Source organism: Pinus tabuliformis, chromosome 3_1 (genome assembly GCF_031772625.1).
Source record: "Pinus tabuliformis cultivar Carrire ecotype Pingquan chromosome 3_1, CPIR1, whole genome shotgun sequence".
NCBI lineage: Eukaryota > Viridiplantae > Streptophyta > Pinopsida > Pinales > Pinaceae > Pinus > Pinus tabuliformis.
Window position 1 is genome coordinate 509,827,520 of NC_142301.1, and position 144,179 is coordinate 509,971,698.

At 36.3% G+C, this 144,179-nt stretch overlaps 1 protein-coding gene across 1 annotated transcript; it reads left to right on the top strand.

Annotated features, from left to right (window-relative positions):
* Positions 1 to 27,268: 27,268 nt before the first annotated feature.
* LOC149188044 (gibberellic acid methyltransferase 2-like) lies at positions 27,269 to 29,008 on the top strand. The gene is made up of 3 exons (XM_089412916.1): positions 27,269 to 27,883; positions 27,991 to 28,272; positions 28,397 to 29,008. Exons 1-3 carry the CDS (start codon positions 27,362 to 27,364, stop codon positions 28,760 to 28,762), a joined length of 1,170 nt encoding a protein of 389 aa, XP_089269042.1. The 5' UTR covers positions 27,269 to 27,361; the 3' UTR covers positions 28,763 to 29,008.
* Positions 29,009 to 144,179: the final 115,171 nt, after the last annotated feature.

A 144,179-nucleotide genomic window follows, 5' to 3' on the forward strand; every position in this document is an offset into this window, starting at 1 on the left:
GTTATTCTTTATGGTGCACGGGGGGAGAAAAACCTTCAACTCCAGATTCTCTAGGATTCTCGCCTCTCTTTGTCCTATGGGTTTTCCATTGGTGACACCTCCTAGGAAGTGAACTTTCTCTTTGAGTTGTTTCAGGATTAGATTGAGGATGTTGCTCACTGAACTCCTTTTGTCCTTGAAAATCCTGTTGTTGTGCTCCTTCCAAACATTCCAAATTAAGAACCCTGGAGTTAGTGCCCAGGCTCAGTTTATGGTTTCATTGTCTGAAAAATTCCTCCTCCATTTTTTCAGGGTAGTAATGATGTCATTTACATTCTTGTTAGTCTGTTCGAAGACATCTTCCACCCAGTTCCACAGTGTTGGAGTAAATGAACAACTATTTAGGAGATGATTAGTGGTCTCTTCCTGATGACCACACAGGTGACATCTGGAGGGCCAACAAAGCCTCTTTTTCTAAGATTATCCCATGTCAGAATCTTGCCCTGTTGAACCAGCCACTGAAACAATTTGATTTTCATCCAATGAGGACTAGTCGAAAGTTCTTTCCAAGTCTTATCAGTGCTTGGGAGGTTGAATCCTGTGTCTATTCGCTTGGCTTTCTTAAGGTTGAAGAGACCGGCCTTATTCTTTCCCCATCTTAATTGATCATCCAAGGTTGAGGTTAAGATTTGCTTTTTTGCCAGAAGACCATTAAGGGCTTTAGCTTGAGTGTTCAGCCTGCCTACATCACTGTAAACTGGCAGTTTCCATATTTTCCATTTCCCATTGTTTCTTGAATGATCCCAATAGTCACTTACCCTTCTTAAACCTTTGTTACTGGTATCTGTTTTAATATTTTCTAATTCCTCACTTCAGAGATTATCCTCCTGCTGCCAATTATCCTCCCAAAGCCAGGCTAGATCTCCATTGGACTAGAGCCCTATTCTCCCAGGCCCTATTCCAAATTTGTGAACCCTTTATTTGTCCTATCATTCTTATTAAGTTCTTTTCCTGCCAATCCATTGCATACTTTTGCTTCCAAAGTTTTTCTTAAGGGTCCTGTATTTCCTTTAGTCATCTCCACTAGTTTTGGCTCCCAGAACCCTGTTAAGAATTCCAGGGTCATGAAGACCCAGGCCACCATGGGATTTTGGCTTACACACCCTTTCCCATGCCACTAGGGCCCATTTCTTCTTTTCTTCCCCTTTTCCCTAGAGGAAGTCTCTTTGGATATTATGAATCTGAGTGATGACTCCAGTGGGTGTAGGAATGGCTGATAACATATAGATGGGGATGGATTGTAGAACAGCCTTAGTAAGAACTAGCCTTCCTGCTAGATTTAGGGCTTTGTTTGTCCATTTATTGATTTTATCTTTTAGTTTATTTATAACTAGCTCCCAGCTATCCTTGTGTGACAATTTATCAGTGAGGGGAACTCCCAGGTACTTTGAGGGTAATAACTTTCTTTGAAAGCCCAAAATTCTGGAAAGTTTTCTTTGAATCAATCTGTCTGTATTGAAAAGAAATTTTTTATTTAGAGAGACTTACCTCTATGCCCACTGCCATGGAAAACTCACATAGAATATTCTTGAAAGCTTTGGCTTCCTTGACTATAGGTATGCCTTGAAGCATAGTGTCATCAACAAATTGTTGATGTGTCACCATGTCCCTTCCTTGAGTGAGCCTTAACCCTTGAATTCTTCCTTCCTCCTTGGCAGCTCTGATTGCTCTTCCTAACCCTTCCATCATTAAAATAAAAAGGAAAGGAGAAAGAGGATCACCTTGCCTTAGGCCTCTGGTGGGCTTGAAGGTTTTGGAGGGAGTGCCATTGAGATGAATTGAACATCGGGCTATGGTAACAAGTGCCATGACCCATTTAATCCAATTGTAATCAAATCCATAGGATTTTAGTATTGCTCTTATGTACGTCCAGCTAAGTTTATCATAGGCTTTTGCATATGCAATTGAATAATCATGTCTGCCTGTTTATTGGTAATGAGTGAATGGACCACCTCATGAGCTTGAATTATATTGTCCAGAATTTGTCTTCCTTCCACATAGCCTGTTTGCTCCTCTGACACTAGGGTTGGGAGGAGTGGTTTGAGACGGTTGGCAATTACCTTTGATATTATTTCGTACACCACATTGCATAATGTTTTATGCCTAAATCTATCTGGGGAGTAGCCTTTTCCTGTTTGGGAATTAAGGCTATAAAAGATTCATTTAAAGCCTTCAAGATTGTTTTATCTCTTCTCGAGTCCTCCACAACCTCCAGAATATCATGTTTTACTATTCTCCAGCATGTTTTGAAAAAGTCCACATTGAACCCATTCGGACCTGGTGCTTTTCCATTGTGCATATTTGTAATGACTTCCTCCAGTTCCTCCTTTGATACTGGTCTGTTGAGATTATGATTGTCTTCTCTGGAAATCAATTTAGTAATGTACTGTGTAAATCATTTTATATACAGAGATCTATCTTCATTGGTTTCCTCTGCAATTCTTTGAAAATGCTGGACAAGAACCTCTTCCATCTCTTCATGAGTGTTCCTTTCTATTCCCTGATGATCAGTAAGTTTCACAATTCTATTGTTGTTTTTGTGAGCTATGGTGGATCTGTGAAAGAATTTGGTGTTTCTCTCCCTTCCTTAATCCATTGTATTCTAGATTTCTGTCTCCAGAATATTTCCTCTTGTAGACATTTGTTTTCCCATTCATGCTGAAGTCCTTCTGCCATCTCTTTCCTTTCATCTGTATATCCTTCTATGATAATAATTTGGTTTATTTCCTTTAGTTTCTTAGCCACTTCTCCCTTAGCTTTGAAGATATTACCAAATTCAATTTTATTCCACTCTTTCAGTCTGCCTTTGATATTTTTGAGCCTACAATGTAGAAGGAACATCTTTTTGCCTTTACGGTGTAGCTCCTCTTTCCACCGTTTTTCAATGTTTGTTTGGAAATTTGAGTGTGTGAGCCAAGCATTCTCGAACCTGAAGGGTCTATTCCTCGGTTTAACAAATGGAGAGGCTTCCAACTGTATGGGCCAGTGATCTGAACCACCAAAGGGTAGGATGAGCGCATTCAGACAACCTCCCCTTAATAGGAGTTCTTCTGAAATAATAAATCTATCCAATTTCGAGGCTACTTGGGTAGAGCCCCCCCTCTTGTTATTCCAAGTGAAAATTCCATTGTTGGTTTCCAAATCTACCAAGTTCATATTGGTGAGGAATTTTTGGAAGGTAGTTGCATCCTACCAAGCATTCTGGTTCCCCCTTTCTTCTCTGATAGTGACTTAATCATGTTAAAATCACCCCCTTAAATCCATGGTAAAGCTGGGTATCATTTCTTTATATCCTCCAGTGTAGTGAGGAGTTGAATTTTGTCATCCATTGGTTGAGGACCATAGATATTGGTTATCATGTAACATTTTTTGTCACCCATTGGTTGGATGATCAAGGAAAGGTGGTGTCTAGATGCTTTCGCATCAGGCATACCAAATTTCAGTAGATCCCAAAGAGTGAGAATTCCCCCAATAGATTTGTTTGTCTTGACCTCAATGTATTCATATTTCTTTAACCATTTGCTATGTTTTCCTCTGATCTTCTCCACTGAGCATTTTGTTTCCTGTATGAACAATATGCCAGGTTTTTCCTCTCTGATCCTATTGCTTAAATTCCTCTGTTTTCTTCTACTCCCCAGTCCTCTAATGTTCCAGGTTGTGATTTTCATTGAGATGATTTTTGAATGAGTAACTGGACAGGTCTTTCATCCTACCTGAGTCAATCATGAGTTTACCACATTCCAGCGACAATTCCTTCTGTCTCTTCCTCCCTCTCTTCTTGCCTGGGTTTTTTGTCATTTTTTTTTATTATATTATATATATATATATATATATATATATATATATATATATATATATATATATATATATATATATATATATATATATATATATATATTCTGAGTAAGGCTAAATCTATTAAAAAGAAGAAAAATATTTACATAGGGACCATAGTCATTACAGAGCTCTGAAAAGAGCCAAAATTCCCAAGAAAGCAGATGTGAAACCAGTAGCAGTACCCACGCAGGGGATCAGGATGCAGCTTATCCGGAGAACCACATGAACCCAAAACAGCAAAAACATAGGCAAACCTTTGCCTTTCTACACCAGAACTATAGTCGACATGCCTGAAATGAACCATTACAAAAACCAAAAGACAAACCCACGCCAGCGAGAACAAACTAGTTAGTAGGTGTTTCCTCCACAATCTGGCACCAACTGAACTCTAGCACATCATCAACAAGAGTAGCTACCTGATTGGAGGGTCCGGGATCCACTGGCACCATCTCAACATCCTGCGTGCTGCATCCTGGGGCTTCCTGTGCCTGCAACGGCGCTATTCCAATGCCAAAGTGAATCACAGAGGAGGGACCAGCAACCGCTCCCGAGCCCGCCGGATGGTAATAAGAACCTTCCAGCTGAGTGGTTTCATAGAAGAACACTGAAATATGGGTAGTTATCTGAGGCCGATGTAGGGAGCTATTGAATGTGAAAATGGCTGAGCCTGTTGAGGATGGAGGTCCACGATAATGGCTGGAAGTCTGTCGTCTCCCTCAGGTTCCCGAATAACGACCAGTGAAGAGTTCACTAGTGGGGGCGGGCGAGTCCAAGGAAGAACCAGTTGGAGCACGCCGGGTTGCCCTCTGCGGCACCCCATTCTCTGACGTAAACGAGCCATTGAAGAGGGGGTAATGGTAAAGTTGCAGCGCGCTTGGAGCTCAGAACAACTGATATGCGGGGGCCCGGGAGAATGCCTTAGAATACCAAATGGATTGCCTAGGCCAATCTCCCTCTCTCCCGAATTGAAGACCAGACGGAAGGCGGAATTGAGTAACAAAGGGACACAGGCAGTAAGAGGATTACTCAGACTCATTCCATGAGAGCCGGCGCCCAGGACAGGGAAAACAAGATAACAAGCCCACCCGAGAATCTTCAGACTCAGACCCAGAGCCCTCCCATGGAAAGAAATGTGCCAGAGGAGCTGTCCTGTCCTTGAAGGGCCAGCCAGAGCTTCCTTATCGAAGGCTCAGAAATTTCCAAGAGAGCCAGAATTCGAATAGAGGCAATGGGATGATCCCAAACAAGCAATTCACAAGGAATGAGCTTGAGCACAGGGCATTGCCCCCACTTAAACTTGCCCAACCTGTCACAAACAACCACCTTCATAACTTCTTCATTGATTAACGTCGTCATCTCGTGCAAGTAGCAACGTGCGGAGGGAGGATCTGTTGCAGTGGGCAGAGAGAATGAGCCCAGATCACCTGATGGGGAGGTTGTATGCACCTGCTCGCGCGCATGCCAGGCGTAGCTCCCATCGCCGAATTTAACACCTTGTACTGGGTGGGCAGGTGTCGAGCCACCCCGCCCCACCCCAGTCCTATCAAGTTTAAAACCATTTCAATCACCCGCATCCGGGGCAGTTTTCCAGTTATTAACCCTATTGAGGAAGCTCCTTTACTTTCTTGGTTATCATGTCCTCTTTTGACTCCTACAGCAATTTGTTGTGACTTGTTGAGGAACATCTGTTGTACCTTGTCAACTTCCTCCTGAGGTATGGAGTTTATTCCTTGTTTTCCTCATTCTAGAAACTTTTCCAACTCTAGGTTCTCCCATTCCAGGATCTCCTGTAATTCCTGGTCCTCTATGCCACTTTCACTTTGAGTCATTTCATGGTATTTTTCTATTTCCATGTTGCTCAAAGGTTCATCCATATATTCATTATGTACCTGTGTAAACTCCATGCTCATCTCTTTTCCTTTCTCGTTTTTTGCTTGATTCTCTATACTCTCATGATCACCCTCCTCTATTTCTCTTTCCTCTAAGATCTCAAAACCGTTATGACATTTTGTTGTGTTCTCATTATCAGTAGGGTTCTTTTGTGTCTTCTTTCCCCTCCTTTCCCTCTTCCTACCACTTTGGTGAAACCTGAATTATCTTTCTTTTTACTGATGTTTGGGTGTTCCTCATTTTTGTTAAGAGGAAAATCTCTGGATAGGTGTCCATGCTCATGAAATCTACAACATCTAAATGGGATATGCTCATAGTCTATTGTTTGCACCCATTCATCATCATAGACTTCTAGAATTACCTCGTCTGGAAGAGCTCTTGATAGGTCCATCTCCACACAAATGCGGGCATAGGAGGTATACTTTCTCACAGAGTTGCCTCTGAGATCTTTAAAAAATGTCCTGATTTATTGCCATAGCTTTTAAAGACTCCGGCATCCAATAATCTAAGGTAAGCAGTAGAGTCTGATCCATATTGGTACCGAGTGAAGATTTCTCTTTCTGGCACAAATTTCCTCATCCATGCCGCATGTAGAGACCAGCTGCTACAAAGAAGTATGGTCCTCCTTCAAAGATTCTATCTCTATCCTCCATGCTTGTGAACACCATTGTAAAAAGCCTTTCGATCCAAAATGTAATTTATCTCCCCCTTTGTTTTGAGTTGTATCTTATCGATTGTACATTACCTTCTCCGATGCCAAATTCCCATAAACTTGCATATGATGGCATAGTTTGTCATGTGATCCTAGCTCTTGCAGAGCTGGGTCATTCAAAACTACCCATGGTTTAGTATAGGTTTTCAGTTTACAGGTCCCCACCTTGGTTCTGCCCCTAGGTGCCTTTCTCACTTGTCTCTTCCTCTGCCGTTTTTGCGTATTCTTCTGGTAATTCTCTTTCTATCGATGGCTCTGCTCCTCGTTATGCTCTGCTTCTCTCCTGAATGGTATTGCTCCTACTTCTTCTGAAGATTCTTTGTTCTTGATTATCTTCTTTATTTCTGTTGATTGTTTTTGATTTAATCTTGTTTGCTGATTGAGCTGTCTTTATGGAGGTATGTAGCATCAGTCTCTTTCATTCTCTTGGTCTTAGTTTTCCTCATGTCAAACTTGCGATGGCTGTTTGTCTTGTATCTCGCTCTTGCAGGCTTCCTTTTTGTCTGCATGCTCTGTATGACTTGCTGTTCTCGATACATAACTTTATTGATGGTTGTTTATGTGTTCTCGTTATCGGTCTCTCCTGATCCGTGGTCCTGCTCTCCGTTGTGACCTCTTGTCTGTCTACTGTCTGCTCTGTACTCTTCTGCCTGTGGTTTCGTCTCTTTGCTACTTTCTGCTAGGTCGTCCTCTGCAGTGTTCTTTGTGTTCTGTGATCTTAGTATTATCTGGTGCTTTTTGTTTTATATTCTGTTTGTTTACCTTGCTTCTGCTCCCTGTCCTGTGACCTTTGTCTACCACTTTCTCCTCTTGTCACTCTCCTCATGGGTGCTTGCATGGGTTTTGCTACCTTCTGCTACTGCGCTTCAGTGTTTTTTGTCTTGATCTCCAAGAATTTTGGATCTTATTCTTGTACCCTACTCTTCCTCTTTTGAGACTACGTTACTGTAGGAGGGAGTGGAACCCCTCCTCCTTGCACCTCCATGGTCGCCTTTTACCCTCTGTCACTTTCTCTATCAAACCCTATAACATTTCCTCAGTCGCTCTGTTTTCCATGATTCCCATGCTGAGATATTTTCAGAAACCATAAATATATTAATATTATTATTATTAAATTTACATATTTCTTTTTGACATCCATGTAGGTTGCTATAGTGATTTGTTAATTATTATTTTTTTGATTTCATCAAATTTTAATGTTTTTTTTAAATGAAAATTCTTATTTATTATATTTATTTTTTCAATTATATTATTTTTTAAATAGTAATTGAGGAATTTTGTTTTAATAAATGTTATAGTAAAGCTCATACCAAAAAGGTGTATTAAAAAATATATTGTTTATAAGTTTATAAATTATATATTATATGAAATCATAAGTTTAATAATCTCTTACATACAAAATTCTTATATATCAAAATGATAGGTGTGACAAATTCCTAGAAAATTGGTGTCGGAGCATCAGTCTCAAGTAATTCATTTTGATTCTGACCCAAGGGGGTCATGTAATTTTCAAAGAAGAATGTATTTCCCTCAATTGTAATTTGTATAAAATTAAGAATAGTAGGTTTTGATGTGCCCTCATCCTAGAAAAACTTAGGACTATTCAACTATTAGTTTGTTTTAGTGAGATGTTGTTATGGCCAAGTGGGCCTTTGTAAATTTAACAAGTGCCAAATTTAAGTGTTAGTAGTTTGGGATACATGTCCAACTTAGCTTTATTTTGTTGGGATATTTTCTAGCCTCAATAAGAAGATATACATATATATACACCTAGAGATCAATAGGAAGCCTCAATGGGATTAGAGAAAAAAAACTACAACTCGAGAGATGAACTCAAAGAGAGAGAAAGGGGCAAAAGAGCCTATAGAAAAGGTTGTGTATTCCTCTATAAATACATTATGTTCTAGTTAATAAAATGAATTTCAAATTGTGTTTACATATGTATTGTGTGTGTGATTTGGTTCCCTTTATAGTTTCCTAAATGTTTTGTGAGAATTGGTGTAGGGGATATGTAAACACACCACACAACAAACTGTCATGTCAACCAAGGAACAACCTCAGGATCACAACCAAATTCACGGCAAGAATCTCAGCTCATTATCTCAATTGAAAGTCCAAGTGCAAGGAATTAAGGAACTGATGCATTAAGATTTTTTTGATGTAAGTCACCACATGGGATGTTGGCTAGCAGTAAGTTGTTACACTCGTCAGCAGTTCATGCATAGTGTTAGCACAATCGAGAATGGTGAACAGTCACCTAGTTATTGTTGAGAGAATTTGAATAGAATAAAAGTTGTGGAGAGCTTGATGGAGAACAAAACCATTTTTTCGATCTCACAATAGGGGCAATGGATTGCACATTGCAACGAAACTAAGATCGACATCGAATAATGAGTCTAGAGTATAACCCCACGAAGTCAAAGGTGAGGAGAACGGAATGTTAAAATAAGATAATAACTCCTGCATGAGGAGTTGGCTAAACATAGAGAGTCAGTTAACTGAGTGATTGAGTGTTTGAGTTTTGAGTCAAGTCGAGTTAAGTGATAGACAACTTTGAGTGTGTGATTTTATGTAGTTGCATGTCAAGATATTTTAGGCAAGTGTCTTGTCGAAAAGATTTAAATACCCTTCACTGAGTTCATTGTAATCATCATGTTTTGTGTGTGATCAATAGAAGAGCAGCAGCTCATGTTTTATGTGTGAATTCATGCTTTGTCTCCTTCGTCTTTTCAACAAATTGGTATCAGAGAAAAGTTTCACAAATCAAAAAATACAAAGTGCAGCTGCAGTCTACAGAGTTGATTTATTTTTTGGTTAAGGGAGCCGTGACTGGCCACCAGTCTACAGAGCAACAACGATAGCCGTATTATTGTGAAGAGCCTGTGAAAAACATATAAAGCACTATTGTCGTACACTGCATTTTCCGAAAGTCAAAGTAACTGATTTTCATGTTGAAAGTGGGTATGCTTATGTTTGAAGTGCTTCATCACAAGCAACTGGGACTTTATACTCACTCTTTTTAAAGGAATTTGTTTTTTAAAAGTGTATTTTTTTCAAGAGTATTTAAAAAGCGTATTTTTTTTCAAAGAGTATTTAAAAAGCATATTTTTTCTTATATAAATATTTTTTATATATAAATAATTTTTTATATAAAATATTTTATATAATAAATTTTTTTTTTAAAATAAAAAACTTGGGGTTTTTATTGAAAAAGAGTTTTACAAAGCTTACAAAAAAAGAAATTTAGAGTTTTCTAAAGAGAAATTTTTGGATAAAGATGGCTTTCTCAAATTTCCAGCCCCAGTTCCCACCATTTACAGGGAAAAATTATGATGTGTGGGTCATTACATACCTATCATCTTTTCCTATTTTTATTTATATGAATGAACCTCTAACAGCTAGAACAAAATTTATTTTTTACACAACAATAACTTAATACAATTTATTTCCACTTGCTATGAATATAATTACCGAGCTTATACAAAGAAAGTCAACAACAGTCATAATAGCTTATTTACTGCATCTTTATTTTAACAGTTTGTATTCACTCGTAGTTTCCATTTTTACGCCTTGAAAGTCAACAACAGTCATAATAGCTTATTTACTTCATCTCTATTTTAATAGTTTGTATTCACTCGCAGTTTCCATTTTTACGCCTAGAACTTCAGGGAGACCCCTTCTCCCAACAGCTCCCTTACAGTTTCACTGTCACATGGGGTTTACATTTACCCCTCTCTGCTACAACAAACTTAAATGATTTTTAGTAATTTCAATAACAGACCGGGGTTGCCCTGACACCCCATCTCTTCATTGTTTACAAATTAAGTTCACATATATAAGTTCTATTTATTTTATATGTTTTTTAATAATAATAAAAAGTTAATTCGGATTAACAACTCCTGCACTAAATAGCTAGATTAACATGCCAATTCATACTTTGAATAGAAAATGTCGTTCAGTCTTCTTACTCGTTTGAAGACAGACGACCACTATAGTATTCCTCTGCAACTGTAGTATTCGTCTCCAATGCCAAGCTTAGGAAGCACACCCCACCCACACAATTCACAATTCTATTCCAGCAGCAAAGTTGAACAAAGAAGAACATAACAACCCAAGCTTCCATAAAATATGAAACTCCCCAAGCATGCAAGTGGTCTCAGCATCCACGATGATGGCAATTGTTTTCCAATCCACCCCCACCCCACGTGTTTTAGCATCCACTTCTACAAACAATAACTAGTAAAGACTAGTAGAAGTAGTCATTAACCTTAACGATTTTTTTTAACTTTTACCATACTAAATTAGATTTAATAATTTAGTTGTAACACAGTAAATTAATTTGCCGAATTTTGAGTCAACTTAAAGGCTGAGTGTACCTTGAATGCTTTGCCGAAGGTATTGAGGTTTATTCCACTCCGGTGCAATAAAATTGTGGGTTTGAATAAGGAAAAAGTTTGTTTATTCCACCTTCGTCATCAAGTTGATGGAAGTCAAATATAGTAAGACAATAACATTTAACTTTAACGTGTTCTTTTAACAACAACATACATTTAATTAAAATCATTATAAAAACATACATGGTGGTTTTCGTGTATTCATGAACTAAGTTTGTTTATTCCACCTTTATCATCCACTGCATGGAAGTCAAATATAGTAAAAGAGTAAGATTTAACTTTAACATGTTCTTTCAACAACAACATACATTTAATTAAAATCATTATAACAACATACATTAGTTATATTAATATTAACTTTTTTGTATATTAATGAACTAACAATGAGAATGTGTTAACGTCTACCAACACTTCCACACTAAATCTTGCCAAGTGTTTGGACATTTGGTTTTCCCTTTTAGTAGTCATGGATTAAACACTCAGACAAAGAATATGCTGGGCATATTCGCTCTTCATCAAATCCGTTTGTTGATTATCAATATAGAACAAAAGTCAACCTACCCTCTTCCACTGAAAGTTCACATATATACGCCTACCGACGAATTGAATTTTCTGTATATTAATGAACTAACTTTGAGAACGTGTTAACGCAACCGCCAACACTTTCACACTAAATCTTGCCACGTGTTTGGAGGTTTTGAGAACGTGTTAACGCAGCTGCCAACACTTTCACACTAAATCTTGCCACATGTTTTTATGTATATTAATGAACTAACTTTGAGAACGTGTTAACGCAACCGCCAACACTTTCACACTAAATCTTGCCACGTGTTTGGAGGTTTTGAGAACGTGTTAACGCAGCTGCCAACACTTTCACACTAAATCTTGCCACATGTTTGGACGTTTGCTTTTCCCTTTTCGCAGTCGTGGATTAAACACTCAAACAAAGAATATGCTCGGCATATTCACTTTTCATCAAATATGTTCGTTGATTATCAATACAGAACAAAAGCCAACCTACCCTTTTTCACCAAAATTTCACATATATAGACCTATCGGCAAATAAAATAAATTTAAGTAAAAGCTAAAACAAATCTATTGAACATCAAGAAATGCCTACTATTATAACACAAAATAAAATGCATCTAGGTTGGAGTTAAAAGAGAAATTCCTACCCAAAAAAGACTTACATTGGAATTATAATAGATGTAGTAAATATGGAGAAGGATCTATGATCTTCTACCATATTAATATATAAAAAGTAATTGCACTAAAATTTTGTAATAATTTAACAAATAATATAAATGTAAATATGTTTTGTTCAAATTTCTTAGAGGGAGATTGAGAGTGTGAGTCACTTATAAGGATTAAAGATTATCTCATAAGTTGTTCAAACTCCACTAAATCTAAAAATTATCATGACAATAAAATAAGAAATCATTCTTCTATCTAACATTAAAATTAACTTTTTATTAAAGTCAATTTTAATAATAAGAAAAAATTCATTTTATTTTTTTAAACAAATTTAATAATTTTAAATTAACTTTTTATTAAACTCAATTTTAATAATAATAATAATAAATAAACATTTATTTATTTTTTTATATAAACAAATTTAGTTCATTTTATACGCACCTTTCCTTCCGTATAAATAATATTTAACCAAATCATCCCTCGAGTGTGACAAAATTATCTTAAAAAAAATGTTTTCATGACGCAAATATATAAGTAATTTGAGGTGGATTAATTGTGATTTTCTCCAAAGGTTTATTTTAAAAATTTAATAAATATCTTCGAAGAATAAATATTTAATTTATTGAGAAGAACAAAATTATATTATTAAATAGCTATTAAAGTTGGATGGGATCATCACTAAGATCATATGCATTGTTGTTATTATAATTTTTAATTCAATAAAATGATTTGATTTACTCACTAAAATAAATTTGTAAATCACATTGTAATTAATAACTATGATTTATTTAAGTATATTTATTTAATTTCACAATTAAATTATTTAATAATCAATAATTTTACTATAATTGAATTACATTATTAGAGGTAGAAGAATATGAAGAAACGATATGTATTGAAGAGTAATTTTACAAAAAAATAAATCTTGCACTTTTCAACGATTCAATTATTTTAAGCGTTATTCATATTTTTATGTTGTTTGGATAGTTTTAGTTAATTTATAGTTTTTTGGTTTAACTTGAAGTTTAACAGTATTGTGATATGTTTTTGTTAATAAATTGTTTTCTAAATATATGGACATTTAGAAGAAAAAAAAAAACAACAAACAAAACAAGAAACAAAAAACCAAAAAAACTTTTATGGTTGATGAAACTTTTAATCTAACAAATTATAATAATTTTTTTATATATATTATACAATTTAATATCAATTCAATAAAAAAACAACAATTATAAATAATTAATATTTTTGAAATATATTTAAATTATAAATTTTATTAATCAAAATTAACTTTTTAAACTTGCAATTTCATGATCATACAACTCATTTCTAACCTCTCATTAATTTTTATTGAATATTATGTTAAAAAAACTAATTTAGCACATTAATAGGAAAACATATTAGGAAATATAAAAGGGAAAAGCATGTAGAATAAAGACATTTGATGGATGTTTTGGGGAGTTGACCATTGAATCGCAATTAAAATGAAAGGTTCATATGTTTTTACTAATTCGTATTATATTATGTTATTGTTTGGTTGAAAAAGTAATTTAGGACAATCCGAGCATAGTAGTATGGAGAATGTGTTTTTCTATTTTAAAAAAAAAAAGGTTTGGATTACTTTGTGATATTATTTTAGTTAGGTATTCTTCTTAAAAGTGTCTAAATTGTTATTATTTTTTAATATGTTATTTTTCAATCTTAGTTATAATTACAATGTAAAAGTTTTGCCGTTTTCACTATTTATAGATACAACCAATTACACTGTACAAACTTTGTCGTTTTCATTACTTATAGATATAAAATTTTCATTATTAATTTTTGTATATATTCCTTTACTAATGGGTTTCTTTAGTATTTGAGGATGTTTTTCTATTATGGTTATTTCAATTAATGGAATTGATTAATTGATTATGGTTTTATGTTGTCTTTTTAAATCATTTTTATTTTTATTTTTTGGAAAGTTGACAAATTGTTAATGGGTTTTGTAGCGAAGGAGATAAAGGTAGATTCATACTCTTCCATGGATGTGAGGTTGTAGTTTTTTTGGATATGTATTCCCCAGCAGTGCAGATCTTCACATGTATTGCAGATGGCAGGAATCATGTGATACATCTAATGTAAAACCCTTATAGAATTTTCTAGTGACAAAATGGACGACGATATAAAGGAGCTCATGGATCACAAGCTCATCCCCCCTACATTATAGTTTTTTAGCCGCATTCCAACTTCCATAGGTCATCGCTCCATCTGCTAGATCAACTCATTTGACACCCATGTCCTCACCCCTCCCTGTGGCATGCGACAAATGGCTCTTCATGACAGTTGTCCAATCCCTTTCTCCACCACTGTGGTTTCTTCAGTCTCCCACCAAAACTTCCCTCCTATCTCCCGCATAGTCAATCCTCTGCCAAATTCCTCCAATTCTCCTTGGCTTTAAGGCTCTTGTGGTTCCCGACTAATCATCCCCTACTCACAAGAAAGGAAAATGTATTCACATGGGATGCAAGGTGGTTATATTGATGGTGGGGAATGATATTAGGCTCACTAGAGTCATGGATTATGAGGGGAAAATCGTTGTAGACTATTCTAGGGTTAAAGCATACTATGAGGTGCCCTTGAAGAATGGGTAACGTCATTGTGGAGACCTCTACTAGATTGTGCACCGGTGGTTCACACTTTGGATCAAGTGTGGTTGGATTTAATTTTTAGGTTGGAGGAAGATTACTCACATATATTAGAGTGGAACCAGAGTTAGGATCGGGATGATTTCCTCAAACCTTGGACCACAACTTTTGCCCTAGAGAAGGAATCCATGGATGAATTGAGGGTTTGGGAAATAATTCTTATTATGCCCCTCCAGTTTTGGAGCCAACAAACCTTTTTCACCATTAGTAACAAGCTAAGCTCCTTTGTTGGAGCAGAGGAAGGATGGCAAGACAAAGAGGATTGTCGAGTGATGTGGATTCAGATTGATGTAAACCTAAGGAATGGATTAGTAGCTAAAGTGGAGCTCCTTATGGAAAATATTGCATGGATCAGAGGGTGGATTATTGGAAATTACCATTCAAATTTCATCGGTGCCATGAGGCATGGAACCTATCAAAGATTACTCTAGTTGAGGTCCTCTAAGCCTTGCTTGAAATCCATCTATGTCCCAAAAGGAACCAATGGTCATTGTCATGTGAGGCGCTAGTTCAAAGAGTTTCTCAGAGGCCATATCCCTCTCCCCAGTTGGGTTTTCGTCGAGTGTACCTTCTTGTGGTAAGTCCTCTTCCCCTCCCCATTCCTATGAATTGTGTTCTAAGCACCCTTCTCCTCCTCTATGCTGTCTTTCATATACTAGGCCCTCCCTAAGTTCTCGCTTAGTGTGCCTTGGTCCACTAGTAGGTACTTATTATGTCCCTTCCACTCCCCTTGGCCAAAATTCCCTATCTCCCTGCACTTTGGTTTCTTCTCTTCCCCTTACCTACCTATGTAAAAAATTGAGAAAAAAAACTATGCACTACATCCTGGGAAAATCTCAAATACATCCTCGCTTCTAATGGTGGACTTGCCCTAGACATTCCTCCATTGAATCCAAAGGGAAGGAATTCCAATCAACATAAAGTGCAAGAGAAATCGATGTTAGAGAATAAGAAAGGTAAGCAAGCTTCCATGGATAGGCCACTTAGAGCGAATGTTACCCTCTCCAAGGATTCACCATGGTTCTCCTCTCATCTAATGTGAGGGGCATTGGAGGAACCCATAGAAAATTGGCCCTCAGGTGACTACTATCCATTTATAAGTTGAATGTTCTTATGATACAGGAAACCATGTGTGTTGACCTTAAAGCCCATAAGTTTCTTTAAAGTTTGAAAAAGGATTAATCTTACAACCACTCAAACCCTGAAGGTTTCTTAGAGGGGGAGTTAATTACTAGTTGGAGTACAGATTATAAGGCCCTAGCCATTCCTCTTTACCCTTTCTCAATTTATGTGAATTTGATATTCAATCAATTGAGTCCTATCTCACTACTAATATATATGGTCCTTATACTAATCATGAATTGAATTGGGAATAAGTGGTAGTTGTAGGGGTGCTCAAGGAACATCATATTATTCTCGTTGGAGATGTAAACTTCACTTTGGGTCCTTAGGAGGTATGGGGCCCTAGTCAGCACCTGGACCCACTACATCATTTCTTCTCTAATTTGATCATTTACAATCACCTAATGGATCTAGACGACTAGGATCACTCCAACCTAGTCGAATGGTCATTATGGAGGAAATGAGGCATCTAAATGGCTGAAATACTTTTCCATTTTTGAATCACTTATGGCTTCTAGGATTTCCTTCAAATCTACCATGGGAACTACATGAGTATTTAAAAAACATTTCCTATTATTTTACGAGTATTTATGATCAATGACCCACAGAAGATTCCATTTAGGTTCTTACCCTATTGGCTAGAGGAAGGGGAGCGATGCTTATAGGTGGAAAGTAAATGGTGCCCTCTTATGCCCTCAGCGTCCTCATCCTATATGGAGTAATTTGCAAGTAATTTGGCCTCATTAAAATGAGCTTCTTGGGATTGAGTTAATATTTTTTCAGAGAAAAAAGTTGAGATCAGCGGAGGTAGAGGGTAGGATAGAAAATATATCCTCTACAATGGACACAAGAAAAGGTATTCCTTTATCAAGGAAAGGTCATGATTATTTGTGTGTAGTTGTGGATAGGTTTAGCAATATATGCATATTAATTCTTTGCAAAAAACAAATTACAGCTGAAAAAACAGCTCAACATTTCTTTCAAAATGTACAGGTTCATTTTGGATTGCCTACTTATATTGTAAGTGATCATGATTCTCTATTTGTTGGGAATTTTTGGTCAAGTGTATGGAACTTGATGGGCACCAAATTGAAGAAAAGTACATCCTTCCATCCGCAAACAGATGGTCAAACTGAAGTGGTTAACAGGACAGTTATTCATTTACTAAGAGGATATTGCAACAAGCATCCTAAGTTGTGGGATGAACAGCTGCATTATATTCAACATGCTTACAACCGAGCAAAACACTCTTCTACTCTAGCTGTGCCTTTTGAGGTATGTCTTGGTTATTTTCCTAAATCGCCTTTGGATCTCATCTTTGAGAAAGATGTAGTTGTAGATGGACATAGTGACATAGATAGAGCAGAGAAATTCATTGAGAAAATTCAGTTGATTCACTAAACAGTTCAAGAACAACTAGAAAAGAGTTAAGGAAAGTATAAGGCAAGACATGATAAGAATCGTGTGGATCATCAATTTCAAGTAGGTGATGAAGTTTGGCTATAAACTATCAAGGAAAGGCTTCAAGGTGAAGATCAAGGAGAGAATGTTCAAATTCCATCTATTCAAGACTTTTCTCCAGAATTCCTTGATGTGCTTCAGCAAGAGAATATACTTGACAGAAGGACAAGGACAACTAGAAGGGGAAGTATTGACTATCTTCGGGTGGGTCTCAAAGGTACACATCCTTCAAAGGCCAAATGGATTGAAGTGGGGAAGGTGAGGGGACAACACCCTCATCTATTCAATAACTGAATATAAATCTTTTGTGGTCCAAAAGGCTTCTAGTGGGGAGGAGTGATCAGGTGCTCAAAATTATGCTAGAAAAAATAAAACTATCAAAATCTTGAAAAAATTAGCTTCAGATTAAAGAGCTCGTCATTATGAATCCAACAGTGCAAACGACACTCAAATCTAAGTTCATATGCAGAAGTTAGAGCAAGTCAAAGCTCAAGTTTGACTTGTCTATGTGGCAGGATTGGATTACATGGAAAGGGTCCCAACAAATGGGGAAGTGCCAAGTGGCAGGGTTCCATTGGGTTCCGCATATCACATTCAAGGAAAATCAAAGGATGTAGGACAAGAATCAGCCCCCGGTAGGTTGGGTTACGATTTGCGATAATCACGTATCGCACCCAAAACCCCACTATTATTTGTTACCACTGATAAAGTTCTAATTGCGATGACTGCCAAGACGTGATACTTTATTGTGTTACAGTTTAATGTCTCGGCGAGTCCACAATACCGCAATCGTAGTGTTCCCGTGTTAACAAAACCTTTGGTCACTGAATTTCGCTGATTGTGAAGATCGATGGGTTCCAGACACGGGATTTTATATGTTGCAGTTAATTATCCTCAGTGGGTCTGCAATATCACAATCACAATGATTTTTTTCATTCCATAAGATCCCGCAGCACTTTCCGAATGCGATTTGCGATATGGCCGAAAGGATATAGCCCATCGTGTGGTGAATTTCTCTCTCTGTTAGTAGACTTTGGAGCAAAAATGGGGTTTTTGGTCAGTTTTGGAGAAATTTGTGGAACAAATAGTGGAAGAACTGGGAGAAGTCATAAATTATTCAGTTCTTATCCAAATTGGATGAAAAAAGAGGCTAGATGGCCATTTTTTAGTATTCTGAACTCATTGAGACAATTTTTAGAGGCATATGATGATTGTAAACACACTTTTGTTGTAATTTGAGCATAATAGAGAGGGCCAAGCCATTGGAAGCTGGACAAAGCAGACGTAGCCCAAGAGGGATGAACCCCTTTATCATGTGTTTGTTGTGTGTGGTATTTTGATGTTATTTGCTACTATTTTTTTGTTGTTAAGCATATGTTTTATGTTAAATTGTTTCTAACATTTACATAAGAAACTCTCATGGGAATTAGTTGATTAAGAAAAAATATTGAATCCATAAGAACTTGATAAGCAAATGATAAGCATCTTTGGTTTTATTCTGAATGGGGAATTAGCACAACATTACTAATCTTCTCCATTTCAGATCACCTCATGCCACTGAGCTTCTGGTAATGCAATTTTGTCTTAGGCCATATTCACATTGGCTCACAGTGAAGGGAGGCGTTTTTAGATATTTTTGCATCAGTGTTGGTGGATTTCATTTTGAGGAACTTAGGGTGGAGGGCCTTCACTTTATATTCACAGTTTGTTTCTTGTGGTGGGGTGTGGTGAAACAATACTACTGGTCAAGGGTGACAATAGCATACTTCCCAATTGGCTTAGTTATGTTGTTGACAATGTTTTTATCCTAGGGTGCCTTTCATTAATGTCAATGTTCTTTGTACTCTTCATGCACAATTCCAAATGTGGATTCGTATTTCAGCTGGTGGTCATTCTCTCCAATTTGAATCCCCTGGTTCAAGACTCAACAAGTATCCCATTCCCCTGCCCTGTCTCGGTATGTGAGTGTTGGTACCCTAGAAGCTTTTCTATATGGAATTAATATTGAGTTTTTAGAGTCTAGTTTCTAGCTCACCTGTCCATTATGTGTATTCAGTTTACTTCCTTTTTGCAATTCCAAGTTATCTACTAGTTTGGGAAATTGGGTGTTTGCAAGTTTTATTGTTATCCACTTACATCTATTTTCATATCGAGTTACAGGGTTACTACTTCCATTGAGTATCGTCTTTAGGTTTTGTTTCTGGGATAGGTTGAGTCTAGGGGTTGCAAGCATCTTCTATTGAAACCTTTCTTCTATTCACATTTTTAGGGTTACATCTATTTCATTGTTAGCAGTAACCACCAGTTACCTTTATACATTTCCTTGCCTTAACCTAGTTTTGAGGTGTTGGGGGGATGATTTGGTCCTTTTTGGTGTTGTTAGTCCTATTACCGTGCATAATCTTGGTGTCTTTGAGTTTGGCATCACTCCTTTTTCCAGTGGTCGATTATTCCCCACTACCATGTCCCCTCGCCAAAGGTAGATTAGTCGTAGAGGTGGGTCTAGCCTGACTCATTTGCAGCCCCGACATCTTTTCACTTGGGAATCAATGGCTTCATATTTTGACTTCATGCCTCTAGCATTACAGAAGGAAATTTGTTATATGGAATCTCATTAGTTTCGTGAATGAATCTATTTTTCTGATTATGAAATTAGAGATCATGGCCTTCAATGGCTCCCAGTTTTAGGAAGGTATAGGAAAAGGAGGTTATATTTTCTTCACTCCTTGTTGGTCCACCATGAATTGGACACATTATTTAGAATGGTCTTAAAGATAAACAAGTGGACACTATAGAATTTTCCCTAGTAGGAGGACATCAAATGAATTCTCTATAATCTTTGGTATTTCCTAGATGATATAAGTGCTCAGTTGGTTAGGGTGGAATCTTATGTGGTCTCTAATTCGGCGTCAGGAGATTTGTCTAACCCCCTAGTGGTACCATGGTTCCTTATGTTGACAATTCTCATAACGTCATAGTCATATCTTTTGACTAACTTTTGGCGGGTTACTAGATTTTTTTTTTTATCCAATAATTCATATTGCAATTGGTGTTCACGTTTTGGTCATGGATCTGAGTCATTCTAAAGTGACATAGCGTTTGGGCAATAGTTGCAAGTTTTTTTGTTCATTTGTTCTGGTGTCGGAAGCAATTTCCTCGCCTCTTCGAACGTGGTGCTCATAGGCCTTTCATGGACATGTTCACCTCAGTTTCTTTTGGCCTTAACCTCCAGAGGTCCAATGTGATTTTACATTTCATAATTTTCTTTAGATTGCGAGCAATGACTTCATAGTCTTTGTACGATTGTTGGATGTTGGTTTATGATTATCCCATCTTTGTCTATGGGGCTTATGTCGAGGTTGGTTTATAATGATCTTGTCTCTATAATGTTGGATGTTGGTTTTGAAAGCCCTTATGTGGCTTTTGGTGCCTCTATCTACATCAGTGGAAGCTTTGGTGGCCATCTTGTCTTGTTCTCTTCTGATCTATTTGTCTACATGATGTATATGTAATCTTTTTTCTAGTAATAGAAATCCTTCGTATTAGTTCACAAAAAAAATGTTTAATAATAAAATATATTTATGTCTCAACACTTAATATGTTTAGAATATAATATATTTACATATATAATGTTATAATCCCTCTCAACACGTAATAATTCATAAATAAGATAAGTTCTTAAGTGATAATTATTTTTACTAAGATGTTATAATAGAATCACTTGGAAAATGTTTCATCTAGATTTTAAATATCTCATATGTTTTATATATATTAAACTTTTTATTACTTCTTCTTTTATTCTTTCATTTTTGTTTGGTGTATATGGGGAAATTGGGAATGAGGGTAGGCTTACACTCAATTGACATGGAGTCGATTCTCTCAAGTGTCATTATCACCTCTAATTGTATCCTCCCAATCCCGCACATCTATTCTCTCAAGTGCCATTATAACCTCGAATTGTATCCAACCAATCCCACACACAACACACAAAGATAATTTATGTCTGAATCAACAATATCAAAAGGAGTGCCTTAACAATGCACTCTTTGGCCAACTATTAAATCTTTGGTAGGTTTTGATCCACTTGTGTATGCATGGGTCATAAGACCAACTTTTAAATATGGTATTTTTAGGTGACCACTTCCTAAGGTGCCCCATAGATTTAGGGCTACATTCTCAGGAGAATTGAAATTGAAGAACCTAATGATGAAAAACTTTTAACTTTGTATCATTGAATCCAACCCCGGAAACAACTTTCTATTAAATATTAATTACATAATTTATTCTACATTGAACCATATATTTTCCATTCATTATAGTAATATACTCATTAAAATATCAATATATCATTTATAAAAAATAAATTTAAATAAATAAAATAATATTATTCACAATCATTTAAATTAAATATATTTTCCTTTATTTAAAATATAATTTTCTTCGTTTATTTTACCTATCTTGTAATAATATTTAATATTTTTTATTATATACTTTTATAAATATTTTACTTTACCTAAAAATGAAATATATATCCTTAAATATATATATATATATATATATATATATTTCTTTCCTTTATTACATACCAAATATACCATGAATACAAAGAACTGGAATTTGTAATATACTATTCAATGCATACCACAACGATTACGAGTTTCTTGCTTCCTGTCAAAGTCTATTTTGAATCAAATATGCACTTTTCAATATACTAAAATGAGCACAGGAGTTTGGAGAATGAAATATATACTCTGAGATGGATACCAAAATCAAGAGTTTTTTGATTCCTAGGAGTTTCTGGCTTCCCTTCAATGCACACAAAAATGAACAGGCGTTTGTAATATACTTTTCAATGCATATAAGCAGGAATTTGTAATACACTCTTTATTCACATATATATTACATTAAATATAATGTAATATATAATTTTCAATGCACATTAAAATGAAAATTGGGGTGTGGAGGAGGTGGTGGTGTGTATAGGTTTTTGTTTTAAATTAGTGTATATGAGATATAGAATTTGTAATATGAAGATAAAATTAATTTAATAAATATATTGGATAAAAAAATTATTTACTCAATTTATTATTAGATATAATTATTTTTCAACTTCCCAAAAAATATTTTTCTAATTTATTAAAAAAATTATTTTCCAACTTACTAAACATTATGAACAAGATAACCGCCCTCAATCCTTGTCATAAAATTTGAAAACTGATACAATGAAGGGGATCAATAAATCCCATGCTATCGGGCCATAAATGAACGGCGGGTGTATATGCCCACCGTTCGATTTTGCTAAGGCCGAAATCGAACCCGCCCACCGTTCGATTTTGCTAAGGCCAAAATCGAACCGTGGGCATATACACCCGCCGTTCATTTATGACCCATAGCATGGGAAATATGGCTCGCCTACAATGAACATTAAACTCCACAGAAACTAACTACTTCACACCTCTTTACAGCTCATAATTATAACATCATAATGGAATAAATGTCAAGGCAATGAAGTTGAGTGGAGTGGGTGGGAAGAGGATTTCTCCCTAGCTGGCGTTGTGTAGGCATCGATCCGTTGCAATTAAGATCCAACTCTATTACATACTACGCTTTCCTTAGTAGTGGGACCGGCTTCTATTCGGTAGTTGCTTCGCTTCCCATCGAATAGACTTTTGAGCACTTATTGTACAATAATTGAAGACATTTTTTCAAACTTGTCTTAGTGAGTACGGTATTGTTTCATTTAATGTATAGTTCGAGCAGACTGTAACTGAAACTTGTTTAAGCGAGCACGGTATTCTTAATTTCTTTCTTCATTTTATTTTATATTAGCAGCCTCGCTTTCTCTTTTAGATTGTGGGAATATTTCAGAGCGATTAAGTAATTCATTTCACTCTTCTGAATCAAAGATCTTAAAATCTAGCCCCATGGGGTAGGTGAGTTGGTAATCACAATGCGGTGAAGTTAGTTAGAAAGGCGGGCTCTGTACTGAAGGTCATGAGTTCAATTCCCCCAGACTAACCCTAAGCTGTGGAGAGGGGCAGGCACAGTTTCCCAGAAGGTTATAGTGGTAGCGGTCAGAATAGACTCTGTGTAATGCAAGTTATGAGACTGCTCCAGTTACCCATTCCTCTGTTAATAAAAAAAAGAAAAAGAAGAAAAAAGAAGATTTCAAAATCTAAATAGCTAACTCACACAAAACTGAAAAAAAAGATAGTTACCTCACTCACACAAAACTAAACTTCTTTTTTAGCACCTACCATCCTTTTATATTAGCTTTCACTGCACTCTGTTGTGTTCGTTAAAACTGTTCTATAAATCTCACAGAACCTCAACTCTTTATCTTCTGAAAGATCCAGTAGAAGGTCGCCATTATAATGCATTTTCCACACATTAAGTACCTTAATCTTGAGTTACATAAAACGATATCAATGATAACAGTGGGAGGTATAATTCTTTATGTAACATGTTATGTTATATGATCGTTTTGGTTGTCGCAATTTTCGTACAGTTGTAGTGACAGTGTTATTTAATTATTTTATTAACAAAGTATTTGATAATTGTTTATCTAAGATTTTGTGGATTTTCCATTTCTATTTTAATTTTACAATAACTTAATTTATTTATTGCTATTCTTTTTCACTATTAATATAAAGTTGAAAGATAACATGTAAAAATATTAATAGCAAAAAAAATTAATATAAATTATAAAATAAATATTTTAATATAAGTACAAATTTTAATATCAAATATAATTAGAAAAAGAAAAAAATTCTTATTTCATTAATAAATACTTTCTAATTAAAGTAGAAGAAATTTTGTAATTCCTATAAATAAACTTCCCTTAATTCTCAAATTCCCTAAACTTTTTATCATTTTACTATAATATAAAATTCATACTTTATATCTTAGTATATCAACTCTAATATATTAATTTATTATCTTAATATTTATTACCCTATTATGTTAAAAAAATTATCTTAGGCTTTAAATGTAGTATTATTTCTTATTTAATTAGAAATAATATTATATTAAAAGTAGTTATTTATTCATTTAAAATTAATTAATTATTTAATATATTATTATTTCTTATTATTTATTTATTTATATGAAATTATTTATTTATATAGAATTATTTATTTATTTAAATTATTTTTATATAATAATTATTATTAATTTCCATATTGTCTTTCCAATTTTATTTATTTATTTTTTATTATGTCAATTCATATTTTCTTTATTTTTATTATTATTTATGTTACACTTTTTTCTCTTAACAAATTTTCATCTTGATGATGGGTGGTCCTCTAGACTCTAAACACTTAGTAAAAAATGTTCACTATGGATATAATTCCGATAGTTATTTCTTTAGATTCTTAAGATGTTCATTATAGAATTGATATATAACATTTTGAAAAATATTAATCATATATATAGACAAACAAATAAATAAATAGATATATTAATATATAGCATTTAAAAAAATATTAATAACAAATATATATATATATATATATGCATTTACTCCACTTATATGGAATAGGGAGCACCAACTTCTCCCACCGCAGCGTCTCAAACTTTTGCTGCGCTTCTGCGGCTCTGTTTCTGATATTAAGGTTCTGCGGCGCGGATCTCTTCACGGTTGACAACTCTAAACACTTACTACATTCAGATCTCTGCGGCTCTCCTCTAGGGTTCAGATCTCGTCACGGTTCTGCGGCTCTTTTTCTGATATTAAGGTTCTGCGGCGCGGATCTCTTCACGGTTGACAACTCTATACACTTACTACATTCAGATCTCTGCGGCTCTTCTCTAGGGTTCAGATCTCGTCACGATTCTGCGGCTCTTTTTCTGATATTAAGGTTCTGCGGCGCGGATCTCTTCACGGTTCTGGGGCTCTTCTGCTAGGGTTCAGATCTCGCAGATCCCTTCTAATAACATATAAAGGTTCTGCGGCTCTTTATGAAAACGGGATCGAGGGTTCACGGTTCTGCGGCTCTTCTTCGATCTCTTCACGGTTCTGCGGCTCTTCTGCTAGGGTTTCAGATCTCGCAGATCCCTTCTAATAACATATAAACCAACGCGATTCTTTATGCAAATCAAAACCAACAACATTGACAAATGTCATTGTGACTGAGTGAGGTAGGGCTCACGGTTCTGCGGCTCTTCTGCTAGGGCTCACGTTTCTCGTAGATCTGCGTAAAATATGGCTCCGAGCTTCGCAAAAATAACTAGTGGCTCATCCGCCTCTGGAGGGCAATCTCCTGCCCATATCGTGAGTGAAGCACCAGCTCCCACTATCCAAGTGGTTCAGGACTCACTCGATGAAGCTTTGAAGTTCTCCGAAAGTGCCCTAATTTGCCGGTTCAATGGTTTTTGGCCGCGGCTGATAGCACTCCACAATTGGATCTCGGAGGTATGGAAGCCTATCATTTCTGATGAAATTAATATCTACCCCTGTGCTAGAGGTTTCTTTATAGTAGATTTTGAAAATCCTGAAAGCAGACAATGTATTCTAGATTCCGGCCCTTGGTTTTGGGAAAAATCAGGCCTATTCATGAAGCCATGGAACCCATCATTCGATCCCTCTACAGCAGTGATAACCTCAGCACCAGTTTGGGTGAGACTGCCAAGCTTACCCTTGCATCTCTGGAATCTCTCCTCGCTAAAAGCCATCGGAAATGCAATTGGGAAATTTTACTGCAGGTGCCCAGAAACAGAGGAATATGCCAGAACCACCTATGCACGCATCTGTGTGGAAATGGATTTCAGCGCCGGATTCCCAGCTGAAATAAACCTAACAAGTAAAGACTATGTGTGGAACCAGAAGCTTGATTATGAAAGTGTCCTCTTCAGATGTCGATCGTGCTTTGAGACGGGGCATCTAGCCAAAAATTGCCCAAAAGCCTCTGAGAAAAATTTTGCTAGAAAAAACCACCACAGATCTACATGGTGGGAAGGAGCACAAAAAGAACACTACACTGTCATCAAAGAAGAATATTCTAGAGAAAACTCCGAGTCACAAGAAATCAAGGACGAAGGAAACAACTCTCAAAGCAAGCAAGGAGAAAGCCCGCCCCAACAAATCAACAGTTACGAGGATGTGAATACCGCAGAAAATAAATCTTCATTTAACGACAAAGCAGATCTCCTAAACCAAACTTCTCCGACTATAGATCGCGAAGCTAAGACACCAATGTCCCAAGAACCAGAAGAGATGAAGGAGATGCAAGACAAAGGAAGTTGGAAGACCGTAGAGAAAAGAAAGAAAGCTACAACACCAATCTCGCCAAGAAAAACGAGGAGCCAGACAAGTAAAAATTAAGAATATTGTAGGTCCGATAGACCAATTTGGTCTCAGTGGACGTTAACCATCATCATCATCATCATCAAATAAAATATTTCAATATTAGTTAAGTATATATTATGTTGAAAATTTAAAAAAGATAAATTTCTCACATTTTATCGTTGTGTTGCTCACAACTAATATCTATTCATGATACTAAATCTAGCGGCATAAATTTTTTCCCAAGCTTTTTTATTGAGAAATTTACATTTTAAAAAATTTAATTCCTCCAAACTTAGTGAATCTAAAATTATAATAAATCTAAGTTGTTTAAAGTTTCTATTTATTACATAAATTAATTCAATATCATTGAAAACTTACGTTTCATGAACTACAAATTTCAAAAAAATTGAATTTTGTAGTTTATGAAAGGTAAGTTTTCAATGATATTGATAAAATATAAATATTGATGCTTTCCTTTCTTAAAAAAAACACTACAAAATTCAAATTTATAAATTTAATAAATATTTGCCAAATTTTAAACCAAAAAAACTTTACAACTCGGATTGCCATCACCGCACTTACCATGTGTCTAGAGAAGATTCTCGACAGCTTCGCTCTCATTTTTTAATGTTCAAAGATTCTCGACAGCTTCGCTCTGACATTCACATTGGTATCACTCAAACTCATCAATGGACAATTGGGGCATTGAAAAGCAGCACCATTCAAGTGAGTCCTCGGAATGGCAAGTGAAGCCCTCGGAAAGGCCATGGACAACGGCACGCTTCACAGAGCCAGAGGCGATAATCTCGAAGGAGTTCTTCACATGTATGCGGGCGATGGCGATGCAAGTTACGCCGAGAACTCTGACAGACAGCGGCACGTTTTCGGGATGTTGCAGCCGCTGTTTGAAGCCGCCATCGAGAAGCTCAGATTTCCCCGAGAGGGCCCTCTCAGAATCACAGATCTGGGCTGTGCAACTGGTACTAACACCGTAGCAGACGTCGATTTTGTTGTCAAAACGCTCACAAATCTTTGTGAGAATGGCAATCATTCTAATGGCAGGAGCTCAATGCTGGAGTTCCAGGCTTATTTCTCTGATCTGCCTTCCAATGACTTCAATGGGCTCTTCAATCTGTTGGACCGACCTGGGCATTCTCCCTATTTTGTTGCGGGTGTCCCTGGATCCTTTTACAACGTTCTGTTTCCGAGATCCACCATTCATGTCTGCTTCTCTGTCATGGCGCTTCATTGGCTTTCACAGGTCAGCTCTGCCTCTTTATTATTACACCAAATTAAATTATCTGATTACATTATTTTCATAGCTCACAACTAAATTGAACTTTTCTGATCATATTATCATTATTGCAGGTGCCTCAGGCTGTTGTGATGAAGGATTCGCCCTCATATAATAAGGAAAGAGTGTGGATTAATGGAGGCAGGCAGGATGTTGCAGAAGCTTATTCAAAGCAATCTGAAAAGGACCTCAACACTTTTTTCAACTGCAGAGCTCAGGAGATGGCACCCGGAGGCGTGCTCTTCTTGTGTATGATGGGCAGACCAGACAGTTGGTCTCCTGCACAACAAGTTTCTGTGGGAGGCGAATTCTGTGGCCAGGACTTTGAAAATGCATGGGATGAATTGGTGACACAGGCAAGATGACAGACCATAAGTCTTGAATTCTTATCAAATCATTTATAGCTAACCATATGGATCTGTATACAGAGAATCCAGATATTAATGTATGAATTTGTTGGTGTTGTGATATGGAGTGCAGGGGATTATTGGCAGAGATTTGAGAGATTCTTTCAATCTTCCATGGTATTTTCCTAATGCAGATGAGATGAGACAGGCAGTGGAGAAATGTGGCGATTTTGAGATTGAGAACCTGCAAGTGTGCGAGTGGGTGCCGAGCATGAGTGAGGAGGATTTTGAAGAGTATATTAAGGACCCAAAGATGTTTGGGTGTATGAAATCCAATCTCGTGAAAAGCTTTGTGGGTAGTTTGGTTGAAGCCCACATTGGCAAGGAATGCACAGAGATTTTTTTCCAAGTATTTTCCGAGAAGGCTGCAGCGCTTCTGCAGCGCAATCCACCTTCTAGACTGGTCACCTGCACGGTCGCTTCGCTCATAAGAAAGTAGTCGACAGCCTCTTCAGAATCAATTCAATTTTTATATGAAAATAGAATAAATTTGTGTTCGAGGTATTTCTTTTGATCAGGGTGTTTGTGTGGAGTTGTAATACTATTTAGTCGTGTTATCATTAGAAGGACATGTCGGGCATCTTTATAAGAAGGGACATCTTTATAAGAAGTGATATATGGTTAGCAAGGTTGGAATTTTCAAATAGATTTATTTGTTAAATTTGATAGTTTTTACATTTTTTAATTTGTTTTTACAATTTTCCAAAAAAAAATGATATTTTTATAAATTTATCTTTATAAGAAGGGACATTTTTATAAGAAGTGATATATGGTTAGCAAGGTTGGAATTTTTAAATAGATTTATTTGTTAAATTCGATGGTTTTTAATTTTTTAATTTGTTTTTACAATTTAAAAAAAATGATATTTTTATAAATTTTTAAATCATATTTGATGAGCAGATTATCTTTTGTTTTTACAATTTAAAAAAAATGATATTTTTATAAATTTTTAAATCATATTTGATGAGCAGATTATCTTTAAAAAATTTAAAATTATATTTGACTATCAAATTACCCTATGATCAACAATTTACCCATCAAATTTTATCTCTGATAGTAAAATGTGGGACACTGTATCAAGATAGAAAAGACACACAAAATTTTTCTATTGGGATTGCAAGGACATGGTTACATGGAGAATAAAAATGAGCATGGTGCGATTGAATTTGATAATACATCAACTTAATGGTATTATTGAATTTTATAAATGATTTGTATCATCTTGAGTAGATTACAAAATATTTTTGAAATCTAATTAACATAAATAAAGCAAGCATGTTGTTTGACTTCCCTAATAATATCCATAAAGTTGGGAAATATTCCAAAATCAGATTACGCTCAAGTAAAGATTTGGGGAGGCTTGAATGAATATATTTAACTTGCAAATAGAAAGCTAATAATTGAAGTCACGCTATTGTGTAAAGCTGTACCAATAAAGCGGATCATTATTATGTTATTTTAAAATTGGTTGTTTATTGGGGATATTTTTACATTTTTAAAAGAACTGTTTGGGAATAAAACACTAAAAATAATAGCCTTATTTAGTTTTTATTGTGTTTTGGGAAATGATATACTGATTACAGTGTAATAAGTTTATTTGCAGATGTATTTTATTTTTATTATAATTAAGGTATTTATATATAATATATTAATATATTTTTTTTGCTTAAGCAAGAGACATTTTTTCCATTAATTTAGACAAAAAATATTTACATAGGTTACAAACAGACACTAAGGTGCGCCTACTCCCCCACAGGGAGAGGGATAAAACCAAAAGAACCCATAAACTTGCTCTTAGGCCTCCAAAACTAAATTTAATAAAGCAAAAAGCTGACAAGAGGACCTCATGTCCGCTCAGCAAAGCCCACAATTTAATTTCGCACACACTAAAATTAGCCCGCGAAAAAACGTAAAGCTGCACAATCGACGCTGACAGTTGATCTTGTTCTCTTGATCCAACGGTTAGAGTTAATATCGCGTGGTCTACAAGCCCGCTCAATAACGTGCGATGAGGGTGGTTTGCTAGACCGGTCCCCCACCACATGTTGATCTCTAAGTGGAATCGCTGGCTTTCCTTGGAAACCACTTGTGGTTTTGATTGCTCGCAAAGATAGTGGTTTTGTTCATGCGGTATTGTTCTTTCGGTCCCACCTACTAGCCCGACCAAGAGTGGTCGTGGATCTGTCCTCTACGGATTTGACGACCTCAAACCAACTCGCATCCCCCATCCTCTCATGAGTTACCTTGCAGTAATGCTGGTAAGCCTTCATCACCCTACTCCATGCGTCGTCTGCTGAATGGCTTCGCTCATCCTTCTGAGAAACCACTGGCAGGTCTGAAAGCTTCCATTGTGGGTGGCATATCCCTCTCTGATTTTCCCCCTGTTTGCAATGAACAAGGAAGACTTGTCCTTTCGCATAGCAAGCCTAAGGAGTGAAATTGGCTTTCTGTGCCAATCTTCTCTGTTGTCCCCTTTGTGCAGACCTTCAGAAGTGCCCTTAGAGAACTGACAGTGCATGTTCTCTGAAAAACTGTTTGAGGTTCTCCTAACCGTTAGTGACCAATGGTGAGATTCCATCAATTACTCAGTTCTGGTAATACTCTCTATCCTTGAGGGCCCGAGAATAGCATTCCTCCTTCACCCTGTCCTCCATTACCTCCTCCCACCAGCAGCATAAGTCTGTATGCTTGTTTCGAACCCCCTCATTGGCAAGCTAGTCCGCGACCTTGTTGGCTTCCCGACGTACATGCACCAACCGAAGATTTCTAAGAATTCTTAAATGTGATTGAATTCTTTGGTAGATTTGCAGAAGCTGCTAGTGATTCGAGACTTTCTCCAATGCTGCTCCAACGTTTATCTGCTTGATTGAGTTTATGACAAATTCTGAGTCAGCCTCTATGATGACATTATAAATGTTGTACTTGAGCAGTATTTCTAGGCATAATTCCATCGCCATGAGCTCTACCATATTGTTGGTCGCTTTCCCAAGATAGCTGTGGAAAATGACCTGTATGTTTCCTTCCTCATCCCTCAAGACCCCACCATAACCTGCTTCTCTTGGATTCCCTTTTGAGGCCCCATCTATGTTGAATTTCAGAAAACCATGAGCAGGGGGGTGCCAGAAAGCCTTTTCTGCTGATTTATTCCTGTTATTCTTTATGGCGCATGGGGGGAGAAAAACCTTCAACTCCAGTTTCTCTAGGATTCTGGCCTCTCTCTGTCCTATGGGTTTTCCAGTGGTGACACCTCCTAGGAAGTGAACTGTCTCTTTGAGTTGTTTCAGGATTAGATTGAGGATGCTGCTCACCGAACTCCTTTTGTCCTTGAAAATCCTGTTGTTGCGCTCCTTCCAAACATTCCAAATTAAGAACCCTGGAGTTAGTGCCCAGGCTGAGTTTATGGTTTCATTGTCTGAAAAATTCCTCCTCCAGTTTTTCAGGGTAGCAATGATGTCATTTACATTCTTGTTAGTCTGCTCAAAGACATCTTCCACCCAGTTCCACAGTGTTGCAGTAAATGAACAACTATTTAGGAGATGATTAGTGGTCTCTTCCTGATGACCACACAGGTGACATCTGGAGGGCCAACAAAGCCTCTTTTTCTAAGATTATCCCATGTCAGAATATTGCCCTGTTGAACCAGCCACTGAAACAATTTGATTTTCATCCAATGAGGACTAGTCGAAAGTTCTTTCCAAGTCTTATCAGTGCTTGGGAGGTTGAATCCTGTGTCTATTCGCTTGGCTTTCTTAAGGTTGAAGAGACCGGCCTTATTCTTTCCCCATCTTAATTGATCATCCAAGGTTGAGGTTAAGATTTGCTTTTTTGCCAGAAGACCATTAAGGGCTTTAGCTTGAGTGTTCAGCCTGCCTACATCACTGTAAACTGGCAGTTTCCATATTTTCCATTTCCCATTGTTTCTTGAATGATCCCAATAGTCACTTACCCTTCTTAAACCTTTGTTACTGGTATCTGTTTTAATATTTTCTAATTCCTCACTTCAGAGATTATCCTCCTGCTGCCAATTATCCTCCCAAAGCCAGGCTAGATCTCCATTGGACTAGAGCCCTATTCTCCCAGGCCCTATTCCAAATTTGTGAACCCTTTATTTGTCCTATCATTCTTATTAAGTTCTTTTCCTGCCAATCCATTGCATACTTTTGCTTCCAAAGTTTTTCTTAAGGGTCCTGTATTTCCTTTAGTCATCTCCACTAGTTTTGGCTCCCAGAACCCTGTTAAGAATTCCAGGGTCATGAAGACCCAGGCCACCATGGGATTTTGGCTTACACACCCTTTCCCATGCCACTGGGGCCCATTTCTTCTTTTCTTCCCCTTTTCCCTAGAGGAAGTTTCTTTGGATATTTTGAATCTGAGTGATGACTCCAGTGGGTGTCGGAATGGCTGATAACATATAGATGGGGATGGATTGTAGAACAGACTTAGTAAGAACTAGCCTTATTGCTAGATTTAGGGCTTTGTTTGTCCATTTATTGATTTTATCTTTTAGTTTATTTATAACTAGCTCCCAGCTATCCTTGTGTGACAATTTATCAGTGAGGGGAACTCCCAGGTACTTTGAGGGTAACAACTCTCTTTGAAAGCCCAAAATTATGGAAAGATTTCTTTGAATCAATCTGTCTGTATTGAAAAGAAATTTTTTTATTTAGAGAGACTTACCTCTATGCCCACTGCCATGGAAAACTCACATAGAATCTTCTTGAAAGCATTGGCTTCCTTGACTGTAGGTATGCCTTGAAGCATAGTGTCATCAACAAATTGTTGATGTGTCACCGTGTCCCTTCCTTGAGTGAGCCTTAACCCTTGAATTCTTTCTTCCTCCTTGGCAACTCTGATTGCTCTTCCTAACCCTTCCATCATTAAAATAAAAAGGAAAGGAGAAAGAGGATCACCATGCCTTAGGCCTCTGGTGGGCTTGAAGGTTTTGGAGGGAGTGCCATTGAGATGAATTGAACATCGGGCTATGGTAACAAGTGCCATGACCCATTTAATCCAATTGTAATCAAATCCATAGGATTTTAGTATTGCTCTTATGTACGTCCAGCTAAGTTTATCATAGGCTTTTGCATATGCAATTGAATAATCATGTCTGCCTGTTTATTGGTAATGAGTGAATGGACCACCTCATGAGCTTGAATTATATTGTCCAGAATTTGTCTTCCTTCCACATAGCCTGTTTGCTCCTCTGACACTAGGGTTGGGAGGAGTGGTTTGAGACGGTTGGCAATTACCTTTGATATTATTTCGTACACCACATTGCATAATGTTTTATGCCTAAATCTATCTGGGGAGGTAGCCTTTTCCTGTTTGGGAATTAAGGCTATAAAAGATTCATTTAAAGCCTTCAAGATTGTTTTATCTCTTCTCGAGTCCTCCACAACCTCCATAATATCATGTTTTACTATTCTCCAGCATGTTTTGAAAAAGTCCACATTGAACCCATTCGGACCTGGTGCTTTTCCATTGTGCATATTTGTAATGACTTCCTCCAGTTCCTCCTTTGATACTGGTCTGTTGAGATTATGATTGTCTTCTCTGGAAATCAATTTAGTAATGTACTGTGTAAATCATTTTATATACAGAGATCTATCTTCATTGGTTTCCTCTGCAATTCTTTGAAAATGCTGGACAAGAACGTCTTCCATCTCTTCATGAGTGTTCCTTTCTATTCCCTGATGATTAGTAAGTTTCACAATTCTATTGTTGTTTTTGTGAGCTATGGTGGATCTGTGAAATAATTTGGTGTTTCTCTCCCCTTCCTTAATCCATTGTATTCTAGATTTCTGTCTCCAGAATATTTCCTCTTGTATACATTTGTTTTCCCATTCATGCTGAAGTCCTTCTGCCATCTCTTTCCTTTCATCTGTATATCCTTCTATGATAATAATTTGGTTTATTTCCTTTAGTTTCTTAGCCACTTCTCCCTTAGCTTTGAAGATATTATCAAATTCAATTTTATTCCACTCTTTCAGTCTGCCTTTGATATTTTTGAGCCTACAATGTAGAAGGAACATCTTTTTGCCTTTACGGTGTAGCTCCTCTTTCCACCGTTTTTCAATGTTTGTTTGGAAATTTGAGTGTGTGAGCCAAGCATTCTCGAACCTGAAGGGTCTATTCCTCGGTTTAACAAATGGAGAGGCTTCCAACTGTATGGGCCAGTGATCTGAACCACCAAAGGGTAGGATGAGCGCATTCAGACAACCTCCCCTTAATAGGAGTTCTTCTGAAATAATAAATCTATCCAATTTTGAGGCTACTTGGGTAGAGCCCCCCCTCTTGTTATTCCAAGTGAAAATTCCATTGTTGGTTTCCAAATCTACCAAGTTCATATTGGTGAGGAATTTTTGGAAGGTAGTTGCATCCTACCAAGCATTCTGGTTCCCCCTTTCTTCTCTGATAGTGACTTAATCATGTTAAAATCACCCCCTTAAATCCATGGTAAAGCTGGGTATCATTTCTTTATATCCTCCAGTGTAGTGAGGAGTTGAATTTTGTCATCCATTGGTTGAGGACCATAGATATTGGTTATCATGTAACATTTTTTGTCACCCATTGGTTGGATGATCAAGGAAAGGTGGTGTCTAGATGCTTTCGCATCAGGCATACCAAATTTCAGTGGATCCCAAAGAGTGAGAATTCCCCCAATAGATTTGTTTGTCTTGACCTCAATGTATTCATATTTCTTTAACCATTTGCTATGTTTTCCTCTGATCTTCTCCACTGAGCATTTTGTTTCCTGTATGAACAATATGCCAGGTTTTTCATCTCTGATCCTATTGCTTAAATTCCTCTGTTTTCTTCTACTCCACAGTCCTCTAATGTTCCAGGTTGTGATTTTCATTGAGATGATTTTTGAATGAGTAACTGGACAGGTCTTTCATCCTACCTGAGTCAATCATGAGTTTACCACATTCCAGCGACAATTCCTTCTGTCTCTTCCTCCCTCTCTTCTTGCCTGGGTTTTTTGTCATTTTTTTTATTATATATATATATATATATATATATATATATATATATATATATATATATATATATATATATTCTGATTAAGGCTAAATCTATTAAAAAGAAGAAAAATATTTACATAGGGACCGTAGTCATTACAGAGCTCTGAAAAGAGCCAAAATTCCCAAGAAAGAAGATGTGAAACCAGTAGCAGAACCCACGCAGGGGATCAGGATGCAGCTTATCTGGAGAACCACATGAACCCAAAACAGCAAAAACATAGGCAAACCTTTGCCTTTCTACACCAGAACTATAGTCGACATGCCTGAAATGAACCATTACAAAAACCAAAAGACAAACCCACGTCAGCGAGAACAAACTAGTCAGTAGGCGTTTCCTCCACGATCTGGCACCAACCGAACTCTAGCACATCATCAACAAGAGTAGCTACCTGATTGGAGGGTCCGGGATCCACTGGCACCATCTCAGCATCCTGCGTGCTGCATCCTGGGGCTTCCTGTGCCTGCAACGGCGCTATTCCAATGCCAAAGTGAATCACAGAGGAGGGACCAGCAACCGCTCCCGAGCCCGCCGGATGGTAATAAGAACCTTCCAGCTGAGTGGTTTCATAGAAGAACACTGAAATATGGGTAGTTATCTGAGGCCGATGTAGGGAGCTATTGAATGTGAAAATGGCTGAGCCTGTTGAGGATGGAGGTCCACGATAATGGCTGGAAGTCTGTCGTCTCCCTCAGGTTCCCGGATAACGACCAGTGAAGAGTTCACTAGTGGGGGCGGGCGAGTCCAAGGAAGAACCAGTTGGAGCACACCGGGGTTGCCCTCTGCGACACCCCATTCTCTAACGTAAATGAGCCATTGAAGAGGGGGTAATGGTAAAGTTGCAGCGCGCTTGGAGCTCAGAACAACTGATATGCGGGGGCCCGGGAGAATGCCTTAGAATACCAGATGGATTGCCTAGGCCAATCTCCCTCTCTCCCAAATTGAAGACCAGACGGAAGGCGGAATTGAGGAACAAAGGGACGCAGGCAGTAAGAGGATTACTCAGACTCATTCCATGAGAGCCGGCGCCCAGGACAGGGAAAACAAGATAACAAGCCCACCCGAGAATCTTCAGACTCAGACCCAGAGCCCTCCCATGGAAAGAAATGTGCCAGAGGAGCTGTCCTTGAAGGGCCAGCCAGAGCTTCCTTGTCGAAGGCTCAGAAATTTCCAAGAGAACCAGAATTCGAACAGAGGCAATGGGATGATCCCAAACAAGCAATTCACAAGGAATGAGCTTGAGCGCAGGGCATTGCCCCCACTTAAACTTGCCCAACCTGTCATAAACAACCACCTTCATAACTTCTTCATTGATTAACGTCGTCATCTCAGGCAAGTAGCAACGTGCGGAGGGAGGATCTGTTGCAGTGGGCATAGAGAATGAGCCCAGATCACCTGATGGGGAGGTTGTATGCACCTGCTCGCGCGCATGCCAAGCGTAGCTCCCATCGCCGGAATTTAACACCTTGTACTGGGTGGGTAGGTGTCGAGCCACCCCGCCCCACCCCAGTCCTATCAAGTTTAAAACCATTTCAATCACCCGCATCCGGGGCAGTTTTCCAGTTATTAACCCTATTGAGGAAGCTCCTTTACTTTCTTGGTTATCATGTCCTCTTTTGACTCCTACAGCAATTTGTTGTGACTTGTTGAGGAACATCTGTTGTACCTTGTCAACTTCCTCCTGAGGTATGGAGTTTATTCCTTGTTTTCCTCATTCTAGAAACTTTTCCAACTCTAGGTTCTCCCATTCCAGGATCTCCTGTAATTCCTGGTCCTCTATGCCACTTTCACTTTGAGTCATTTCATGGTATTTTTCTATTTCCATGTTGCTCAAAGGTTCATCCATATATTCATTATGTACCTGTGTAAACTCCATGCTCATCTCTTTTCCTTTCTCGTTTTTTGCTTGATTCTCTATACTCTCATGATCACCCTCCTCTATTTCTCTTTCCTCTAAGATCTCAAAACCGTTATGACATTTTGTTGTGTTCTCATTATCAGTAGGGTTCTTTTGTGTCTTCTTTCCCCCTCCTTTCCCTCTTCCTACCACTTTGGTGAAACCTGAATTATCTTTCTTTTTACTGATGTTTGGGTGTTCCTCATTTTTGTTAAGAGGAAAATCTCTGGATAGGTGTCCATGCTCATGAAATCTACAACATCTAAATGGGATATGCTCATAGTCTATTGTTTGCACCCATTCATCATCATAGACTTCTAGAATTACCTCGTCTGGAAGAGCTCTTGATAGGTCCATCTCCACACAAATGCGGGCATAGGAGGTATACTTTCCTCACAGAGTTGCCTCTGAGATCTTTAAAAAATGTCCTGATTTATTGCCAATAGCTTTTAAAGACTCCGGCATCCAATAATCTAAAGGTAAGCAGTAGAGTCTGATCCATATTGGTACCGAGGTGAAGATTTCTCTTTCTGGCACAAATTTCCTCATCCATGGCCGCATGTAGAGACCAGCTGCTACAAAGAAGTATGGTCCTCCTTCAAAGATTCTATCTCTATCCTCCATGCTTGTGAACACCATTGTGAAAAAGCCTTTCGATCCAAAATGTAGATTTATCTCCCCCTTTGGTTTTGAGTTGTATCTTATCGATGTGTACATTACCTTCTCCGATGGCCAAATTCCCATAAACTTGCATATGATGGCATAGTTTGTCATGTGATCCCTATGCTCTTGCAGAGCTGGGTCATTCAAAACTACCCATGGTTTAGTATAGGTTTTCAGTTTACAGGTCCCCACCTTGGTTCTGCTCCCTGTCCTGTGACCTTTGTCTACCACTTTCTCCTCTTGTCACTCTTCCTCATGGGTCCCCGGCTTTGCATGGGTTTTGCTACCTTCTGCCTACTGCGCTTCAGTGTTTTTTGTCTTGATCTCCAAGAATTTTGGATGCTTATTCTTGTACCCTACTCTTCCTCTATTTGAGACTACGTTACTGTAGGAGGGAGTGGAACTCCCTCCTCCTTGCACCTCCATGGTCGCCTTTTACCCTCTGTCACTTTCTCTATCAAACCCTATAACATTTCCTCAGTCGCTCTGTTTTCCATGATTCCCATGCTGAGATATTTTCAGAAACCATATAATATATTAATATTATTATTATTAAATTTACATATTTCTTTTTGACATCCATGTAGGTTGCTATAGTGATTTGTTAATTATTATTTTTTTGATTTCATCAAATTTTAATGTTTTTTTTAAATGAAAATTCTTATTTATTATATTTATTTTTCTCAATTATATTATTTTTTAAATAGTAATTGAGGAATTTTGTTTTAATAAATGTTATAGTAAAGCTCATACCAAAAAGGTGTATTAAAAAATATATTGTTTATAAGTTTATAAATTATATATTATATGAAATCATAAGTTTAATAATCTCTTACATACAAAATTCTTATATATCAAAATGATAGGTGTGACAAATTCCTAGAAAATTGGTGTCGGAGCATCAGTCTCAAGTAATTCATTTTGATTCTGACCCAAGGGGGTCATGTAATTTTCAAAGAAGAATGTATTTCCCTCAATTGTAATTTGTATAAAATTAAGAATAGTAGGTTTTGATGTGCCCTCATCCTAGAAAAACTTAGGACTATTCAACTATTAGTTTGTTTTAGTGAGATGTTGTTATGGCCAAGTGGGCCTTTGTAAATTTAACAAGTGCCAAATTTAAGTGTTAGTAGTTTGGGATACATGTCCAACTTAGCTTTATTTTGTTGGGATATTTTCTAGCCTCAATAAGAAGATATACATATATATACACCTAGAGATCAATAGGAAGCCTCAATGGGATTAGAGAAAAAAAACTACAACTCGAGAGATGAACTCAAAGAGAGAGAAAGGGGCAAAAGAGCCTATAGAAAAGGTTGTGTATTCCTCTATAAATACATTATGTTCTAGTTAATAAAATGAATTTCAAATTGTGTTTACATATGTATTGTGTGTGTGATTTGGTTCCCTTTATAGTTTCCTAAATGTTTTGTGAGAATTGGTGTAGGGGATATGTAAACACACCACACAACAAACTGTCATGTCAACCAAGGAACAACCTCAGGATCACAACCAAATTCACGGCAAGAATCTCAGCTCATTATCTCAATTGAAAGTCCAAGTGCAAGGAATTAAGGAACTGATGCATTAAGATTTTTTTGATGTAAGTCACCACATGGGATGTTGGCTAGCAGTAAGTTGTTACACTCGTCAGCAGTTCATGCATAGTGTTAGCACAATCGAGAATGGTGAACAGTCACCTAGTTATTGTTGAGAGAATTTGAATAGAATAAAAGTTGTGGAGAGCTTGATGGAGAACAAAACCATTTTTTCGATCTCACAATAGGGGCAATGGATTGCACATTGCAACGAAACTAAGATCGACATCGAATAATGAGTCTAGAGTATAACCCCACGAAGTCAAAGGTGAGGAGAACGGAATGTTAAAATAAGATAATAACTCCTGCATGAGGAGTTGGCTAAACATAGAGAGTCAGTTAACTGAGTGATTGAGTGTTTGAGTTTTGAGTCAAGTCGAGTTAAGTGATAGACAACTTTGAGTGTGTGATTTTATGTAGTTGCATGTCAAGATATTTTAGGCAAGTGTCTTGTCGAAAAGATTTAAATACCCTTCACTGAGTTCATTGTAATCATCATGTTTTGTGTGTGATCAATAGAAGAGCAGCAGCTCATGTTTTATGTGTGAATTCATGCTTTGTCTCCTTCGTCTTTTCAACAAATTGGTATCAGAGAAAAGTTTCACAAATCAAAAAATACAAAGTGCAGCTGCAGTCTACAGAGTTGATTTATTTTTTGGTTAAGGGAGCCGTGACTGGCCACCAGTCTACAGAGCAACAACGATAGCCGTATTATTGTGAAGAGCCTGTGAAAAACATATAAAGCACTATTGTCGTACACTGCATTTTCCGAAAGTCAAAGTAACTGATTTTCATGTTGAAAGTGGGTATGCTTATGTTTGAAGTGCTTCATCACAAGCAACTGGGACTTTATACTCACTCTTTTTAAAGGAATTTGTTTTTTAAAAGTGTATTTTTTTCAAGAGTATTTAAAAAGCGTATTTTTTTTCAAAGAGTATTTAAAAAGCATATTTTTTCTTATATAAATATTTTTTATATATAAATATTTTTTATATAAAATATTTTATATAATAAATTTTTTTTTTTAAATAAAAAACTTGGGGTTTTTATTGAAAAAGAGTTTTACAAAGCTTACAAAAAAAGAAATTTAGAGTTTTCTAAAGAGAAATTTTTGGATAAAGATGGCTTTCTCAAATTTCCAGCCCCAGTTCCCACCATTTACAGGGAAAAATTATGATGTGTGGGTCATTAGGATGGCAACCATGTTGTAAGCACATGATGTTTGGGATTATGTCAAGTTTGGGTTTTCAGAACCTAAGAACAAAGAAGAATAACAAGCTCTCGGTAATATAGAGAGGGAACAATGGAAGAAAGACAAGAAGAAGAATGCACATGCATTGCAGCTTATTCAACAGGGAGTGGACCAAGCAGTGTTCTAGAAGATTATGATCACGTCTTTAGCAAAAGTAGCATGTGATACTTTGGTGACAAACTATAAAGGTATGGCCAAAGTCAATATTGTTAAGTTGAAGAATATTAGGAGAGATTTTGAAAGCCTGCAGATGAAGGAGACAGAGGACATCGATTCTTTCATGAATTGGGTCATAACTATCGAAAATTAGTTAAAGATTTATGGTGAAGATATAAAATATCAAAGAGTGGTTGAGAAGGTCCTCCGATCTTTGTCTACCAAATTTGATGTTTTGGTAGTAGCCATAGAAGAAGCCAATGATTTTGCATCATTAACAGTTGATGAGCTGATCGGATGACTTCTATCGCATGAGGCAAGGATAGATAGAAATAAGGACTCCACTTTAGAGACACTTTCAAAAGTCAGGTTTCTATTTCAAGAGACAGAGGTCGAGACAGAAGTAGATCGAGAGGCAGAGGAAGAAGTGGAAGATATGGTGGTCAGAAAGATGGTCGAGAAGAGCATGAACATGCAAGTGGAAGCAACTATAGAAGCTTCAACAATAATCAAAGAGTTGACAAATCAAAGGTGAGATGTTATTATTTCAATAAATTTGGTCACTATGCTCGTGATTGCAGGAATAAGATAGTTGATCAAGGGAACTAGAGAGCTAATGTCACTACATAGAGTTCTAACTCCATGTTATTAGCTTGCCATACCATGCATGAACCTTCTACTAGTGTGTGGCTATTAGACAGTGGTTGCAGTAACCACATGATATGAAACAAGGATTTGGTTGCAAATTTCGATTAATCTATGAAAACAGAGGTAAAGTTGGGGACTGACACATAAAGGATACAAAGTTATCTTTCAATGTCAGGAATGTGTTATATATGACAAGCCCCCAAGCAAGCAGTTGATATCAAAGGTGCAGATGACGAGGAACAAACTCTTTTCTCTACTTCTGAATTACAGTGGTCAGGTGTGTTCTTTTACAGTTGCATCCTCTGATGATTATTGGTTATGGTACTTTCGATTTGGACACTTACACTTTTCTGGTTTAAGATTGTTGCAGAAGATACAGATGGTCAGAGGATTACCTCCCATCAAAGAATCTGCTAGTACTTGTGAGTGTTGCATCTTCGGAAAGCAACATCGTGAAAGTTTTCCAAATGGAGTTGCATACAAATCAAAGCAACCTCTTGAGCTAGTGCATACCGACTTGTGTGGACCTATGAGGACACAGTCGATTGGTGGAAGTCGTTACTTCCTCACTTTCATTGATGACTACAACAGAAAGACTTGGGTTTACTTCTTGAAGAAAAAGTCTGAAACTTTTTCAAAGTTCAAAGAATTCAAATCCTTAGTAGAGAACCAAAGTGATCGACAGATCAAGGTATTGAGGTTAGATCGTGGTGGAGAATATGACTCAAAGGAATTCCATGATTATTGAAAACAACATGGGATCAGAAGACAGTTTACAACCAAGTATACATCGCAGCAGAATGGTGTAGCAGAGAGAGAACATGACAATTATGAACGTGGTAAGAAGCATGTTGAAAGGAAAAAACTTGTCTAATGAGTATTGGGCAGAAGCAGTTTCATGTGCTATTTATGTGATCAACAGATCTCCTACAAAGAGTGTGATGAATAGAGTACCATAACAAGCATGGTCAAGTATGTCTTGCAGTGTGTCTCATCTCATAGTATTTGGATGTGTAGCTTATGCACATGTGCCTAAGAAGCGAAGAGGAAAATTAGATGATAAAAGTGAAAAATGCATATTCACTGGCTATAGTGAGAAATCAAAAGCTTACAAATTGTATAACCATGTCACAAAGAAGACCATAATTAGCAGAGATGTTGTGTTCAAAGAACAAGAGTCGTGGAATGGAACTGTAGACAAAATAGTTGATACACAAGTGCCACTGATGTAGCAAAAAAGGAGCAACAAGAATCACAGGTGAAGACACCAAAAAGAGACACACCAACAAGGACTCCAATATTTTCAGAGTAGCATGGATCCTCAAGCAAATCAACAGATCAAGATTCTCCCAACAATCAATTAGGTGATGAATCAAGCAATGGTAAGAGAAAGATGAGAAGTTTGAAAGATATTTATGATGATTTGGACGTTAGTTCAAATTTTGCATTGTTGTCACTCCAACCTTCTTTGTTTGAAGAAGAAATCAAAGATGAAAATTAGGTGCAAGCCATGGATGAATAAAGTGTACAAGACAAAGTTGAATGAGAAAGGTGAAATTGACAGATTTAAAGCTAGACTTGTAGCAAAAGGATTCTCGCAACAACTGGGAATAGACTTTGGAGAAACGTTTGCTCTAGTAGCTAGATTGGATACTTTAAGAGCAGTTCAGTTCTAGCCACAACAGCTCAAAACAAGTGGAAAGAATATCAGATGGATGTGAAATCAGCCTTCTTGAATGGAATTCTAGAAGAAGAAATTTATGTGTAGCAGCCTCCAGGATATGAAGTTGAGAGTAATGAAGAGAAAGTTTATAGGTTGAAGAAAGCGCTCTATGGACTGAAGCAAGCGCTTAGATCTTGGTATAGTAGAATTGACAACTACATGATTAAGAATGGATTTTGCAAAAGCAACATTGAGCCTACCTTGTACACAAAGCTAAATGAGCATGGAAAGATATTGATTTTTTGTTTATATGTTGATGACATGATTTTTACAGGTGATTTTGAGATAGATGAATTTAAAGAAGCCATGATGAAATAATTTGAGGTGACAGATCTTGGTATCATGAAATATTTTCTTGGCATAAAAGTTGAGCAATCTGAGAAAAGAATTTTTATTTGTCAAAACAAACATGCCAAAGATATGTTGAAAAGATTCAGGATGGAAAATTGCAAACCTATCCCTACACCAGTTGCAACAAGTACAAAGTTAAGCAAGGATGATGAAGGATCATATGGAAATCCAACTCTATTCAAAAGATTGGTTGGAAACCTCATGTATCTCATAGCTACAAGACTGGATACATGAAAGGAGTGAGTTTGATTTCTAGATTTATGGAGACTCCAAAAGACACACATTGAAGTGCGGGAAAAAGAATTCTGAGATACATAGTAGGAACTAGAGATTGTGGCATAATGTATGAAAGCACATAAACTAAAGACTTGATTAGATACAAAAATAGTGATTTTGCAGGCAGTTTGGATAATAGGAAGACCACTTCTGGTTTTGTGTTCCATCTTGGTTCAAGTTTTATTTCATGAGCATCTAATAAGTAGCCCATTGTGACACTTTCATCAGCAGAAGCTGAATATGTAGCAGCAACATCAGCAGCTTGTCAAGCAGTGTGGTTAAGAAGAGTATTTGATGGACTCAAGCAGAAACAACAAGGATCAACAGTAATATATTGTGAAAACACCTCAGCGATTGCACTATCCAAGAATAGTGTATTTCGTCAGAAGAGCAAGCATATTGATACTAGATATCACTTTATTAGAGAACCTGTGAGAAATGCAAAAGCTCACTTGAAGCCTTGTAAATATAGTGATCAATTGGCTAATATATTTACTAAGTCATTAGCACAAGATGTGTTTGAGTTTCATAGAAGAAACTTGGGTGTTGTAAGCCTAGCTGAGACATAGACCAACAGGCATGTTTGAGTTTTCATGAGTCATGTTTTAGTTTAGCAGTGGTAATTAAGGGGGAGTGTTAAAATAAGATAATTACTCCTGCATGAGGATTTGGCTAAACATAGAGAGTCAGTTAACTGAGTGATTGAGAGGTTAAGTGTTTGAGTGTTGAGTTAAGTCAAGTTAAGTGATATACGACTTTGAGTGTGTGATTACATGTAGTTGCATGTCAAGATATTTTAGGAAAGTGTCTAGTCAAAAAGGTTTAAATACCATTCACCAGGTTCATTTTAATCATCATGTTTTGTGTGTGATCAATAGAAGAGCAGCAGATCATGTTTTATGTGTGAATTCATGCTTTGTCTCCTCCTCCTTTCCAACACAGAATGGGAACGAAGGATGCCATATCCCGTCAATTCATAGCAACATTGTCGTCAATTATCATAGTTCCGGAAAAGGGTGGAACCACAAATATGGACTCCCTCCCTTTACTTCTTACATTGTAGTACCCCCATCCCCCTCATTCGCGCGTGCGTAAATCATCGATTCCTTCTTCAATTATTCATCATTCAATTGGAAGAACGGAATCAAGAGTGCATACCCCCCCACCCCCCCCAACCTTCACTAACATTATAATGGGGAGGATCCTTCAACCAATCCTCATCATGGATTTTCTTTAGTTTATTGTGATCATCAATTTTGAGGCCCACCCTCAGTGAGAGTGCTCGATTATCACTATGGTCACATTTGAGTGGAGTTCAATATCCCGCAGGTGAGTAAGGATAAGTGCCTCAAGGCTAAACCTACAAAAAAATATTAGGACAAGCAACCATGTGCACATAATGGCACATTTTTTATATTTTTCTTTTGCAGGGTTTAAAACTAATAAGTAAAGGGGTTGCATGGGGAGGAGGAATTGTGACTCGTTATAGTGCTCGATCAGTGGGATTTTTTAGTAAGACCAGTAGGGTCATAATTCAACGAGTGAGGCCCACGATTAGGGATACTACATAAAGAAGCAAGGAGGGTTGAGAGAATTCAAGTGGACTACGTGGAGAGAGGTCGATAATTGAGAGTAGTTGGTTTGGCTACATCAAGTGGTATCAGAGTTCCTTAGGGAATGAAAAGAAATTAGAGGAACTTTGCAACCAACAGGAGTTGAGACAAAAAAAAAGATTGGTCATGAAGTGGAAGAGACACAAAGAGAGAAGTAGAGTTGGAAGGATTGAGATTTTGAGATCTCAGCGATGAAGAGACTGAGCAAGTAATATGGTCTCTAAAATTTTATTTTAATGTTAGCAAGAAGCTAACATTTGGAGAGGTAGAAATAGTGGAAGAATATATGATGGAATTGACTGTAGCTAGGAATGTTGTGGTAGAGAACCAGTGATGTTCTCAAGGATTATGAACCCTTGCAGTAGAGAGGTTGTAGAAAGAGGCAGGAGTTGTTCCAGCCGAGGTTGGACAAGTGAAGAGGAAAAAGGAAGTCCGTAAGAGGCATAAATAGAACACATGAAGTTCTTGAGAGGTGAGTAGAGTGCAATAGCTAGAGGAGGAAATGAAGCTCAAGAGGTTCCAAAGGAAGTGAGCTTGTGATACCAAAGGACAAGCTAGAAGAGAAACACTTGGGTGAGGTGTTCATGGAGGCTTGTTTGCATCTCATAGTGAGCATGGAAAAGCTCACGAAGAAGGAGAAGGAGATGACCATTGATGGTCATGTTAAGACTCCGAGTGAAAGCCACAAGAGAATGGAAAAAGATGACAAAGCAGATGGAACCAGGAGAAGGAAATTGAGCAATGAGGAGCTTGAAATATAAATGGTTGAGCTAAAAGAGAGACACAGTGTGTTAAACATGTTCCTACAAGAAATAGAGAAGGAGGACAAGGGTTGTGGATGGGATCTAAAGAAAAGGGTCTAATGTTCTGTTAGGAAACTATAAGCCAAGAAGTTGAGAAGGAAGATGAGGCACTTGTTGAGTGCTCAATTGAGAAATGGAGATCTCAAATCATCTAAGTATCGAGAGGAGGAAGTTCACTATTATGAATCAAATGAAGGAGTGCTCCTTGGAGAAGAGGATGAGGAAGATGTTGAGGAGAAACTGACTAAGAGTCCCATGGACTGCATGAAGAGTTTAAACTAGTAGAAGGAGTTATTTATAGAGGTTTGGTTGTAGAGACACCAAATGGGGCTAGAAATCCTCACAATTTTAATACTTATGCTTTGTGTATGGTTGCAGGTCACACGAATGACAGGGAAGGATATTCGTCTATAATTGTCATAATAATATAAGGGGATGCAGGAGTTCCTTCCGAAAGCATGGAAGGAGGAAATAACTTAGAATATGTCATGATAGAAGGTGGGACAACGTTGTCTTATAAAGGAAAATAGAAGGAGATCCATACACACTAAAAGGAATGTTTTTTTTCCACAACACTGGTGTATAGGATAGAATCTTATATCATTGATGCTACCAAACCAAGTATCACAACATGTCTATTTTGCACAATAGAAGATAAACAACAATAAATCTACTAGTGCACGAAATATATACAACTTTTTACAAATTATGTACAATAACCCAATCTTTGTTATATTAATCAAACTGAATAATACAACAGTTTAGGGCTCTCATACTAGGGATAATGGCCCGCATACATCCACTTATAAAATACAACAAAAATCATAATTTTTGTTGTCGTGATAACCACCAATATACCTTGAACAAAGTACTCTAGCCATCTGGTTGATGTAGCATAGTCTCTCAGATCCTCTTGGTCGTACAATGAACACATATACCGATCCTTCAGCTCCTAATCTACAACACCTACCTCTATCAATGCACTAAGTCCATCTGATCACTGAATCTCACCTTCAATATGCTCTCTCATGGACCATTATTACTTCACTGCATCAATAGATCAAGACTCCTGTCAAGTTGTTCACAACTTTGTTTGTGAACAACTCTCAACTAGCCACTTTTGCTCCTCAGTTACTTAGGGACTTCAACCCATTATAGTCTTCCTGTGTTACTCCAATGAAGACTAACATAGGGTACAGAGGGTTGCCACCTATCATTGCTAGAATTACTTCTCCAATAATGAACACAGGCTAGGAGGACTTCCCAACTTTTGCTATAAATGCCCTTCTCCACAAGGAAATTCTAATGCTACTCAAACTAGTCCTCGTTGATCAAACCCTTGAGATTCTTATTTTTCCACATCTAATAATCCCTTATTCCTTCAAGAGACTTGTTTCTTCAATCTTGAAACAAGCCTATACAATCCTCCTATTGTTCTTTAGGTTGCTCCAACTCTGCCTTATCTAGGCCCACACTTGGTCCACTCTCACGCTACGCTCTAATAGACCATGAGTGTCCAATACAATTTTGTAGCATCTGCTCATTGGTTAGGGCATCCAACCACTATTATCACACTTCCTCTTGGTTGCTAAAAAAATTCTACAATATGTCCTCTTCTAGGACATCATCCTCCTATAAATCACATCAACTCAAGAAGAAACCTCTTGCTACTCTTCTTGACATAGACACTCATGCAAATGTTGATGCAATTTTCTCATGGAAAGTTCACCAAACTTCCCTTCCTATACACACTTCCAGTAGCATCAAAATCAACCTTAACACATCAACTAAATACCTAAAACTTGTGCATATTTTTGTAGCATTAGATCATTGGTTAGGGCATCCAAACAACCATGTTTATCCCTCCTTCCAGCTACAACAATCCTCCTAAAGGATGTGGCCTCCCTCAACTAGCACCTTGTTACTACTCTAGGTAGTCTTGTCCTTGTTTTAAGGGCTTACAACCCTCCCAAACACCTCCTTAAGACCTCACCCTAATTTTAAACTTTCCTCAGGGTTTGTAACTCACCAAATAGAGGGAAAACCCACCATTCCTCGCACAAATAGCTCCACAAACCACCCAGTTTTTTCCTCCATTAATGAAACTTCCTTCTACACTTACTCGTGCGAATCTCTTCTAGCTAAAAAACACCAGAGGGACCTTCACCAAAGCCCTATATCCTTTGTTACTACTAAAAAAGAATGCATCCTCGTTTTGGAGGGCCTGTTACCCAACTTGACCTCCAAAACAAGGCTCCTTTGTAACCTACAAACATACAAAGAGACTCGACCTTCCAAATCTCCATATTACTGCCCAAATTTTCCCTCCAAGACTTCGGCCTCCTACATGTGCAAAAAAGGTCCCCGAATAGTCTAGAAAGAGGGGATGAACTATGCCTCTTTCACCTACGTTGGGTCCCTTCCTTCCAGTGTCCAAACAAAGATCTATTTCTCCTAATGTGAGTTGCATTTGTTTTGCTCAAGGATAAGTCAAATAGCCTCACATCCTCCTCTATTTATATCATCATGTGGGGCTTCAAAAATTACCCTAAAAGGGAACCTCCATACTAGGTCAACCTTAACTAGTAAGCGTCTTCACCCAACCTTCAACTTCAGAAATTAATATCTTGACATATAGACCTCGGATTTGGATGATTTTTGTTGCCTCCAGTTCCTCTTGGGGTCCTCTATCATCACATGTCAAATTCATATCATGATTTTGGCCCCACTTCTTTGGGTGCAAAACCCAAATCTTGAGTTCCAAGCCCACAAGTCACTTTTGTGGCACTCCAACCTCCAATCCCCTAACCCTAGGGCTTGGAGTACCTCCCAAGCTACAAATCTCAACAAGGAATTGGTGATGAAGATAGTAGAATAGGTTATATGGCCTCATGTTTTTCAATCTAATAAATCTTATGTGTTTTTTGCTCAATAGCATGGATAACTTGTCCAAAAAGAAGAATAAGGTGCAAGAATTGCTTCTCAGAAGCAAAGGAAAACATAAATAAGTTTGACCAATCGTCCCTATAAACAATTAACAAGGGTAGCCATGAAAACAAACAAGAGTAGCCGTGGTAAAGGTGAAGGAAAAGTATTTAAGGTTGTTACGCAAGTATGAAAATATGAGTGATTGATTTATGAAGACAAATACATAAGGGAGAAAGGACAACATGGAGGTACCCTACTATCACAATATGAAGAAGACTAGTTGGAAAATCCCAAGGTTTAAGAAGATTGCATAGAGAATGCAACCAAGGAGCATGAAGATTCTAGGATTCTTAAGGCATCTAACCTTTTTGATAAATTGCATGATGGAAATATTGTCAGGATCATGGAAAAAGGAGAACAAATGTTGTCATGAGGAGGAGAAAAAGGAGAGCATGAGACAAATTTATGTTATGAAATTGAATTTTGATTTCATATTTAGCCAAGGAGTATAGAGAAAAAACTTTTTATGAAAAATAACCAACAACTTACAAAACATGAAAATGAAACTTGTTTTGAGTAGAACTTTCAATTAGAATGGTTCCAACAACAAGTGTGTTTCTATGGAGAGTAGTCTCACATTAGGGGAATTTTGAGGTCTAAAATGGGCCTCCTTATAAAAATGTACAAACAAAATAAACTTTATAAGAACCAATATGATTCAAGATGATGATGTCAACCATGGGGGATGATTCACTGTAAAAAGATTAAAAATTAATAAATTAATAAAATCATTTTTTCAACTTATCTCCCTAAGATTTTATTCAAATTTTGAGTGGGAGTACTCATTGGATACAAACTTTAATTCCTCATCCAAGGAGTACTCATATGGAATACTTTCAATGCATCTTGATACACGAAAAATGAGAAATACATGAATAAATGTGATTGCAATCACACTTTTACTGTATTTCTCATTTTTCATGTAGTAGGGCCCATCGAAAGTATGCAACATGGGTAATCCTTGGATTGGGAATTAAAATTTTCATCCAGCAAGTACTCCTGCTCGAAATTTGAGTAAACCCGCGGGGATATAAGTTGAAAATACGAGTTGAAAAAATTGGTTTCTCTTTTTTTCCTCTAAAATTTGATGATGTAATGTAATCTTATTTTATTATTTCCACTATTATAAATTAGGAGGCCAATTTTAGACCTCAAAATTCTTCTAATTCATATTGTTGTAGCATAAAGAGCTTGCCATAAAAGCTCAAAATAAAACCCAAGATGTGGGAGACAATAATGGAAAGAGAAATTGATATAATGAGTTTGCTTTATGTAGAAGAGATAAAAGTTTTCCTCTCAAGGAACATCCAAAAGGTAGGTTGTCAAATATTTTAAACATTCTCGAGATGCCAAGTGATAAAGAATTGTTAGGCCCCTATGCTACTAGTGTAACCCCTCATTGTTATTAGTACAACCCCCTTATTATACTGTTGTACCCATGTATTCCCCATATTGTTACTATTGTGCCCCATAGAAGCCCACTATTGTTATTATTGTGCCCTTACATTATTATTGTTATGCTGGCTCTGATTATATTATGACCCCTTAGATTCCTATATATAGAAAGGAGGTCTTGTCATTTGTATCATTGAAGAATTGTTCATTTGTGTAATGTAAAGGAGGTTGCCCCCTCGAAGAGGCTTATTTCTAAGGCGTTCATCTATCATTTCTATCTTTTTGTGAGATAGTTTCATAACATTTGGTATCGGAGCTTTGAATTCTAGGGTTTCGCTGCTCCAAATAGGTCATCGTGGCATTTGCGCTATAAATTTTTCTGTGACATTTCAGACGCTAAAAAAAATCCCATTTGAGCCGAAATCGTTCTGAACCATAGGATGGAATTTTAGAGCTTTTCGCACTATATTTGCGGAGATATGATCTAAGGAAGTTGACCTTTTTGCAGACTCCTGAATTACGTTCCAAACAGCTGACCTAGGGAAAATAGTCATAACTTTTGTTTTGAGCATCAAATTGAAATTTCATAAGAAGTTACAGAATGAGGACGGACTGTAGTTTCTTGTATACATTTTTTAGATCCAAAGGTCGAAACAATGACACGTGGCACGTCGTACAAGTTCTCTCTACTGAACTAGTCTATAATCAGTTCACTGTGGGAGATTTGGCATAACTCTTCCTTGGAGAATCTAATTTGGACCAGATTGGTGGCATTAGAAAGAGGACGCAGAGGGCTGCTGCAGGTCGCGATTTCAGAATTGGAAGATCTGAAATTACAGAGTTACATTTGTTTCAAGATCGAGCTCCTAAAATAAAGAAAAAGCGAGATGAGGAAGTTTGATGGCAAGGATCCGATAAATTGGATACTACAGATGGAGAAATATTTTGATCTACATGGTGTACCACTGTTACAAAAGGTATGTATTGCATCCAATTATTTAGAACCGAATCAATTTTTATGGCATAAAGGCCTTTGTTCTCGTAAACCACTTGTCACATGGTCAATTTTCATGGAGGAAATGATAGCACATTATGAGGATACAAAGAGAAACACCTTCTTTAGCCAATTGATAAATCTCGAACAAAAGAGTTCAATGGAAGAGCACATTCATGACTTTCAAAATTTGAATATAAGGGAAAATGGTATTCCAAATAAGAAGAGGATTGATGTCTCCATAGGGACTTTAAAGGATAACATTCAACATGAGGTTCATCTTTGGGAACTTGTTTCATTGGAGAAGGCATTCAGGTTGGCAAGAAAAGTGGAAAGAAAAATTATGGAAACAATGAATTCCACCCCTTACAACTATAAACATGGAAGTGTTGCCTCTCCTAGCCTCCACAACATATAAAGGTGACACGACGACAATTGGAAGAAAAAAGAGAAAAATGGCTTTATGACAATTGTGATAGCAAATGCACTAAAGGTCATAAGTGTGTTGAAAAGAAATTATTTTACATAGATTATGAAGAGAAGGGAGAAAAGGATCAAGAAACATCAAAAGAATAGGATATACACTAGGAACCAACCTCAGAGAAAGAAGAAATGAATCCAACCATATCTTGTAAAGCATTGGCAAGAATTACCACTCCTCAAACTCTCAAGATAGAAGGACATATCAAGAAGAAAAAGGTTCAAGAAGTGAAAGATTACATCAAGAAAGAAGAAATGAATCCAACCATATCTTGTAATGCATTGGCCGGAATTACCACTCCTCAAACTATCAAGATAGAAGGATAGATCAAGAAGAAAAATTCTCAAGAAGTGAATTTAGATCACATCGAGCATTAAGAAATGAATCTGACCATATCTTGTAAAGCATTGAAAGAAATTACCAATCTTCAAACTCTAAAGATAGAAGGACATATAAAGAAGAAAAAGGTCCAAGTAATGAAAGATCACATCGAGCATCAACAACAAGTTCTCCAACTTTTAAAGGATAGCGCCACTTTGATGCAGAATTGAATGAAAAACAAGTAGATCAACATTGCAGTGAAAAAGGTTTTGATGTAGGTGATTGTGTATTTTTACGGCTACATCTCAAGAAAGCTATTTATGAGAAGGAAATGTTGGCAATACTACATGCACTTAAGAAATGGCGACCTTACCCAATGGGAAGGAATTTCAAGGTAAAAATGGATCATGATAGTCTTAAATACTTTTTAGAACAAATATTATTTTTAGAAGAACAAAAAAAATGGGTCACAAATATGTTGGGTTATGACTTTAAAATCATCGATAGAAAAGGGAAGCAAAATTTTGTTACAGATGCACTCTCAAGAAAGGATGAGGATGTGGAAGCATTGTTTTGTACTATTTCTATTATCCAACCAAATTGGATAAATGAAGTAAGGGATGAATGGAAGAAGGACGAAGAAGTGTGGCCACTCATTCAAAACTTGCAGAAGATCCCAAGTCAAACAATATGGACAGAACTTGAAAAGGAAGAAAAAATCATATTGGAACTTGGAGTAGTCATAGAAACAAGAACCTGAAAGCTACGAAATCGATCAATTTCAGAGTATCTCATCAAGTGGAAGAACTTACCTGATGAAGATTCCACATGGGAGGACAAGAATTTTAAACATAAGCATTAAGAACTACTCAAGCAGTGAGGAAAAAACTTTTTGAATGAGAGGGGCATGTTAGGCCCCTATACTACTAGTGTAACCCCTTATTGCTATTAGTACAACCCCCTTATTATATTGTTGTACCCATGTATTCCCCATATTGTTACTGTTGTGCCCCATAGAAGCCCACTATTGTTATTATTATGCCCTTACATTATTATTCTTATGTCGGCTTTGATTATATTATGACCCCTTAGACTCCTATATATATAAAGGAGGTCCTGTCATTTGTATCATCGAAGAATTATTCATTTGTGTAATGTAAAGAAGGTTTCCCCCTTGAAGAGGCTTATTTATAAGGTGCTCATCTATCTTTTCTATCTTTTTATGAGATGGTTTCATAAGTTACAAGAATAGTGTAACAGCCCTCGTGAAAATTCCATGTAATAAAAGTTAATAAAGGAAAAAATAATAACCACGGTTGATGGGACACTTATTCCACTCAAGGAGATGTTGACCATAAAAGCCACAAGAAATATTATTTCACTAATCAAGGTGAGATGATAACTTTTTTATGATAGGGCTTATTATACTTCCTCCTTCCTTAAGGTTTTATTCATACCATATCGAGATTATTAAGACCATTACTCATAAGAATTTGGACATTATGAATTGATTTTATTGTAATCTCCATAACCTTTATGTGTTTTTCATTTTAATTATTTTGGTGATTTTTGAAGGCACTTGTTGTTGCCTTAAGGAAACCAATGAGTAGTTGCTCCCTTTTTGAAGGAAACTAGTAATACACTACAAGGATTTTTTTATAAAATTACAGATGGGTTAGGTTAACCAAAGACAAAAATGTATTCTCAAGGGCCAATAAGATGCATGTTAGCCAATTAGGGTGCCTAAATATGCTATAACACTTATGGTCTACACATGATGAACCGGGTGTATGTTGTTGACCACCTATCTATCCCACTTGGAACTCAACAACTGTTTCTTTCAGTTTTTCAGTTTCCTTAATTGTAGCACAATTTGCTATTTTTAGCAGTTTTTTGGGTCCTGAACTTCCGGAGCTGTTTTGAGGCCCTAAACGACGTTTTTTGGGAAAATTGGCAGCAACAGGGGTCCATGGTCTAATTTTTCTATTCCCAAGGTTCTAGTTCTCAAATAGATATTTCTAACGAGATATTGTGCGTGTCAAATAGAGATCATATGCCAAAGTTACAAATCCGGGAAGTTGATGTACCAATTTACCCAAACGAGGCCCACAGTTTGGCGTTTCATCTTCTAGGGTTAGGTTTTTGGATGTTTAGGCTTTTCTATTGTTTCTCAACAATAAATAGACCTTCAAGCCTCATTGTAACATAGTTCAAAGGCATGTACCCGCCACATCTCTTCTCAAAGATAAGCTACCATCGCCCTAGCTGGTTTATTTCAATTTCTGTTTGTAAGCATATTTCAGTATTTTATAGCAATGGAATCAAGTATTATTTCCACTGCATCTCCATATTTATGGTTATCTCTATAATTTGTTGAGTTCTTGTTTAAATTAGTATCAGTGGTATCAGAGAAATCTGTGTTTTTCTCTATTTTTCTTTGCATGTCACCAACGACGTCGGGATATAAGGAGTTAGGGCTTGAATAGGTCGAACCTTTGCAACACTAGCCTCGTAAACCCAGACAACCTCCCATTGCAGATGAAAAGAAAGATGAGGGGGCAGGAGATCCCATCAAAATATTGCTCGAGGAAGCCCTTGAGTGCCAAAAGAACGCAATGATGGACAACTTTGCCCAGATCCTTCAGTGGCTACCTAGAGGCGATGCATCGACTTCCAACAGCTACTCTGGAAATGCCACACCCTTTAAGGTACAAGTTAATTTTGAAATCCCCATCTTTGAGGGTGAAATAGACGTAGATGTCGTAGATAAATGGCTAAATATGATAGAAGGGTATTTTTCTATTCATGATTTTTCCAGTCGGGAAAATATTATTTTTTCTCTTCTCAAAGTAGCCCCCATGTCAAGGACTGGTGGGAAACCTACTGCGAGCAAAATGATGAAAGTATGAACTCACTATTTTCAGCCACACCCACTTGGGATTCATTCAGGGATTCCATCAAGGAGCAGTACTACCCTGTCAAAAGCTATGAGGACAAATACATAAAGTGGACCACACTGTGGCAGGGAAGGGACCAAGATGTGTTGGAGTTCACAATAATTTTTCATACCCTTCACACACAGTTGGGTATCAAGGATTGTGAGCTGCATTTGGTACTCAAATACCATGGCTACCTACATAGATACATCTAGGATGAGATGGGGTTCCTGAACATATCCTTGCTTGGCACAGCATACCGATACGCTGTAAAAATCTAGCAGAAGTTCAAACAAAAGAAGTGAGACTTTGGATCTACAAATCCGAAGAACAAAGGACAAAGCCAAGGCAGGGTGAACCAAGACAACCGTTGAATCTGCAAGAAAAGAACAACACCCACGAAGTTGAAGAAGGACACAGGAAAGTGTTGTGAGTTCCATAAGAGCCCCACTCACAACACAAGTGAGTGTCAGACCAAGCAGTCGCTGGTGGCCGAGTTGAAGGCTTTCGAATCATATGCCTATTTCGACCATGAGTTAGAACCCAACAAGGGGAATGACAAAGGGAAGCAGATTATTGACGTGGAGCCCAGTGCCACTGTTGCCACTGCCAAGATCCAGAAGAATGAGCCCGAAGATCCAGAGGAGGGGGAGCGTCTTTTCCACTCACAGATGTGGGTGAAGGGTTCATCGCTACAATTCATTGTTGATAGTGGGAGCCAAAAGAACCTCATTTCAGCAGAGGTCATGAAGTGGTTGGGCCTACCAACTACACCACACCTGCAGTCGTACAGTATCGAGTGGCCTCACCAAGGACGAGATCTTTAAGTTCACCAATAGTTCCACCTTCCCTACAACATCAAACCCTTCACAAACGAGGTGTTGTGTGATGTTGCACATCTAGATGTTTGTGATGTATTATTAGGCCAACCATACTTGTGGAGACGACATGTTGTGTATGAGTCAAGGCCTCGTGCTGTCATTATTTCTTTGTGCAATTCATTATACAGGATACCAGAGGTAGGCCCATCTACCGCCACCTCTTTAATCATTGTTAAGAAATGCAGCAAGCTCATCTCCCAAACTAGGAAATTTATTTTCTATTTGGTTCGCTCCCAAAGTAAGGGGAAGATCATCGCCACATCCATGACCCCTATGAAGGGTTCCTCCATGCAACAACAACAACAAAGGGATATGGTCATGAAAGAACACAGGAACATCTTCTCCCCACCCACAGAGGTACCATTGCACTGTCAGGTCAAGCATTCATTCGATCTGACTCCCAGAGCACCTCTACCTAGCAGGCCGATATATCACTGCTTCATTTTGAAAAATGACAAGTAGAAGAAGCGACATTGTCCTTACACCAGTACCAAGGTTGTGGGGAACAATGCTTTGGAGCACAACATTCCCCCATTCCTTCGTTTGCGTCGAGTGTTCAATGTGGAACACCCTCGACCATGCTTCCCACCATTACTGGACACATCAGAGATTGCAAAACAACTCACCAGGGACCAAGTTCAGCAGATGAAGGAACTCAATGCAATGGGGACCATTGCTTCCTAAGGGGGGAGGAATGATCTAGGTGGATTTTGGTGGCCACCCACCTATCCCACTTGGACCCCCACAACTATCTCTTTCAGTTTTTTAGTTTCCTTAATTGTAGTGCAATTTACTATTTTTAGCAGTTGTTCGAGTCCTGAACTTCCGGAGCCGTTTTGAGGCCCTAAATGACAATTTTTGGGAAAACTTGGAGCAACATGGGGGCATGGAGCTAATTTTCTCATTCCAAAGTTGTATTCCTCGGATAGATATTTCTGACAAGGTATTGTGCATGTCAAACGAAGATCATATGCCAAAGTTACGACCCTGGGAAGTTGATGTACCAATTTACCCAAACAGGGCCCATAGTTTGGTGTTTCATCTTCTAGGGTTATGTTTTTGAATGTTTAGTGTTTTCCATTGTTTCTCAATAATAAATAGGCCTTCGAGCCTCATTTTAACACAATTCAGAGGCATGTAGCCACCACATCTCTTCTCAGAGATAAGCTACCACCGCCCTAGCTAGTTTATTTCCATTTATGTTTGTAAGCATATTTCATTATTTTACAGCAATGAAATGAAGTATTATTTATGCCACGTCTTTATATTTATGGTTATCTCTATAATTTGTTGCGTTCATGTTTAAATCCAGATCACATGATGAGCACAAAGATACAAGAGAGCTAGTGAAACCACCTATGTTGAATAGTGCTCCACCATCTAGTACTTGGTTTCTAATTTAAAGTTTTGTCTTTTATTCTAATTTTATGAATAGTCATAAGATCATTTGAATATATGTGTCATTTTAATTTTGTAAAAAAAGATATTATCAAAATGAAATTAATACTCCGAAAATAATTTTAAAAATTAAAATTAAATTAAAAATATAAAAATATATATATAATAATAAAACAATATAAGTCAAATTCTCCAACATAATAGAATTACGAGAAATTTGTAGGGTAAACAAAATAATAATAATAAATCTTTAAATTTATTTTATTTTATTTTAATATTATATATATATATATATATATATTTTTAAATCTCTATCTATATTTAATAAATTTTATATTTAAATAAATTACAGCTTTTAATATTATCCATATATTTAATATATTTTATATTTAAATAAATTATATAATTTAATATTATCTATATTTAATAGATGGCAAAATTTAATAATTTTGTGAATTCAAATATTACAATTAATTTATTATTTTATGGATTAAAAAAATGGCTTTTGTTAAAATTAAAATTAAGTACTTATCAAACAAATTTCACACCGTACTTATTTGTTAAAAATAAATGAATAATTATAAACTAGAATATAAAAAATAATCATTATTTTATTAGTTTTTAAATAATATTTTGTATATAAATATTTTTATGTCAATGTTAATAAGTTTTATTTTTTTCCTTAAGAAAAATTAGAATTTTTATTAAGGAAATAAAAATTACATTCTAAGGAAATAAAAATTACATTTTATATGTGCATAGATGCACTCAAAAAGGGTTTGTTTAGTTATCATCTAAAAAAATACAATAACTATGTGGTTGTTCTAAAAATAGTCCTAAGACCAAACTTTTGAACACGACAAACTGTGATCACAAATAAATATATTATATGAGTACAACCTCACTAACTTTAACAAAACTATCATGATATCATGGAGAGAGTAACCTACCAAAACATAAAAGTATCAAAAAACCATCACTCAGACTCAGTTATGAGGAATGTCAACTTGTAGTCATTCAATGAAGGGTTTGTGATAATATTTTGCGGTGACCCCATTTAGTTGCTCGAATACTTTCCATAGTTCCAAAGCTTGTGTAGTACTAGCTTTAGAGAGAGCATCTATGGCGTGGTTTTGCTTCGTGTAAATATGGTGGCAAAAAACTTGATCAAAATATTGTTTGAGTTGTAAAACCTCCTCAAGAATGGGACACAATGTGTGCATGTGGCAACACTAAGGCTCACTAAGCCAATTAATAATGATCATAAAATAGCCAAAGATCTATAAAGAGTGACATTCTTTTTCAATTACAAAAGGAAGGAGTTTGAGACTCAAAAGTTCTGTATAATTGTTCCTCTCTCCCCAATCCACTATATAGCTTATAAAAATGATTTTAATGGATATATAGGATAACCCCCCTCTATAATCTCCATTTTTTTAAGATGCTCCATCCAAAAAAGCCCAAGGTTGAGATTTTTCAACCTCCTTAGCAACTATATTCCACAGAATATGAGTAACTTCATCTGTTGGGATAAGTTCAAAGCTAGAAACCCACCTAGTGATGGATATAGTTGTTGTTAATATTATTCAAAAGTTTGGTATGCTTTTATCAAGGTCATGGCTTGCAAAATTAAAAGGTACTTTACAGATGGACATGTCATATGCCACAATTCCTATTTTTGGACAGCTAAGGAGATTGTACAGAGAAACCTTAATAAAATACATGGTAAGGGGCAATGAAAGGCCTAATAAAAATCTCATTTATTCGATCATTCTGATATGGATTATTTCATATTGTATAATGATTTGTGTTTGGAGGAAGATAGTCAAAACAGGGATGACATATGAGAGGAGAAAGAAGGTGAATTGCAAGGAATAGATTCAGAATATAAAGAAGATGATGATGGCCTTTAGAACATGGATTTTGATGGAGCAGACAGTAAAGAGGGTGTTGGAGCTAGTGTGTGGATAATGAGCCCAAAGGTGGACAAGTCAAGGTTATATTCTTACAAGTTATCCTTTTTTTGTACAAACAATGTGGTCGAGTATAAAGAGCTGATTTTGGGATTGCAGACCTTGAAAGACTTGGGGAAAAAGAGGATTTCAGTCCATGGAGACTCGGAGTTTATTATCAATCAGATTAAAGGTGTGTATCAAACTAATTACCCTAGGATGAGTGCCCATAGGAATGTTGTCTTAGAAATGCTGCAATTTATTTATTTATTTATTTTTTCAGAATATGATTTATATTTGATTCGTAGAGAGAAAAATATGATAGTCAATGCATTGGCCACCTCAACTAGTGTGTTTAATATTCCTATCTATCCCAATAGGAAGTATGAAATAGAATTCAAACATAAACCAACAGTCCCAAACAATGTTAAATATTGGCAAGTGTTCAAAGATGACAAGAAACTTGAATTTTTTTTGCAAATGATTGAGGAATTTTCCAATTTGCGTATAGATGAGGAAAATTGTTTTGATGAGGATGAACAATAGGTTTTGGGTTCAAATTTAGATGATTTTGAAAATCAAATGACAAATATGGAGGTTATACAATTGAAGAATAATACAATTCCAAAAGGGTTGGTTCCTCTTGAGAAGTTATTTGACCATAATGATGTAGCAAAGAATCCCAAGGTAGTTCCCACTAAAACTGAAGTAGAAGACTACAATATAGGGACAGAAAAACAACCTAAGATTTTCAAGATTTTAAAATATTTAACTCATGAAGATAGAAAGAAATACCTTGATCTCATGAAGGAATACTCAAATATTTTTGCTTGGGGATATGAGGACCTCAAAGTGTATGATAAGAGAATCATTCAACATACAATTCCAATTAAGCAAGATCAAAATCCTTTTAAACAAAAGTTGAGAAGAACTAATCCCTTGTTGCTTCCTCTTATTGAAAAAGAAGTGAGAAAATTGTTTGATGCAAAAATTATTGTTCCTTTAAGGTTTTCAAAATGGCTTTCTAATTTGGTCCCTGTAAGAAAGAAGACTGGTGAGATAAGGCTTTGTGTTGATTTCAGAAACCTCAACAAAGTGTCTCTAAAAGATAATTATCATTTATCGAAGATGGACCATATACTGCAAAAGGTAGTTGGCTCAAAGAGGATATCTATGCTTGTTGGTTTCTCATGTTACAATCATATTTTGGTACACCCTGATGACCAAGAAAATACAACTTTCATCACACCATGAGGAACTTTTGTGTATGCCAAAATGCCCTTTAGGCTGATGAATGCACGGGCCATGGATATTTCATTTGCTAATGAAAAGGATAAGTTCCTTGTGGTTTATCTTGATGATATCACTGTATTTTCAAAATCTGGTTTTTGACTAACATGCTGAGAAAGGAAAGTGAAATTAGATGGAAAATTGAAACAAAGAAGTCTTTTGATGAGGTAAAACAAGCCATGGCTAGTGCTCCTATTTTAGCTAGTCCCTATTATACTAAAGATTTCATCATTTTCTCTTTCACATCAAAACACACAATTGCAACAGTCCTTCTGCACAAAAGTAAACAAGGTAATGAACAACCAATAACCTTATTTAGTAGGGGTTTGAGAGATTATTCTCTTAAACAAAATATTATGGAGAAGTAGGAATATGCATTGGTTAAAGCATTGAAAAAATTTAGAATTTATGTGCTTCATTCACATGTGATTTCCTATGTCCCAATTGTTGTTTTGAAATATATTCTAACCCATCCTAATCCTGAAGGTAGAAGATGCAGATGGATAGAATTTATTCTCAAGTATGATGTGGAGATCAAGCCTACCAAGCTTATAAAGGGTCAAGGATTTGTAAAATTGATGGCAGATTCAAATATGAGTATATTAGACACAAATTTCATAGTTGGTTCGTCTGATGGCTACAGTTCAGAACCTTCTCAATAGGTGTCTGAAATTTTTCTTTCCTCTCCATGGTATGTTGACATAGTTTATGTTTTACAACATTTATAGGCTCCTCCAGAGATGAAAAAATCAAAGGAAAGATTTATGAAATTGAAGGTTGTGAAATTCTACGTTTTGGTCAACTTTTGTATTGGAAAGATTTAGGAGGTGTCTTGTTGAATTTTTTTACTGGAGGATGAGGCACATAAGGTTATGGAGGAATTTCACAAAGGATATTTTGGAGACCACCATTTTTGGAAAGCCACAACTAACAAGATTTTGAGGGTTGGTTTTTACTGGCCAACCTTGTTTTTTGATGTCTATAAAAGGGTCTCAAGTTGCCATGAATGTCAATTTTTTTAAGGAAATAGGAAGCTCTTACCTTTACCCCTAAAAAAAATTGCATTTGAAGCACCTTCCTAGAAGTGTGGTTTGGATTTCTTTGGGGAAATCCATCCATCATCTTCAACCCAGCACAAATGGATTTTGACAGCCACTGATTATTTTACAAAGTGGATAGAAGCAATACCAACCAGGAAGGAAACAGACACAATCATCATTCAGTTTCTAGAAGGTAATATCCTCTCAAGATTTGGTTGTCCTCGTAGAATAATCACTGATAATGCTGTTGCTTTCAAGTCCAAGAAAATGATTAAATTTTGTCATAAATATCATATTGTACTCAATCACTCTACCACATATTGCCCATAGGGTAATGGTTTAGCCAAGTCCTCAAATAAGATTTTGGATAATATTATAAAGAAGTTGTTGCAACAAAATAAAAAACCATGGTGAAGAGGTTGATCTATGCATTGTGGGCTGATAGAGTGAACACTAAGAAGTCAATTGGTATGTCATGTTTTCAACTGGTGTATCGAACAAATGTTTTTTTTTCCTTCTTCCTTGGTAATTCAAGTAATGAAGTTGTTGTAGGAAGTAGATGCAAAACCAAATGACTTGAAAAGGAGAATAAATCAAAGGATTCAATTGTAGCAAACACGAGAGGAGGTGAATAACAATAATAAAGCAATCCAGGATAAAATTAAGAAGATTTTTTATCGAAGGACAAAGGTTGAATATTTTCAGGTTGGTGACTTGGTTTTGAAGTGGGATGTTAGGAATGAAGACAAGGGTAAACATGGCAAATTTGAAATATTTTGAAAGGACCTTTCAATATTATAGCTTTTCATGGGAGTAATGTATACTTGCTATAGGATTTGGCAGGATAATTTATTACTGGGGGGTCTGTAAATGGCGGGTTTCTCAAGCATTATTTTACTTGAAATCAATTAGTTTTGATCACTTCATTGTATATATCCATCCAATTTTAGTATTGTTGGTGTGGGCAACTGTCACTAGAATTTGAAGCCCAAGGAGAAGGCCCTAAGATTTTGATGAATTGCTGCCAATTTTTCAAAATGTAATAAGTCATGAGTTAGTCATGAGTTAGTTTTGTGTCAAGTCAAGAGTTAATAAATCCCGATGGTCAGGCACATGGTCTATGGTGTTCTTGGCACCTCACAAGGAGGATGCCAACCCCATTGGATCCAATATTAGTGTCCTATATTATAGTAGTCAAAAACAAGTTTAGTCTTTTAAATTTATTTTGTTAAATGTGTAAAGGTTTTTCTATGATCTCTTAAATATCAAGCTATTGGTTTTAGTAAATAATGAAAGATTTCATATTTTATGTAATTATGTTAAAGTGTGTGAAAGATGATGCAAAAATAGTTATGGATTCCCTAAATATTGAGTCAAGTAAGTCTAGAGTCAATGTATCATACATGATCATGAGTGAGGTCATATTGAGTCTTGTCTTATCACCATTGACACAAATTAGTGGCGCCTGGATAATCAGTTAGGTTGTCAAATCACATTTTTCCATGACCTCACCAACAATACAACATTTATGAGGCATGCATTGTGCTTCTTTTAGTTACTGCGCTTTCTTGATTAAGGCTCAAAATTGCAATAATTATCCTTGAAAGTTGGATTTATTCACCTTGGGAGTTCAAACATTTATTTTAGCATCTAAAATATTGGAGCTCCATTCTTTTTTTCATCGAAATATTCCAGATATCATTTGAAGTGCACTATGCTAAGTATGTAGGGGAAGTGATGCGCTTTCACCTAGTTGCTTCGCTTCTTCAAGTCAGGAGGTTATCACCACTTCTAGGTTTCAAATCCTAATTCTCTTGAATGATTTATCTTGCATGTTGTTCAAATTACCCTTACCTATCAAGGAAAACTCTCACATGACCTCGTAACCTTCGAATTCATATCTCCCTACATTTTCTTTGCTATGCTCGGAGAATTCGCTGCACTTTCACAAAGTCATTGTGTTTTCTATTTTTCTTGTGTCAAACATTTAAAAAATTGTTTGCCACCCATATTTATGAAGCCTAAAAATTTAATATAAGTGGTCTGGAGTCTCACAACCTTGTTGTTGATATCCTAAAACATAAAGGAAATTATTTCCCTCATGCGCTGTGCTTTCTTGTTGCGCCTATATATTTGAATTTCCACTATAGATAAAAGAAAAAAACTACTGAATTTGGTTCTGGAGGTTGAGTTTTGCTTCCTGAACTTGTTAATGTAGGGATTTTCATTCAAATTTTCCATAAGCCCTTATCTAAAAATGTAATTCCATAGCTGCTACATTATAGTTATGCTACTATCAAAAGTGTAAAAGATTGATAAACGACCAATATTTTGGCACTTATTCTTGTCTATGGAGGCTCACGGGTTGTTAAGGTTGTTAAAATAATCAGATAACTATTTTCATTGGTCAAAGACCCCAACATCTAGTCAAACATATGTAGGCGGAAATTCACTACGCTTCTCTTGTAGATGATGATTTTCAAAGAAGGAAAGTTTACAGTTTGGTCAGGTGTTTCTTAATAGGTATTTGATGATTTAGGATATATTTTACACATTTTTGGCACATTCAGAGGTACAGAGGATGATAATAAGTATACATATGGTGAATTCGTTGTGCTTTTGAAGTAGTGCAACGAATCTGCTATGCTTCCACACAGTCAACATTTTGACCTTTTAATTCGACTCCAAACCTCATGAAATTGATTCTCATGGTTATGAAAAATGTCCTTGAGTGTCTTTCAAGTTCATCATTTAAGAATTGATCACCTTATATTAAAAAGAAGCTCGTTGTGCTTTTGTTGCAGGGGATTTGCTACGTTTTTTTTTACTGTTTTAACAGTGAACTTCACAATCAGTTTCTGACCAAATGGAGATGAATTTATAAAAATTGAAAGATTGTTTTGTCAAAAATAAGATAAATTACAATAAACTCCTTTAGTTTTGTAACATGTGTCATAGATTCGAAGATTTGAATTAATCTTTACAACCTATTTTTCAGATTTTGTCATTTCATGTTTTAGTCATAATCTTTGGGTGCAGATTTTGAGGCATTGGAGAAGAATTTTTGAAATATGAGAGAGGTTTCTCTAAGAACAAGCTTGTATACAAAAAATTACTTTTGTTTTGTAGCAACTATCATGATGCAAGAGATATGATCTAATATTTGACCCCTATTTTCTAGAAATTCAATCCCTATTTCCTAGTAGGCAGTTTCTAAATCTAATGTAACTAACTCTATCTTTTGAGAAATGGTTTAGTTCGACCTCATAAGTCCAAGGATGAGATAATTGTATATATTTCATTAGTTTTAGTGTGAAAAGGATTGGTTGGTTGGTCAATGTGTGAGAGATAAAAGACATTGTGCATTGTACAATTTCATTTGAAAATTTCAGTGAATGATGAAGGGCGAAGTCTAATTGTTAATGGATTCATGTGTCAATTTATTATAGTGATGTTTTGTCATGTGTATGTGAGTTTCTGTCTTGTTAGAATCATGATTGCACTTTATGTCTTCAATGTTTAATTAAGAAAAAATTATTTCAGAATTCACTTTTAAGTGCTCTGTTATGACTAACTGAACATTTTAGTGGATTTTTCCTCCATTGAAATATCTAAAATTCATCATGAGCTAGATGATTTAGATTTTATCAATTCCACTAATCCTCTTCCCACCTCTATACAAAAATAATTGACCAAGATATCATAAGGACTGCCTACCTTTCCCCTATCTAAGGATTCCTCATTTTCCCATCATATCACTGAAAATAATTATCCCAGTATGACTCCATGCCAAATGGATTTCCCCTCTCCTCTACCATCAAACTAATAATACCTATTCCTATTTGATCTTAATACCTAGCCTAAAATCTAATACAACCAGTCATCTAAGTAAATAAAGTTTCATATAGAGAGAGCCCTCTTTGAAGATGGAAGGGCTAGATTCTAGTTTTAAAGTGGTTTGTGGTTACCTTTGGGTTCCTCTCCTCAACCTGGAGGAATTACAAAGTGCTAACAACAAACATGAGTGATGTTTAACATTACAATATAGTTGTTCCATAGCTCATGAAAATTTGGAGGTAAATTTAGCTAGTGAGCACTAGTCCATCCCTGTGCCCAAATGGATGTGATGTGGGGATCAACAACTTGTCACAAGGAAGGCGATAAATTTCTTCACATCCTACCCATGGATCCAACCCAAATTTTAGCTTTTCCCCATTACCAAATTTCCATGCTAACCCATTTTCAACAACAACTAGAGAGGATACAAATGCATTCCAAATAATGGAGCTATTGGGTCTTTTCTTGTCAGGAGACCAAAGAAAATATCCCATAGTATTGGGAAAGATGTATTTCATGTGGGCTACTATTGTCCAAAGACTTTATGAAGAGAAAATCCTCCATCCAACTTTGGCAGCTAAATCCTTTGCAAATGAGGGCGGGATTTTCAACCTCCAGCCTGCCCAACCTTTATGAAATACAATTCTATCCCATCTGGCCCATGAAAGACCTTTCCATCTTTACTCCCCATTTGTAGAAACCTGCAAATAATTTTTGAATGGAATTCATAACACCAAAAGGGATCTAGGACAGGGACATCCTGATCTAGGCTTATGGAGGAACACAACAAAATACAGATATAAACATAAACATAAAGATGCAACAGAAATAAAACTTCATTTCATTAATATCAAAGAACTAAAATATGCCAACATACAGAAATGGAAAGAAACTAGCCCAAGCGATGGTAGCTTATCTCTGAGAAGAGATGTGGAGGCTACATGCCTCTAAACTATGTTAAACTAAGGATCAAGGGCCATTTTATTATTGAACAACAAAGGACAACCTTAAACAACCAAAACCCTAACCCTAGGAGATGGAAAACCAAGGGTTTGTGGGCCCCGTTGGGGTTATTTGAGCACCCAACTTCTCGGGGTTGTAACTTGGTCATATTATCTCTATTTGGCATGTAGAATACCTTGTTGGAAACATCTCTCCGAGTACTACATGATTTACAATAGGCCCTTTCCTATGGCCATGGTCTTATTGCAGACCTAAAAAAAAACATTGTTTAGGGGGTCAAAATTGCTCCAGAAGTTTAGGACTCGAAAAACTACTAAAAATAGTAAATGCTGCTATAAACAAGGAAACTGATGATACTGACTAGAGGTCTACGTGTAATAGGTGAGTGGCCACCAATATCCACCTTTCAGCCCTCCCTCCTTATGAAGCAATGGTACCCATTGCGTGCAGAGCCTCCATGAGGTGAGGGAATTTCTATTGAACTTGGTCCCTAGTGAACCACTTGCCCTGGTGAAGGAGTTGGCCTACTTTGACAAATTGATATAGATGGATCCTTTATTGGCAAGTTTTCTTGATCTGTGTGACTTTTTCTACAATGTCGAATGTGTCCAACAATGGTGGAAAGTATGGCCAAGGGTGGTCCACATTGAATATTGGGTGTATGCAAAGGAATGGTGGAATGTTGAGCTCAAAGGAATTGTCCCCTACAACCTTGGTGATGGTGTATGGCCCATATCGGAGCGGTCGAAGCTTGCAGTGGGGCCCATCAAGGTGTTCCTTTTGTAGATGTAGCCAAACTTTTTTTCCCACCTAGAACTTGTGTGGCACCTGATGTTGAACATGTCACTACTTGTACTTAGCATTGGCTCTGTCCAATATGTCATGGACCTGCTGGTGGATGTGCTAAGTGCGCTCAATGAATTTGTTATCCTTGTCAGCTTCAAACTGGACATGAGCCAAATCAACATAAGTAGCTGAAAATGGTATGGCCGCATCAATGGGACATAGTGGCTGTAATCTCAATCCCACTTGAAAGGGGTTGTGGCCAGTTGAGCTATGGAGAGCTTTATAGTAGTTGTGATGGACATAGGGAAGGCTTTAATCCCATGTGTGTGGATGCTTTGATTTGTACATGCATAGAATGTGTAAGATCATCATGTTGATGACCTCTGTTTCGTCATCAATTTGTGGGTGGAAAGTAGTGGACTTAGTGAGCTTGGTATCCAACATCGACTAAAGACTTGACCAAAATGTAACCTATTGTCCTGGTCTGAGATAATGGAATGTGGGATCCCAAAGTGTACCCACACCCATTCAAAGAAGAGCTTATTGGTGGCTTATTATGTGATACTCTTCTTGCATGCCGCTAAAATGACCATCTTAGAGAATTTGTCAGTGACCACGAAAATGTAGTCGTGGCCATGCATAGTAGAAGGAAGGCCCAACATGAAGTCCATGGAGATGGATTCCCAAGTTTGGATAGGAGTAGGCAGAGGAGTATATAAGCCTTGCTTCTTGATGGTTGTTTTGGCAATGACATAGGAAATGCAGGATCTTATTTACTCCCCAACATCTCGTCAAAGGTTCGGCGAATAAAAATACTTCTTCAGCACTGCCACTGTCTTCTCTACCCTAAAATGTCTAGTGACTTGACTGTAGTGTGCTTCCCAAATCATCTTGGTACTCTCGCTTGAAGGAACACAAAGGTGTCCCATGTGGCATAATACTGCATCCTGAGGTGAAAATTTGGAACTTGCTTTCCTTCCAGGAGCATCTGGTATGTGTTGTTGAATTCTAGATCGCTCTTGTAAATATGCATCCACCCCGTAGTCCCGTGCCCACAAGAGTCAAGCACAGTGGTTAGCGCCATGACCGACGGTTGGCTGAGGCAATCTACAAAATTGTTGGTGTTTCCCTTCTTGTACTTAATGTTTAAATGGAATTGTTTTAGGTATGTGGACCATTTATGATGGTGATCGTTCTGCAACTTCCCTTGTGTCTGTATGAACTGCAAGGGTTGTTGGTATGTGTGGATGACTATTTCCTTTCCCAGAATGTAATACTTCCATTGTTGGCAAGCTTGCACAATGGAATACATATGTTTGTCATAGGTGGGATATTTTCAGAGTGTTTCTAAAAGTGTCTCACTATGATATGCCACTGGATGCCCCTGTTGAGTAAGAATTGCACCAATAGCATAGTCGAAGTTATCTGTCTTGATCTCAAATGGTTGCTGCAGGTTTGGTAATGTGAGCATTGGTGTAGAGTAGAGGCAATTCTTAAACTCAGAAAACGCCTTTTGTTGGAATTAGGACCAAAAGAAATTTTCTTTTGGTCCTCCCTTGGTGAGTTGACTCAAAGGCCAAGTGATATGAGATAACCCTAACACAAACTTATGGTAGAATTTGGAAAGACCCATAAAGTTGTGGAGCTCTATTAGAGTGGTTGGAGCTGGCTAATCCTGAATGACTTATATCTTGGTTGGATACACATGCACACCCCACTCATCAATGATTTACCCCATATATTGAACCTCGGTCATACCAAAAGTGCATTTCTCAAAATTGGCACACAACTTGTGTTGCCACAAGGTTTGGAGGACCCGTTGAATATGGTGGAGGTGCTCTTCCCAACTATAGTTGAAGATCAGAATGTCATCCAAATACACTGACATGAATGAGTTGTTGAAGGGTCACGAGATATCATTCATCATATTCATAAAGGTTGTGTGGGAATTCATCAACCCGAAAGGCATGACTAGCCATTCGAAAAGTCCCTCCTTAGATTTGAAGGTAGTGGGTGAGGTGAATATGTCCTTTTACTCCTCCACATCCTTGGCCATCTATTGCAGTCATGTGGAGGAGACCTGTCTAGAGGTCATGGCCACAATCTTCTTCTTGAAAGGATCTCCTGCCCCCTCGTATTTATTTTCTTCTACCATGGGATTTCATCGAGGTTTGTGAGCCTGGTCTTGCAAAGGTTCAACTAGTTCGAGCCCTAAATCCTTATAATCTGACCTCGTTGGGGACATGCAAAGAAAAACAAAGAAAGAGTAGACTGCTTTGATACCACTAATCCAGACTTATGCAGAAACACAAAAAAATACAGATATACACATAAACATAGAGATGTAGTAGAAATAAAACTACATTTCATTAATATCAAAGAACAGAAAAATGCTTACATACATAAGTGGAAATAAAATAGCTCAGGTGATGGTAGTTTTTCTCTAAGAAGAGATGTGGCAGGTTCATGCCTCTGAATTATCTTAGAATGAGGCTCAAGGTCCTTTTTATTATTGAACAACAAGGGAAAACCTTAAATAACCAAAACGCTAATCCTAGGAGATGGAACACCAAGAGTTTGTGGGCCCGCTCAGGTTAGTTGTGTAGCCAAATTCCTGGGGTCGTAACTTGGTCATATTATCTCCATTTGGCACATATGATATCTCATTGGAAATATATGTTCGAGTAATACAGGATTTTCCACATGCCCTTGCCTATGGCTATGGGTCTACTGCGGACCTCAAAAAAACGTTGTTTAGAGGGGTCTTGCTCTGGAAGTTCAAGACTCGAAAAACTGATAAAAATAGAAAATGTTGCTATAAACAAGGAAGCTGAAGAAACCGACTAGAAGTCAAGGTGGAATAGGTGGGTGACCACCAATATCCACCTGGATCACATCAAAAACACTGATATAGCTTCCAATACTAATTTTTTAAACAGAGCTCTACATGTTCTGGACAACCATTTGAAACACTAGGCTTTGATGTTTTTCTCAATCTATGCAATCAACCATGCCAATTCATTAATAACTCTTATTAAATTGTACTGCTTGGAATTTACACAACACATTCAAACATCTATATGTAATTCAAATAAAACATTTAAGAAAATTAATTTAGGGGGCAAAATGTGATTAATAATTCTTTGGAATGTGATCTTTCATGCTTCTAATTAAAATTATTATAATAATCATAATAATAATATATAGTATAAATATTTAAATAAATATTATTTTTAATTTTCATTTAATTTATTTTTTATAAATAATTTGTGTTTGTTGAAAAGCAATTAAGAGAGTAACTATCCTAAAAATAAAGGTTCACCCTAATAACAAGTAGATTTTATTTTTGACTTACTCTAAATCACCTTAATCCATTACACATTCATGTTATTTAAAATAATATAATTTTAATTATAAAGAATGGTTAAATGAATAGATTTATTGACAATTTATCAAATTCTAAATCACCTTGATAAGTTATAGATTCTAAATCACCTTGATAACTTATAAATTCTAAATATAATTTTAAATATAAATAATGGTTAAATGGATAGATTTATTGAAAATTTATCAAAAGATATTTCAATTTATGGTTAAATGAATAGATTTATTGAAAAATGATCAAATGGTATTTCAATTTAATTATATAATTTATCATTCAAATTTCATTAGTGTTTCAAATCCGAGTAGTGTGATTCGGTGACACAAAACACTTGAAATATAATTATATTAAAAATTAGCCTGCCAAAATGAATGATTTTAACAACTTAGTATATTAATATTCGTCAATCATTCATATATATATATTTATTTATATAAATATTTATTATTTATAGAAGATTTATTAAAAATATTTCTGATCGGGTTGAGTGCGGTGCCAGAGGCGCCAAGCCTGAGTTGACATGGATAGTACAATAAAATTCATTGCAGTTGCACCCCACATGCTCAAGGCATAGAGTGCGGTGTCCTCTGCCTTGAATGCATGGGAGGTGGGCTAGCAAGGTGGCAAAGGGGGATTTAAGGGAAGGTTGCGGAGTGGGAAGAGTTATTCAACGTGCAGTGGAGGTGAAAGGTATAGCGGTGAAGGCATGAGCTACAACGCGGGAGGGTGGCGAAGCAAACAAGTCCGTGGGCAAGCATCGATTCTTAGATTACAATTCGACAAGGTATGGCTCTAGCAAGACGTGGTCGAGGCCACGACAACAACGGTCCGGAACCCTGGGTTACCAAGCGATCAAGCAAGGCCGAAGGCAGCAGGGGTCGTAAGTCCGCTAAGAAGTTCATAGCTGAGGCAATTGAGACATACAAGGAGGAAACCGATGAGGGCATCTGAAAGATGATCAACGATTGGGAAGACTAGGTAAAGAATGAACTGGAGCCAGACGATGAAATGGAAGTCTGGAGATCAATGGTGCCTGACCCAGGAACCACCACAGGGCGAATTACACAATTCAAGCAATGGTGTCTCCTCGGAAAAGTACTAGAGAAAATTTCTGTGGGGATGGCAGTTACAATGCAAGGCCTTCCTAATTACAAAAAAGACATGGAGAATATCCCTTGACTGTCACATCCCTTGCATAGTGGAGCTCTTTGGCATGCAGAAGCAATTGCTGATGATCCTGCCCCAATAGACTCAAAATCTGAGGAGTAGATTGTCAAGAAAGATTAGTTTTCTCATACTCAATTTTTGTTTATGTGGATAGCATTTAAATTTCCAGATGTATATGTCAGTTGTCATAGTTTTACTGTTTGTGGTCATGAGGCTAAAACCTACCTAGACCTGCTAGAAAGACTGAAGAAGTTATGTTTTTGGATGGCGTATAATGTCGACTAATGGCCAATAGACTTGGTTTCCCCCTGGGGCAAGTTGAGGCCACCAGGTAAAAATGTGTGGTGGAAATTGCCTCATATATATAATAGAAAATAGATGGACCTGCTAAGCATTACAATTTTTTATTATTATTAAAAGTCTAATATATATATATATATATATATATATATATATATATATATATATATATATATATATATATGTATATGTATATATATAAATTTCAACCAATCGTAAACTTATTTTATTTTAAAAAATAAAATATTATTTTAGTACAATATTGATATTAATAAATGTGGTTGATATATGCCTTTATAATAACACATATTTTATAAATAATGTATGATATTTGAAAAAAATATTATTATAATTATTAGAGGTGATATTATAGTTATAGATAAATGTGAAATTATATTTGAAAAACAAAAAACTAATTGTAATTAATTAATATTAGATAAATTAAAGTTATAATTTATATTTTGATGTCTTTGTGATTAATCACATCATAAGTTGTTGGTCAACTTTTCAAACTATCTAATGTGGTTCATCCTAGAAACAAAGTTGAAAAAATCAATCAATCAATCAGAATGTTTAAATAGCAGGGATGCATCCTCTTACAGAGTTAGCAATTAGGAAGCAACTGTTAGGAATTAGCCCTTAAAAATTAGTTGTTAAATAAAATTATATATTTATTATTATTATTATCGCTTTGAGTTGTTTTATTTTATTTTATTTTTTATTTTTAACTAAAATAATGTTGAATTAAATCAATTAAATTAAATTATTATTAATGTATATTCATAATTAAAAATAAGTTTAATCTATATTTGTCAAATAGTTTTTAAATAAAATTAATAATATTCAACAATTAGTTTTAAATGTTATTATATTAAAATATTAGAGAATATTTTAATAGGAAAGTCCATATATATATATATATATAAGAATTTTACGATGAGAGGGTAGGGATCCTGCTTCTACTTAACTTCTAACCATCATCCTTAGTAATAATAATAGTGTGCTTATCAATTTCAATGACCTTTCTAAGCTTCCTATGATGGAAGTGATTAACCCTAGAGATGATCCAAGAATCCTCAATGCAGACATGGTGTTTGGATTTCACTGCATGTTCATCAAAAGCTAAAGAATAAGAACGATTGTGCTTAATATCTGTTGCATGTTCTCGGATTCTTCGGTTAATGGAGAGACCAATTTCCCCAATATAGGGAATCCCACAGGAACAAGGGATGGAGTAGACCCCTTTCATGTCTTTAGGGTTTACAGGGTCATTGATAGATCTAAGAGAATTTCTAATGGTATTAAGGGGTTCGAAGGGAGCAGAAACTTTGTTCTTTTAGAGAATATGGGAAATCTTATTGGTGGTCCCATGGATAAACTAAAGCTGAACACTAGAGATTATATCATCACAAGAAGGTTTAACCCTTGATTCTTTACTAGCCTTTTGAAAAGCTATGAGGCCCTGTTGCCTATTAAAGCCATTACTTTAACAAAAGTTCAGGAGATGATATTTTTCCTCTTCTACGTTATTCTCATCAAAAAATTTAGAGCACGGGTGGCAAGGGTGTTGAGAACCCTGATTTTTGGTGCCAAAAAATTATGAGAACTGGCATGAAGATATTGTTCGGTGTGTGTTTTGTTGTGAAAAACTTGATGAGAGACATAACCATCATTCATTCTAGAAAAGAGAATATCAAGACAAGGAAGACACCCATATACCTCAATTTCCATCATGAATTTGATGGAGTCAGATTGGGAATTAAGGTGGCTGAGAAACAAATTTAAATTTTCATGACCATGGGGCCAAACGACGCAGTATCATCAAAAAACCTCTTCAATCACTTGGGGTGGAATTAAGAAAAGGTCAAAGCTTTGGTCTCAAATTCTTCCATGAATAAGTTGGAAACTATAGTGAAAGAGGAGAACCCATCACAACTATAGGTTCTCCTCTTTATCCTATAGCTGCCAACTTATTCATGGAATATTTTGAGACCAAAGATTTGGCCTCTGCTCAACTTTGCCCCAAGTGATAGAAGAGGTTTGTTGATGATACTTGCGTCGTTTGGCCCCATGGTTGTGAAAATTTAAATTTCTTTCTCAACCACCTTAATTCCCAATCTGGCTCCATCAAATTCATGATGGAAATTGAGGTAGATGGGTGCTTTTTATTTATTGATATTCTCCTCTCTAGAATGAATGATGGTTTTCATTTCTTACCAAGTCTTTTGTAAAAAACACACACATGAAACAATATCTTCATGCCAATTCTCATCATCTTCTAACACAAAAACTCAAGGTTCTCAACACCCTTGTCACACGTGCTCTAATAATTTATGATGAGAATCACTTAGAAGAGGAAAAATCTCATCCTGTGTAAGTTTTTGAAAGTAATGGATATAGCAAACAACATGGCTTCATAGATTTTCAAACGACTAGTAAAGAATCAAGGGTTAAACCTTCTCGTGATGATATAATCTTCAATGTTCAACTTTTGTTTATCCTGGGGACTACCGATAAGATTTCTCATATTCTCGAAAAGAACAAAGTTTCTGATACCTTCAAACCCCTTAATACCATTAGAAATTATCTTAGATCTATCAATGACCCTATAAACCTGAAAAACATGAAAGGGTCTACTTTATCCCTTGTTCGTGTAGGATTACCTACATTGGGGAAATTGGTCACTTCATTAACCAAAGAATCCAAGAACATGCAATAGATATTAAGCACAGTCATTCTCGTTCCTTAGCTTTAGCTGAAAATGCAATGAAATACAAATAGTGTCTGCATTGAGGATTCTTGGGTCATCGCTAAGGTTGATCACTTCCATCCTGGGAAGCTTAGAGAGGCCATTGAAATTGATAAACACACTATTATTCTTAACATAGATGATAATTGGAAGTTAAGTAGAAGTTGGATCCCTGTCCTCTCTTTGTAAAATTGTTATTTATTTATTTATTTTTATTATTATTATTATTTCTATATATATATATATTCTTTCGGATTTTGCTATTAAAATATTCTCCAATATTTTAACATAATAACATTTAAAATTAATGGTTGAATATTATTAATCTTATTTAGAAAATATTTGATAAAAATACATTAAACTTATTTTTAATTATGAATATAAATTTATAAATATACATTTCTTATTCTATTATTCTTAATTTAATTTAATTGATTTGAATTCAATATTATCTTAATTAATAATAAAAATAAAACAAATTGAAGTGATAATAATAATAATAATAATAAATATATTATCTTATTCAATAACTAATTTTTAACGGTTAATCCCTAACAACTACTTCTTAACAGCTAGGCTATTTAAACATTGATTGATTGATTTTTTCACTTTTGTCTTAAGGATGAACCACATTAGATGATTCGAAAAGTCAACCAACAACTTATGATGTGATTAATCCCAAAAACAGGCTATTTAAAAATTGATTGATTGATTTTTTCACTTTTGTCTTGAACCACATTAGATGATTCGAAAAGTCAACCAACAACTTATGATGTGATTAATCCGAAAAACATTATCAAAATCAATATAGATCAAAAACTCTAAAGTTAAATATTAATCTATATTGTTAATTTTTTTAAAATATATATATTTTTAAATATTATTTCAATAAATTTATTACAATTCATGGCTAAGAAATTATTAATATAATATCTACCAAAAAACTAATAACTATAATCGATAAAAACTTATTAATACCTGAAAAACATAAGAGGAAATATTTGAAAGAAATAAAAGAAACATGGACAAATAAGAGTTGCATATTTCAACATAGCACCTCTTTTAAATAAGATAGAGATATATTTTCATCTTTTAAATTTTTCTGGACAATAATCTTCACATTCGAATATGATCAAACACATCAAACAAACAAGAGTTACAGGACAGTGTAGTTCCTACTATCAAAATTAAGTATTATATTGTTACAAAATTTACCTATAAAAACTACCAACATAAAATATTTAAACTAATATTAATATAACATGGAAATGATTGATATATATTTTTCATACATATAAGTCAAAAAAATGAATTTTTTTTACCAAAGCACAATCTCATACCCTTAAAGTGGAATTCTCCTGCCATCTCGTGATGATCAATACCGTCTTTTAGATATGACTCATGGACGTTTCAATTTTTTTTTTTTTTTTTTTTATAGACAATACGTTATTTTAGAGAAAATATTGAAAAAGAAAAATCTAAGTTTACTAATAATATATATGGTAAATAAGTAACGTAGTGTTTATCTCTGGGAGGGTTTTATATAATAAGGAATCGGGATTTGGTTTTATTTTTAATGGTTTTACTTGTAATGTAAAAGGTATATTATTTGAAGAAAAACATTAAAGGAAAGGAAAGAAAAAAAAAACAATTTTTTTCATAATAATAAATAGTGTAAATAAGCTTGGTAGCTTTTAGCCTGTGTAGGATTTTAGGAAAAATATAAATTTAGTTTTTCTTCAGTTAAATAGACATACATAATTTTAGATTTTTTTTTTTTAATTCTAAATTTACTATTGATAAATATTGTAAATAAACAGTATAACTTTTAGATTTTGTAGAGTTTTATATGGAAATAGTTTAATTTCAGTTTTTCAAAAATTTTAATACTTTTTACACTAAATTAATGAAAAATATGGTTATATTTAACAATAAAAAATAAATAAAAGGAAACAGATAGTTTTAATTAGAAACCATAGTCGAGGTGGTCAAAGGCAAATAATTATATGTGATGTAAAATATAACTATTAATATGTCATATATATATAATTTAATAAAAATCTTAAACAACATTACCAAATAATGATTTAAACTAAAATTAAAAATAAATAAATCCGTATATATATTTTGTAACCTTGGCACAACTACAGCTTCATCATATCCAATATATTACCCTGGGTGGGGAATTGAACCAATGACTTCACATTACAGAGTGCCTTAACAAAACACCCTATTAGTATCTATGCAAAACCCCATAAACAATTATATATATAATATTTTAAAAATATTATTTTAATGTGATTGATAATCATCCTATCTATAATAAATCATCATATGAGTCTTATTATCTTTCTATGAAATGAAATATAATTTTATGCATTTTAAAATGTCTTTCTTCCCAAAAGAGTGAATTCATATGATCCTACACCTAATTTTAATTTTATTTATACATTAAGGTTTAAAAGAAATCCAAATGAAAACTTTCACAAAAAAAAATAATCTATTCCATGCTTCAAATTTAAATGGCAAATTATGTATTTATTAAATATAACCTCAATTTCAAATTTAGGCCCACCTTTTATCAAACATATTAAATACATAGATAAATATAATATTACATACCTATCTGAAGCAAATGCCATTTTTTTAAAAGAAAATTAACCTATTCCATGCTTCAAATTTAAATGGAAAATTATGTTTCTATTAAATATAACCTCAATTTCAAATTTAGGCCCACCTTTTATCAAACATATTAAATACATAGATAAATATAATATTACATACCTATCTGAAGCAAATGCCATTTTTTTAAAAGATTGTATCACAATTGAATTTCAATATATATGTATCTGGTATCATAGTGACAATGGCTAAATTGTACTAACATTTCTAATTCACTCTATGTATTTTTTTCAGAAAGAAAAAAGAAAGAAAAAAGCATTATATATTATATCTGTCATAAAGGTACATTATAAACATGATTTTGTCTGTTGTCATTATAGGCAAAAATTACAAAAGATAGAGATATTTCTCTTCAAACAACATCCTAGGTCTTGCTTCTCACAATAAACAAAACCATTCTGGCAGAATTGTTGATATTAGTGCATTTACACATCAGTGGCATGTAAGAAAATACAAAAAAGCTGTTGCAAAAAGTGAAGAGTATCATATGTCTCAGTTGAAGGCTGAGCTGAAGGAACATATTCTAGATTGGAGAAAAAATCTTGATTGGGAAAAAATCCTCTTATTTAAGAGAAATTCGTGTCTTCAAAAAACCTGCTCCATATAAGTCATGTTAGAGGTGAAAAAATTGAAACGAAATATATGTACCATCAGATCAGAAATGAACTTTTACTTAGATTATGACACCATCTAACAAGGAGGTACATGCCTTCCTCGTAGAGGGCGCTGTTTTTGCCCAATGGCCAAGCAAATAACCTTACCAGTGACTATGGCTAAACTGCACAAATGTTTTTAATTGGGTTAGTGACACAACGATGGTGGGCAAGTTGTGAGGATTGAACCATGTTAGCCCTAGAATAAGGCCCCACTTTCACTGACCTAGATCTATCATTTACAATTATTTCATAAATGGTGAGCTGAGGGTCGACGTTGTTCTTCAATGCTTTTATGAACCTAAACTCCATATCTTCGGAAAGATCCAACGTGAGATCGTCCATGCAATGTTGATAAAATCCAGGTAAATTCATTAGAAGGAATCACACTTTATTGATTAATAAAACTAAAAAAAATTAGCTTTATAACTTTTTATTTCTGAAATAGTTATTTTTGAATCTTAATATAATGTAATGGTAATTGTAATTGTAATTGAAATTATAATTTTTTATTACATAAATTAATTTAATATTAAAAATATATAAATGGTAAAAATTATACCTTTCAAACTTAAAATTCTAACGAATATATCTATAAATTTTTTTCCAAACAAAAACAAACCTACTCCACGGAAACTTTGATTTGGCACTTTGCACATTCCATTATTGGTTAAGTAATTTGTTTTCCAAATACATATATATACATATATTAATAATTAAAATCTTAAATAACATTAATAAGAAATTAAGATAAAATTAAAATAAATAAATCCATTTTAATTATATATATAAAATCGTTGTAATGTGATTGATAATCATCCCATCGATAGTGGATCAGCATAATGACTTTTAATACCTATCTCTGTCATGAAAATATAACTAATTAGAAGGAGAGGATTTGATTCACATGATCTCTGCACCTTATTTTATTTATACGCTAAAGTAATTAAACGAAATGAAAATTCTCACGACACTCTTTCCAGACTTAAAATTTAGACGGCAAATTATGTATTTATTAAATATAGCCTCAATTTCAAATTCGGACCAACATTTTATTAAACATATCTAAAACACAAACAACTATAATATTGCATGCGCAAACGCCATTGTTTTAAGAGATTGTATCACAGTAGAATTGCAATTTCTATGTATCTGGTATGATAGTGACCATAGCTAAATTGCACACATGTTTTTAAATTGCTTTATGTATCTGGTATGACAATGATTATAGTGGCTAAACTGTTTCTACGTATATGTTATGATAGTGACCATGGCTAAATTGCATAAATGTTTCTAAATTGTTTTATATATCTGGTATGACAGTGATTATGGTCAAACTTTTTCTATGTATCTGGTATGATAGTGACCTTGGCTAAATTGCACAAATGTTTTTAATTGGCTAAGTGATACAATGATGGTTGACAAGTTGTGGGGATTGAACCGGATGGCACTAGAATAGGGCCTCCTCACTAATGACGGTTGGTAAGTTGTGAGGATTGGCACTAGGATAAGGCCTCACTAATGATGGTTGGCAAGTTGTGAGGGTTCTTGGCAAGTTGTGAAGATTGAACACGATGGCACTAGAATAGAATAATGGTTGGCAAGTTGTGAGGGTTCGTGGCAAGTTGTGAAGATTGAACACGATGGCACTACAATAGAATAGGGCCTCACTAATGATGGTTGGCAAGTTGTGAGGATTGAACCCGAGGACACCGCACCAGAATAGGGCACCACTTTCACTAACCTAGATCCATCATTTACAAATATTTCATAAAAGCATGCCTATTAGGCCACTGCAACCCAGAAATAAAACGGGGAAAATAGCCAGGCAAGTTAAATATTAATATTAATGGGACCCTGAAACTATACGTTCAATTATTCGTTACTCTATTAAAATATACACATTGCCTTTGTTAGGTATATCCAGATTAAGAAATGTGTTTCTCATCCTCCATCCTTTACATTAAGACCTGCACAACAAAATGTGTTTCTAATTTATTTTTACCGGTTGAAAGGGATTTCCATCTCTGTCTACGTAGCCAAAATTTAGTTTGCTTTCATGTTAACAATATATATTTTCAAAGTGAAAACAAAGTGCTATCAGAGTGCAGGTTGAGCAAGAAATTCAGTCCTTGTTTTACTATAATCAATTAATGGAAAAGCTTTCAACCCAAATCCTTCTAATAATAAATCATTAATGGAATGGTAACAAATGCTCAATAAATAACCAACTTCTAACAACATACAGAAAAAACGGAAACGGAAAAGAGTTCATCGAGTTTAAGAAAATTGGAATTGTTTGAATTATTATAAGCCCTTATTGCTGCTCCTCTCTTCACTCTATCTATAATCTGAAACGACCAAAATAAGGAGCACCAACATTGGGAAAAGAAAATTGCACCAACTTCAAATTGTGGGCAACACCTACCCAACACACAAAAGTCTGTTAAATGTAGGGGTGGCATTTAAGGCACCCGGGGGATAACATCTTTGCAGGTTGAGTAAGTAGACATTTTAATATTTTATAAATGACTAACTAACTACAGTAGCCATTGTTCTGCAATGTTTTTAATAGTGGAATCTTTCAGATCTTAAAGTGGTATGTTTGGACTCGAAGATTTGGTGCAAAGTCTATACTGCAATTGAAAACTTGAAACAATACTTCCACTATGATGTAATATATAAATGATGGTGCCCTTCAACAACTTGAAATTGAAAACGTGAAACAATACTTCCACTATGATGTAATATATAAATGATGGTGCCCTTCAACAACTTGAAATAAGGTGTTAATGATGTTTCCCAAAAAATATAAACTATGTTTTACACGCTCCAAAACACATCATGAGAAATAGCCATACAAAATATTAAACGTATAAAACGGCAGCTCTGCTGAGATTATAAATCTGTACCAATGCTTAATTCATACGGTCCAACTGTGTTCAATAGTACGCTTTCGTTGGTGGTGGGACCGGGCTTTATCTCACTAGTTGCTTCTCATTGAATATAGATTTTTGAGTGGAGTTGTGTATTCAAAGATTTTTGAGTGCAGTTGTGTATGGAGAGTTGTCTCAACTAAAAGTGGTTGGAATCTGAGCAAAAGAAATTCAAAAAATCTTGTAGTACTAGTGTTTGAATCATGTTTTTGATGGTAGAAATAGATTCAACACCATCAAAAATCTCTAGAGCACCCAAAATATTGAATTTTGACAGCTTTAACTTGGATTTAAAAAAGTTCTTGCAGGATTTTAACAAATTGTGACTAGAATTTCCATACTTTTTAGGGCAAAAAAACAATTTGGTTACACTACGGCCTTTTGAGGCTGACCTTAAATAATTCCAGCAGACCTTAATTGAAACTTGTGAGAGTATGATATTCTTTCTTCATTTAATATAATAGTGTAAAGAGAATAGTGTAACAAGGATATAATTTTGGTTAGAAAATAGTGAAAATTCTGGTAATATTTTGATAAAATTAGACAAAAATTTTAGGAAATTTAGGTTATAGTTGTTTAGCTTTAATATTTTGAATGCCTCAGAGTTTTTGATAGTATTGAATCAATTTCTACTATTCAAAAAATAAATCAAACATCTTATAATTATATTTTTTAAAATAAAAAATTGTTAGATTCAAGCTAAAAATAACTTTCCAGGTCAGAATGTGGCCTATGTAAATAATGCTTTTAATATAATTCAAGCATACTGTAATTCAATTTTCAAACTTGTTTGAGCGAATAAGGTATTTTTTCTTTCACATATCGCACAGAGATCTTGAGTGATTCTTATAGTGATACTTATCACACCATCATCTTGATTTCAATAACACACTATCATCTTTATTTTGATTATAGATTTTATGAATATTTTAAAATTTAATAGATAAAAAGTAGCTAAAACAATTAGCATCATTTATATTAATTATATATTTTTAAGATCATTTTTATTTAGATATAAGTTTTAAAAAGATTTTAGAATGTGAAAAACAAACTTTCTTGGTATATTTCAAATATTTCAAAATCTTTTCTTCCTCTTCTTTAGATATTTTCAAGATATATAAACAAATCAAATTCACTTAATCACACAAAATTTTTGATAAATATAACAACTGTTTAATTTTTAAGTATAATAGTGATCTAATTATGATAATTTTTAAATCTTTGTCAAATTTTTATTTTTATTGTTTAAACTGTATTTTTAATTACATATAAAAATTTAACTTCCTCCAAAACCTTTAGAACAACCAGAATCTGATTTAAGAGACCTCACAACTCAAACGGGTGGTTCTAACGAATCCCTTTGAGACTCAACCATTTTGACCAAAAGAAAATGCCAGAAAACCCTCTAAAAAACCTAACAGATAGCGTAAGTCTAACCCTGCTATGATGTGTCACAAAATCGATATAATTCAAACAAAAAACCTAACAGATAGCGTAAGTCTAACCCTCCTATGATGTGTCACAAAATCGATATAATTCAAACTTGTTTAACAACGTACAGTTTTCCTTTTATATTAGCTTTCAGTGCACTCTGTTTTGTTCGTTAAAACTGATCTATAAATCACACAGAACCTGAACTCCATATCTTCGGAGATCCAGCTTCCACGTAAATGTATTTTCCATCCATCAAGTCCCTTATTCACGAGTCACGTAAAATGTAAAATGGTATCAATGATAAGTACATCGTCTTGGTGTTGCAATCGTCTTTTTTGTTTTATATTGCAATGGTATTTAGAGTGCTGTTTAACTTTATTTTATGTTTGGAATTATTAAGATTATATATTTTTTATTTTATTCATACAAAAAAATATATTTTTTATTTTATGTTTTGAATTATTAAATCTAGATGATTATAATTTAATCTTTCCATATTCACTTTAAATCAGTATTTAAGATAATATAATTGTAATAACAGTGTTATTTAACTATTTTATATTTTGAATTATGATATTTCTTTTTTCAAAACTTTCTTATGTTTTGAGTTGTGGTATTTTTTTCCAAAAAAAAAATTGGGCAAATCCTGCCCACCCAAAAGAATCACATCTCAACAATTTATTAGCAGAGTGTGAAGATAATTGACTCTATAACCTCACATTATTAAAATAGTTTTTTTAAATATGATATAATCCAATTAAAGTTGAAATTCTAATTTTTATTATTTAAACTCTATTTTTTATTACATAGATTAATTCAACACTATAATGTTTTTTTAATATATAGATTTTTGCAAGTTAAATCATTCACACTTGTAATTTTAACCAATATATTTGTAGAAATTTCTTAAAAAAAAAAAAAAAAACCTCTAATGCAAAACTTTGATTTGGAACTTTCAAATTCCATTATTTCTTAAGTAATGTGGTTTATAGAAGCTTTATGCGGATTGCCATCGCAACACAAACCATGTATCTAGAGGAGATTGTGAGTAGCCTCTTATTTTTATATCTTCGAAGATTCTCGATAGCCTTGTTCAACATTTTTTTATCTTCAACCCCTTCAACATTTTTTATCTTCACTCTTCGGCTTATGTTATTGTGTAAATTGACATCTATGAGCCATGGCATGGCTTTGTATTAGTTTTGTATGTACAATTGCAAAAAAAATTCCATGGAGCTTCAATAGTAAACCTTAAATTTTTATTTTTCCCAAGATAATGTTTTGAGCACAACCGCCACATCAAGATTGCGGTCCTCATTACTAAAAGTGCAAGTCTATGGCCAAGTAGACAGAAATAGGTGGCGTAGAAAACACGGATCATTGACAAGTCAACGTGGCACAAGATGTCTATGGGCTATAGAACCCGAGCAGGTGAACAAAAGTCAATGAGCTGCAGTGAAGATTTCTTTGTAGGAGGATGTCAATGGGTTATAATGAATATTTCTTTGTAGGAAGAATCCTCTTCCGCCATGGTAGCAGGGAGTTCTGCCATCATACCAGGTCCATGTTTTCAATAAGACGGGAGTATGAATTCAATATTACAGTTAGCTGAATTTGTATAGTTAAGAACATCATGAATATATAGAGTACAAATGGAAATATAGAAAATCATATGCATGCAGTTGTTAACAACAATATATAATAAGGGGATACAATCAACAATAATTTATTCCAATTGTGAGGGAAAATTTATCAGAGCTGCCATGCTGCTCCTTGGGATGTAGACAACCAAATTTGTATTGAGTAGGAATCATCTTCTTATTTACAAAAAAACAAGGTATTGGAGATCTTGGAGATCACCAATGTGAAGAGGATAAGAACCCACTGGCGACTTCCTACTGCTAGTCTTATCAATAATGTTGAGATCCTTGCATACATTAAGAGTGAAATGGACTTTCTCCATGGCTCCTACTTGGACATGGACCTTTCTGAATCCGAGCAACTGCTTCTTTGGGGTATGGTGAATGGATGGGGGTGAGGAGATTAAAAACAAGACATGGCCACCATCTCTTGGGCCAACATTTCTCACTTCAACATGGACTTCCAGAAACAAGTTTTGGCATTTGGTGTGGGTTATTCTGACAACCTCACAAGAATTTGACTGTTTGTGAGAACAAATGAGTTTTCAGTCCATGGGAAGAGAGATCAACTTGAGGGCATGGGATAATGTGTGCTTGAATCTTGAATAGATCAGGCCATCATGTTCGAACATGTAAACAACTTTTCCAGTGTAGAATCTGCAAGTCCATCCAGGGTAACCTCTGGCAGGATCTAGCCTCATGTTCATGTTAGTCATGGGGATTTTCGCAGTAAAATCTTGCGGGTACCAAGTTACAGGAAATCTCGCACCTACAAAAGACAAATATCTAAGCATCAATTTCCATGCGTTCATAATTGTACAAATCTAGAAAATATAGATCTCATTGAAAAAATGTTTTTGGAGTGTAACTTACTATGGCTTGTCTCAAAATTGAAAGTTGCAAAAACATGAGATGTTTAGCATGTGTTGATGTGGAATATGTAAGAACATCATTGAGAAAAATCTTGGTGTTTGGTGTGTGCTTATGTGGAATAAGATATAATAAGATGATCTATTTGATTGTTGAAGGTTAGCATTCCACACAATAGATCATTTATAGATTAGGATATCCACTTGTTGCCATGGAGTGGAATTGTAGTGGAAACCACATTTGCTCCCTTTACCAAGTAGATGGGGACAAGGAGATAATGGCTATTAGGTTATTGAATATGGTAGGTTGTAGCACTTTCTTCTATGTTATAACAGATTTGCATCTTTTCCCTAGAATATATATCTAGAACTCAATTTGTGTTATGTCATGGTCAGATTCAATGGAAAGTTATGATTCTGACACTTGCTTCGTTGCCCTTATATTTTGTGGTTATAATTCAATGGTGTTGATTAGGTCAACTAAGCTACTAACCCTATTCCTTGATATCGATATGCCTTGGCTATGCTACTAATGTTATTTGTGAGGTAGCAACCACTGGATTATCCCTGCCTCCAACGCAACTGTTGCACACACATTCTTTGGGAGGTTGTTTTAAGTATACCTATATGCACTAGTACCAACAACATCAACTTCCATGTCGAGTTGAGATCCATCATTAGAGAAATTTTGAGGTCTAAAATGGGCTTCAAAACAAAAATGTACAAAAAAAAGTCAACTTTATAAGAACCAAGGATTCAAGATGAAGGTGTCAACCATGGGGGATGATTCACCATTTTTAGTAAAAAAGTAAAAATATGAAAAAATAAATTAAAAAAATCTACTTTTTCAATTTGTATTTTCAAATTATTTCCCTACAATTTTACTCAAATTTCGACCAGGAGCACTCATTGGATGTAGAATTTAATTCATCATCCAAGGAGTACCCATGTTGTATACTTTCGATGGACATTGCTACACGAAAAATGAGAAATACATGAAAAACGTGATTGCAATCATGTTTTTTTCATGTATTTCTCATTTTTCATGTAGAAGGGTCCATAGAAAGTATGCAACATGGGTATTCCTTGGCTAGGGAATTAAATTATGAATCTAATGAGTGCTCCCACTCAAAAATTGAGTAAAACCATTGGGAGATAAGTTTAAAATACGAGTTGAAAAAGTAGTTTTTTCTTTTCTCTCTCTAAAATTTTATGGTGTAATCTAATATTGTTTTATTATTTCCACTATTAGTTTATAATATTCCTTAGGAGGTCCATTTTGGACCTCAAAATTTCTCTAATGGTTATGTTATTGTTTTATCTTTTAAGTTTTTTAGTTTTTAATTATCTTTTTTAGCAATTGAAATTCTAATCAGCAATATACCAACAACAAGTAAGCTACATTTTGTAATGCTATTAACAATCATCATTGTTGAATCTCAATGCATAGCATTAAAAAAAACATGTGCAAAAAAATGAGAAGGCAGAAACTTAATTATTGAATAATGAATAATTATTCAATCATATAACAATCATTAATTCCAAGAAGGAAGAAATATCATATCTTCATGCATAGCGAAAGCTAAGGATTGCACATTACGACAGAAAACAGGGAACTCCCAAGTATGATAACTTGCTCCTGAAGACATGGCTTTTGTTGCTCCACTTTTTGATGAGATCCATAGATGCAGTTTCATCTCTTCACATAATAGTATGATATAATTAACATTTCTTTAATGGGGTCATTATTTTGCTTGAATCTAAAAACTTGTTCTGTGTTGACTTTATTTTGTTTGAATTTTGGTAATGGTTTCAATTTACAAACTTTGAAGGAAAAATTATGGCTTTGGAATGAAAATATTTCTCAATATTTTACTTCTTGCAAATCTGGCTTGCGTAGTTTATCACGATCCAGAATGGGGTATTTCTGTTCATGATGACAAGTATGTGGAAATTATTTTCGACTATTTTCCTCATCGACATTCAAATTCATCTTCATAATTGTTGTCAGATTGGTTCCACAATAACCACGCTGATATGTTTGAGCTCTGAGCTTAGCTAGTTCAAAAAAGAAATCTTGGAACTAATTACTTTCAATTCCATTGTGCAGAATGATGTTTGAACATTTATCTCTAATGGGTGCACATGTGGGAATGAATTGGCTCGCAATGTTGAGCAATTGTGAAGCCTTTAGGTATTATTTTCTTCTCACCCCTATTTTCTTCCTCTTAGAATCTTGATTTGGGCATCTTTCTATTGTTCTATTTTATCTCAGTTCGAATGTATTTTGCATAAATGAATTTGCTGGCTTTGATCCCATCATTATGCCAACCTTCAATGAGAGGAAAATTGCGTCAATCAATGCAAAGTATGATATCAAGGATGTAGCCAAAATTAGAGGGATAGTTGAGAATGCCAAACACATTCTTGAGATAACTCTTACCTCTAGCTCAAGATTGTTTCCTTCGTTTCAAAAGACAGAAGTCGGTATTGTAGGGCTACTAAGGTATTGCAATGAGCAATGTATATCCATATTATAAAGCTTTGAAATCTCTCATGGTTTCTTACATATTTTGGGTAATGACATTAGACATCCTCTTTGCATAGTTTGCCTTATTTTCTTATAAACTTCCATATGGATTAGCCTACCATGGTCCTTTATATCTTTTTAGTACTAGCATTTAGATATCCCCTTTATCTTGTTTGTCTTTTTTTTCCATATAAAATTTCATCTTTCTCTCCCTCAAAGAGTTTGCATTCAAAAATATATTTGCTTCTTCTTCTTGATTTTGTTTTGTTTCTTAAACAATCTTTCCTAAGGTTCAAATTTCTCTAAGCTATGTAGTTTGACATGTTTTCTTTTGGCTATGTTTAGATTGAACAAGAATTCGACTCATTTGACAAATACACATGGGACTTCGTGAATTTCAAGCCCATTGTGAACAAACAAAAGTATGCAAGGACCATTCCTATGAAGTCATCCAAAGCAGAAACTATTAACAAGGATCTAGTGAAGCAATTTATTTTTTCTTTCGACAATCATGTACTCCTTCATGCAAGCTATAGGCTTGACTAATGATCATCTTGTTAATTTCCTCAGACATGAAGAATTCATTAAACTATCCTAAAAAGAGAGTTGCAACTACAGTGCATTTCAATAACCAATGTTACAAATTCAGCTAACTGTAATGTTTTTATGATCCAGGTGGCTCCTGGGACACACACAGAGGACAAAGAGGGCTTATGGAAGCTCAAAAATCAAAGTGATCAGAATGCTTTTGAACTAGGACTAGAGCGTAAACCTCATCGTCCTGATCGTAATGGTGCAAACGGTTCGTCAAACCGAGCTCGTATATGAAAGTTATAGGCAGTCAAAATTCATGGTTGATTGGGTGACTTGGCAAGCTTAAGGAAGGCACAATTTCACAGAAATCTGACCACTGGATTCCAACCAACTTCTTGGCGAAATTGTGGCCTCGTTAAATTGTCTCCTACACCAACTTTGAGAGATTTAAAAAATGATATATATATATATATATATATATATATATATATATATATATATATATATATATATATATATATATTTCATGGGGTGGCAGGCCACCAACACCACCACCCCCAGTGACCATATGTTATTAATTAAAATAATTAATGAGGGGCTAGTGGTAGTTGAACCTGCCTGGCCCATGTGGGCCGACCCCAAATGGGTAGCCCCGTAATACATGCCAAACCCCAAACTTAAAACAAATGAACCGTATGTCAAAAAAAATAAAATAACCGCGTGGCCATTTTGAGAGGGGCAAGATTTGATCCCCTGACCTCTCTCCAAACATTTTTTATATTTGCCACTGTGCCAAACTATTCCATATTTATATCTCTGCCCAAAAGCATTTAAGAAGCTTTCCTCATTTCATTTGCACACGAAGAGCAGAATGAAGATCGAAAATGGGGTTTTGTACGGTGGATCCATGAACCAAACCAGAGATGGAACCATGACGCAGTTCCAGGAGGCAAAATGATGGCACACTTTTCTTGCAGAGAATCCTAAGATGCCAAAAAGATTCCCTAGGACATAAAAATTCATTTTATCATAATGTAACCAAGTTTATAGTCAATTTTCTCAGATTTTTGCAAGGAACGTAATGGTGAGGTTGGATTTGCCTTTTGAGTAGCAGATTTGCAGATTTCCAGTGGAGGAGAATCTTAGAGAATCTTGAGGGAATCTTCTAGATTCCCTGGAGGCTGAAAATTCACTGGAGTCAAAATGCAGCTAACTTCATACTCATTTTTCTTAGAATTTCGTAGGGAACCTGATGGCATGTTCAGAATTTTGATCTGAGCAGCATATCTTCAGATGACCCAGAGGAGGGAATCTTTGAGGAATATAGGGGGAATCTAAAAGATTCCTTAAGCCCTAGATTTCCACTTTCTCAGAATTCAGAAATTTGACAGTGAATTTTACCCTATTCAATGCCACAAATATGATGGTGCATTTAGATTTTCCATTTTATCATTTCATTTTTCGACCACTTTTCAAAGTGGAGTGCAGGATTTAGCATTCAAAGTGCAAGCAGTCATTCCATGAGATTTGATGCTGCGAGATTGATGGTACGACCAGCTTCAACAGTTTGACATCCTTTTCTTCAGATGGCCCCAGGATGTGAGGTATATGCAGTATGTTCATGTACTTCTTTTTGCTATGAGATGCATTGTGCTGCATAGATCCCTATTTGATGTTTGATGTGGGATCTTGTTTCCTTACTTGTTTCATTGTTCCTGCTTGATGTGATGCGAGATCATATGTGGGATGTACTTGTTGTCATGATTCGTCATGTTTTGTTTGAGATCCCTTTGTTGTTATGTTTATGGGATACTCATGTGTCACCATGTATGTTTGCATTGAGATCCCTTTTATGTCATGTTGGCGAGATGCTCATTATCATCATGCATGAGTTTAGGTCACACTGATAGAAGTCCTTTTTGAATGAGAGTTCCTGCAATAGAACATCTCTTGGAGCCACTCCTGCGTGGGGGCATTTTCCTTGTATGATAGCGACGCCACCACCTATGCACATCATCACTATTGATAGCACTTAATGCAACAGCCTACACCATCTTGACACTGGGGCCTGGAGACATCGTCCCTCTTGGACGAACTCCATTATCAACGTCTTGAGTTTTATGTTGTTGATGATTGCCATGTTCCTTCTTTTTTACAACATGCATATATGTTCCTTTATGCTATTTTAAATGCAATTCTAACAACATCATGAAAGTAAAAGATGTTAGTTAAATCCGGGAGTTTAGTCAACTCGGATCAAGTTTAGTATTAGAGTGGTCTTTGCATGGATGTGAATTGCAAGCATGAACAATGGAACATGCAACGATAGAGGATGAAAAAGTGATGTACGAGACCATGCTCAAAATTTCCAAAAGGGTGGAAATAATGTATGAGGCTCTGCAAAAAAGAGATAGAGGAAAAGGAGCGACTGCAGCTTCAGTTGCGAGCCACAGAAGAGGCCTTGGAAGAACTGAAGCACAACAAACAAAATCTTCAAATAGAGAATGTTGAATTGAAGATGATTCTACATGAAGAGAAAGAGGATAAACAAAGTTTTCTACAACAGCTACAAGCTAAGGACGAGGCCTTGGGAAAGCTACAGTGTGACCCATGTGAGGTAAAAAGTAATTCTCTAAATTCATGTATGTGTCTTGATGATGATTTCATTGTTTTTGAAAATCACACCACAGGAATTGGCTCCAAACTTTTGAAGAGAATGGGATATGATGGAAAAGGCTTAGGCATTAAAGGCCAAGGAATTGTCAACCCCATCAATGTAGAAGAATTACCCTGTCAAGCAGGACTTGGGTATCTCAGGAAAGAAGTTGGGGAATGCGCCGAGATAGCTAGCGAACCACCGACAACAGATGATAAGAAACCCTCATCAGTTCTTTCCAAATCAATAGAGGAGGTAAATGATGTTGATTTCCTTTCGGTTTCATCTTCACATAGTATGATTTCTGTTGGAGATTTGGAGATCCCAATTATAGGGACAAACATGAGGCTCCTTACCAGGACGAGACACGAGGAGGAAAAAGAACTGGTGTTAATAACCAAGGCATAACTCAACCATTGGAGGTTGTGCAGAGACCTCAATTTGCAGGCTTGAGATACACCGAGGGATAATGCTTGAAGGTGTCAGATGCTTCCGAGACATCGTTGAAATCTTCGAGGAAAGAGAATGATGGGAACACATCCCCATCATCCCATGGCAATGCCCATCATAGGGAAAGAGCCGAGGAAAGATCTCATCGCCATAATTACACCAGAGATGGCAAGGAAAGGTATAACCACTCTCGTCATTCGAATGTTCATGTTGTTAAAGATGGAAATAAATCAAGGCATCAAAAAGCATGTACCTTTTGTGGATTACATAATTATACATTTTCTAAGTGTTGGAAAAGAATAGCAGCACACAAAAGGATGAGGCATGAAAGACCCTCTCAATAGCAGGCAAATAAACATGTTAAGCAGATCTGGAGGAAGAAGATGTACTGCGGTCATTGCAACAGAGGTGGCCATCAAAGAGCCACTTGTTGCAGGCTCCATCCAGAGTAGTGCCTTAAAGACAAAGTGTCGATGCATGAACCAAATGAACCTGTTGTTCGACAAGAAAAACCACCACAAGGGGATGACCCATTCACTTCGATAAGTGAAAAATGGTTTCTAGATATGTTAGCTTGTCATGGTCATGCTTTTGTAAATCATTTGTTGCATTTCAAAATGTAAAAGTGATGACATGTTTCCATCACTTGTTAAGCAACAATGATGTCTGGTCTTATTTTGAGTCGCATGATAAAACTGTGAAAGTGATGTCGTGTTTCCATCACTTATCAAAGAAACAATAATGTTTGGCCTTATTTTTGTAAATCATGTGTTGCAGTGATGATGTGTTTTCCGTTACTTGTTAAAGCAATGATGATATGTTGGCCTTGTTTTTGGTAGCTAGGGTATTGTTTCCATTTTGATGTAAACTTGACGAGCGAGTATGTGTCATAAAATTGTGGCAAGTATGGGATGCTTGGGTCATTAGTTGGTCATATAAATCAAGAATCTAATTTGCATAATTATACTACAGGTTTGTAGAGGTTGCAGGTGTCGGCTCATCGCTTAAGGCTCCAAAGAACAAAGGTGGAGGAGATGGAAGCGAGACCTTTTCAGGACGCTTGTGATGCAGACAAGGTACAAAAAATTTACAGATTATTTTTCATGCTTTCGGAGGACCAAAAGCCCCTCAGTGGGGAGGATTGATCTAGGTTGGTCCAGGGACACACACAAGAGAAAGAAAGCTTATGGAACCTCAAAAATCAAAGTGATCAGAATGCTTTTGAACTAGGACTAGAGCGTAGATCTCGTTGTCCTGATCGTAATGGTGTAAATGGTTCATCAAACTGAGCTCGTATGCAAAAGTTAGAGGCAGTCAAAGTTCATGGTTGACCGGGTGACTTGGCAGGCTTCAGGAAGGCACAATTTTGCAAAAATCTGACCACCGGATTCCAGCCAACTTCCGGGCAAAATTGTGGCCTCGTTAAATTGTCTCCTACCGTCAAATTTGGGAGATTTAAGAAATGACATTTTGTATATATATATATATATATATATATATATATATATATATATATATATAAATATATATATATATATATATATATATATATATAGATATAGATAGATAGATAGATAGATATATATATATATATATATATATATATTTATTTATTTATTTAATGGGGTGGTGGGCCACCAACCCCACCACCCCCAACGACCATATGTTATTAATTAAAAGAATTAATGAGGGGCAAGCGGGAGTTGAACCCACCCGACCCATGTGGACCGGCCCCTAATGGGTAGCCCCATAATACATGCCAGACCCCAAACTTAAAACAAATGAACCGTATGTCAAAAAAAAATATTAACCGCATGGTTATTTTTAGAGGGGCGGGATTTGATCCCCCAACCTCTCTCCAAACATTTGTCATATTTGACATTATGCCAAACTATTCCATATTGATATCTCTGCCCAAAAACATTTAAGAACCTCTCCTCATTTCATTTGCACACAGAGCATGGAATAGAGAGCAAAACAGAGGCCGAAAATAGGGTTTGTATGGTGGAATCGTAAACTAGACCAGAGATGGAACCATGACGCAGTTGCAAGAGGCAAAATGAGGGCATGCTTTTCGAGACAAAATTTTGCAAAGAATCTTAAGGTGCCAAAAAGATTCCCTAGGAGGTAAAAATTCATTTTATCAGAATGTAACCATGTTTATAGTCAATTTTCTCAGATTTTTGCAGGGAATGCAATGGCGAGGTTGGATTCACCTTTTGAGCAGTATATTTGTAGATTCCCAGTGGAGTAGAATCTTTGAGAATCTTGAGGGAATCTTCCAAATTCCCTGGAGGCTGAAAATTTGCCAGAGTCAGAATGCAGCCAACTTCATGTTCCTTTTTCTTATAATTTCATAGGGACCTGATGGGGCAGTCAGAATTTTGATCTGAGCAGTAGAACTTCAGATGACCCAGAAGAGGGAATCTTTGAGGAATCTAAAAGATTCCTTAAGCCACAGATTTCCACTTTCTCAGAATTCAGAATTTTGACAGTCGATTTTACCCTATTCGACGCCACAAATTTGATGGTGCATTCATATTTTCCATTTGATCATTTCATTTTTTGGCCACTTTTCAAAGTGGAGTGTAGGTGTGAGCATTCAATGTGCGAGCAGTCATTCCATGAGATTCGACGCCGTGAGATTGATGGTATGGCCAGCTTCAGCAGTTTGAAATCCTTTTGTTCAGATGGCCCCATGATGTGAGGTATATGCAGTATGTTCATGTGCTTCTTTTTGATATGAGATGCATTAAGCTACATAGATCCCTGCTTGATGTTTGATGTGGGATCTTGTTTTCTTACCTGTTTCATGATTCCTGCTTGATGTGATGCATAATCATTTGTGGGATGTACTTGTTTTCATGATTTGTCATGTTTTGTTTTAGATCCCTTTTTTGTTATGTTGATGGGATACTCATGTGTCAACATGTATGTTTGCATTGAGATCCCTTTTATGCCATGTTGGCGGGATGCTCATTATCATCATGCATGAGTTTAGGTAATACTGATAGGAGTCCTTTTTGAATGAGAGTTCCTACAGCGAAACATCTCTTGGATCCACTCCTGTGTGAGGGCATTTTCCTTGTATGATAGTGACATCACCCCTTATGTATATCATCACTATTGACAACACTTAATGCAACGACCTACACCATCTTGACATCGAGGCCCGAGGACGTAGTCCCTCCTGGACGAACTCCGTTATCAACGTCTTGAGTTTTATGTTGCTGATGATTTTCATGTTCCTTCCTCTTTACAACATGCATAAATGTTCCTTTATGATATTTTAAATGCAATTCTAACAACATCACGAAAGTAAAAGATCTTGGTTAAATCTAGGAGTTGAGTCAACTCAAATATTTTTAACTAGCCTATGGAGATGCTTATGATAGAGCATGCTCTTAGTGAAGATCTATCTCCATATTTGAACAAATGTGAGTGGGGAGTGAGACTGATATTGACCCAATGACAGAAGCAGTATTTGGTGTGCATTCTTAGATTGACTTTTGTGTATATTTTAAGTGTTGCACTCTATATTAAAGCAAAAAAAGATATCCATATAGATTGCAGTAGAAGCTCTAAAGAAATACAAACATTTTCAATTATGTTTCTATTTGTTATATTAAGATTTTTATACTCACCCAATGATAGAAGCAATATTTGGTGTGCATTCTTGGATTGAATTATTTGTATATGTTAAGTGTTGTACTCTGTACAAAAGTAAAAGCATATATCCACATAGATTGCAGTAGAAGCTCTAAAGAAATACAAACAATTTCAATTATGTTTCTACTTGTTATTTGTTTCTTTTCCTCTCTTTTTTTTGACATGCTTGGCTTGACCAATGGCCATTGTTGGTTGACCAAAAATTCGAGAGAAAGGGTTGACTGCTTCTAATTGTTAATTCATTGCCAAAGATGACTCGGAACCAATAGGTTATTATCTAATGAATATTTTCTTTAATATTTTTACAACTTGACATTGTCTTTACACCACCATATGTTGGGAGAGGATCTTCAGTTTCTCCCGTGTGTTTTAATGGCAGTGATGTAATAGTGCTCTTTAACTTGACCACTAAGGAAATGAAATTGTACTTTGTTGATGAAAAAATTAGTTAATATTATTTCTTTGAATGGTTTTTACCATAACAAATATGGCCTTATTGTCTTTTCATGTGTCTTATGTTCCATAATCGCTACGTTTTCTCTTTAAAAGTTTTGTTAGGATCTCTATCACTCTTAAATTGAATTTTAGCTCACAAAGCTTTGAGCTCAAACATGGATTCTTAGTTCACAAATCTCTAAGCTCAAACACAATGCCATAGTCATTCTTATTAGGTATTGAGAGATCTTCATTATACCAATTGTACAAATCTATCAATGGAATACATAATAAATTTTCATTTTTTAAGATTCTTTTCTTCATGCAAATATAATACCATGCTCTTGGAAGTCTTCAAAGTACCACCTATACAACTGTCAAAAGTACCAACTATTCAAAATCAATCCATGTATGAGACAAGTTTCTAATTTCTTATTATGAGCTCCATGGTTATTAGGGATGTTAATTGTCAGTCAAAAGTACCAATTATTCAAAATTATCCATGTATGAGACAAGTTTCTAATTTCTTATTACGAGCTCCATGGTTATTAGTGATATTAAATGTCCTCGTGGTTATTAATGATCTTAAAGGTCTTCAAAATACCAACTCCATTCTTGGAGTCCTTTGGTCCTTAAAACACAAACTATGCAGATTTCAATGAAAAAATCAATATAATTTTAATGTTATATTGTGGGCATAGATATAAAGATCAAACGTTTTTTTTATTTTTTATGACACACTTAATCATAAAACTATGTTCATTAACTATACCAAATTAACAATTATGTAACAAATTTATAATGTATTGTTATAAAAAATAAAATGATGTTTATTTAAGTTTTTTTTTATACTATAATTAAAACTTATTTTTAAATATTTTAATCATACTATTTATTTTATTGCTAAAAATTAAAGTTATATTCAACCTAAAAAAATACAATTTTTTATTGAATAAGATAAGAGTTATTTCTTTGCTTGATGCATTAGTTATTATTAAGTTGAGAACAAATAATATCATATTTTGACTTTTTTAATTATACTGTGAAATATTCCAAATAAAAATAATTAACGCAAATTAATTTAAAAAAAATATTTTTTTAATTTTTTAAAAATATATATTTTAAAAAAATAAAACAAATAAAAATAAATTAAATTTATAACATTATATAATTATATAATTAAAGATAATAAATTTAAATATAAAAAAAAAATATTTCAAACTTTGATCAAACATTACATAAAACGACCATAAAACTTTTTTAATGATAACATTTTATTAATAAATATGTTTAAAATAAATTTCCTTATGAAACACTCAATAAACAATTATACTTCTATTTCTAAACTTTATAAGAAAACAAAACATTCCTATACAAAAATATATCATATTATTTTATAATTTAAAAAAATTTAAATATTTTACTCTATTTAAAAAATGATTTAAAATATTTTTGAGTATAACTTTTGCTTAACTTAAAATCTTCAAATACTAATTATATAAATATGTCGATTAAAAATCTAAAATATCAATGATTTTTTGTGATATCTCTCCTCGACCCAAATTTTTAAGCCCTGTTAAAGCAAAAACCCTCACACCCAGATTATAACATGGGAAATTATACAACTGGTCTTATTCATCAAATTTGCACGCAATTTTAATTCAACATTTACTGTTGCCGCCATCACGGGGAAAGGGACATAATTTTATTAGACATAAACCCCGACTGTAGCGGTATTAAAATAAGGAGAAGCAATGTTCACCCTGACAGTGAAGTGCTTGCGATTATCAAATTTAACTTAAATAATAAGTTTTTATTTTCAATTATAAACGAGACTTTTGTATTTTGGTTTTTAATATAGTGAAGATGGTAGGAACTATGAATGGTAGTGGATTAACTTATGCTGGCCTCTAGAGATATGGAGAAAATAGAGATTTTCTCGATGTTTACAAACCTATTTATATGAACAGTTGTACCCTCTATTAATCATTTTTGATGTTTCCAAGCTAATTTATATGAACAATTTTACTCTTTACTAATTATCTTGATATTTCCAAGCTGATTTATATAAACAATTTTAATTTTCACTAATCATTTTGATGTTTACACACCAACAACAATGTGATGACTCCTTGTATAAAAAAAACACCTTCCATAACAAATGGACCATATGCCAACTGGTGTAGGCTCTTTCATTGAAGTGTCTTTACAGAGAGAATTTTATTTTTGATTCAATTTTCATTGTCTAGAGAACCAATGGATGCATATACATATCTCCCTTAATATTCTCTCCATTATCATTCATTTTTATGGACCTGTCCATATTTGGCTATCATAATCACTCTTTTATTGATATTCAAACAATTTTGACTAAAGTTACTTCCAATGAAAATGGCTCACATGTTTACAAGATTTGAAGGTTTTAGTTAAATATGAGTTAAATTAGTTAAAATTCTTTTCGAAGTAATTTTCATTCTTTATTTTGTGTGTTGTTATACTCTAAACACTAAAATTACTTTCACACACACACACACACACATATATATCATTCTAAATAAAGAGGAGTTTACATAAAACATAAAACATGAACATAGCTCCAAATGCCCATCTACAATACACCTCAAGAAGCGTAAAAGGACTCAAAACCCATAAAAAAGGATCGGAGATACATCCATCTGATAAAAAACTTACCAAAATAAACTTATAAGACCCATATGGACTCAACAAGGCCCAGAGGATCCTTGCGCTCAACTTCAAAACAGATTGTAAACAAGAGAGCCTCTAGTCCACATGACCGAAAGCCAACAAGAAAAAATAATATGATAACATAAAGAAATAGAAGTACCACGATAATAACAAGACAAAGAGGAATTCAAAGTGTTACACGGAATGAGTCGATCTTGCGGACAAGATAGACCTTCCTAGAATCTAACGATGTCCAGTGATAAGCAAGCCAATCAAAAACTATCTTTCTCTAAATATGCATTTATAAACAAAGGCAAACAAGTGTTTTAGGCCTACCTTGGGTCCAATGCAAGTTTGTGGAAGCCTCGCTCCTTTGATCCAAATGAGCTCCCTTGTTGCGAATCTGCAAACACAAACAAGCAAACAAATTAAATAGCACCTGAAAAGCCAATATCATAAAGCATATTTAACATGAAGATCAAGGAATTCATGAAACAAATGACATAAGACAATTTGTTGAGAAAAATGAATCTGATTGTATTAATTCAAATCAAAGAAGAACTTTACAACCTGTGCCTTGATGCTGTACAAGCTCCTCCCAGGGTCCAACAAGAAATCTCCCCTACTTTGACAAGTTTCACACTCCTCCCAATGAAGCCAAAAAGGTATGTGATCTCTCCTCTCAAGCCTAACTAGGAAGTCTCAATTCCACCAGCATTTATCCTCAAAAATGTTCAGCTTCTAACCTCCTTAGCAACCAGCCCAATGCCTTAATTTATAGTGCAATGGAGGGAAGTTACTAGGTCCTCCTTCAAAAGGATAAAGCCCTCCTTCAAAGGGATAGCTCCTCTCATCAAGGGATTAGCTCCTTCTCTTTTGGGATGCATGAACCACCTAAGAGCGACCAATCCACGTCAAAATTCCTTCTAGAATCATCTAGAATTAACCCAAAGTGAGTTTTTTAGAATAAACTTGCGCCCTTTTGACTTTCACAGGGGTTCGCACCCACTCCTTTAGGGACAGATCGGGCAGGTCCATAGTTTTTGTAAACATGGGGTGCAGGACCGCAGGCAACAGTGATAGAAAGTGTGGAACCAGAGCTTTGTTGATTTTCAATGTCTTTCTCTCATTTTCAAAGCTTGACTTGAAGAGCTGAGGTCCGAGACTTGCTTAGGAGGACAGTACAAGTGTTCATAGACCCATACTGACTACAAATAATCATGGTGACGATATTTTTGTGTGACACAAAGAACCATCTTACAGGAATTCAAATGAAACATCCCAGGTAGACAAGAAACCCCAAGCTTTGATAGGGCATCTACCTCTCATTTTTGCTCCTGATAAACATGCTAAAAGGAAAGGTCTATGAAAGAGGGTAGCAGATACTTGATGTTTTCCATCCAGTAAAATATGGTGGGCACCTCAAGGGAGATATGCTCCTAAACCCACTCTATGAACAGTTTTGAGTCACTAACAACCAAAATCTTATCAATGGCCAACCAAGCAGCACATTAGAGAGTCCCCCACAGAACAACCACCTTCGCCCTACAACTTGAGCTAGTACCACCATGCTAGTAGAAACAAAAGACTTCAAAAGGACTGAGGTTGATGTATATGCCACATATACATTGTCCACTAGACAAAGCCCTATCATAATATCTAGTGGGAAGCAAATCCCCAGGTCCTTATAAGAAATTGAGCATTGTTGGGGCTTTTGACACGATGAACCTATCTCTAGGAAATAGGAAATAATTTGGAGACTTTTTCCCAACACATTTTGAGGCTTGTTATTGAAAATGAAGGCATTCCTAGAGCGTCATTTACCCTAGAAAAAATACAATGGAATGGCTCTAAGAGATCATAGCTTAGAGGAACAGAAGGCAAGGCATGAAAAGATAGAAGATTGATTCGCCGCTACCTTGGTCTTGAGAAAATTTGATACTTCCTCCCAAATGAAAGCCACAAAAGGATAGATCAAAAATATATGAGAACAATCTTCAAAATCCAGCCAACAAAGTGGACATCTCACCAGACCCAAAAATCCTCTCTTCATCAAGTTTTCCAAGTGAGAATGCGATTATGGAGGGTTATCCAAGTAAAGCACTTCAGCTTTAATGGGGCACCCCATTTCGACATAAGTTCATTCCATTATGCATAAAGGCCAAGATGATTATTTGTTTAGATGTAAGAGTAGATATCTTTGGAAAAGATATTGCCAATAGAAATACGCCCTCCTCACACAAGCTTGTCTGATTTTTATGACAGAAAAATCTCAGCATCACACAGAAATTTATGATAATATTCCCATTAAAGTCGAACTCCTTTGGAAGGCCTAATTCCCAAGAGTGTGACCAAGTACCTAGAGAGAATAATGAGTGATTTTGATCACAAAGGTCGTCTAAGGTGAAAATGCCTGGCTGATTTAGAAATTGACTCACATTTGGCAAGAGATTGTGATCTCCAGAAATTCCCTTGATGGCATCCAAGCCAATATAAATCCTTTCACCATTACCCACCTATCAACTTAGATTACCATATAGTCAATGTTTTTCCACCATCATGATGCACTAAATGTATGAAGCTCTGCTTTTGGAAGGAGCTCCAGTAATTATCCAATCCTCTAAACTAAATTGTTGTAAATACTTTCCATAGATAATTTCTTACCAAATACCATATTCATTAAACGTTCTCCATAGAATCTTAGATAACAAGGTAATATTACCATAGGCTCATTATTGAGCCCTTTCAGCCTCCCTGTTAAGTGAAAACTCTATCTCTCCTTTAATTCCCAAGACCTTTATCTCCATACGCAATATTTTGCGGGCATAAAATATCCCACTAGAATAATCACATGGGATATATGTCCCAGTAATCTAAAACTAATTCACAACTCAAGGAGACACAAGTCATATTTACAAAAGGTCCATTTGTCCATAAGGCCAACTCATTGAAACTAACTAATAGCTCTGTTGTCTCATATTCTTCTAGAATATGGACACTTGTAATAACATAAAAAATTTCATATCTCTACTTCATACATGAAATCCATTTTGGCGAAATTTACAAGACACCTTTGAAAAAATGAGTTTCTTGGGGATGATGCTCCTGCTTCAAACTCCTTGGGTGGAAAAATTTTGACCTCTGGTCAAATGATTAAATCCTCCAGGATCCCAAAAAAATTGTTTTCGTCATTCATACGCATAGTTTCCTTATTGTTCCAACTCTGGTTTCAGTCTGCCAGGACCCCACACATAATTCTACAATATGTCACTTACATTGTCAGGAAAATCCTGCACAATCAATTCATTTTCTTTGTTGGATGTTGTCCTCCTTTTTTTAACACTTATGTAGGTATTTTAAATTGCATAAACATCCTCATCTTAGGACTTCATCTTCCATCTTGGTCCTATTGCCATCTTCCTTCAGCTCAAATTTGCCACGTTGAATATTTATCATTTGATTCATCAACTTTTCCTCCAAGGATCTCAACTCCACCAATAATTTTAAATTGTCCTCATCACCCTTTATGAACAATTCATTTAAATATTTTTCTTCATCTTCATAAGCTTCCCCCTTATCGACTTCCCAAGCCAATTCAATCTTGTTCAATTCAACACCAAAATATTTTCTTGTATACTCATCCTTATTTTTGTCCAACATGGTCTCCCCATGTATTGAAAAAGATAAATATATCACTCTTGACCTTTGCTTCTAAAAAGTTGTCTCAACTTATATTGAGGAATTTCCTCTATCCATCGACTCAACTAGGTTTTCCTTGGGAAAATCAACACCAACATTCACACACCAATTATAAATTTTAAAAACATAAGGCTTCCCAACCTCTTGTATTACTTCCCTCTACATTTCTCCCTTATTTGCTAAGGTATTCCTCTGGTGCTCCTTATAAGGCAATAATATATTCTATTCATTTCAGCAGAAATTGAATTATGTACTTCTTGGGTGATTTGAAAAAACAAGCCTTCATCCGCAATCTTTATGGAAACTCTAGGTGGCTGTCCATTTTTTGTAAAACTCATTATTGCCTCATACACTCCTCCTTTTATCTATTAGTCATAGTTCCCAGCTCCTTTTCTATTGTTTCCTCTTAGATTCTCCTCTTTTTGTGTGACAACTAGTGACGATTGTCCATCTTTCTAACCCGCACATAAAAATAATTGATCAATGTTAAAAGAGTGAGGCTCTTCATCCTCCACTGATGTTTCTAACATTTGTTGTAGATTTGGACTTGTCTCGTAGTCCATGAGACCTCTAGTTAGTCTCATCCCCTCAACCTTATCATCCCCATTCCAAATTATAAATTATAATATCTTTTAAGGGTTGTTCTTCTAGATCCTTATCTTGATTCTCATCCACTACCAAGGCTATCACTTTCAACTACTTGCAGCATTCTTTCTCTACTTACCTTTTGTTTTGAGAGGTAGTCCTTGTGCCTTCTTCTCTCTATTGAGAATTATGCCCATGCCCTTGGTCTGCATTCACATAAAGTTACCAGTACTTCTTGTTGACTTTCCAAAATACCTTCTTCACATTCCCTGAGACATTCGATTAGTGTTTCATCAACATCCTCTTTTTGTAGCTCCCTTTATTTCTTTGGACTTTGCACATAGCCCATGAGACTCTCAGACAATCTCCCTTCAACATATTTCTTTCTTATTAAAACATTTACCAGGTGCTTCAACTCCTTCCCTAGCCTCTTAGGGATCTTCTTCTTGAGACCCTTCAGTCTGACAAGCAACTTGAACCTCCTCCTCAAGTTCAATATCTGTCTTTGGTCTTCTCATTCCAACATCATCTTTACTAAATTGAGCCTCTCTTTTAGCTAAACCATCTCCTTATCAAATTCCTCTTGGATTAATTTCTTCTGCATGCCATTTCTCTTGGCATATTTTTCTCCTTTTTTGTGGCTTTTCTTTGAATCCTGATTATGGACATAAATATCCATCTCTTTTCCTCCCTTTTTGCGAGCTTTCACTTTCCCACTGTGAGTTGCAGACAAGCCCGTGTAACAAGTCTTCCTCATTATTTGTTACATGAACACCTCACCTCATCCTGGTTATTATTATCCCTTAGTTCCCTCCTTTGGAACATCTTGAGTGCTCCTTACTCCTCTCCAGCTTTTGTTACACCTTGCTCATGCCTTGTGAACTCCTCTGCTTCTGTTCTCTTAAGAACCTCCTCTATCCCTTTCACTCTACAACCGAAACTAGTTTTTCTCCTCTAGAAACCTCTCTTATTGCAAGGGTTCTTTCCACTCTTGAGAATTATGATAATACTTTATAGCTCTCATTGGTTGTAGTTATGCCACCCAAATCCATTACTACCTACAATTATTAACATGCTTGCCAAAATTTAAACAACTTAATGACCAATTACATGTCAAGGTTTCTTCTCAATATCTCTTCCAGCTCTTCACTTGGCTGGGGTTTCTTTCACTCCTTCTAGCTCTACTTTTATTTTGATATAAATTCCTTCCTATGTGGCTATATCCTCTCAACATCAAGCTATCATTCATGATTAAATTAATTAGATAAATTATTACCTTTTAGTCAAATGTATTCTCCTTCTCACTAGCTGCAACATCTATTGGTTTCAATGACAATGCTAGAAAAAGATCTTAAGCTCTGATACCACTTGATAGTAGGCTCCTTCGATGGCCTACCGAATATGCCTAGGATCCTCAAAATCACGATTTCCAATCGCTCAAAACCTTTGCAAATGGTGAGATCAAATCCCTTTTCTAACCTTCAAAGAAACCGAGGAACTTTGTTATGAAACAAGCTCAAGAAAAGATAGAAAAGATAGATCAACGCCTTAGAATTCAGCCTCTTCGAGGGGGAAACCTCCTTTACATTACATAAATGAACAATTCTTGGATGATACAAATGAAAAGACCTCCTTTCTATATATAGGAGTCTAAGGGGTTATAACATAATCAGAGCCGACATAACAATAATAATGTAAGGGCACAATAATAGCAATAGTGGGCTTCTATGGGGCACAATAGTAACAATATGGGCACTACATGGGTACATTAATATAATAAGTGGGTTATACTAATAAAAATAAGGGGTTACACTAGTAGTATAGGGGCCTAACATGCCCCTCTCCTTCAAAAAGCGTTGTCCTCAACGCTTGAGTAGTTCTTGATGCTTCTGTATAAAATTCTTGTCCTCCCATGTCGAATATTCAGTGGGTAAGTTCTTCCACTTGATGAGATACTCTGAAATTGATCGATTTCATAGCTGTCGGGTTCTTGTTTCTGTGACTGCTCCAGGTTCCAATATGATTTTTCCTTCCTCTTCAATTTCTAGCAATATTGCTTGAATTGGGATCTTTTGCAACTTTTGAATAAGTGGCCATACTTCTTCGTCCTTCTTCCATTCATCCCTTGCTTCGTTTTTCCAATCCGGTTGGATAATATAAATAGCACAAAACAATGCTTCCACATTCTCATCCTTGAAGAGTCTTCCCATTCAGTAAGGTCGCCATTTTTTAAGTGCATGTAGTATTGCCAACATTTCCTTCTCATAAATAGCTTGCTTGAGATGTAGTAGTAAAAATACCCAATCACCTACACCAAAACATTTTTCACTACGATGTTGATCTACCTGTTGTTTCATTTGATTTTGAACCGAAGTGGCGTTATCCTTTAAAAGTTGGAGAACTTGTTGTTGATGCTCGATGTGATATTTCTCTGCTTGAACCTTTTTCTTCATGATATGTCCTTCTATCTTTTGAGGAGTGGTAATTTCTTCCAGTCCTTTACAAGATATGGTCAGATTCATTTCTTGATGCTCGATGTGATCTTTCACTTCTTGAACATTTTTCTTCTTGATGTGTCCTTCTATCTTGATAGTTTGAGGAGTGGTAATTTCTTCCATTGAATTACAAGATATGGTTGGATTCATTTCTTCTTTCTCGACGTGATCTTTCACTTCTTGCACCTTTTCCTCTTGATATGTCCTTCTATCTTGAGAGTTTTAGGAGTGGTAATTCTTGCCAATGCTTTACAAGATATGGTCTGGTTCATTTCTTCTTTCTCTGGGGTGGTGTCCTTACGTATATCCTCTTCTTTTGATGTTTCTTGATCCTTTTCTTCCTCTTATTCATACTCTATGTAAAATAATTTCTTCTCAGTACACTTATGACCTTTAGTGCATTTGCTATCACAATTGTAACAAAGCCCTCTTTCTATTTTTTCTTCCAATTGTTGTGGTGTAACCCTTGTAGGTTGTGGAAGGCTAGGAGAAACAACACTTCCATCTTTATAGTTGTGAGTGGTAGACTTACTTGTTGCCATAATTTTACTTTCCAATATGTCACACAGCCCTTTTACTCTTTCCAATTGTTGTGGTGTTGCTCTAAAGAAGGTGTTGCTCTTTGTATCCTCATAATGTGCTATCATTTCCTCCGTGAGAATTGACCATGTAACAAGTTGTTTACGAGAACAGAGCCCTTTATACCATAAAAATTGATCTGGTTCTAAATATGAAGATGCAATACATACCTTTTGTAACAGTGGTACACCATGTAGATCAAAATATTGCTCCATCTGAAGTATCCAATTTACCGGATCCTTGCCATCAAACTTCCTCATCTTGCTTTTTCCTAATTTTAGTACCTCAATATTGAAACGACTGTAACTCTGTAATTTCAGATATTTAAGTTCTAAAATTGTGGTCTATAGTAGCCCTCTGTGTCCTCTTTCCAATGCCACTAGTCTGATCCAAATTGGATTCTCCAATAAAGAGTTATGCACAATCTCCCAAGATGACCTAATTATAGCCCTTTCCAGAAGAGAGAATTTGTATGAAGTGCCACGTGTCAATGTTTCAACCTTTGACTCTGAAAAATATATAAACGAAAGCTACAGTCCGTCCTATTTCTGTACCTTCTTATGAAATTTCAATCTGATGCTCAGAAAGAAAGTTATGACGATTTTCCCCAGGTCACCTGTTTTGAGTGTAATTCAGGAGTCTGCAAAAAGACCAACTTCCTCAGATAATATCTCCGAAAATATTGGGCGAAAAGCTCTGAAATTCGGACCCAAGGTTCAGCGTGATTTCTTCTCAAATGGGTTTTTTTTGCGACTTCTGAAAAGTCACATCAAAAAGTTATAGCTAAAATGCCACGATGACCTATTTGGAGCAGCGAAACCCTAGAATCCAAAGCTCTGACACCAAATGTTATGAAACCAGCTCAAGAAAAGATAAAAAGATAGATCAACACCTTAGAATTCAGCCTCTTCGAGGGGGAAACCTCCTTTACATTACATAAATGAACAATTCTTGGATGATACAAATGAAAAGACCTCCTTTCTATATATAGGAGTCTAAGGGGTTATAACATAATCAGAGCCGACATAACAATAATAATGTAAGGGCACAATAATAGCAATAGTGGGCTTCTATGGGGCACAATAGTAACAATATGGGCACTACATGGGTACATTAATATAATAAGTGGGTTATACTGATAACAATAAGGGGTTACACTAGTAGTATAGGGGCCTAACAAACTTACATTACCTACTCTCTCTCTCTCAAAATCCATGTGTCTATGCCCTTTTTTTCTTTTCTACAGGTGGGGAACTCATTTTCTCTTCTCTATTTGTTTTCAAATAAATTCACAACCCCTCTCGCCATGGATTGTAATCAAATCAAAATCCGCAGGTCACAGTTCCCACGAGAACAAGTCAGGACTATACCTTTATATTCTTTTCTCAGTTGTGAATCTCGAACGAGTCAGAGGTCGTACTTGCGTCTCTTTTCTGAATCTTTTCGCCACATTGGAGTCAACTTATCCAAGGCCAAACTTAATTCTATCAAAGGTCAGGTTGTAATTTTGTTATCCAAAAATATTATCCACATGCTCTCAACCTATTTGAATGTCAAATAGAATGATCGTTCCCACCAAGGTGAGAGGGTCAGTCCCCTTTTTGAATTTATGCACTAATTTTTGCCTGAAGTACGACCTCCCCCTGCTAGAGTTGCATGATGGAAGTATTTTCATTGTCGTCAACTTATTGGGTAGGTGATGCTTCAAAACATTCCCCACCAAATTCATTGATGTAATCTTAGATAAATATTTCCTTAGGGTTTGTGCCCGTTTCACCCTGGACCTCTAATCCTCGGGTCTCCGTTTGTGATTTTAGACAATTTTTGAATTGATATGTGACTAGTCATGAGGCTAACACTCCATTTGGATGCAACCCATCTCATCAATGATTTCCTCTAAATACTTTCAATTTATAAGGGCCAAACAAATATAGCATAGGTGCATTTACTCAGTGATGGTAACAATTGCATATCACCTTATTTGTTTGAAGGATATCGAAAGAAAGCAATATTATCATTCTCTTCTATCTCCTGTGTTGTAAGATCTCCAGGAAGAGTCCTCGCCAATAATGCATCTTATCCACTATGTCACTGTACTCATAATAAGTATACAACTAAATATTTTTAAATATTTTTCTCAAATTCATGTAGACCATTGTCTCTATGAGTTCACTCTAGATGTAAATGGATTTGAAATAAAAAATCCACTCAACAAATAAATCTTGATCATTAAAAATTCTATTGGATTGTAGAGATTTCGTCCCTTGCTGATGTAACCCCTATAATTAGTCTCAACTTGAGGATAATTTCACCATCACATAGAAACCACTAGCTCATCCCCACCTATATGTGGGATTTCGACATGAGTTATAGCCAAAATAATAGATCACAAATGGAAAGTAAGTAGTCAAATTCTATTAACTCATAAAATGTTAGGTCCAGATAATACTAGTGTAGCCCGCTTCTTGTTATTTTTAGTGTAGGTACCTTAATTTTATTGTTGTGCCCATTTAGCTCCCATATTGTTATTGTTGTACCCCATAAATCCCACTATTTTTATTGTTGCGCCCTTACATTATTATTGTTATGTAGGCTCTAATTATATTGTGACCTCTTAAACTCTTATATATACAGAGGAGGTCTTGTCATTTGTATCATATAAGAATTGTTCTTTTATGTAATGTAAAAGAGGTTTCCCCCTTGAAGAGGATGATTTTAAGTCGTTGATCTATATTTTCTATGAACTGGTTGCATAGCATTTGGTATCAGAGCTTTGGATTCTATGGTTTCGTTTCTTTAAATAGGTCATCCTAGAATTTTCGCTATCAATTTTTTTTATGAGGTTTCAGAAGTGGAAATTTTAACCATGTGGAGAGAACATCTTGGTGAATTTCATGTACAAATTTCAAATCTTGGTTCCCTATAATTTCAAAGATATGATCCGAGGAATTTAGGGTTTTTGTAGGATCCATAATTAAATCTCAAACAGGTGACCTAGGGAAAATCGTCATAACTTTCTCTCTGAGCATCGTATTTGAATTTCATAAATATTAGCTAAAATTACATGGAATTTAGTTTGTCTTGTATCATTTTTAGGGCTGAAGGTCGAAACAGTGACACATGGCGCTCCATACAAGTTCACTCTACTGAACCAGTTGATAAAGAGGCCATTGTGGGAGATTTGTCATAAATATTTCTTGAAGAATCCAATAGAAGTATGAATTGTGGGGTTGGAAGGAAGACTAAGAGGTCTACCACAAGAAAAAATTTAAGACCTTGGAGATCCGAAATTACAGAGATACAATAGTTTCCATATAGATCTCCTAAAAAGCAAGAAAAAGGTGTGTATTTTTTTTATTTTACATAACTTTTATTTCAAAAATCAGTTTGAAGTGATTCAAATGGAATATTGAAGCATGGATATTAGTATTTGGTTCTAAAATGCCTCCCAAAAAATATAATTTGACACCTATTGATCCCTCATAAATCTCTACTATGACGCATGAAGAGGAAGAATTGCAACATGATATATCAAAATTACAGGACCATGTGCAATAAATTTCGCTCTCACAAAGAGAAACCAAAGATGAACTAAAAGGGGAAATCAATGGCTTAAAATGGGACATGGACAGTATCAAATGAAACATTGAGCTTTTTAAAGTAGACATGGATGTGATGAATATCAAGTTGGAAAGGTTGACAAATTTGTTGCAAGAAAGACTTCCCGGTGGTGACAAGGTAATCCATGAAAATCATGATGAGGAAAAAAGGAATATGAATTATGATTTTAGAGACTCCAATGTGGGATTTAAGAACCACCACATTCTAAATATAAATATGAGGAAGTTTTATGGCAAGGATCCAGTAACATGGATACTACAAATGGAGCAATATTTTGATCTACAAGATGTGCAACCCTCACAAAAGTATGCAAATGTTGCATCTTTATATTTAGAAACAAATAAGTTTGTATGGTATAGATGGATTTGTTCGCATAAGCCACTTTTCACATGGTCAATTATTATGGAGGAAATGGTAGCACATTATTAACATACAAAGAGAAACACCTTCTTTAGCCAATTGATAAATCTCAAACAAAAGGGTTTAATGACGAAGCACATTGAAGATTTCCAAAAATTGAATATTATGGTAAGTGATTTTCCAGAGGAGCTGAATATTGATGTCTAGATAGTGACTTTAAAACACAACATACAACATGAGGTTTTCCTTTGGGAACCTGATTCATTGGAGAAGGCATTCTAGGTGGCAAGAAAAGAAAGAAAAATTATGGCAACCAAGAAACCTACCACTAACAACTAGAAAGATCAAAGTGTTGTTACTCTTAGTATTCCACAATCTACAAGGTTGACACCACAACAATTGGAGAAAAAAAGAGAAAAATGGATTTGTTACAGTTGTGATAGAAAATACACTAAAGGTCACAAGTGTGTTGAGAAGAAATTATTCTACATATATTATGAAGAGGAGAAAGAAAAGGAACAAGAAACATCAAAAGAGGAGGATATACAACAGGAACCAACCCCAGAGAAAGAAGAAATAAGTCTGACCATATCTTTTAATGCATTGGTAGGAATTAGCACTCCTCAAACTCTCAAGATAGAAGGATATATCAAGAGGAAAAAGGTAATAGTGTTGATTGATTCGGGTAGTACCCATAATTTATTCATTGTAAGATATCCAAGGAATTGAATTTCTTCCTATATCTAGTACCAGAGTGTCAATTGATGGTTGTAAATGGGAATATGTATTGAATCGTCCAATTTTTTCCATTCCAATGGGTGGTGCTGATGTTGTACTAGGAGTCCAATGGTTACAATATTTGGGGGCGATAGCCTTCAATTTTCAAAAACGTTTTTTGAATTTTTTTGAGAGGGAAGGGAAGTTGAATTTAAGGGTATTGTAGGTAAACTAGGAAAGATAATCAACTTTAATGGCATGAAAAATATTATGAAGAAAGAAAAATGAGGTGTAATTTCACAATTATGCTCACTAGAGGATCAAACAACAAACTATTGGAGGAGAAACAATTATATTAAAAAAATCCAAATGTTTCATTGGAGTACAGGAGGTGGAATATTTGGGTCATACTGTATCTCATGAGGGTTTTAAGGGAGAGCCTAACAAAATTAAATTCCTTAAGGAATGGAAAATCCCAACAAACATAAAGTATCTTCAAGGATTTCTCGAGTTGATAGGGTATTATCACAAGTCTATTAAGGGTTATGGGAGAATAGCGGCACCTCTAACATTATTAATGAAGAAAGATGAATTTTCTTAGATTCCAGAAGCAATTAATGCATTTGAACTTCTTAAAGAGACAATTTTCCAAGCAAGGATCTTAGCTACGCCAGATGATAGAGGGAAAATGTTCCCCTAGGGCTTTTTGGGTTGAAACCCTAGCAGACTGAAAGTTATCTATTCAAAGAAACATGCATTCATACAGCCATTATGCTATTGTAAGAAAATTCTATGATAAGGGTACGTACCTTTGGTCCTACGTTTGAGAAGGCCCTTAGGGTCCAAACCCTTCTTGGAGTTCCCTTCTTCTCTTTTGTCCTGCAAAACAAACAATTCAAAGAACACAACAGTACATGGACAAAAACTTATAAAGAAACCATCTTTATGTTATAAAGAAAGGTAGTTAGTTATGAAATCCAAACAACCATTTACATATGAATTCTAAACATGAATATCATTAACATAAAGAAGATTCATTTCGGGAACCAAGACATGTGTTTCTTTTATTATAGACAAATAAAGTACATAAAAAGGAATATTTTCACCTGAGTCACCTTCAGTAGGCTCCAAGAAAAGCTTCCTTCCGGATCCGTTCCAGCCTCAAGCCTCTAACAAACTCCTTCCATGACTCTCTCCATGATGTCATAAATGGTGGATGAACATCAACACACAAGAAAACAAAGATTTCCTGTACAAAATTGGGGAAGTGCAGAAGGCACAAGGGACTTCAGACCTGGTCAAGGGAAAAATCTCAGCATAATAACCTTTCTCTCTCTTCTCTCCTCCCTTAGGCCTTCCCTTTGAGGTCTTTTTATACCATCTCCAAAGTAGCTTTTTAGTTAGGAGTTGGTTGGGAACAGTTGGGCCACGGGCACTAACAGGTGATCAGTAGGTAAAACCCGCGATCTCTGCCCGAAAATAAGGAGTTTTATATTTTTTAAAGTGTTTTAATACATACTTGCGGGTTGGATATACACAGACCCGCGTATACACGCGTTTAACTCAGGGAAATGTCACGTATAAGGGATAAAACACTGTTTTTTAAATTTTAGGACTAGGTCTGGAAGGAGGGGTTGCCCTAGGCCATGAGTACAGCATCACGAACCATAAGAGTGAGATTTGGAGCTATAACAGATGCCCCCTAATATATGAGGTCAGAAGGGGTACATGATGGCCGAAATATATTATGCAAGTACATGGAAAGGAAGTCTGTCAAAAACCGAGGAGGACTTCACCAGAATTTAGCCTGCCAAGCCACCAAAGGAGATCAGAAAGAAACACTATCTGAGGCAGGCATACCCATGCTCAGAAAAAGTAAAGCATGTCTGCATGTCAAGTACAAGCGGATCCACTAAGTATACAAGTATAAATGACTGAAAGATACATAATGGATCATCTGATCATAATGAACAAGTACATGTCTGAATATCACATATAAGACTGTCAATGACGCTAAAAGATGCAACGGATCACTGATATCAAAGACTAATCCCAAAAGGTACCAACTGAACATGATGGAATAGGATGGTACTACACTGCAAACTCAGGTGCCAGCATATAGAATGTCGCCATGACTGACTACAACATATAAAGTGGAGTGGTATCAACTAGCAGCAACAAGAGCAACTGTGAAGTGAACCAATGAATGCTGAAACAACCTGAGGTCTTCACCGACCGCCGTGGTACATTTCTACACCATGGGAATAAATGATCTGAAGTCGACCATGTGAGAAATCGTTTGATTACCGATCATTGATGTATACCGTTAACAAACGCGAGACTACTCACCGATAATGATAATGAGCGTCAAGGTACCCAGTACAATATAACAAGTGTGAATAGATGAGCTGGAGTCGAACACCTGTAAGAATCTATCGATCAGGAGACAATGATGGTTTCCCACTGTCGATAGCGAAGGATCTGCCACTAATGAGTGCAAACCCCAAGGTACTGCCAAATGGACTCTAGATCTTTTCCCCAGAGCAATGAGTCGGAGTCGATAGGGAACGATCCGCTAGAAGGAGGGCATTAAGGCATCCTTCATCAATCTAGCGCGAGTGTAACCTGTAGGCCAATAATGTTGAAGGAATCAGATGAAAAAGATGTAGTAACCTAACCGAAGTACGTTTCCAGCGTACACAAGATGTGGCTAGTGCACGGCAGAAACCGTCTGAACCAACCAATAATGAAAGCTAACACAGAGCCGAGGTATCCACCAATAGGGTCAAATGGAAACCAAGGTACTGCACGAATCCCAATGTGTGATAATGTAAGCTGACGTCGAACACAAGGGAAACCACTCAGTCAAAGACCCATGATACTAATCGATGCTGAGCACAAGGTGACCTATCAATAATGAAAATAGGGCCAGGGTGCGGCTCTAGGCCTGTCCTCAGAGCAAGGTGTCGTCGTCGATAAGGACAAGACCCGCCAGCAAGAAGTCAATGGGGACCTTCTCAAATCGGCACGAGTAAAGGACCAATATAACTGATGTGATAATAGACATGACACTGACAACCAGGGATGGCCGACTGAAAAATGAGTCAAGAGACACCACAGAGAGGCCGACTCAGGCTAACTTCCCTTGAACAAAAGCACAACTCAATGTGACTATGTGGCAGCATATGATGACTCTGTATAAGTTCGCCATGCAGGAGGCACGAATGAAACCTCCATATGATTGGAAGAGATAACCAATCGGGGGAGAACTGACTCAAAAACAAGGTTATGGCATACCTAAGTCAAAATAAATCCCACCCATGCGGAGGAGACATTGTTTTGAGTGCTTTGTTCAAGGGCGGCACGACTGACTCTAGCTGCCACAAATAAATGGAAATAATGCCCCGTTCCCGCTCTTTTTGGAATATTTAATTTTTTTTGTCTTTTTCTGTTAAGCTAGAAAAAGAATAAAAGAATGCTATGGTACAGTGGAAAGAACGAGTGTCGGTGAAACAGATGATCTAGTTCCTCCGAAAGGAACATTGCTATGCTCAATGCAGGGAGGTGAAAGCTAGTCAGTGACACTCAAAGGTATGTTCCTTACACAGGTCAAGGTGTGTCAAGCTGCAGAAGTCAAAGGTATGCAAGGTTGATTTTGCAGACGTTATGGTCAAAAGTTGGCTTAAACACGAGTCCAAGTGAAGCCGGCTCTAGGCCACAAGGTGCAAGTGGTCAACATGCAATGCAGTAGTACAACTCAACACAAAGGAGCCTCTAGGGTATAAGGCCAGAACAAAGTAGAGAAGCTAAGAGGAATGAGTCTTCAATGCATAAGTCATTGCGGGACTACAGAGGACTCCCGAGCCTACTCAAATCGGAGGAGCATGGGCAACAAATGGCAGTGAGGTGCTAACTAGGATTCCCATGTAAAGGATGGCTCTACCATCATTTCATGATTTAAAGAATCGGCGAGTGAAGATGGCTTACAAACCATAACACGATGGGATCGACCCTATGGCAGATGTATCGGCAAATGGAGGCTAGTATGCATAATGCAACAGAAAAATGATTTCCCTAACCTATATTCCAGTGAGAAGATGATACCTACAATGATGGGTCAGCAGTCATGGAACCGTCTTGAACTGTCGAAAAACGTCCAAAATGTCCTGAAAAATAAACCAATCTCGACATTCCAAGCTCCCAAGTTAAAAGTAACATGAGGCCAAACAAAATAAAATTTTGAAAAAATTTTGCATTTTCAAAACTTATAAAAAGCATTTTTGACTCACCATTTTTACCATTTGAGTTTGAGAGCAAAGATTTTGGAGCAAAAGGAGCAAACTTCCCACAGCCAGATTCAACCGTTCAAATTCGTCAAAAACCTCCAGGTAACTCTTATACTTAGCTTGCAATTGATTGTGACAGGTTTTAAGATTTTTGATTGATGTTTCACCATTGAACTTTTGTCAAAAATTTCCTCGCGGCGTATACGCAGGTTGGTAATATTGAACCCGCGTACACGCTGGCCCTATACGCGACTGTGTGCACAGGGACCCGTGTATACGCCGCGAACCATTTTTAAACAAAAACTAACGGTTTTGAATCGATTTTTTCTCAGGATGTCTGTCACGTGGCGTGAAAGAGAGCACGCAACGGTAGATAATGAAGTTATGAACAGTCCAGAAGCATTAGATGCACTACGGGGATGCGGTTTGCTTAAATTTTTCAAATTGCCAAATATGAAAGTGAACACGCATCTGCTTGAGATGCTCATTGATTATTGGGATGTCGATGAGGAAGCCTTTATGATCAATCAGATGCCGCTCAAGGTAGAAGTGGAGGATATCTATTTTATCACAGGCCTTTCCCGAAGTGGAGAGGTAGTACAGTCCCGGGGCAGGACACGGAGTAGCCTCTCGATAGAGGACTATGTACAGATATACTGCCCGGGACATCCCAAAAAAGTTGGGAGCCAGATTTCCATCACACATGTGGCGAGTTTATCACTTAGGATAATCATGTTCACCATGGCTGGAGTGAACGGATCATCCTCTCTGCATCAGGCTTCACGGCAAAACATGAGCGTGGCAGTTCACTGTCTCACTACTGTGTTCGACTAGTGTACTCCTCTTCTGGCCAACATGAAGAGCCAGCTCACTTCTATCAAGAGGGGTCAAACTAAAAACTTTGGATATGGGAGCATCTTGTGTACTTTCTTTTTCGAGAAGGTTCCCGCACTCCGCCCCAGGGTAGCAGTTTCCATCAGCACCCCACGCGATCCACGCATGGGCCGGTGGACTGATCTGATGAAACGTCTAGGGGGTGGGGAGGTCCCAAGGACTGCCTTCGACGATGACTTCTTCACCTGGTGGGATCAGCAGATCATCGTCGTGGATGACTACCCCTATGTTGGGCTGGATTTCCGAGGAGATCCTGATCTAGCGTTACCACCCAACGCAGCATGGGGCGAGATTGGTAAGATTTTTTGATTTTATAATTTTTTGGATTTTTCAAATATAATGATGAATTTTGAAAAATATTTTTGATGAGATTCAAATGGCTGATATGATGATCATGTTCCAGACATCGGGCCGGTACGACCAGATGGATTCTCGTGGCATGGACGGCGTGGCCAAGGAGCCAAAGAGGCGGCTGCTGATACAGAATGGACTCTAAACAACGTCCAGCGACACTTGGCGAGACTGAGCTACCGAGTACCAATGGCCGTCATAGAGGACCTTCCTGAGGATATGCAGCTTCATGTGGTTGGCATGCCACGTGACTGGGTTCGCATTTTTTGGCGTGTGGCCAATGCTATAGTTACATACTTAGACGCTCATCCTGAGCCGAGCATTAGATATGCCGGACATGATTATGGCCATTTGAGTCCCAATTTTGTATATTTTTTGGACACACATATGTACACTCGAGACGCTTTACGATATATATATATATATATATATATATATATATATATATATATATATATATATAGTTTGACTTTTTGATGCTTGATTTTATTATGATGGATGATTGATGTGCCAGTCTAATGCCTGATTAGCGATAGAATCAACTAACCAATTATGAGATCTTGTAATGTGCAAATAATTAATATAAGTAAATGATCTTTGCAACAACCTCACCCTTAAATACTGGCGATATAAAGATGGATCCCGTATCCGATAAATGTTATTTAATTGAGACACTATCAATTGAGAATCAAGGTACGCTACCAACAAGTCGATCTCATGAGAGATTGCTTCGGATAATAAATTAATAACAGCAGTATACTCGACCATATTGTTTGAAGCAGGATCGATGCACACGCCTCTTGATGCCATCAATTGACCAGTTCGATAATAGAGTACCCAAGCTGCGGAAGCAAGATTCCGAGTGTGCCGACTAGCACCATCGGCGAACCCAAAATAGACCAAATCATCCATCAACACCTGCCATGGCAGACCAAAATGTGCTGATATCAGAAAACTCTCGACGATATATGTACAAATATACATAAAGTACAAAGAAGCCATTGCCTGGCCAAAACTAAGCAAAGTACTTCTTTAGTTAGAGCCTGTTACGGGGCTCCACCAGTTTGTTTCCTTCAAAGTCGATTAACTCATATGACCCTTTTTCTAAAACTCGTTTAATAACAAAAGGACCGTACCACATAGGCTTAAATTTTCCTGCCCCCAAGGTGTCTTTATCTTTGTCATAGACCAAGACAAAGTTACCTTCAGCAAAGACTCGAGGATGGACAGACTTATCATACTGTGTTTTAACCCTTTTCTTATGAGCCTCATTCACCGTGGTGGCATCTCGACGTTGCTCATCGAGGTGTTCCAAGTGAATTAGGCGCTCTTCGAGACTCGAAGTCTCAGGAAGGAGCTCAACAACTAACTTAAGAGATGGAATTTCACATTCAACTGGAAAGATAGATTCCATCCCATAAACCAACTGAAAAGGTGTAAAACTAGTAGCCGTTTTGACGGAGGTTCGGTATGCCCAAAGAGCCAAATACAACATAATGTGCCAATTGGACCGATTTTTATCGATCGTCCGTTGGAGTATCGTCTTAAGAGTTTTATTGACTGCCTCGACTTGTCCATTGGCCTGAGGATGATAAGGGGACGAATGCTCTTGGCGGAAACCTAATTTAAGAGCCAATTCGGACATCAGTTGATTCTGGAAATCACTGCCATGGTCAGTGACAATCTCTCTTGGGATACCGAATCTTGAGATAACCTGATTGAAAAGAAACAATGCTGCCATGTCACTATCGTTCTTATAAGTAGGCATGGCCTCAGCCCACTTCGTAAAGTAGTCCATAGCCATGATAATGTACTTGTGATTCGCCACTGAAGGCGGATTACAAGTTGTAAAATCAATACCCCACTTAGTAAAGGGACCGATGGTGACAACGGGAAAAAGAGGAGCTGGATGCGCGCGCATCTTCTAAGTAAAAATTTGACAAGGGTGACAACGTTTGACCACTTCCACATAGTCTTTAAAGAGTGAAGGCCAAAAATATCCGGCACGTAAGATGCGCTGGGCTGTAGCAAGCCCTAATAGATGACCACCACAAGCTCTACTGTGGTAGTCATTGAGCACAGACTCTACTTCCTCTAAGGTTAAACAGCGCCGAAGGATTGAATCAACCCCTTGACGATATAATGTGTCACCAATGATAACATAGCCTTTAGCCAGGTGACGTAATTTTCAACGTTCATCCTTGGAGAAAGTAGAGGGAAACTTCGAAGTCTAGAGATAAACAATGATATCTCCATACCAAGGGTCGAGTGAAGAGATGAGGAATAAATGTTCATTGGGAAAACTTTCCTCATAAAAAGTATCCTCTCCACAGGGTAGCTCAGAAATCAGCTCCGCGAAAACCATGGATTTCTTAGACTTGGCAAACAAGAACTCAAGATCGAATTCTTGCAAAATGACTATCCATATATTATATTTGCCCCCAATCACTCGCCTACTGAGGACAAATTGAAATGGATTTATCACCGCTAAGACAAAAGTTTTGCGTAGCAGGATATAATGACGGAGCCTCTGGACAGCGTGGACAACTACCAAGGCCAACTTCTCAACCAGAGAATAGCGAAGTTCAGGACCTATTAAGCCTCAGATCAAATAATAAATCACATGCTCGGCGAGAGCATCGTCTTCCTAAACAAGAACCATACCAATGGTTGATTCTGCCGCAACGAGATATAAAAGGAAGTCTCTACCATAATCCGGTGGACTCAAAAGTGGGGCAGAGACTAATGCCTTTTTCAAAGCATCAAATGACCGCTGCGCAAAGTCGTCCCACACAAATGGAACTCCTTTCCGTAGCAAACGCATGAACCCTTTAGTGATCTCAGCATAGTTTGCTATAAACCATCTTAAGAAATTAGCCTTCCCTTGAAGACTTTGAAGTTGTCAAATTGAGGATGGGGGAGGAAACTGAACTACTGCCTCAACCTTGAAGGGATCAACCCGAATCCCTTCATTGGACACGATGAACCCTAACAACCGACCGGACGTAATCGCGAAAACGCACTTGTTGGGATTCAACCGGATTTTATAAAAACGACATCGTTCAAAAACCAATCGAAGATGACTAGGATGATCAGTTCTCTTTCGAGAACGAGCAGCGAGATCATGCAAGTATGCCTTGATGATATGTTTGATGTCATGGAAAGCATATGACATGGCCTGCTGAAAAGTGGCTCCAGCATTTTTAAGACCAAAAGGAATCTTTCTATATGCAAAGGTACCCCAGGGACATATAAAAGTTGTCTTATGTTGATATTCAGGATGGATAGAAATTTGATTATAACCCGAAAAACCATCCATGAAAGAAAAAATTTCATTACCCACACACTCGTCAATAATATGATCAATGAATGGCGTGGGGTAATTATCTTTCAGACAAGCCTTGTTTAGGTCCCTAAAATTGATGCATACTCGGATTGTTCCTTGCTTTTTATCCACAGGGACTGGATTAGAAACCCAATCAGTAAGAGGAACAGGGTATATAAAACCCGCCCTTAGCAGCTTCTCAACCTCAGCTTTGATAGCTGCTGCTTTCCTAGGGTTAACCGGCCGAAGCCTTTGACGAACCGGTTTCATGTTTTCATACGTCTTGATCTCATGTTGAACTATAGAAGGATCAATGTCAGGCATTTCTTCATAAGACCAAGCAAAAACATCACGAAATTCCTTAAATAGGTCGGTGTAAATTTGAATTTCTTCAGGGGAACACTCAATTCCGATGAAGATATTCTCGATGACATTAGGGTCCCTAGAGATGTTTATAGGTATCATTTTTGAAATTACCGACATATTTCCTTCAGCACGAAGGTGTGCTGGAGCCAAAGGGTTTGACATCGTACAAACATCACTAGTGAGGAGCTCAGAGAATCTAGATTCTACTTCCTGCAATGGAGGAAGAAAGTATGAACGATGGTGTAAGTCTTCCCAATTGGAGTCGCCAATTCTGATAGAGGGAAAATGTTCCCCTAGGGCTTTTTGGGTTGAAACCCTAGCAGACTGAAAGTTATCTATTCAAAGAAACATGCATTCATACAACCATTATGCTATTGTAAGCAAATTCTATGATAAGGGTATGTACCTTTGGTCCTACGTTTGAGAAGGCCCTTAGGGTTCAAACCCTTCTTGGAGTTCCCTTCTTCTCTTTTGTCCTGCAAAACAAACAATTCAAAGAACACAGTAGTACATGGACAAAAACTTATAAAGAAACCATCTTTATGTTATAAAGAAAGGTAGTTAGTTATGAAATCCAAACAACCATTTACATATGAATTCTAAACATGAATATCATTAACATAAAGAAGATTCATTTCGGGAACCAAGACATGTGTTTCTTTTATTATAGACAAATAAAGTACATAAAAATGAATATTTTCACCTGAGTTAGCTTCAACAGGCTCCAAGCAAAGCTTCCTTCCAGATCCGTTCCAGCCTCAAGCCTCTAACAAACTCCTTCCATGACTCTCTCCATGATGTCATAAATGGTGGATGAACATCAACACACAAGAAAACAAAGGTTTCCTGTACAAAATGGGGGAAGTGCAGAAGGCACAAGGGACTTCAGACCTGGTCAAGGGAAAAATCTCAGCATAATAACCTTTCTCTCTCTTCTCTCCTCCCTTAGGCCTTCCCTTTGAGGTCTTTTTATACCATCTCCAAAGTAGTTTTTTAGTTAGGAGTTGGTTGGGAACAGTTGGGCCACGGGCACTAACAGGTGATCAGCAGGTAAAACCCGCGATCTCCGCCCGAAAATAAGGAGTTTTATATTTTTTTTAAGTGTTTTAATACATACACGCGGGTTGGATATACACAGACCCGCGTATACACGCGTTTAACTCAGGGAAATATCGCGTATAAGGGAAAGAACACTATTTTTTAAATTTTAGGACCAAGTCTGGAAGGAGGGGTTGCCCTAGGCCATGAGTACAGCATCACAAACCATAAGAGTGAGATTTGGAGCTATAACACCAGAGTTCACAAAAAACTTTATTGTGGAATATGATGCCTCAGGAAATAGAATTGTTGTTGGTTTAATGCAATAAGGAAGATCCATTTGTTTTAAAAGTCATCAAATCAAAGGAAAGTATTTACACAAACATATCTATGAGAAGGAAATTTTGGCAATACTACATGCACTAAAGCAATGACGACCTTAACTAATGGGAAGACACTTCAAGGTAAAAACAGATCATGATAGTCTTAAATACTTTTTGGAAAAAGAATATTATCTTCAGAAGAGAAGCAAAAATGGGTGACAAAAATTTTGGGTTATGACTTTGAAATCATCTACAAAAAAGGGAAGAAAAATGTTGTTGCAAATGCACTCTCAAGAAAGGATGAGGATGTGGAAGCATTGCTTTGTGCCATTTCTATGATCCAACCTCAGTGGATAATCAAAGCAAGGGATGAATGGAAGAATGATGAAGAGGCATGGACACTCATTCAAAATTTACAACAATATCCCAGTACATCTGATACATTTAGATGGAAAAATGATTCATTATGGTACAAATATCACTTATATATTTGTAATAATTCCCAAATAAAACAAAAGATTCTTTTGGAATTGCACACCTCTCCCTTAGGAGGGCACTCGGGATTTTTAAAAACTTACCATATGATCAAGAAGGAATTTTTTTGGGATGGCCTTAAATATGATATTTGGAAGTTTGTGACAAAATTTTTGGTTTTCCAACAAAACAAAGTTGAGGAAATTAAGACCCAAGGTTCGTTACCACCTTTAGCCATTCCAAGTCAGTGTTGGGAGGAGGTCCTAATGTATTTTATCACAGGTTTACCTAAGTTTGAAGGAAAGAGTGTCATCATGGTGTTAGTTGATAGACTTACCAAGTATGCACACTTTTGTGCATTGTCACATCATTTTAAAGCCAGTACAATTGCTACTACATTTATGGAAACAATTCAAAGGCTTCATGGAAACCCAAAGATTATAGTAAGTGACAGAGATCCCATTTTCATGAGAAATTTTTGGATTGAATTATTTTATTGTCTTGGTACTCAAGAAACTCATAGCTCATCTTATCATCCTCAATATGATGGGAAAACTGAGATAGTGAACAAATGTTTGGAAGGATATATTCATTGCTTTGTATCTAATAAACAAACATAATGGGTCAAGTGGTTGCCTCTATATGAATGGTGGTATAACACTTCCTTCCATACTGCAACAAAAATGACCCCATTTATGGCACTTTATGGATATCATCCACCATCTAGCACATCAAATTTAAGAGAAAATTCTAAGGTTCAAGCTATGGGATATCAAATTGACCATCAACAACAAGTTCTCCAACTCTTAAAGGATGACATCAATCTAGCACATAATCGAATGAAACAACAGGAAGATCAACATTGCAGTGAAATAATTTTTGATGTAGGTAACTAGGTATTCTTATGGCTACAACCATACAAAAAATGTCTCTAAAGCAAGCTAAGAAGGATAATAAATTATCACCCAAGTAATACGGTCCTTATAAGGTGTTGCAAAAGATTGGTACTATGGAATACAAAATTGAGCTGCCTACATCTTCCCGAGTACACCTAGTTTTCCATGTTTCATGCTTAAAGAAGGTTATCAATGACCAATTCAAACATTGTTGCTAGAACTTGATGAAGAAGGAAAAAGCATATTTGATCCTAAAGCAGTCATAGAAATAAGAACGTGACAGCTATATAAGCAATCAATTTCAGAGTACCTCATTTAGTGGAATAACTTACCCGTTGAAGATTCAACATGGGAGGATGAGAATTTTATACAGAAGCATCAATAACTACTGAAGTGTCGAGGACAACACTTTTTTTGAAGGATAGGGGCATGTTAGGTCCCTATAATACTAGTTTATCCCCCTTATTGTTATTGTTGTTGTTATAGACATTTTGTGCCTTACAACTATAAGCATGAAATGTCCATAAACCAAGGGATCCTAAGTCCCTAAAAGTGTTGTTCCAGCTCCTAAAGAAACAAGGTCAACAAATTACATCTTCTCCCAGAAGTTCTCCACCAGAAACTTCTCAGAACTAGTCAAATCAGGATCATTTCAGCTGCTCCACTAGCTAGTTGCATTGCAAAGCACCCAAATACACTGGCTAGGTGCATTGCAACGCACTTGAATGCACTACCAGGGTGCGTTGAGTGGGAAATGACAAGTGGCAGAGTCATTCCACGAGGTGGAGAGACAATGGAAGCTTCCAGAATATTCTCCAATGACACTTGCCTCACTGAATTCAACCAGTGATGAGTAAGAGGCTCTCAGTCTCCAAGTGGAAGCAAGAACTGACAGAGAGAGGCCACTAATCAATTCATGAGCTGACTCATCCTCTTTGCATACATCTATATATGGATCCCTCACCAAGAGATCCAGAGGCTGGAATTTTGTACATTGTAGAGAATTGCTGTTGGTTTTGAGATAGGTATCAGAGTATTGGGTGATTTATGCTTTGTTGGAGGTGAAGAGGGGATTCCATGCTGGGAGGTTGATGCTGGATTAGGAATCATCGGTTGTAACTCCTCCTGGATCTTCTTGTTTTATCAATAAAACTATTTGAGTTTCTCCTACATTCTTGTATATCATTGATGTGTGTTATATTTGTATGTTTAGCTTAAATATGATCCTAAGCTTTTTATGAACATAAATCCATGTCTTTGTGTAGTTTCCTTCTTCTGTGATCTTGCAGGAACTTGGTGACGCTGGGCAAGTGAGGGAGTAGGTAGCTGGAAGCGGTCAAAGAGAAGAGAGATTGGATCAAAGGACTAGCGCAAGACACAGGTTGGTTCATCCTACTCCTCTTCGTTTATAGTTCATAAAGGAGAATACAAGAATAGTTTTCCCTGTTTGTTTCTGAGGTCTCTGTCACAACCCAGTGGGATAGGGTCGTTCTGAATAGACACTTTTCCCAATAACAAAATGACGACTCCACTGGAGATCGTGTCTAGTTAGCTTGTTTGTGTTTCTATTGTTGTTCATCTCATAAACTTAGAAGTAGCAAATCGAACTGCATTTTCCATTTACAAATGCAAAGTAGACATCTGCTACTTCAATCCATTCACTGGATCTGTTTATGATCTGAACAGCTGATTCACAAATGATCTGATTACCCTTTGTGATAGCTCTTAAACCTCTTTTAAATCAACCCTCTGATTGTGCATTACTGATTGCTTTTACCCGGCCAAAAACCATAGATTAAACTACAAACCGTGACCCAGAACCTGGATAGAATTCTCATTTCTGCCCCAGCGCAGGTGCTGTGAAGAGTTCCTGCATTTCAGTGCAGTTCCCAAGAGGGCAACCTGCGTTGCAATCCAGTTTCTCTGTGTACCAGGTGCGTTGATTAGCTTAGCCCTGTGCAGTTGAGGTTCTTTGCTCACTTTTTCCAGTTTTGCCTCTTATTTTTGCAGCCTGTGATCAGTGTGTATGTTTGTTTAAAATCCCCTTTTCTTTGCCTTAATTCCGCCTCAGTTGTATAAAAGAAACTGTATTTGTTTTTGTGTGTTTGTTACGTCATTTACAGTTTCCCATTGCAAAAGTAGACTAGTCATACTGTCGTCCTTGGATTTAGATCTGTTGTAAGTGTCGATTTTGATCTTAGGAGAAAGTTTATTTGCTGTTGACAGTCGACTATGCTTTTACTTTTTCCTTTGGCTTGAATTTGTGAATTTCTAGTGTCGAAACAAGTGTTTACTTCAAAATCATAAAGTGTCGTAATCGTCTCTACCTTTTGATTTCGAAAAGAAGCTTGTTTGTGTTTTTCACTTGAAAGCGAATTCAAATTTGTACAACAACTTTCTTTTTAGGCATCAATATTAAGAAAGTGAAAAAAAAATACATGCACATGTGCATTTGCATATTGACAGTCTGTTTGGCTTGATTTAGGAAAAGTGCATTTACAGTGTGCTCTTTGCTCCTTGAGAAAAGATTGTGTCTTTCTTTTCCCCTTGTAGCTAGGATTTTCATTGCTGAAAAGAGATAAAAGCTTGCTTATCATCTTTAGATTTCATTTTAGGAATTACATCTACATCTCGTGGTGAACCCAAAAGGCAAACTTCATAAGAAAGATCAACCTAAAATAAATTCAATGAACCTAACAACTCTTTGTAACTTAACACACAACATCTAGAGGTCTAGGCTAGAGACGTATTCCGGCGTCGTAAAACCTGGTAACTGTTGTCCTCACTGATGGTTGGGTGATTCCTCCACTTTGAGACGATAAGTGCCAGTATGGACTTGCGCTCCCACGTACCGTCGAGTATATATTGGGAGACCCCTATAGGCATAAAACCTTTATCCATAGGAAGCCATGTCAGCCGCCCTACTGATCGCAATGCATCGAACATAGCATTCGGGAAGATTGACTGCCGTACTGTAAAAAGTATTCTGCAGTTTTGCGATTGGTTTGGTACTCCCTCTACCTAGACCTCCATAGCAGTCCCTTTCGTTCCTTTTCAGACTCCTTAACGGAAAAGGTCCATCTGAGCACTTGTCACTTCAGGCTCATTAAAAATCGAAGGAGACTAGAGTCATCTTTTGTTTTTTCTCGACTCTTAAAAACTGAAAAAAACAAGTTGTGTCAAAGCGTGTTAAAATTTATTTTAAACAGAATATTCATACCCTTTTCCTGCGTTGGTCTTTAGGTTGAGAAAATGGAGCCTACCAACCAAGGAATTCCCCTTGGTGGAAATCCTAGTCCCTTCTCCTCTTGGGGAGATGTTGGTGTGCCCCATATGGCCACATTGTCGCTTCCAGGACTGACAATTGGCTTGCCAGTATGGCTCTTCTCAACCAATGTCATTCAGAACACCACTATTCCTGAACAATCAAATCAGCAATTAGACGAGTCTAGAGTTACCCACCAGCCTTCTACTTCCTCTAATTCTTCCTCTCCTCCTTCCTCTTCGCTTAACGGGACTAGAAAAGCTAAAAGCCAAGTTCCTAAGGAGAAGAAGGAAAAGAAGAAGAAAGAGAAAAAGAAGAAGGAGCCAAAGGCGAATGGGGGAAAACGAGTGTCGTCTAACAAAAGTCCACACACAGCACCGACCAGGCCTAAATCGCCATGTGTCATTTGCAGAGGAGACCACTTTCACAGAGATTGTCCTTGCATCCCCCGGATACTAAGGGACTGGTCTCCTCATTTGCACAATCCGGTGTCATCAACCTCTGGTGATCATGTTGAAAGCACACCGTCAACTAGTGAAAGTGAAGCCCCAGGACAAAAAGGGAAAGCTAGATTTCCCTGTAAACTGTGCGAAGGTGACCATGCCTCCACCGTTGTCCCTTCTTAGACGAAGCTAAAAGAGTTTTGGATGATCGACCAGTTTCACCATTACGACTTCCTCCTGGATATAAAAAACTCTTGCCGAGTCCGTCACTAGTTGAGAACCCAGCTGGCCCGCTCAAGTGGTCGGCTGAAGCGTCTATCATTGAAGATAAACCAACTGAATCCATACCAGACGAAAGTCAAAAGGTCAAGGCGGCAGTTGACCCGGTCTTGCCTTCAGAGGTTTTATCTTCGGATGATACAGTCACTAAAGAGAACAAGGATGACACCGTCCAAATTCTCTTCATCAACACAGACTTCGACGAACATGGGGGCAATCCACCCATTCCTTTACCGCAGGAAGGAAGTTCGTCAGAGCCATACCCGGCCGTCTACTCGGTCCCACCTCCAAGCAACCTAGTTGTATCCTTCAACTGGAATCAACTAGGCAGACCTCGTTTGCCAGCAAGCATACCATTCTGAATTATCGTTCAAATATATAGAATGGTCATGGCTGGTACCATCATTGATGAGGGGGCTTCTATGAGTATCCTTTCCTCTATTGCTTGGAAAGCGCTTGGTTCGCCATCGCTGTTGCCTGAAATGAGAAATCTGACAGGCTTTGATAAAGGAACCAGTCGACCTTTAGGGATCCTTCCCGATGTGCCCATAACATTGAGAGGGAAGACAGTTCACATGAACGTCGTGGTCGTTCAAGGACCCTTGGATTATAACCTACTCCTTGGACGAGACTATATTTATTGCATGGGATCCATTGTCTCCTCACTCTTTAGAGTAATGTGTTTTCCGCACGAAGGAAGAGTGGTCAAGCTCGTGGACCAGCTTTCATTTCCCGGATCATGCATAGCAAATAGTCATATACCGTCCCTGAACGGTCTCTTCACGCAAGAAATGTCTCAATCCCCAGTCCGTCCTCCCGATGAGCGCGAGTAATTCGGAGGGATATGACTGAAACCCAGGGGGCATGCATCTGGTCTGCTTCGGCAGGAAAACTTCGGGTATAGAGTAGGTTTCTGCGGGAGAATATGACTAGTCTGTACCCCGTCTGTTGGTGGAAGAGGAGTTATTCTAGAATAAGATTCTCTTGTCAAAGTTATGTAAGTTGGCGGTCGTCGTCACTCACCTTTGTTTATCTCGGTAGACATCGCCGAAGAAGTGTTTTGTTTGCTGTGCGAATAGAACAATCTTTGGGTAACCTGTAAGAGGTAGTACCCTTCCTGATAAAACGAATGTTTTGTCAGCTTGAATAAAGGGTGACCCTTCCTGATAAAATGAATGTTTTGTCAGCTCGAATAGAGGGAGACATCGAAACTCTGTTTTATACCTGGGGGCATGCAAACCTTTTGGAGTGCAAGCAAAGAGCGATTATTTATCTGTTTTTTTAGATTGGTCGTTTCCTAACTTGCATAAAGAAAGGATGTGGGGCAAAAATCTAAAAGTTGCCGTTTTTATATGAGACATTCTTATCATATGACTGGATGAATCGAGCAGTTTTAGCGCATAGTTCAAGCTCGTTAAAAAATAAACATAAGACTGAGCAAATGTTTCCACCCGCGTTTAAGCTCGTTAAAAAATGAACTATCCCCCCGGTAAATAACCACCGTGAATGAAGCATTTTCAGCCATTAAAGCCTTGGTCATGTTTGCACCATCACCTCCACTTTTCCATTGGCCGATCATTCACCTCCATTTGATTGTTTACCCATTTTGAGGAACAGCTGCCAAGAGTGATTTCACTAGCCATCCTTGTGACACTGCCGTGATTGGAAAATTCCAAACCTTACCTGGAATCAGCTACTACCCATTTTATCACTCGTTCCTCAAAAGACGAGTCTTCTTTAAGCTCTTTTCATCTGACTCGTAAAATATGAAAAGATTGCCGAGTTTTGGCCTTCCAGCTCGTTAAAGCGACCGAAAGTGCTATCCCTCCTCTAGATTTTAATCTTTTTTGACCTGAGGGATTATTGCACAAAAAGATCGAGCGCTTGTTTTGTTCGGCTCGTTAAAACTATCGAAAATTCATTCCTTCTGTATTGTTTTATACTTTTTCGGACTTAAGGGATTAGGTGACGAAAAAGGAACTTTGGAGTTACCTTTACGTACCTTTTCAGACTCTCTAAAAATGAAAAGGACTGAGTTATCTTTGTCGTTAGACTCGTTAAAAAGATTAATAGCGACAAACTTGTCTTTAGGCGAGAACGAGTTTCACTATCGCTAGGCTCGTTAAAACATAGCGATGGGTTTGCCCGAAGGGAAAATTATAGAACAAGCATATGTTATCCTCCTCAAGCTTGACAAAAATAAAGAGGTACTGGTCAGCAATGACTGGGGAAAAATTGGGAAGAAAACTCAAAGAAACTTTACTGGTAGCAAGTCGCTCTTGAACATGACACTTCCACTCCGTGCCAGAGTCGGGTTGGGTTGTTTCATTCACCGGTCACATCACCATGGTCACGCCATACCATCCACATTTGGGGTAAATGCTACCGATCCATCACATAAGTGTCGCCGACATGTTCAAGAGAAGTCATCCAGAGAAGTCACCCGTGTCCCATCCACTACCATACATTATACTTCATTCTTTCATGACCACCACCCTGAACCATATATCATCAGATCGTTTTCACCTCCATCAAAATCATTTGCTCCGTTCCGTGTCATTGATGTGGGATTCATTAAGGCCCTCCTTTGATGGATCGCTTCTTGTCGACATCAGCTCATTATCCAAGAAGTTGATCTAGGAACACCCCATTCAGTACTTTGAAGCTTGCATGCCTCAATGGCAAGTTTCTCACTTCCGGCGACAGGTATACATCAATGACCTTCGACCGAAAGATTTTGTGTGGTGTTCGACGCTAAGTCCTTTATTCACACCACGTGAATTGTACCGCAGTACCTTGAGGGTCATTATCATTATTGGTGATTCCTCTCGCGCTTGTTAACAGTTTACATCATTGACTGGTAATCAAGCGATGTCTTTCCATGTTCGACTTCAAAACATTTCTCACATGGATCAACCCGTACTTCGAGTGAAGATCGTACGAGATTGAAGATCCCGGATCTAGTTTCATCCATCCAGGCTGCGATATATATTCAGAAAAGATAAAGACATTGAAATGTACAACATTGCGGCACAGATAATCATCCTACCAAAAGGATGATGACTTCATCAGAATCATCAGTCTACCATCAGACGATTGTCTGTCCTATGTACATGAAAATGAATTTATAAAGCTGAGCATTGGAATGCCCGCCTCAGCTAGATCATGAAAACAGTATGAAGATAATGTATTGTATTGTATCTTATTACAGGTCTCCTCCCAGCATTGGAAGAACTTCGGATCCTCCTAATAAAGCATTTCACCCGATAAACGGCCTCATACTTTAGGGGGCAACTGTTATAGACATTTTTGTGCCTTACAGCTATAAGCATGAAATGTCCATAAACCAAGGGATCCTAAGTCCCTAAAAGTGTTGTTCCAGCTCCTAAAGAAACAAGGTCAACAAATTACAGCTTCTCCCAGAAGTTCTCCACCAGAAACTGCTCAGAACTAGTCAAATCAGGATCATTTTAGCTGCTCCACTAGCTAGCTGCGTTGCAAAGCACCCAAATACACTGGCTAGGTGCGTTGCAACACACTTGAATGCACTACCAGGGTGCGTTGAGCGGGAAATGACAAGTGGCAGAGTCATTCCACGAGGTGGAGAGACAATGGAAGCTTCCAGAATCTTCTCCAATGACACTTGCCTCACTGAATTCGACCATTGATGAGTAAGAGGCTCTCAGTCTCCAAGTGGAAGCAAGAACTGACAGAGAGAGGCCACTAATCAATTCATGAGCTGACTCATCCTCTTTGCATACATCTATATATGGATCCCTCACCAAGAGATCCAGAGGTTGGAATTTTGTACATTGCAGAGAATTGCTGTTGGTTTTGAGATAGGTATCAGAGTATTGGGTGATTTATGCTTTGTTGGAGGTGAAGAGGGGATTCTATGCTGGGAGGTTGATGCTGGATCAGGAATCATCGGTTGTAACTCCTCCTGGATCTTCTTGTTTTATCAATAAAACTATTTGAGTTTCTCCTACATGCTTGTATATCATTGATGTGTGTTATATTTGTATGTTTAGCTTAAATCTGATCCTAAGCTTTTTATGAACATAAATCCATGTCTTTGTGTAGTTTCCTTCTTTTGTGATCTTGCAAGAACTTGGTGACGCTGGGCAAGTGAGGGAGCAGGTAGCTGGAAGCGGTCAAAGAGAAGAGAGATTGGATCAAAGGACTAGCGCAAGACACATGTTGGTTCATCCTACTCCTCTTCGTTTATAGTTCATAAAGGAGAATACAAGAATAGTTTTCCCTGTTTGTTTCTGAGGTCTCTGTCACAACCTAGTGGGATAGGGTCATTCTGAATAGACACTTTTCCCAATAACAGTTGTGCCCCATAAAATCCCACTATTGTTATTGTTGTGCCCTTACATTATTATTTTTATGCAGGTTCTAATTATATTGTGACCCATTAGACAACTATATAAACAAAGAAGGTCTTTCCATTTGTATCACCCAAGAATTTTTCATTTATGTAATGTAAAGGAGGTTTCCTCCTTGAAGAGGCTAATTTTTAAGTTGTTGATCTGGCTTTTCTATGAATTGGTTGCATAACAAAAAAGTATATTTACAAAGGACTTAACATAGGCTCATTGTTGAGCCCTTTCGATCACCTTGTTAAATGAAAACTCTATCTCTCCCCTAATTCCTGATGCTTCTATTTCTATACACAATATTTTATGGGCATAAAACATCCCACTAGAATAATCACATGGGCCATATGTCCCAGTGATCTGAAACTAATTCAAAACTCAACTAGACATATGTCATATTACAAAATGGTTTTTGTTGCATAAGGATAGCTCATTGAACCTAACTAACAACTTAGCTATCTCAGATTCTTCTAGATTATGGACTCTTGAAATAACACAAAATTTTTTCCTATCTCTACTTTATACATGAAATTCATTTCGCGGAAAATTATAAGATACCTTTGGAAAAATGAGTTGTTTGGGGATGATGCTCCTACATCATGAATGTTACTTATTCTAACAAAATCATTTTGGTAATAATCAAGCCATACACTTTAATTACCTCATCATAATTCCAAAGTCTACCATGTAACATAGTTTTTGTTGGGAATTTTTGCTTCCATTAATGAGCACACTAAATCAAATATTTTATTTTAGGTTTTATGAATGTAATTTATTTTTCTCAATTTTCATGTTAGTCTGTTAAGAATTATGTTCCTATTAGTGTGAAGTAATATAAATAATTATAATATTTTATAAAGAAAAAAAATATATTAAAAAATAGATAAAAATATGTGAATAGTATATGAATAATGATCGTAATCTTAAATAAATTATGACTTCAAATATTCCATATTTCTTATAGATAAGAAATATGGAAGAAAAAGAATTGGAGATGATGATATGCAACTCTCAGGTAAGACACAACTCACAACCTCTCTCACATTCATGAATCCAACATACAAATACATTTATAAGAAATACAATGTATCTCAACAGTTTGAAAATATTCCTAAAACATAGGATTTGAAGACTAAATAAGACATATAATCTTAACTAAGCTTTAAAAAAGAACAACAAAGACTAATAATAGTTATTTCTAGAAATTTCTCCATTATTTTGCTAACACACCCTATTAATGGAGAATTGTGTTCTCCACCACACCTACTTGATTCTTAAACATTTCAAATTTTTCCTTTTCAAGAGGCTTATTAAAGATTCCAGCCACATTTTTATTGGTATTACAATAAACAAAATCAATTTCCTTGGAGTGCATGTTTTCCCTAACAAAATTATAGTGAGTCTCAATTTTCTTTGATCTTGCATGGTGCACATGATTTTTAGCTAGTTTAATGGATATTTGATTATCACATTTGATAATTCTTTGCATTTTTTATTATTCTCCCATGTCTTCGAGAATTAGTCTCTGCCAAACTTCTTCACACGTAGCACTGCACAAATATTTGTACTCAACTTCAATTGATGACAAAGGAATAGTTAGTTGTTTCTTACTACTCCATGACATGATCCTGGATCTAAGGTTGAATGCATATCTTGAAGTTGATCTTCTGTCATTAGGATTTTTAGCCAAATCTGATTCAAATACCGAAGGATTCCTTTTTTTGCTTATCAATGGATTTAAATAGGCTTTTCCATGAAATGACTAAAGATTTTGACTAAATATCCTATGTCTAACTTGGTTGTAGTGAGATAGTTTAGACTTCCCACCAATTGAGGATACAATGTACCATGCACCTCTCTTGTCCATCATGACTGTAGAGTTTGTCATTCTATTCTAAAGGAATTGACACAACCTTACATTGATCCATATTGAACCTTTTGAGTAGCTCCCTTGTATATTTTATTTTTTTAGCCATTGTTTAACTAACTTCTCTCCATATTTCATGGCATAAGAAATAATGAAATTCACCAAGGTATTTCATATCAAACTCTTGTGACAATTTCCTTTTAGTTTTGTTAATCAACTTAGATGCATTGTATGTTATAATAAGATCATCAACATATAATGAAATCAAAGCAATATTCTTCTTCTAATTTGTCTTGATAGAAAAGTTATGCTCATTCTTACTTACTCTTCATAAAACCTTTTAGAAGAAAGAAATAGTCAATCTTTAAATACCAAGATCTTGTTGCTTGTTTCAACCCATATAAGTCTTTAATTAATATACACACAATAAACTATTGACCCTTCTTTACAAATCCTTTTGTCTAAACAAGATACACTTTTTCCTTTAGTTCCCCAGTAAAAAAAGATAAATTAACATATGGCTGATGAGTTTCTAGTTATATTTTGCAACTAATGTAATCATTACTATAATTGTGTTTAGCTTCACTACATGTGCAAAGGTTTCATCATAATCAATACCCTCTTTTTGTGAGCAACCTTTTGCGACCAATCTGGTTTTATATTTATTGGCACTTCCATCAACATTAAATTTCAGTTAGGAAAACCATTTGGATCCTATGAATACTTTATTTTTAGGAAATTTTGTTAATTCCCAACTATCTTTTTTCATTATAGACTCATACTCTTCATTTCATCTCTCCATTCTTTATGCTCATTAGCATGTTTAAAATCAAAGTTTCTATGGAATTCATCACTTCAATTATCAAAGCATAATCCTTATACCTTACAATTAGTTGAGTTTTTTGTGATGACATCGTTGATGCTTCACTACATTCACCTCTTCTCCTGCGTTTTGGTGAATCATATCCTCATCTTTGTATTGTGGCTACCAGAGCCATCTAAGTTATTGGATTCCTCCTCTTGTTTTTGTTCTGATTTATCATATTCTTCTTCTTTGACATCATCATAATCATAAGGAATATGCCATGCATCATAAAATGGCATCCTTATGGCCTTCATCTGAATGCTCATGAAATAACACATCTCTACTTACAAAAACTTTATGTGGGAAGGAATCAAACATCTTATATGTTTTATGATCAAGCATTAATTAATAAAAATGCACTTGGTTGCTTTTGCGTAATTTTTTCTCCTATATTCTTTTGGAACATGAGAAAATTCTTTGCTTCCAAATATTCTTCAATATTTTAATGTTGGTCTATAGCCATAAAGAGCTTCAAAGGGGGTATTATGATATAAACTTTTAGTTGAACTTCTATTTTTCAAATAAATAGTAGTATTAATAGCTTCAACCCAAAAAGAATTAGTAATATTTTTACCATATATCATGCTTCATGCACATTCTACTATGATTCTATCATTTCTTTCAACTACTCTATTATGTTGTGGAGTATGTGGCCACTATGCACTGTCGCACAATTCAATGGGTTTTGCAATATTTTATGAATGCACCTGAGGTATATTCTACCCCTTGATCTGACAGAAGGATCTTGATGTATTTACTTATTTTCTTCTTAGCCATATTTTAAAACTCTTTAAATTTTTCAAATGCATCATTTTACTTTCTCATAAAGTAAACCCATGTATATTTTGTGCAATCATCAATAAAGATCAAAAAATAATATGCTCCACTTAGTGATCTTGTCTGCATAGGCCGACACATATCTGTATGCACAAGTTCAAGGATTTCCATTTTCTTTTATCTGTATGAGCAGTGAATTCTTCCCTATGCATCTTCCCTAATTCACACTCTTCACATGCAAAATATTCATTCTTAAGTAATAGAAGTCCCTCCACCATTCCGTGTTTTTAAGGTAGTAACTTGAATCATGATAGTTAAGGTGGCTATACCTTTGGTGCCAAATAAATTTTGTTGTTATGGTTGTGAATGCCAATGCTTTATGACTTTTTTTTGTCACATCAAGCTTGTATAACCCTCCAACTTTGGTTCCTATTGAAATAACCTTTAATCTATATTGCATATTTTTCACCACATAATGTGACTTTACAAGTTCTACTTTCAAATCCAGATATGTTATGGTAGAAACAAAAAATAAATTCTTCTTAATACTAAGCACATACATCCCATTGTGAATCTATTTAACACAACAATTTGGTAATGTCATAGATACATCACCATACCCTTTAATTTGGTGTGAAATATCACCCCCAAGATATATATTTTCACCATTACTAGTGATCTGTTGTTGAATTTTAGTTTTGTTGTGCTAATTCAACTTCGGAACTAAAAACAATTTCTCATCGTTTGCTTCATGTGCTTAGGTTTCCTTATGTTGTTTGTGAATGTAACAAGTAAATTTGTCAAGATTTATGTCAAATTCATGAGCAAAATAGCATCTAAATAAAGTGTTGAACAAAAACAAAAAAATATACAAGAAACCATCATAATGAACACTTAACACAGTGTTTTGATGAAAGAGTTCACCCCTCCTAGGCTATATCTCCTTGGTCCAGCTTCCATGGCTTGGGCCTCTGTATTAGCTCAAAATGGGAAAAATTGGTTCTTTACAATGCTCTACTACTCCTAAAACCTGCTTCAATGTGCCATAACATCCAAATCATCTAGGAATGACTCTTTCTGAGCCCAAATTGATCGAAAATTGCAAAAGTTATGGCCTCTTCAGTTTTCCCTAGGAAAACTCCACCAAATCTAGAGAAACTCCAGCTAACCTTGCCAAACATGGAGCAATGTCGGATTTGTTGGACCTCCCAAACTGTTGCCAAGTTAATATACACTTAATTAATGGGATAAACATGGTTTAATTAGCATAAAACTACACTTAGTGCATTAAGCACACGGTTATCACTAAGCACTGACTCTTGGTTTGTAGCGTTTGTCACATGCGAAGGGGGCTGGCCCTCTCCTCCCCAACCACCATGGTTTATCACATGAAATACATATCGCAACCATAGTATGTTAAGTAATGATGTCACGGAATAGTGGTAAGACTTTGGGTTTGTGTGGGCGAGGTCGCGGGTTCGAATCCACTGACCTGCAAATAAACTTTTGTCACTGTGCACCAATGCTAATAGGCCCTTAGGGAGGGACACGTGGTGGCCTCTAGGCTTGACACATGTCTCCTTCTCATTGGTCCTCCCCTGTCCAATAAAAGAATATGACAACTCATCAAATTGCAGACCAATCAAAAAGCGCCACATGGCGTGACCTCACTGGTTGTTGACCAAACCTTTGACCTCCACAGTCACCTACCACGACAACAATAGTATGAACTACTGACTGGGCGATGATCGTATTTTTATTTGCAAAATTCCTTTGTTTGGCAAAGTGGTCAGAAGTCCCTATATTTCTCATACGAACTCCATTTTGAGTGAAACAAGTTTCGTTGGGATCATATTGCTGAGACAAACGCATTCATTCAGTATTTGAGCAATTCTGACCACTTTGATTTTTGAGCTAAATACTGATCACTTGATCATTCCACCCCATTGGAAGCCTTTTGGACCCCAAAAGATACTATCAATTGTTCAAAATGTGAGGGTACAACTCCCTCACCTTCTCAATCTGCATCCATTTGGTCTTAGAAGGATTTTGTCCCTTGAGTCCCACTCAAAGGTATTCGACATTCCCTCTCTTTGAAGTTCTAGTTCTTCTGTCAAGTATGAGATCTTGTTGTAGTTCATCAAGATATTCTGACGAGAAATCATCTATTGATGTCAACTGAACATGCTCTCCTTGATCATCAATCAAAGGAGGCTCAAACAATCTCAAATTCTCAACATTAACAACAGAATATATTTGCATATAAGGAGGTAAATCTAGCTTAAATTCATTGTTACCAATCTTTTTCAGAATTATGAAAGGACCATAACTGATTGGCTTCAGTTTTTTAATTCCCCTTGAAGTCTCTCTTTGCTAATATATAACCAAAATCACCTCCAATTTGAAATGTATGATCGACATGATGTTTATCATGCCTTGCCTTGTAGTTGCTTTGACTCTTTTCAAGATGTTCTTGCATTGTGTGATGTATCAATTGAATTTTCTCAATGAACTTCCTTTCCTTATCGATGTTGCTATGACCATCAATAGTGACATCTTTCTCAAAGATGAAGTCCAATGGTGATCTTGGCAAGTACCCAAAACATGCCTCAAATGGCAATGTGTTTGTGGAAGAATGCTTTGCCCTATTGTATGCATGTTGTATTTAATGCAACTGTTGATCCCATAACTTGGGATGTTTGCTGCAATATCCTCTAAGAAGATGAATGACTGTCCTGTTGACCACCTCAGTTTTTCCATGTATTTTTGGATGAAAGGTTGTACTCTTCTTCAACTTAGTGTCCATCATGTCCCACAAATTTGACCAAATTCATAACAAATCGAGAATCTCGATCACTTACAATGGAAGTAGGAAGACCAAAATGAACCCAAACATTTTGAAAGAAAAAATGAGCTATTTTTTCAACTGTAATTTTCTTTTTACATGGCATTAGAATACACATCTTTTGGAACCTATCTACAACTACATACAAGAAATCATGACCTTTCCTTGGCAATGGAAGACCTCCTACAAAATCCATTGAGATAATCTCCCATGGACATGAAGGTACCAGAAGTGGAGTGTACAATCATATTTTCCTATTGCTAGGCTTACTTATTGCACACAAAGAACATCCTCTAATGAAACGAGATAAATTATCAAACAATCATGGCCAATAACAATACCTTTGGAGATTCACTACTATCTTGCCTACACCAAAATGTCCATCAATCAATGAAGTGTGTGCCTCCCTTATGATACTGTTTCTTTCTCCCTTTGGAATACATAACTTGCCCAAGTGATACAACAAATTGTTATGTACATGGTAATCTAACTCTTTAATTTGGTTTCCTTGCCTCAAGCTTACATACACATCTTGAAAACCATTATCATATGCATATTGCTCAATGTAACTTTCATGTAAAACAAAGTTGTGCTTGAGTATAATAGATGAATTTACAATAGGCCCAGAAAGCATATCAACTACCTTATTGTAGATTCCCTTTTTGTACTTGATAACCAAATGAAACTGTTGTAGAAAACCAATCCATCTGAAGTGTCATTTTTTTTGCAACTTTGACTGTGAATGTAAGTACTGCAATGGTTGATGGTTGGCATGGATAATGGTCTCCTTCCCCATCAAGTAGTGTTTCCATTTTTTAACACTTTTTACCAATGCATAAAGTTCTTTGTCATAAGTGGGATAGTTAGTCATGAAACCATTACAAATTTCAGAAAGAAATTAAATGGGGTTACCATGCTTCATGAGAACTGCTCCCATGGCATAATTAATAGCATATGTTTGAATCTCAAATGGATGTCTAACATTCGGAAGAGCCAATACCAGTACTAAACTGATCTTTTGTTTTAAAGCATCAAATGCGTTTTGCTATACATCTCCCCAATGGAAGACTTTCTTGACACTAGTTAATACATGTAGTGGAGCTTCATTAGAAGAAAAACTAGCAATAAATTTCCTCCAATATTGTGATGCCCCTAGAAAGCTTCTTACCTTTGTAACTATATTGGGCTTGGGCCAATTCACAGTGACCTCAACCTTAGAGGGGTCTATCTTCAGCTCACCCCTTCCAACAATGTGTCCCAAATACACTAAAGAAGTCTTACAAAATTCACACTTTGACATCTTTAAAAATAACTATTTTTTTCTCAAGACATCAAGTACTTTGTTCACTTGCATGATATGTTCATCTATGGATTTGCTGAATATGAGAATATCATCTAAGTAAACAATGAAAAAATCATCTAGAGATGGTCTCAATACATCATTCATAACTCTCATGAAAGTAGATGGAGAATTTGTAAGACCAAAAGGCATAACAAGCCACTCAAACAATCCTTGTTTAGTTTTAAATGTGGTTTTCCAAATGTCCTCTTTAGCTATTCTAACTTGATGATAACCACTTTGTAAGTCTAGCTTAGTGAAATACTTTGCATACCTCAATTGATCAAGAAAATCATCAATTATTGGGAGTGGATAACGATTCTTTACCGTTATCTTATTCAGTGCACAGAAATCCACACACATGCGCCAAGTCCTATTCTTGTTTGGCACCAAGACAATTGGTGAACCACATGGCGAAGTAGATGGGAGTATGATACCTTTGTTTAGAAATTCTTGAATTTGTTTCTTGACTTCCATACTCTCCATGATCGACATGCAATACATGCCAATGTTTGGAAGTGGAACATCCTGCTACAGTTGTATCTCATGCTGAATTCCCCTCTTGGGAGGTAGCCCCTTTGGTTCTTGAAAAATATCACCATGATTGCTTACCACATCAAACAAATCAGATTTTAACTTATCATCACAACCTTCAAAAGATTCATAATCTGTATCATTATTTTTCTTGATCAAGAGAAGCACAAAATTTTTACATGCATTTACTAGTCTCTTCATCTACCCTACATTAACCAAAGAAATGTTTAACTTTTTGTGATGGGCTCTCACAATATACTCCACTCCATCCTTGAGCAATTGATATTTGTTCTCATGGAGGTAAAATACTGCTTTCCTATCATACAAATATGGGCTTCCCAAAATAATTCCTGAAATGTCAAATGGAACTACATCTAACTTAACTTCATCAATGAATTTTTCAGTAATGGAAAACCTAAATAAGCATTTCCTTGTAACATGTAAATTTTCATTATTTACTATCCAACCCAAAGGATATGGCTTATGATGAGGTACATTTTCAAGGTTAAGCTTTCTGACCAAGTCTTCTAAAATTAAGTTCGATTGTGACCCACTATCAAATAGTGCATCAATATTTGTATGATTTAAAATTACCCTGACATGGAACAACTCTATCCTTGATTCTTCAATTTGGAGTGTTGTTGTGACTATGTGAGGAACTAGTGCTTGCTATAGCTTCCTTTCCCTTTGTGACCATGGCTGGAATCTTGGTCTCATCATTGGAATTCGATCCAGGATCATGTTGTGTGGTAGGGGTTTTCTTTTGTCTCCCTTTATTGTTTGGTTTCTTAGGCCTTAGTTAGGGATGTAGTTTCCAATAATGGGCTTCATCATGCCCCTCTTTGGAACAATTTTTGCATGTAATTTTCTCCTCTTCTTTTTTTACACTTGTATTCTTCTTTCCTTTCCATTTTCCACCCTTCTCTTTCTCCTTACGTTTAAATGGATTCTTCTTACTACTCTCTTCCAGAATGTTCTCTCCTCTTGCTTCAAGGTGCGTGGCTTGCACACATACCTCATCTAAATTTCATGGATTGAACATAAGGATACTGTGTTTAAGTAGGAATGTAAACCCCCAATGTATTTCAATAGAGTATCTTGGGAATTCAAGTTTACTTCTAACAACAAAGCCCTTTTCCTGAACTCCTGGGTATATTCTTGAACTGTTTCACCCTTGAGTTGCCTAAAATTTTGCGAACTCATAATGCCTTTTTTCATGTAGGCTAAAGGATAAAATTGTCTTTTAATTGAAGAAACAAATTCAGCCCAAGAAATGGATAATTTACCATGAATTCACATTTCCTCTTGAGTCTTTTCTTCCCACCAAACTAGTGTTGCTACTTCTAGCCTCAATCAAGCCAACTAGATCTTTATGTCATCTTCTTGAAGGTCCTAAATTCTGTAATAAACCTCCAATTGTCGAATCCAATTGTATAACATTTCTACATTTACCTCACCATTGTACATTGGAAGTTCAAACTTAATGTCCAATTTGAGTAAGGGAGTTTTTCCTTTTGGGGTTTGTGAATGAGTATGAACAATTTTTGTGGTGGAAGTGGAAGATAATGTTGTTTGTGATGATGAGGATGATGAAGATGACATGGAAGATGATGAAGATGTTGGAGATGGAGGAGGCTTTCCTTCATTACCCTTTGAATCCTTCTTTCCATCTTTTTTATCTTCTAGGCTTCCCTCTCCATGTGGAGACTTAGAACTCTCTCTAGCCCTTATAGTATTCCTCTATTCATAGAGGACTCTAACCATGTCAGTTAAATCATATAAATCTTTCTTCAATGCTTCCTCTTTTGAAATACCTTCATTCTCTCTTGCTTCAGGCATGATGGCTTTGGATTCAAGCTCAGCTTCTGGTATTTCTTGTACCTCCTCAATCTCAAATGAAGGTAAAACTTGAGGTGATTCAAGTGCAACAGGGATTGAAAATTTGGGTGTAGATTATGGCCTTGTGGCTCTCCTTCTAGGCATCACTTGAAGATTTGAAACCAATCGTTTCCCTTCTCCTCTCTAGAACTTTAACCTTGTAAGCATCACAAATTTGCAACAATTAAAACTCTACTTGCACAAAACTCAAGCAACCAAGAAAATAACCTTCCTCTGATACCAACTTGATATGTTGTTGAATGTTAGTTTTGTTGTGCTAATTTCAACTTCATAATTAAAGACAATCGCTCATCATTTGCTTCATGTGCATAGGTTTCTTTATGGTGTTTGTGAATGTAACGGGTAAATTTTTCAAGTTTTATGTCAAATTCATGAGAAAAAAAGCACGTAAATAAAGTGTTGAACAACAGCAAACAAATATACAACAACCCATCATAATGAACACTTAACATAGTGTTTTGATGAAGGAGTTCACCTCTCCTGGGCTACATCTCCTTGTTCTAGCTTCCACGGCTTAGGTCTCTATATTAGCTCAAAATGGAAAAAAAAAATGTTGTTTACAATGCTATACTACTCCTGAAACCTACTTCAATGTGCTCAGAATACCCAAATCATATAGGAATGACTCTTTCTGACCCAAAATTGGTTGAAAATTGCAAAAGTTATGGCCTAATCAGTGTTCCCTAGGAAAACTCCACCAAATCTGGAGAAACTCTAGTTAACCCCGCCAAAAATGGAGTAATGCCGGATTTTTTGAACCTGCCAAACTGTCACCAAGTTAATCCGTGCTTAATTAATGGGATAAGCATGATTTAATTAGCATAAAACTCCACTTAGCGCATTAAGCGTGTGGTTAGCAATAAGCACCAACTCCTGGTTTGCAGTGTTGGTCACATGCAAAAGGGGATGGCCCACGAGTCTGGCCCTCTCCTCCCCCTACCACCACAATTTATCACATGAAATACATATTGCAACCATATTATTTTAAGTAACAATGTCACGACATAGTGGTAAGACTTTGGGTTTATGTGGGCAAGGTCGCGGGTTTGACTCTACCAACTTGCAAATAAACTTTTGTCACTGTACATTGATGCTAATAGGCTCTTGGGGAGGGATACATGGTGTCCTCCAGGCTTGCCACATGTGTTCTTCTCATTGGTCCTCCCCGGTCCAATAAAAAAACGGGAACTCATCAAACTGTAGACCAATCAAAAAGTGCCACTTGGCATGACCTCACTAGCTGTTGACCAAACCTTTTCCCTACACAGTCACCTGCCACGTCAGCAGTACAGACTGCTGATTGGGCAATGGCTATATTTTTTTTTTGCAAAATTCCTCTATTTGGCAAAGCGGACAGAAGTCCCTATCTTTCTCATACGAACTCTATTTTGAGCGAAACAAGTTGCATTGGAATCATATCACCAAGACAGACCAATTGTTCAGTCTTTGAGCGATTATGAGCACTTTGATTTTTTATCTAAATACTGATGAGCTGATCAACTAGTTACATAAAAATTTTCAAAACTTTGATTATTACATGACATATGGATGGAAGCTCCTGAATCAACAAACCATGCATTTGAAGCAACCAACAACCATCACCAACTAAAATTGTATGGATACACGTGTAGAGATACTAATAAACATATTGTGTTTCAAATTAATGGATGTTTGTAGCATGTGTTGGAAAAAATGAAGGTGTAGTGCCACCACAACAATCTACTAGGTGTTTTACTATGCCTATTACCCCTGCAATGATATTTTCTGCAAATTTTATTTTTATTTTATTTCTTGTTCATGTGGTATGCATAAATAAACGTGTTATGCCATGAAACACTCTCATAATTATGTCATTATTTTCTATTCATATGCAACAAATATAACTATATAATTTACTACAATATAACTTCAATTAAACATTTAAATTAACACTTATCTAATTTATAGATGCCAACTAGTTGCAAACCTCAAACGTTCCTCCCAACCATGGATCATAATACTCATTTTCTCTAAACAACAGGTCACCTCCTAGATGGGGCTTCAACTCCATAGCGTAAAAACTTACATGAAATTAGGTATATGTCTAGTACCATATATACATAGGGACAAGGAACCAAACCCTAACAACCTCCAACCAAAAAGCTCATATCCCCCATTAGCCCCACATGTAAGCAGTTCACCCACTTCTCTACACTTGTTGTCCCTCGGGCCATGCAACTTCTTCCATGGTGTTTAACTTAGTCAACTAAAGATGTATCAAAGCATTGTATTTCCAGGAATTTTGACTTCCATTAGGGGTCTCCTAGTACCCTCCAGGCCCTCACACTTGGGAACCAATCCTATCTATCATAAGGCCATTCCCTAATTTTCGTCAAGGTGTCCAATCCCTTTTCCCTAACAATTCCTATAAAATGTATGTTCCATAGTACCAACATCCTTACTTTTATGTGCATGTACCTCTCATGACACATGGCACCTCTCAAAGTCACTTGATGGATTTTAGTTATTTCATGTGCACTTTAATAATTATTAAGTCATACAAAGCCCTCTTTTTAATACTCATGAAGTCATAGGCCTCCATACTCTTTTTGTATTACTTGGTTTGTAGCATTAATGTTTTTCCTGGAGTCTTTGAGATCCCTTACTCCTATGGAATGCCTTACATAGGAAAAACTGGGTGATCCTTTAAATCTTACCTTAAAGAATATATGGTTGACACATACCATAACCGGATCACTAAATCCGTTATTGTTGAACACTCTAACAAGGCCAAATATATATATAATAAAAAACCAAAAGCTCGGCCTTTTCTCCCTTTCACTTGAACCATGTCATTAAGGAAGCCCTAGAAAATAAAAGTTCATCCTAATAACTTTAATAGAGAAGATGTCAATAATCCCCCTACCCCCTTCACCTTTCACCTGATTCTTACATGTCCTCCTTGCTTGGCTCCTCCCATTTCATTCTAATCTTTTATGTTCCCTTAACCTACCCCTCCCTGTTTTTTTTTCTTTTCTATTAATCATTATCCTTTAAAATTTTAATTATTGAACTTAATCTAATCACTATTTGCTTCTCTAATCCTAATTAAATTCCATTTCTATTCTATTACAATATTAATTCATTTAAATCTATATTTTAATATTTAACTCTTTAGAATTTTATTTTACCAAAATCTAATTTTCTTTCTATTTCGCCCTTAACCCTTTCCCTTCCCCAAATTCTTTTAATCAATTTCGTTAATTTTACAAACTCTGGTTTACACTTTCTTAATCTATTCTTAACCTATTCTATTTCTTTTTTAAAATGGGGGTGG

Excerpts from the sequence above, each read along its gene's own strand:
- LOC149188044 (XM_089412916.1), top strand. The coding sequence starts at position 27,362 with ATGGCAAGTGAAGCCCTCGGAAAGGCCATGGACAACGGCACGCTTCAC. Across the intron at positions 27,884-27,990 it reads CGCTTCATTGGCTTTCACAG|GTGCCTCAGGCTGTTGTGAT; the intron begins GTCAGCTCTGCC and ends TCATTATTGCAG. Across the intron at positions 28,273-28,396 it reads GGGATGAATTGGTGACACAG|GGGATTATTGGCAGAGATTT; the intron begins GCAAGATGACAG and ends TATGGAGTGCAG.